Below are 144,179 nucleotides of genomic sequence, written 5' to 3' on the forward strand. Positions count from 1 at the left end.
CAATATCTAACTACTGCTTGTCTTTCTTATCATAAACATCAAAGACAAGAAGGACACAAAATCTTTAATAAATACTAACAGATTTGTCAATCACATTTCCAATGTTATCTGTTGGAAATTAATGTATCATGGAACAGTCGACTAATATGTGATAAGCTTGTGTTCCAGGCAGATGAATCTGAATCTTACATGGTATATAAATGGGAGGAGCACAATATTATGGAAACTGGGTTATTGGTTTGAGAGAACCGAGTTCTCTCACCATATCAACCTCATGGAAGGTATAGTTTACTGTGATAAGGTCAAAGGACATGTACATGGCAGATTAAGCCAGGAGATGTCAGGCCAGCTGATGTTTGAGGAACGACTACTCTCCATTGTCCTCTGTTCTGTCTGAGATCCTATATGATTTTGTGATCTCCCAACATGATTGCAAAATCTGCCATTAACCAACCAGGCTTGTAAACTGGCTTTAATAATTTCTTCTTATACTGTCTCACTGCACTGCCCACAAGCTACTGAATGAGACCATGTGTCATACATGTCCAATAGGGATGGCTTAGCACACAGGCCTTTCATGGATATGAGGCCCTTGTTATACATCTCTAGATATAAATGTAAGCCAGATACTAGCTTAAAAAAAAAGACCAGGGCCATTTGATACCCTTACTAATATATAACATAGTTAAATTTTTTAAAATTATTATTTATTTTTGAGAGAGAGAGAGACAGATAGAGAGAGAGACAGAGAGAGAGAGAACCCAAGCCGGGGAGGGGTAGGGAGAGAGGCAGACACAGAATCTGAAGCAGGCTCCAGGCTCTAAGCTGTCAGCACAGAGCCCGATCAGGGCTCAAAGTCATGAAAGGTGTGATCATGACCTAAGCTGAAGTCAGATGCTTAACCAACTGAGACATCCAGGTGCCCCAATAAATATTTAAAGAAAATTCATTTGTATGCACAGATTTGGTAGGAATAGCTTTAAACTGAGGTTTGCACACAAGAATGAGTCAACCAGGCAGTATCTTGGAAGGGAGTTCACCAAAATGTGTTCAAATTTGATACATAGCGCCTATGAGTTAGTGATTCCTAGTATAGTCTCACAGTGTTAAAAATATACATTAAAAATAAAAAAAAATTGGACCAAATATCTGTACCTAACACCTGTAACATCTATGCAGAATTTTAGGGCTTCTAGAAACCCTTTTTAGATGCTTTAACGTAAATCCTAAAATGAGGTTTGGAGAACCTTGGAGAATTTGGATTATTGCCATTTTACATATGGAGAATAACAAACCAAACAAAATGAGCTAGGCCTCATTACATTGTAACTTAATGGCCGGACTGAAAAGCGGAGCTTAGGGTTTATGTGGTGAAGTTAAGAAATCTAATGAGTTAAACTTCAGGTAAGTACAGTTTAGCTCTGAATTTCCAGACTGGAGCTGTATTATTGAATTTGGTGTAAAAATTCATTTCATTCAAGTGGGAACTATTAGTTTCTCAAAAATCACAGTGGAATATAATTTCCTATTTGACTTTGCTCCAAATCCATGTCTGATGGCTTGGCAATGATAAAAAAGTGTAAAGATATGTGCAGGAATGATAATTAGGCTGTGAGGACAGAACTAGTAACAGGTAGGAATTGTAGGCTACTGTCTTAGGCTATGAAGTCATCCGTAATCATCTTGCTAACAGTTTTGGAGCCATGATGTTGTGCTGAATGTCAAGTATTAACCGACTCAGTTTGTAGGTTGTGAAGTCTCTGTAGGAAGCAAAGTGTTGTTTGCTTTTCCCCTGAATTGTTGCTGAAGTACATTCCCAAAAGATTATCATCTTAAATGATCATCATTAAAAAAAGTCTTTTTCCTCTGAGAATAAAATTTGGAACATTCTACTCTAGACTGAAGGTTTGGGTGGCTTCCTGTATGTAAGCTCATGGTCATGGGCAATTTTGAACTTTCCCCTCTCCTCATCACGGGAAGTCGGGAGGAGCCCAGACAAGGTGCTCGTGGTGGAAATGCATGAGAAAGATTGGATAGTGGAGGAAAACATAGGAGTAGGTATTCACTAAAGCCATTTAATGTGCTCATTCAGAAGATAAATCTGAAGGATGTGAAAAGATCTAGAAATGGAAGACAACGCCAAAAGTAGAACTGGGGCAATATACATTCAGGTGCGCACGGAGCATGGAAGGGTCTGTTTTTATATTTATTGGTTTTTGAGTGTGTGGCTTACTTGTTGTGGAGAGCAGGTGTGAACATAAGCTTTGTGTATGTGCAATACTCTTGTTTCCTCTTGCTGCAAATCCCTGGCCTCGGGTAGGATTAAATTCAGTAATGGTTAGTGGGTGTGACTCAACAAAGGAGCAGATCTCAAGAAGCAATACAGTTAAAGAACTTTATTCAGTAACTAATAATTGCATGAGAAGATAAGGCATGTTTTCAGCTGACACATACAAACAATGGAAACATTTTACACGAAAAACAGGCCATCTCTGCTACACATGTTTGCGCTCACTGGGATAACAATCCCAGGAGAAAGAAAGTGTTTTTCAGTTAGTTGGGTTGTTATCAAGTTCCTACCACTGTACTCCTGAAAGTGCTTTTTTTTTCCCCCGTATGAATACTTGCAGACTTTGTAGAGTAGATACAATGAGCTGGACCACGTATTCCCTGTAGGTAAAATAAATAGGAAGCTTAAGTACCTCTCATGGAACAGGACCCAAGTGCATTGTGAATGACCAAGCATTCGTTTTATTCCAAGGAGGGTGTTGGGTAAGTGCTTCTGGTTGTGGGCCAGATGTTGTTTGATAACCCAAGGTAGTGGCCACAGAGACCGGCCGTGTCACCTCAGAAAGGGTGTGTTTGCCAACACCGTCACTCCTTCTGGGGGCTATCTTTCTCATCATTTGCCACACGTCTCTCACAAAGTTGTTTTAGATGACAGATGCTTCTCGCACGGAAGCTTTGAGTTAACTACCTTTCTAGAGATTCTTTTCCAGCTCAAGCTGGGATTACTGGAGCCGTTCGGCAAATGAGCATGGACTGGACCAGCTGTTCCATTTCTCACACGCTGAGACCCTTCAACTTGTTGGATGCCTGGTACTATTTGTCAGCACCGGTGCTGCAGGTGGAAAGCTATTAAACTGTCATTTATGCTGCATTTATCTAGAGGCATGCAAGTCTCCCGGAGCTGGAAAGGGTTATCCTCTTAAGTGAGAGGATTCAAAGGAAGTTTACATCTTGGGGTGAGAAGCAGATGTGTAGGCAAAGACCCTGTTTGCTGATAACGCCTCCTTGGTTTCTGGGCTCCTTCAGTGCTTTGTCCCCCCTCTGCCCCTCCAGATGCCGCTGTGCCGGATTCATTACCGGATTAACTCTCCTTTTCATTTTCATGTGAGTAATAAACACTGGTCTCATTGGTGTGCTGCTGACTTTGCACTTGTTTTGAATTTGCTAGCTGGCTGCAGTTTATCCTTCAAGGCACATCTGAAATTATCTTTTTTTTTTTTTTTTTTGATGCAGCGTGAAGAAAAGTGATTAGAGATGGTCTGAAAGACTAGACCACTACACGAATGGATGACCACCCCCCCCCCAAAAAAAAAAACAACATCTGGAAGAGAAGCAGGTGGGATAAATACTTCCTGGCAGGGTAGGGCACGTCTAATGTGGGTGTGCTTGGGAGACAAATATGGAAATCCTTTAGCCTTCCTATTAGAGACTGGGAGGTAAAAGGACATCTTTCAAGTTCTGTTAATTTGTTTAAGAAATGACCTCATCCTTGCATCTGAATGTGTCTGGATGCAAGTCCCAGTTGAATGGAACCCGTTGGACTCCTGATGTTATGGTGGAGCACTGCTATACCTCCTTAGTGAGATGCCTGAATAAGGTGGGTTTTTTTCTTTTTTTCTTTTTTAATTTATGTATTTATTTTGACAGAGAGACAGAGAGAGAGAGAGACAGAGAGAATGTGCTCATGAGCAGGGGAAGGGCAGAGGGAGAGAGAGAGAATCCCAGGTGGCCCAAGGCAGGTCTTTTAATTTACTCTGTTTCCTTTGGAAAGGAGGTTAAAAGAGTAGCTTTGTATCTTAGGGAATCTATGGCATGTCAGTGCATCTTGCAGTGATATTCCTTCTACTCCATTTTTTTCCCTACCACCTCCTTCTCAGAATATACAGAAGACAGAGGTTTCCTAGTCTCCTTTTACCGTTGGCTTTTTTTTTTTTTTTTTAGTTTATTTTTTGAGAGAGAGAGACAGAGCAGGGCAGAGAGAGAGAGAGAGAGAGAGAGAGAGAGAGAGAGAGAATCCCAAGTAGACTCTGCACTGTCAGGGTGGAGCCCGAGATAGGGCAGAGCCCAGCATGAGGCTGGAACCCACCAACTGTGCAATCATGACCTGAGCCAAAATCAAGAGTCTGACGCTTAACCAACTAAACCACCCAGGCACCCCACCGCTGGGTTTTAAAACACTTACCGTGTCCCTTGCCCTATGCCAAGCATGCAGACTTCATTACCCCTTGTAATACCCCAATGAGCAGCAGAGGTAAACATTGTCAACATTGTGTTACAGACAGAAAACTGAGGTGTAGAGGGGAAAAAAAAAAAAAAAAAAAAAAAAAAAAAACAACTCAGTAAGGCCATGTAAATAGAAAGTGATACAGACCCATGCCTCATTACAAAAGCCAGAAGCCACCCGTCCACCACTTGACTGATCTGCATTAATGCTGAATCCAGGCTTTCTTTAAAGAGGTTTGGAGACAGCTGCCTGGGTGGCTCACTTGGTTAAGTGTCAGACTCTTGACCTGGGCTCAGGTCATGATCTCATGGTTTGTGGGTTTGAGTCCTGCATTGGGCTCTGTGTTGACAATGAGAAGCTTGCTTGGGATCCTCTCTCTCCCTCTCTCTGCCACGCTCACATTCTCTCTCTCTCTCTCTCTCAAAATAAGTATATAAACTACATTTAAAAAAAAGTTTGGAGAAAGAGATACCAAGTCCTTGACTTGTGTTGAAAAGGAATTACACAGACCTGAATCTCAAAATACTTTTAGATTAATAAAACAAGAAACAATGAGAGGTCCATGTATTTTCAGGGCTCAGAACAGTTGCTATTCCCCTTGTCTTGTATCCATTTTATCAAGTATGAATTGATTACATTTCAATTTAAAAAAAAGAACCACTGAAACATAAAGTGGGACAATTTAAAGTCATCTTTTTGAGATTTGACAGTCAGCATTTTACTTCCCTTTGTTGCTATGTCATAAGGCCAAATATAGATCTGATTACAAAAATGTGGTTTTATTCCTCTGCATATTCTAGACAGACAGTGTGTTGAGCTGTAGTGACCTCTACTCAAAAGAGACGTGGTTGGCGAGTCACAGAATGTGGGCAATTACTCACCCAACAAGCACTGCTTCTGTGGATTGATAGACATCTTTAGCTAAAACATAGCAGTCATCTAGGAGAACTTAGCAAGGTTGAATGTTGAGAATAGTTGCGTGGGTCTTGTGGGTTGTTGTCATGAAGTCAGTCATCATTATGCAGGTCGGAGTTTGTCAAAACCTCAAACACAGAAATGGCGCCATAGCTTTCTGAACTGGAATGTGGCTTTGAGAGAGTGAATGTTGAGCAACTGGAGGCCAAGAAGAGTTCCATTTTAAAGAGGAAAAACCCATAGGTCAATTACATATTGCCCACCTGGCCAGGTCTTTGCCTCTGATGCTTGGCATGTTTTCGGACTCAGTACCCCCTTTTGGTGTGTGCTTCAAGCATGTGGGCAGGTTTTTGGGTACCACTCATCAAGGGGGGGCTGCTGTTGGCTGCTGGCACTGACCAGCACCTCCTCATGTATCTTCCTGCTCTTCTTACCCTGCATGAGAGGTCACAGCTCTATCTTCCTCCTTCACTGCTAACTTCAGTCATGGTTGGGGGCTATATCCTCTGGTGCCACCATTAATTTGGGAGCTTTGCATCTTCTTTTGAAGCTGGTTGTGTCAAGATTTGAAAATGTATATACTTAAACCTTGCCAAAAGCTTACTTGGCACAATGGTTCTTGCAAATTCTTCTTCACGTTTGAAACAAAAAAAAAAAAAAAAAAAAAAAAAAAAATTTCTGAGCCAGTTCTCTCTTATTTTGTTGTGATTTTCTTTTGCGTTTTGTGAATTTCCTATTAATTCTTAATTCATTCAAGTATCAAATTTGGTATGTCCTGTATCCACTGTTCGTTTTACATTCCTCATTATCCACTGATATTTAAATTCCTGTAAGCATATTTTTTTAATTAATTTTTTTGAAGTTTATTTATTGATTTTGAGAGAGAGAGAGAGTGCACGTATGAGCATGGCAGAGAGAGGGAGAGAGAGGATCCCAAGCAGGCTCCAAACTGTCAGTGAGCCCAACGCAGGGCTTGAACTCATGAGCCAAAATTGGACCCCTAACAAACTGAGCCACCCAGGCACCCCTCCTGTAAGCATGTTTAATGGTGGTGCTGGCCCATGCCCTGCAAGTGTGAAGTTCTCTGAGACCTGTGAAGCAGGGGATGTGAAAAATTCAATCAGTATTTTTGCTTTTTCAGAAGAGGTGGGGCCAGAACTTCCAAGAGTCTGAAACTTGTAAAATCATTGCTATCCACAGCTGCAAGGTTGTTAAGCACCCATGAGGCATTTCAGGAGGAGATCCTTTAATTTTTCTGGTATCACATTCTGTGTCTGATAAACAATCCCTAGTGCTTACACATTTGTCCTGTCAAGAGTCTGAAGATGTCATTTTGACATACTACACCAGTTGACTTTATCTTTCCTGTTACAATAAGTAGTCTGGAGTCCATGATAAGTAGCCTGGCACATCATGTTCGAGAATCATCAGGTTCACTAAGACCCTTTTGGCCTGAAATGTTTTCACTAGTTCCACTCACCTCATTGTGCTCAACCAGCCCTTTTAAGTTTTATTTCTTGTTTCCACTGATTGCCCCCTTAAGTCAGAGGCCCTATGACTGGCCGTTTCAGAGCAGATGCTCTCAGAGTTCACCTTGATGGATCACGGATTTGTATGTCTACCAAATGAAGTGGGAAGATACTGTGAAAAGGAAATATGTTAAGTCTATCTGTCTGACATATCATGAGACTCACTTGGCATATGGGCCAATATGCGTTCATGATTCTCATTGCCTTGTCTTTAAAGAAATATTTTTAAATTGTGGTAAAATTTACGTAAGATTGTTGACAGTTTTAACCATTTTCTAAATAAGTATATAGTTCAGTGGTATTCACATTGTTGTGCAATGTGGAATTGTTGCAATATGGAAACCCTGTTCCCATCAGTCCTTGGCAATGACCATTCTACTTTCTGTCTCTATGAATTTGAGAACTTTAGGTATCTCATATAAGTGGACTCATACAACATTAGTTGTTTGATTCTGTCTTATTTGCTTAATGTCTTCAAGATTCATCCATAGCATGGGTCAAAATTTCCTTCTTTCTTAAGACTGCATAATATTCCATGGTATGTATATACTACATTGTGTTTGTCCATTCATCCATTGATGGACACCTGGTTGCTTCTACCTTTTGAGCAAAGCTGCCTATGAATGGGGGAGGGCAGATACTTTTTCAAGTCCTTGCGTTCAATTCTTTTAGGTGTGTATCCCAAAATTAAATTGTTGGATCTTATGATAATTCTATTTCTAATTTTTCGAGGGACTGCCATATCGTTTTCCTCAGTGGCTGCAACATTTTACATCCCACCAGCAGTGTTTAAGAGTTCCAGTTTATCCACATCTTTACCAACACTTATTTTTTGTGTTTTTTAAAATGTTTCTGTATTCATTTTGAGAGAGGTGGGGGGAGGGACAGCGAAAGGGGGAGAGAGAAAATCCCAGGCAGGCTCTGCGCTGACATGGTGGGGCTCGAACTCACCACTGCGGGATCATGACCTGAATCACTATCAAGAGTCAGACGCTTAACCAACTGAGTCACCCAGGTGCCCCCCTTTTTTTAAATTTTTTATAACAACCATTCTAATAGATATAAAATAGTATCTTGTGGTTTTGATTTGCATATTTCTAACACTTACTGATATTGAATCTCTTTTCATGTACTTATTGACTATTAGTGTACTTTCTTTGGAGAAATGTCTGTTCAAGACTTTCACTCACTTTTTCATTGGGCTTTTTGTTGTTGTTGTTGTTGAGTTAAGGAGTTATTTATATATTCTGGATATTAACCACTTCTCATATATACAAATTACATATATTTTCTTCCATTCCATGGAAGAAACCTTTTCACTCTCTTGATAGTGTCCTTTGATGCGCTAGTCTTTAATTTTGCTATTGTCCAAGTTATCTATGTTTGGCTGCCTCTCCAGTCTTTGTATTTTTAGATTAAATTTCTTCACAGTGTTCTTATCTTGATGGAATAATGTTGGTTACTTTATTCTTTCCACAAGCTTCCTGTTATTAGACCTTTAATTAACCTCCCTGCTAAATGTGCTTCGCACTCCCACAGACATGAAAGTCCAGCCTGGAATATTCCTCCATAGGGAGGTTCAGCAAACAGGCTATGAGGCTCAGGAGTCTTATAGCTCCATGCTGACTTTTACTGTGCTTTCCCACAAATTGGAATTCTGTTCTAAACAACATTTTATTTGGTTTGCTTGATATCCTCAGAATTCCATCTCCCTTTCCACCGCTTTCTTCACTTTTCGTTGGTGCTTATATTTTCTATTTGTGCGGTTAGTTTTATCTCTGTTGCTGTCATCTGAAAAATTAATGAGCATACTAGATACCCTTATCTAGGTCAGGGTTGTTTTCAACTTCCTTCCTGAAAGCAATTGACCCCCTTTGCAAACAAAACCTTAAGTGGATTCTCAGCACAGCCGATACGAGCAGAGCTGCTCTGTTTGGAGCAGGGGATAAAGAGGTTTGGTTTGATGCTTTCCCCCCTCCAGCTCCTGAAGCTTTTCTCTGAACCTAGATGGAAGCTTTGTGGAGTCTACTCAAGAAAGGAAAGCTTGCTAGGGTGCCTGGGTGGCTCAGTCGGTTGAGCCGCCAACTTCGGCTCAGGTCACGATCTCGCGGTCCGTGAGTTCGAGCCCCGCGTCAGGCTCCGTGCTGACAGCTCGGAGCCTGGAGCCTGTTTCGGATTCTGTGTCTCCCTCTCTCTGACCCTCCCCCGTTCATGTTCTGTCTCTCTCTGTCTCAAAAATAAATAAACGTTAAAAAAAATTAAAAAAAAAAAGAAAAAGAAAGGAAAGCTTGCTGATGGAACAGGAAATACAACACGATCATTTGCGCCCCTCTTCCCTAATCCTTCTTACATCAAAGCAATTCAGCTCTTGTATGTTAAGTGTATTTAGGAGTTCATGACATGTTCAACTTAAGCATCAGGGTTCTTTGCCTGAAATGGCTATTGAGAGATCCCCAGTCCAGCTTAGTGGCCAGGTGATAAGCCGCGTGGAGCTGAGGACTTGTAACCATGATACGTCTCTTGTGGATACTGACCCAGTTTATTGCTGACTACTTCCCATAGGAAAGATTTGAAAGAGAGTCACCTGGTAAGGAGGGTAGCTACTGAGATACAGGAAACTGAATTTTGATCCACAGAAATTTTAAACTAGAAAGGAGCTCAGAGATCACTAGCCCACAGGCTAGTGTTTGGTTTGCATAGCATTTAAAAAATTAATTGCCAATGTTAAAACATGAGAAACATTTGTATGAAAATCTCGATTCTAGCTTCTCTTGGAAAAAATGTAAGATCTGGCAGCACTGGGCCCATGGTCCTATATGCAGTAATAAACAACTAGGAGGGCTTTAAAAAAATTCCCAGTATCCACTCTGCATCCTAGGCAGATTAAATGATATTCTCTGAGGTTAATATCCAGATATAAGCATATGTTTAAAAAATTGTGATAAAACCACATGATTTTAAAGTTACCACCTTATTCACTTTTTTGAAATAGGCTTCACACCCAGCACAGAGCCCAACACGGGGCTTGAACTCACAACTCTGAGATTAAGATCTGAGCTAAGATCAAGAGTTGGATGCTTAACTGGCTGAGCCACCAGATGTCCCCCCGACCCCGACATCTTATTCATTTTCAAGTGTACAGTTCACTGTTGTTAAATGTATCGCTTTGTCGTGTAACAGATCTCTGGAACTTCTTTGTGTTTCAAAACTGAAACTCTATACACATGTAATAGGATTTTCTTATCTTTTTTTTAAGGCTGTTTAAGATTTCTTTGTATGTATATACTGCATTTCTTTACACATTCATCTGTCAGTGGATATTCAATGGGTTGCTTGTATTCTGGGTTACTATGAACAATGCCACTATGAACATGGGTGTACAAATACCTCTTTGAGATCCTAGTTTGAACTCTTTTAGATATCATATGGTGATTTTAATTTTGTTTTTTAAAGGACCCTATACGGTGTTTTCCATAATGGCTGCACCATTTTATATTCCCACCAAGAATACATGAGCATTGCAGATTCTCAGTGTCTTGGCCAATATTTACTGTTTAGTGTTCTTTTGGTAGTAGCCAACCCAATGGTGTGAAATGATATCTCACTGTGGTCTTGATTTGCATTTCTTCTGTGGTTAGGGATGTTGAGCATCTTTTCAGACTTGTTAGCCATTTGTATATCTTTTTTGGAGAATTGTCTCTTCAATTCCTTTGCCCATTTTTTAACTGGTTATTTTTCTCTTTGTTGTTGCATTATAGAAATTGCCTTTTCTTTGGCTGTACAGAAATTTTTAAGTTTGATGTAGTTTAATTTCTCTATTTTTGGGTGTTGTCTGCATTTTTGGTGCCATATCCAAGAAATGTCAATTTTGCAAAGCTTTTCAAAAAAATCAAGGCCAGTGGTGCCTGGATGACTCAGTTCATTAAGTATCCGACTTTGACTCAGGTCATGAATCGTGGTTGGTGAGTTCAAGCCCCACGTGGGTCTCTGTGCTGACAACTCAGAGCCTGGAGCCTGCTTCGGATCCTGTGTCTCCCTTTCTTTCTATGCCCCTCCTCCACTCATGCTCTATCTCTCTCTGTCTCTCAAAAATGAATAAACATTAAAAAAAAAATTTTTTTCAAATTAAAAAAAAAAATTTTTTTTTTAACGTTTATTTATTTTTGAGACAGAGAGAGACAGAGCATGAACGGGGGAGGGGCAGAGAGAGAGGGAGACACAGAATCAGAAGCAGGCTCCAGGCTCTGAGCCATCAGCCCAGAGCCCGACGCGGGGCTGGAACTCACGGACCGCGAGATCGTGACCCGGGCTGAAGTCGGACGCTTAACCGACTGAGCCACCCAGGCGCCCCTAAAAAAATTTTTTTTAAAGAAAGCAAGATTTACTTTTGTTGTTGTTGTTGTTTATTAAAATTGTTTTCCTGGTTTCCACTTTGTTCATCTCTAATATTTCTTATTTCTTTCCTTCTGCTCACTTGTGGCTTAATTTATTTTACTTTTTCCAGTTCCTTGGGGGTATAAAGTTAGGTTGCTTGACATACATTTTTTTCTTATTTTTAAAAAATGTTTATTTATTTTTGAAGGAGAGAGAGCATGCAAATGGAGAAGGGAAGAGAGAGAGGGAGACACAGAATCTGAAGCAAGCTTCAGGCTCTGAGCTGTCAGCACAGAGCCTGACATGGGGCTTGAACTCACCAGCATTGAGATCATGACCTGAGCCAAGGTCAGATGTTTAACCCACTGAACCACCCAGGCACCCCTTTCTTTTTTTAATGTAAATGTTCCCTGCTCTATACTTCCTTCTTAGTATTGCTTTCATTGTGTTATATAAGTCCGTTGTGTTTGCATTTGTCTCCAGATACTCTCTGAATTCCCTTGTGATTTCTTCTTTGACCTATTGGTTATTTAAGAGTGGGTGGTCCAATTTCCATATATATTTGACATATTTTCATTTTCCTGTTTTCCCTCTACCTTAGATTTCTACTTTTGTTCCATTCTGGTCAGAAAAGATGCTTCGTATGGTTTCAGTTTTCCTAAATGTGTTAAAACTTGTTTTGTGACCTAACATGTCATTTATCCTTGAGAATGTTACATGAACACTTGATAAGAATGTGCCTTTGTTGCTGAATTTAGTGTTCTGTATGTGCTTGTACAGTGTTGTCCTCCAGTATTGTTCAGCCCTTCTATTTCCTTATTGATCTACTGTCTTGTTGAAAATGATGTATTGAAGTCTTCAATTAATGTGTGGCTATCCATTTTCCCCTTCTGTTCTGTCAATGTCTGCTTCATGTATTTCTTTCCTCCTACCATCCCCTCCCTCCTTTCTTCCTTCCTTCCTTCCTTCGAGAGAGAGGGGTGAAACACAGCAAGAACGCTGATTTTTAGCTCTGCGGTGTGGCTGAAGTGATAAATGTCTTCCTAACTTTGATGATGTTTTGAAAGTGGACTCAGCCTCTTTCAACTGTCCCCTTTGAAAAGCGCATGGAAATTGGGATTCCTGCCGTAGGGTTGTAGAGCATCACTAATTTTCTGACTTTAAAGACTGTCTGCTAGTATTGGGCAGATTGTAGGCAGATCATCTGCACTGACATCCGTCCATGTCAATTCATTAGGAGGGATCTAGGTTAGCCAATATTTATTTTTCCTGGCTAGCTCAAGAGCCTTCTGTAACAGAAGACCAGAGACCCCCTTGGACAAGCAAACCGAAGTTGGGTTTATTATAAGACTACATATTATAAGAATGAGAAAGATATTTGAGTTCGAGAACATCTTTAGGGACCGGCTGCTCTTCATGGCCAAGTTGGCAGGACTGATTTTCTCAGAAAAGGACAGAAGGGAGAGGTATAGTGGATGAGCTGCAGGATGCTTCAAGACTTATCCAGTCCAGATTTACATGGAAGCAAATCAGATGTTTTTAGCATTTTAACAAAACTGTGTCAGTTTCTTTTTTGTTTCAGTGTTGTTTAAAAACTTGTTTTAGCCTCTATTTTGCATTGTTGACATTATATAATCATCTCACTTTGCAACAAACTATGTCTTTTAAAACCCTTTAATGAGTTTTTTTTATAACCAGATGAAATATAAAATTAACTGGGATATGAGAAATAGTTGATGATTAAGAAGAAAAAGTTCCAGGGGTGCCTGGGTGGCTCAGTTGGTTGAGGGTCTGGCTCTGGCTCAGGTCAAGATCTTACGGTTTGTGAGTTCGAGCCCTATGTCGGGCTCTGAGCCTGTTTCGGATTCTGTGTCTCTCTCTCTCTCTGCTCCTCCCCTGCTCGTGCTCTGTCTCTCTCTCAAAAATAAATAAACATTAAAAAAAATTTAAAAAAAGAAGAAGAAAAAGTTCCATTGCTAAAATTTATGACGTTATTTAGTGTGATTATTTATTATAAAAAAATGAATATGACTTTAGGATTTAGTGTTAACTATGCCTGTTAACTTAAAAATTATTACAAATTCAGTAAATTATTTAATTTAGTAAATTGCATCAGCCATTAGAATGATTTCTCGGGTGTCTGGGTGGCTCAGTTTGTTAAGCATCCGACTTTGGCTCAGGTCATGATCTCACAGTTTGTGAGTTTGAGCCCCATGCCGGGTTCTATACTGACAGCTCAGAGCCTGGAGCCTGCTTCTGATTCTGTCTCCCTCTCTCTCTACCCCTGCCCTGTTGATGCTCTGTCTCTCTTTCTCTCTCAAAAATAAATAAACATTTTAAAAAAAGAATTATTTCTTAGACATTCTTGTAAAAATTAAAGTTGGGTATTGTAAGTGAAAATAGAAATTATTTTTATGATATCTATACACATGTATCCTGGAGTGAGGCTTGGAAATCCTTCCAAAAAGGGCCATATTTTGTACTTTCAATGAACTTTTGTGGTATCATGTCTACTTGTGTAATTTAAAATCAGGTTCAGGTTTGGGTATTTTTATATATATATCTGTGAAATCTATTGTTTTTCATGTGAGACTTCATAACTATATTCGATGAGTATATTTCTTTTAATGCTCAATTTTGTATGTGTATTTGCCTTTATATACCTATTTCACAATTGTAAAAATCAAGTCACCTCCTTAGGTTGGAATATTTTGTGTAGTCATATGGATTGCTTTAAATTAGTTTTAGGGGTGCCTGGGTGGCTCAGTTGGTTAAGTGGGCTCTGTGCTGACAGCTCAGAGCCTGGAGCCTGTTTCTGATTCTGTGTCTCCCTCTCTCTTCCCCTCCCCCATTTGTACTCTGTCTGTTTCTCTCTCTCAAAAATAAATAAACATTAAAAAAATGAAGAAGAGGTTTTGGGGCACCTGGGTGCCTCAGTTGGTTAAGTGTCTGATTTCGGCTCAGGTAATGATCTCACGGTTCGTGGCTTGGAGCCCCATGTCAGGCTTTGTGCCGACAGCTCAGAGCCTGGAACCTGTTTCAGATTCTGTGTCTCCTTCCCTCTCTGCCTCTCTCCTCCCCTCCTCTCAAAAATAAATGAACATTTAAATTAGTTTTAGCAATCAAAGGGATATTTTGAGTTTTCATTCAATGCCTTCACTTCTTCCCTGTGATACATACTTTTATAAATTTCTCCTCTATCTATTGTGAAACTCCTAAAATAGTAGGCAAGAAGATGGACAAAGCAAGTTTTAAGTATTGTTTTCCTTCACCTCAGTTTTGGCCCACACTGTTCTCTCAACTCTGATTATTCATGAATTTGTTAATGGGTGTGTTTTGAATTTTCTTTAGCTTTCTCTTGGTATTCTGTTTGCCATCTTCCTTTGGCCTTTGTAATCCTTTAGTTCTTCAGGAACCATGGAATTGTCTCTTCTGCCTGCCTTGCTCACGCTGACTCTGCTCTAACAATCAGTCAGAGCATGCCTGGTTTAGTGTTCTTTTTCTTTTGCGCCCAGCTCTGTGATCTGATGTGACAGAACTGGCCTTCTAGGGCTCCATTAGGTAGGGCACACTGACCACTCAAGTGATGCTTTTTAAATACTGAGTGTGTCACCCACATGAGGTTATTAGTGGCCTGAGGGAGTTTTCTTACTATGTCATTTTATGCACTTGGGGCACCTGCACTCCGGGGAGAACTTTATCCCAATGGATCAGCACTTGTTTATAAGATTATGGTGATGATGACCATAAGTAATACAAATTAGGAAAAAGTTAGCCTGCTGTCCTTTCTTCCCATGCCTGTTCCCCCAATCCAGTGGGGTTTGGCTCATGACGGTGCTTCGTCAAGGTCTATCTTGTCCTCATACCCATCTTCTGGACACCAGGGCAGTTCTGGGACTCCTAGTCACTCTTTTTTTTTTTTAATGTTTATTTATTCTTGAGAGAGAGAGCAGGGGAGGGGCAGAGAGAGATGGGGACAGAGGATCCAAAGCAAGCCCTAGGCTCTAAACTTCAACACAGAGCCTGATGTGGGGCTTGAACTCATGAACCGTGACATCATGACCTAACCAGACGTCAGATGCTTACCTGTCTGAGCCATCCATGCACCCACCCCCACCTCCAGTCACTTCTGATCCATAGTTCTTAAACTTTTTAAGGTTATTAACCCCATTGAGAATCTAAAGAAAGATGTGGATTCTGTCTCAGGGAAGTAAAAAGTACATAGAACACTTTAGAAATAATTAGTGTCTTCATAGATGTCCTTGAAGTTCATCTTAGGGTTCTCTAAGGAGATCTGACCTTTGGTGTTTGATTACCATACTGAGCATTATGGGAAGCACGATACCTGAGTCATCTTAATTAATGCCTGCAATGACCTGTTGAGACTTTAAGATGAGGAAATGGAATCCTAGAAAGACTGCATAGCTAGGTTACACAGGAGGTAGGGAGAGGAGCCTAGAACCTGGGACTAGAACCTAGCAGTCTGATGCAGAGCTGGAGATCCAGGGACTCCGTTTGGAGAACCCTTGCTTTGAAGAATGTGGTTTAGTTCTAGGCTGGATTTTAATCTGAGGAAGCTTCAGGAATTTTGGACAGTTATGAGTGTTCTGAGTTAGTAAGGTATTCAAGGGTGTGCTCCATAGGTTAGCACTTTTGATAGCACCCGGGAGTTTGTTAGAAATACAAAATGTCAGATCTCACCCAAGAACTACAGAGTTTTAATAAGATCCTCTAGGAGATTTGTATGCACATTAAGATTTGAGAAGCATTGGCTTAGATCGCTCAGCATTAGCAACTTAGACACCCTGTGAAACCATTTTGATCTTAAAATTGAACATTTGGTAGTTTAGTAACAGAGCTGATGGCCCCTAATGGTATGAATGGGAGTGATGGTGGTGTTGGGGAGAAGGGGATATAGAGAGAAACATGAAGTCAGCGTGAAATGTATACCTGTGAGAACAATGTGTTGGTGCCTAGTAGGAACCCCTGCTCTGATGTAACTGTATGGTCTATTAAGAATGTTCCTTTAAAATGATAGCATTCTAGAATTGAGACACAGATTTCCGAAAATGCCTTTCTCACTTGTTAGTCGCATGCCTTCCAGCAGCACAGGATGATTTTGGGTAGTACTTGGTTGTGGATAGCCATATAAGTTTCAGAAAGGAAAGCTTTAATCTCCCCTGAAATTTCCTGCTATGGTAGGTCTTTACAAGACAGTGGGGATGTGTCACACTTGGTGAGTGGTGTCCTCTGAGTGGATTGCCTGCTGTGTCCGTTCCTTGCTTTACGACCTGATCTCTGACCTCCAGATGTCAGCTATTCTTTTAGATTCCCATTTAGCTTGGATGCCAAGTGCCTTTCCCTGTACTCCATTTCCCTCTTGAATTGTTAGCATCTTCACCTGGGTTTTGCAAATAACCCCTTTCTTGTTTTTGAACTGTAGTAAATTGGGCTGCCCATGGCCACGTGATGGTATACCCTAAGCTGGGGCTTTTACTAAGCAGTAGTTCTTTTCCCTCAGCTGTCTTTTCATTTAGGCAGGACCGTCTTTTGTCATCGAGAGCAGTCATGATGAAATCACAGGATCACACACAAAAAAAGGACCTTTAAAATCCTTTTAGGTACATTCTGGAATGTAAAACATTCTGTAGCAGAGAGGGATAAAATGAGTTAAAAGGCCCTCACAGACATGCTATTTCCATGAGAATAGCAGAGGTTTTGTAGCTAATTTAATAGGTTCCGGGATAGGTATTGGACTTTGGTGATGATGAGTGGAGACATTGTTATTTGAATGTTAAGAGAGCTACGTGTGCTTTTCCATCTCTGAGCGGGGAGCATGAAATCTATTTAGAGATGTAACCATCAGCCAAAATTGAAGAGTCTTTTAAAACAAGCAAAAAAGGCACTGCTAATAATTTTGGTTCCTGCACCAAGAGTGCTCTATAAACGTGGTGCTAAAAATTCCCCTCTTAAAAAAAAAAATCTTATTTCATTATACTTTAAAGGACGGTTCAACTTCTTCAAATGATAAAGGACAAACTGTTTCAGAATGTTTAATATGGGAATCTATATTTGAGTTAACTAAAATAACCATGCGAGATTGAAATTATAGACATTTATAGGATTACTCCTGAGACATATTGGTATTTAGCAAGAGAAGAGTATCACCCAAGATGCAGGGAAACGCACATCTTTAACTTTAGACAAATGCATATACCATTTAATAATCTGGCTGCTACCAGCCCTGAGAATTTTGCTTTTCCTTTAATCACTCATTTGAAACAAGTGGATGAATGACTGAAGAGTAAACAATATGTAAACTCTTGAGCTGGAGGAATATTTCAGAGTGACGTGTAGATACCCATTCACGTGTAGATTGATTTTTTATCAACCATTGTCCAAAAGTCAGAGTAAGAAGCTGCTTGCCTTAGGAATAGAGCAATTACTGCCAACCTTGGAAGGGTCGCTCTGACAACCACTTTGAAAAGATTGCTCAGTGCAAGAGTCTGAACTGCAAGTTTACCGACTATACCTGGGAATGTTTCTTCATAGGGACGTACCTTACCTAATTCAACAGAATTAAATTCATTCATACTCTGTGGAGTTCCAAAGAAGACTCAAGAGCCAGTGGGGATGTAGCCACGATAGATACTACTTTCCTAAAATTGAAGATAATCCAAAGTTGCCTCAAGAGACGAAGGGCATCAGTTAGTGGGCTCATCTGTTTGTCCTCTGTGGACATTTTACTAGTGATCACCAAAATCATTCAGATTTCGGTCAGCAGTGTTCTTCTTCCACAAGGCGAAAGGAGTCCAGACAGTGGTTCAACATTTCTTGGCACTTGTGAAAAATGTAGTAATCAGAGTAATTGTCAAGGGCCTTAATTACGGCTCCCTGCATGACTTTTTTGCATATGCATTTTATTCTCAGTGGTATAATTTGTAAGGAAAGATTAGAGTAAGTGGATTAGCATTTGGACTATTAATTAAAAAGAAAGAGAAGATCTTGCCAGTGAATCAAATAAAGTGTTTATTTGCTCTTTTTTGCTTGTCTCTTAGGCTATGGGCAGCACACCCACCCCCAGGATATCCTTTTTATCCATCCCTTTAGATCCCTGAGAAGCCTCTACTGATGGAGGATCTGACAAATACTGATTGTGTCTCTGCATGCATTTCGGGGTACTTTGTTGCAAAGACGACAAAAACCATTTTTGCTGGTGACATTCTGAAGGGAATGTCATGAAAATAAAATATCTCTGATGTTGCTCATGTTGATCTGTCAGTGGCCTTGAAATTGGGAAAAATGAGGCTTGAAAGGAAGAAATAGGAGAAGGTGGGGGAAGGTGACTGGGGAAGGTGACAAGGGAAACATAAAACATCACCAAGGCAGAGGGAAGGAAGGGCAGTAACATTTTAATGGAAGACCGTCGGAGAAAAGAAGAAATTACAGAAACAAAGATAAATGGACAGAAAAGGAATACTTGTTAGTCTTTTTCATTAGGATTCAGTCTTTCTTTTTCTTTTCTTGTTAAGCTAAAACTTGGAAGCATTTCCTGTGCACCCAGTGCTGTACTAAATGCCATGTATTTTTACTTTATTATTACATTTTAATATTATAACCCTCTGAGGAAACAGTAAAGCTAATAAATAGTGCTTACATGTATTAGCCCTGGGGCTTGATTGTCTGAGGTTGGAATCCCTAATGTACTGCTTACTTGCTCTGTGATATCGGGCATAGTAGCCTTTCTGTACCCATTTCTTCATCTGTCAACTGGTGATAATTCTAGTATTTATCTCGGTATTCATCGGTTATGGTGCCAATTTGTAGGTTAATACCTGTAAAGCACTTAGAACAAAGTCTACGCATAGCAATACTTAACAAAGATTGGCCCTTCCTATTATTTTCATTACATTCCGATTTCATAGTTGAGGCTCAGAAAAATCAAGGCAGTATCTCAAGACATCTTAGCTAGTTTCTAATGCGGGTGAATCTACTTGAAAACACATGCTTTTAATCCATATCCCATAAAAAGATACAAGACCTAGATCTAGGTCTGACAGATATTCTAGACTCCAAACATAAGTGACTTTAAAAAAAAAAAAAGTTAAACTCTTAGATTCTGCTTAGATTCTCTCCCCAAAGCAGCACCTATGACAAGGGCTTGATGAGTGGTTCCCCAGGAATATGACTTTTTTTGATGTATTTATTAACTCTTAATAAACTCCTGCAACCAAATACAACAAAGCAAAATAGGTATGACGCCTGGGAAAGAGCAGAGCAGAGAAGGAGGCCAATGCAAAGATGCTTTTTTTAAAAATGTAAAAAAAAAAAAAAATGTTTATTTTGAGAGAGCGTGCGCGAGCATCGGCACGCAAGCGGGGGAGGGGCAGAGAGAGGGAGAGAAAGAATCCAAAGCAGGTTATATGCTGCCAGTGAGGAGCCTGACGTGGGGCTGGGACCCATGAACCATAAGATCATGACCTCAGCTGAAATCGAGAGTCTGATGCTTAACCAACTGAGCCACCCAGGTGCCTCCAAAGATGCTTTTTAAAGAAGATGGCTGGCAGTAGCTGGGGCTCAGTGATGCCAGGGCTCCACCAGCATTATCTAGAATGTACCCCAGAATCATCCACCAAGGATGAGGAAAGAGGAGTCCTTATTTACCACTTCCTACCCCCTGTTGATTAAATATTGTTCCAGTGGTGTTGACCCCCTTGCACTCCCAGCTTTGCACATGACCTGGGAAAACCCAGAATCCCAGTGGACAGAAAGCAAGTGTAAGGGATCACCACTAAGGGGGGGGGGGGGGTGGTCATTTGTCAAAGGTAATGTCTGTGGCGCCCCCTGCTGGCATAGCCGTCCACGTAAAGTCTGCCAAGGGATTGGAAAAGGTATTTGCCACCCTCCCCTTCTTCAGTAGACATGTGGATTACCTGAGATCCTTGCTCCATGTTTGTGTAAGTAAATTTTATGTCGTTAGCACTGGGTTGATAAGAAGATTGAGTGAGATGTGTGTAAAAATGATCTGATATACAAATCATGTGGAACGTGACACTGTTTGTGTTCTAACATTGAGAGCTCCAAAGTTGAAGGTCAAACAGTGGTTGAACAATTATTTTTAACCCACCATTGTGGCTCCCTTTGAAATCAATGCCTCTATCATTTTACTGTATAACTGTGTCTGGGCTTTAGCAGGGGAAAATAGCCTTGGGAACCCAACAGGGCATGCATAGCTGAATTCCAAATTGATTGTTGATGTAGCCCTTTGGATTGGGAAAGTCCAAACCATTCGTCTGCCTAATGTGTAGTCATTTGGTTACTTGCTGCCTTGGATGTTGTTCCCCTAATATTCTGAGGTAAAATGAAATAGAGCAGAATAAAAGTTTGGTTCTCACTAGTTTAAAATCTGAGCCAGTTTGGCACTTCCTATATTGGGTGGAAATCAATCTGTGCTCCACTTTCAGAACTAAAATATGGCTTTGTGATGTTTAATGTTCAATGTTGTCTTCCTGCTCTGTGTTTGAATCCTTTTTCCCTTCATTTACTCATGGTGTGATGTTGGTCACGTTATTTAATTTCTCTGGGCTTCAATTTCCTCACTGAAAAATTGGGGCAATATTAACATTTAATCTAATGAACTATGATGATGATGACTGTAATGTGTTTGGAAGAGTTCCTGGAACATAAATTCATGCAATATGTGTTAGCTGCTATTATTATTGTTGTTAGCATTATCTGTCTTGACACAGATCTGTAGCATTATTTTCTGAGTGTTTAATGTAACAGTATTTCTGTTAATCCAGTTTAATGATGAGCTGCTCGAATATAACATTTTTTAAACATTATTTCAATTTTTATTTATTTATTTTTATTTTTTAGTTGAGAGAGAGAGTGCAGAGAGAGAAAGAGCAAGCAGGGGAGAGGGGTGGGAGGGGGGAGAATGTTAAGCAGGTTCCATGCTCAGCATGGAGCCTGATGCAGGGCTCAATCCTACTACCATGGGATCATGACCTGAGCTGAAATAAAGAGTCGGATACTCATCTGACTGAGCCAGCCAGGTGCGCCTCTAATCTAACATTTTATATGAAATATAAAGGCCCTAAGAATAGTCTGGATGACCTGGCTGAGAGATAAGTTAAAATCTTTTGACCCTCTTAGGAGCTCTGACATCACTAAAGCCCAGAGCCTTTCTAAAGTTGATTTTCTTTGTTGTTTTTTTTTTAATGAAAAAAAAATTTTTAATGTTTATTTATTTTTTGAGAGAGAGAGATAGAGTGCGTGCAGAGGAGGGGCAGAGAGAGGGGAGACACAGAATCTGAAGCAGGCTCCAGGCTCTGAGCTATCAGCACAGAGCCTGATGCGGGGCTCGAACTTATGACCTGACAGATCATGACCTGAGCCAAAGTCGGAGGCTTGACCCACTGAGCCACCCAGGTGCCCCTAAAGTTGACTTTCTAAAAAGAAAGTTGATATTCCTATCCATATCTGATTTGGAAACCATTTGGAAATATTAAGGACCTTAGTAAGGAATAACGATTTTGGTGATAATGCTGTGGACTTAGAGAGGTTGTTCTACCTCAAGAGCTAGAGGTACCTTATGTTCTTATTCCACATACTTCCCATGTACCCTGCACAGGAGTTTTGCACACAGGTAGTATCGATGTAACAGATCTCTATCTCCTAGATTTATAGAAGAGCCTGTAAATATAATCCAGTATGATAAGGACTCTGGCTCTGTTTTTTGATGTTTGATTGCCAAAATCTTAAGCTTCCCCTCCCTCCCCCTCTGCCTCACTTCTGGACTAGCTGCTTAGAAACTCTGGATCCTCCTTCCTTGATACTGCTGGGAAATTCAAACCACACAAGACCCTGCCTGTGCCCATGAGTCCTCATGTCAGCCTTCCCCTCTGACTACTGTAAAGACCCACGGCAGTCTCCTTTTCCTGTCTTGCAAAGCATTTTCAGACCAGCTTGCAAAGCCTTTCCTGCTTTCCCAGAAAGCCTCATTATGTAAGTAATAACCCTTTTGATACCCTCTTGCTATGAGTCATCAGTCTGGACCTTCCAACCAAATTTTGGGTGGTGGGGCAGGGTCTATCCTGTTTCTTCAGAATGGCGACAACACACAGATAGTAGCTTGAACTGAAAAGAGCTAAGGTTTTTGTGTAGAAATGGCCGAGTCCAGGTCTAGGCAAGAAAAATACAAGATAAGTCTGGGCTATTTTTGTTATGCCCTAAAGCAAGGAAGTGTTCGAAGACTAATGGGCTCATGTCAAAAGAATTAACAGAAGCCAGGATGAAGGGGCTTCCACTTGCCAAAATGGGGGCAATTTGAGCACTGAAAAGAATAATGATGGTAATGGATTATATCACATCAAATATAAATCTATAATGATACAGAGAAAGAAGAGGGGAAAGAGAGAGAGGGAGAGAGAGAGGGGAAATAAAAGGCAGAAGCTCTTCTTTATAAAAAAATTATTCACTAATGTGAAAAGAAGATTTTTAGAAGTCACCATTTTGCAGCCAAACGTAATCCAAGCAAAGATCATAAAATAATACGAAAACTTTTGAATAAAGTGTTGTTGAGATATTTGCATGGACTCAATGTATTATCCCAAAGATTATGTGTTTTAATTGCCAAGGAAAATTAAGCCCTGTGATAGATACATGATAACAGTAGGAGGTATACAGCATGGCATGTAATGGGTAGTACTTAGGACAAAATAATTAACATGAACCTAATGGTGAAGAAGAATTAAATACAGAATATGGGGTATAGTAGAAGGCAACTATCCTGAATTTTTCAACGTCATCAAAATGAAAACGAAAAGCTGAGTGCTCTTCTAAAAGAGATTAAAGGTATTAAAGAGACATAGCCACATGTCATGTGTGAACCTTGATTTGATTCTAGAATGAAGAAGTAAAGTAATCTTAAAAGTTATTTTCCATCAGTTGGGGAAATTTTAATGTAGATAAATGAAAGGGATGGTGTGGTTATGTAGGACACTCATTCTTAGCAGATATGTGATATTTAGGGATGAACTGACACAGTGTAACTTATTCTCAAATGTTTCAGCAAAAAAGTATATATATATTTTTATGTCAAAGAATAGAAGATTAGCCCACATAAAAAAAAGGAAGAAAGGAAAGAAGGAAGGAAGGAAGGAAGGAAGAAAGGAAGGAAGGAAGGAAGAATGGGAGGGAGGGAGGAAGGATTGGAGGAAACAGAAATTAAAGCAAGTGTGACAGAATGTGAACATTTTGATGAATTGAGATGGACGGTATTTATTGTTCTCTTCCTTCAAGTTTTTTTCTGGGTTTTAAATTTCTTACATAAAAAGAAATTAAGGCTCAAAGCCCAAAATGAAAGAGAAACAATAAAAGAGCTCCACAGGAGTGCCGATGCCCTCCAAATGCCCGTGTTACCTCCTCTGAACACTTAACAGACTTGAACAGAATGTAATATTTGCACTTGAAAATTATTCTTAATGTAGAAAATAAACTGCAATTATTATGATGTCAAAAGACCTACCGCACAGCAGCACACGTTCATGAATCAATGTTATCTGCCTCTGTCTCTGGCATCTATTTGGATTGCTTTGCCCTGAAAGCTGTATAAATATGTGCTCTCTGCCAACAAGGACAAATAGACAACTGGCCCAGAAATCAAAAGATTTATGGTTGCTGTAAGTCTCCTTATTGTGGTACCTCGTTAATACCAGATTTGATTTGGGAGCGTCTTGCTCGAACTGCAAAGGAGCCTTGACTTGCCTGATTGGAGAGCCACTGGCAAGACTCACCTGTGATTAACATCTCTTTGCTCAAATAAGAACGACTCCTCCAGGATGACATTTCTGACTTGCTCAGCTTGTGTTATTACATCTGAAAACAGCAGTAATTCCTCGTCCTGCTCCTGTGCCCTGAGACAATAATTGGCGGGCTCATTATCTTTTAAGACCCCGGAGGAATTTATCCTATTAAGACCGTGGACAAATGAGTACTTACCGAGATCTCTTTGACTTTGCAGTGCCTTTCCGCAACTTGTTATCATGCCTAATCTTTTTTCTCCATTCTGTGGTACTTTTTTTTTTTTTTTTAAGATGACAACTTATTTTTCTTTTCCTCTTCTGAAAGGCTCTCTGTATGAAGAAGGATTGCCAGTCAGTGCGGTTTTATGAATTCAGGGTAAAATGTAATTGTAAGGGAATTCTCTAGCCTTACATACTCCATCCTCTGCCTGTGAGAGATGCGACTATTACCATCATATTCCGTGTCTGTTCACATCTACTACATAACAATTTTTTGGTTCTTTCTTGTTTGTTTTTTGTGAATGTTCTTTGGATCTCAGTCTTCATTTTACTACCAATAATTTCTCCATGGCAGAGAGCACAGTCTGCTCTACATGAAAATGAAAATATACTCGGTGAATTTAAGGAACACAAGTTTTGGTGAGACTTCCTTATGCAAGGATTATTTGTTCCTGAAAACTGGAAAATTCCTGTGGAAGGAACACATACTTTCAAAGTGAAACCAAACTGGTGTCTCAATATCATATGAGTGTTTCCAGATAGCTAAAAGAAAGAAGCGTAAAATCAGATTCACATGACACAGGTTTGAATCCTGACTTTTTGCCAGTTGTGTGTCGCCTTTGAACAAACTGCCAGGCCTCTCTGAACCACAATTCCATGAAATAAATATAATAATCCCCACCACACAGGGACATTGTAAAAGGTTTAGATTATGATGATGTCTATCAGTGAGTCCAGAAGTGTTAGGCTTTCAGTACATGTTGGTTGAATGTGGATCTCTTGAGAATCTCTAATATCTGAATAATTAGCATGGAAAGGAAATTCACACCCTGACAAGCTGGCTAAACAAGTAGATTTATCTTTACCTAATACAAAGTCAAGGTAGATGCTGCGGTTCTTGGTCCAGGGGTTTATTGTCAACAGGGTTGGGTGGCTTCTCTGTAGATCATCTGGTCTTTCCTTAAAAGTCATCACAAAATGAGGGCTATGTCTCCTATCACAAGATCTGTGATCTTGGCAGAAAGAGGAGGAGAAGAGCAGTGACTCATATTTGTCCCCCCCCAACCTTTTAAAAATTATTTGAGAGAGAGAATGAGCATGGGGGAAGGGCAGAGGGAGAGAGAGAGAATCTTTTTTTTTTTTTTTTTTTTCTTTTCAACGTTTATTTATTTTTGGGACAGCGAGAGACAGAGCATGAACGGGGGAGGGGCAGAGAGAGAGGGAGACACAGAGTCGGAAACAGGCTCCAGGCTCTGAGCCATCAGCCCAGAGCCCGACGCGGGGCTCGAACTCACAGACCGCGAGATCGTGACCTGGCTGAAGTCGGACGCTTAACCGACTGCGCCACCCAGGCGCCCCTGAGAGAGAGAATCTTAAGTAGGCTCCATACTCAGCACGGATCCTGATGCGGGACTTGATCTCACAACCATGGGATCATGACCTGAGCCACAATCAAGAATTGGTCACTGAAGTGACTGAGCCACCCAGGCACCCCTCAGATCTGTCCCTTTGATCCTAAAAACAGAGATTTTCCAGCAGCTCCAGTCCACTGCTCCTTATATTTCTCTTGCCATAACTGTGTCACATGGTCTGCTCTGGCTGCGATGGAAGCTGGAAATGGAGTGGTTGGCTTTCCCAGTCTCTGCTATGGAGGGTGGCAAAGGAGAAGAGGTTGGGAATGGGATTGGGTGTACCTGCCACACAGGGTTATCTGAGGAGGTAGGGAGGTGGTATAAGAGCATGGACTTTAGGGGCACCTAGGTGGCTCAGGTCATGATTTCGGTTCTGGTCATATATATTAATTATATATATACTATACACATGTATATACACATGATATACATATATATACACACACACACATATATATCATAATTTATACTTATATACATATGATATACTTATATATACCTATGATATATACATAATTTCCGTTATCTGGTACATGGAAACTTTAATAAATTATAATTACTGACGAAATATTTTTAAAAGTTGTATTTTTGTTGTGATAGTCACTTGGCAATGAAATAGTAATAATGAGTTAACCTTCTATTAGAGATTAAAATGCATTCAATGTATAAAATTAAACAACAATATTACAAGGAGTGGAGAAAAACTTCCTAAGGGAGACAGAAAATTCTAACGTTTTGGAGAAAAGATAAACATTTGGCAACTGTCACGAGGTAATATTGGAAGGTTCCCATTTGGCTGATGTGCTCCCAACAGCAGTCTTTGTGAAGGTTCCTTCAAGGGAAGGTGTCTTCATTAACAGGTTTGATAATAGTGATGAATTGTTTTGAAGTAGTGATTTGAATCATGGCTTAGTGAGAGCTAGTTTCAGTTGAATTGATTTAAGAGAGTTCATATTGTAAAGGGTTGAATTTTCGGCAGAATTAAATGTTTGAAGCTTTTTAAAATTATACTGATGGTAAAAGGTAGTTGAAATAAAAGTTTTGATTCTTTTACATCTCCTAGAACAACACATATCAATCTTCTGAAAAAATATCTTTCAATAAAAGATAAAGTACGGGTTGTATACTTTTTGGAATAGGGACATTATAACACTAGAAATTCCTGCAAATGGGGCCACTAGACTCTTAGCAAATGAACTTTCATCTCAAGCTAGCTAGACTGCTGGAATTGCAGGTAAACAATGGATTCCTTTTTATTACACGCATGTCCTAAATATTGCATGGGGAATGCTTATACTAAAATAACATCTATTGCTTTAACAAAAATTCAAATTTAATTGGGCATCCTATATATTTACTTGCCAAATCTGTCCAACCTACCACAAGCGAATCTTAAAATCTGCCCAAGTCGTTTGTTACAGGAGCCTGGTTATGTCTTCCAGACTCTGAAGAGGAAGCAAGACTTTTGATGAGTGGCCATCATTTTGTTTTTCCCACTTTTCCACAATAACTCATCGGTCTTCCTTTCTAGATCTGAGGAAGGAGGGCAAAAATAAAACTTTGTGTGAATGCATTTCCCCTCTTACCTGTTGAACGCTTCCTTGCTATGATCAAGTCTATTTTTGGTGAACTTGTAAAACGACCTGGAGAGTAGAGGTAGAGGGACACGGAAAAGTATCTGCTGTAACAATTGCCCCTGATTCCAAGGCATGAGACCTGGATATTGAGGATCCACCACAGGTAGGGCTTTGACTTTTCACAATGCACTTACCTTTATGTATTTATTTACTTCAGTGTATAATGAACCTCATTTACCTCATAGGACCTAACTTTATATCAAATGAGGTCATTTATGTGAAAGCACACCATAAATGGGCATTTTTATTAAGAGTCCGAAGTTAAGGGGTGCCTGGGTGGCTCCGTCAGTTAAGTGTCCAACTCCTAGTTTCGGCTCAGGTCATGATCTCATGGTTTGAGTTCCCTCTCTCTCTGCCTCTCCTCTGATCTCTCTCTCTCTATTTCTCTCTCAAAATAAATACACAAACTTAAGAAAAGAGTCTGGGGGTGCCTGGGTGGCTCAGTCGGTTGAACGTCTGACTTCGGCTCAGGTCATGATCTCGCGGTTACTGAGTTCAAGCCCCGCAAAGTGCTCTGTGCTGACAGCTCAGAGCTTAGAGCTCGCTTCAGATTCTGTGTTTCCCTCTGTCTGCCCCTCCTCCGCTTGCACTGTCTCTTGCTCTGTCTCAAAAATAAACATTAAAAATAAATAAAAATAAGAAAAGAGTCACAAGTTAAAACTAGGATCAAATCAAGATAAATGTGTGTAAAATTAGGGTTAATTTTGGTATTTAGTAATTTTCTAGGAATTTATTTATTTTATCTACTTTTAAAAATTTGTGTATAGTATCTAACTCTTCATTAATTGCTGGTATTATGATTGTCTGCCTGAAAGAACTAATAAGATTCAGAGAGAAACTATTAAAACCAATATAAGAGTTTATCAAGGTTGCTGGATACAACATCAACCTTCAAAATTAAGAAAATATTTCTCTATACCAGCAATAATCAATTAGAAGTCTCCATAAAACTATTATTCCATTCATAATTTAAATAAAAGTATGCAGTATCCAGGACCTTTATGGAGAAAGGTACCAAAATGAAATCTTCAAATTTGTCTATATGTAAATTGTCTATATGTAAATAGACAATGAACATGTGTCAAAGATTTTAAAGTCATTAATTAATGAGCAAACCACTCATGTCATGGTCAGTTCAAAGAGCACTTGAGAAGCCAGGGATTTATAGGCACTTTAATAGAGAAATATTAAGATACAAGGGCTGAATTGGTTATAAAACAAATGTCCCACAGACCTTGGATGTTTGGAGTTTTCTGTTTCATCAGACACAAAATTATTTGCATCTACTGGGTGCAATTTTAGAAATTAACATGTAACCTCACTAGGTCGGAGACATTTTATTAATAGTAAACAGTGAAATAAACCAAGTGCATTCCATAGCAATTCTTTCCTTTTGTGGTCTTCATCCCAGAGTGATAGTGTAAGGATATTCTATGCATCTTTTTGGCCTTATTTCCAAGTTTCACATAAATTTCCTGACACTTCAAAATTCTGGTGAAGGATATAAAAGATGATCTAAATAAATGGAATGACATTTCAAGCTCCTGGAATGGGATGAATTCATATTCCTAAGATGTGGATTTTCTTCAATTCAGTATATAAATGAAATGCAATTTCAATCCAAATTCCAGTTAAGTATTTTAGAGGAACTATTAAACTTTCAGTAAAAATTGTAGAGAGGAATAAAAGTCCATGGCTGCCTGTTGGTTAAAGGGAAGTCATAAAGATAGAGAGCTTGCCTGTCATGTATTAAGACATACTACGAGGCCAAAGTGATAAAAGCAATGTGCTACTCATATTAAGATCAGATAAACGGGTAAGTGGAAGGAAATAATACACTCAGAAGAGACTCATGTATCCACGGGAACTTAATAAACTTTAAAGGAGTTACCACAATTCAATGAAAATTGTTTAGTTGAAGTGTTTGGGGAAAACTGGCTCACCATATGCAGAAAAATTAAAGTGGATCCCTACCTAACCCCCAAAAAAGGATGGATTCCAGATAGACTAAATATCTAAATTGAAAAGGGAAAACCATACAGCTGATAGAAGAGAATATATGAGATAATCCTTACAATCTAGGAATGGTGAAACCCTTCAAAAACTTCAAAAAGAAAATAAAACAAATGATTGATAACCATAATTGTATCAAAATTAAAGCTTTCTGTTCATAAAGAATACCAGGGGCCAAATTAATAACACGAGTAACTGGAAGAAGGTGTTTTCAAATTTTATTTTATTTTTTAAAATTAATTTATTTTTGAGAGAGAGAGAGAGCAAACAGGGGAGGGGCAGAGAGGGAGGGAGAGAGAGAATCCCAAGCAGGCTCAATGCTGTCAGCACAGAGCCTGACATGGGGCTTGATACCATGAAGCATGAGATCATGACCTGGAGGCTAAGATCAAGGGTCCTATGCTAAACCAACAGAGCCACCCACACACCCCAAGAAGGTGTTTTCAATATCTAAAAGGGGCAAGGGAGTAATAATTAGTGAAAAGTTTCTGTATATTGACAAGTCAATTACTATAGGAGGGAAACAAAGAACATGAGCAAGTAATTTAAGGGAAAGAAAATTCTGAAAACCAACATGTGCCCAAAGCCATGCTGAAGATAATTGGAAGAATGCAGTTAAATTAACAATAGTAAAGTGGCAAAAATAAGAAAGCTGGGCAATTCTATGTATTGTCAGGGAAGCAGGTATGCAGGAAGCTTCATGGGAGAGTAGACTGGTATAGGCATTCTGCACAGTCTGGCATGATGGATACAAATTTTATATAACTATGACCTGGCAATTCTTCTCTTGAGACTTTATCTAAAAAAATTTTCAATCATATTTATAGCATGAAATATATAAAGGTATTTACTGCAGAGTTGTTTACAATGGTGGGAGTTGGGGGCAGTTTGGGTAGACAGATGTGGAGAATACCTCCATAGGTTATTAAGGAAGCATTAGAAGGAGCACATCTGATGTATACATAGAAATTAGATCGGATCTTAAAAAGAAAAAAAAAAAAGCTTCATCCAAAAAAGTAGAAGCTGAATGAGATCTATAAGGATTTTCATAGTTTAACACAAATGCCAAGGAAATCACACATCACGTTTTTAAGCACTTAATAATAAAAAGAATAAACCACAATAGAATGGTTACTTTGGAGATTGGGATAAAATGTAATAAATAAATAATAAAACTGAAGAACCTCGTATGGATCAGTGATAATAATGTTCCTTGAACTGAGGCGCGTTGTTAATATCTGGTGAATAAATAAAAAATAAAATAAAACGAAACATAACGATGCGCTGGAGGAGCCTAAGCATTCATCACCATGGAAGAGTTACGACTTGCTAAATTTACCACCATGGTTGCCTTCTGGGGGATAGCCCACCTGGGAGGCGGCTGTAGGCTGATTCAGGGCTTTCACGTGCTCTGAGGTCAGAGACCAGCAAGAGACATTCAGAAAGAAGGAGCACATTCGCCATCAAAACAGTTGTAGTCCCTTTTGTGCATATTGTTAAAATGCTGCAAATAGTTTTGGGTATCGGTCTTTGCCAGCAAGAACCCCACTGTTTCTTCATTTCTTCCCCTGTGTATTTAGCAGATTGTCTTCGTGGTTATTAACAACTCATGCTACTGTAGTTTTCCAGTATGCGAACAGCTTTGCTGAAACATGCTTTTGTTTCATCTTTGCTACAGCTCCTCTGGAGGCCCTATCCTGCTACTTTCACAGTTGAGAAGGCAAAGGCTGAGCAAGACAGATAACGTGCACGATGTCAGGTATCTGGGAAGTGATGGAAATGGAACTTGATGTCACGTCTTCTGGCTCGAACCCCCACGTTTTTCATCTAATGCTTCAGGGTGCTTTCATGCAAAGAAATATTTAGTCCTAACTGAAATTCAAGTGATTGAAGAAATGAAATTAATGAAATTTTTATATAGGTTTCTATTGCTGTCTTTGCAGAAATTAACTAAGAATCGGTAAAGAGCTAGTAGTTATCTCAACCAGGGTAAGGCACTTTTTGAGTGGAAGTCTGAAAAACAGTGATAAATAATGTAATTCCTTGGTCATTCACTACTGTTTGGAAACTATAATTCATTTTTTTTAACGTTTACTTATTTTTGAGACAGAGAGAGAGCATGAATGGGGGAGGGTCAGAGAGAGAGGGAGACACAGAATCTGAAACAGGCTCCAGGCTCTGAGCTGTTAGCACAGAGCCTGATTTGGGCTCAAACTCATGGACCGTGAGATCATGACCTGAGCCAAAGTCGGATGCTTAACCGACTGAGCCACCCAGGCGCCCCTATAATTCATTTCATAATAAATTCTGAATTTCAAGGAATTTCAATGTGTCCAAATGCATGAGGCTATGAGTTACAGATATTCTATTACATCATCCCAGATGCAGTTTCCAAAAAGAGGAGTACTTATGATATTAAACTTGACAAAATCAGAAAAAATTTTAGGCATGTATGTAATACAATCTTACAAAATAACAGATATGGGAAAACTGATTAAAATAAAACATAAATGTTGAAGTAAAAGCTACAACAGTCTACTGTCAAGTGGCCTATGGGCTTTCTCCATGTGTCTTGTACAAGGCAAGACTATGGTCACTTCTCTCTAGAACCATTCAATGTCCACAGTCTCCAGGTCCTCATTTGCCACACAACAATCAGGGTGATCTGATTATTTTAGGGTTCTCCTGCATAGTTCATCCATATTTGCTTTCATAATAAAGAAAGAAATATGACTTCATCTAGCTTCATCTACCTTCTCCTAACCTTACTTTCAACACACTCCTCTCCCCCATAAACCTTAACCTAGAATAAGTACATGGTCCTTCCACCTCCTCAGACTTGCTGTGTTCCTTCTCACCACAGGCCTTCTGCATATGTGCTTCCCTTCACTGGAATGTTCTGGAAGGTTCTTCAACTACTTCCATCTGTTTAACTCGTTCCTTCCTCAGATTCAGTTTAGAAATCATCTCCTCAAGAAGTCTTGTGATCCCTAGTTCCATTTGGGTCCCACCTATATCAGTGGGATATAGATCTCTGTCCTTTGCATCACTTATGTGGTTTATAATTGTATCTTTATTAATGTGGTTATTTGCTTAATTTTTGTTCTGTCTTCCCCAACAAACTACAGATTCCACGCAAATCTGTTGCTTAACATATTTTTATTTTTCCTCATCATTTCCTCAGTTTGTATCTAGTGCCCTCTGCTTGTTGGGGGCATCGGTCTTTTATTTTGACTCTTTGGGACCTCTGCACACCATACCTTTCCTGTGTTTGAGGAATACTTCACCTTGTGAGCCCATTGCTAACAGCGGAAGGGCCCAGAAACTTACTTCCCTAGGCATCATACTTTGTAGCTGAGCACAGACCTCTGACCCAGGCAATGACATCCAGCTTTACAGAGGTGTAGTCTGGAAGATTCCAGGAGTTGTCTTCAGTCCCTGGAATAAACAGTGCAATCCACGGGATTGTGCCTGGTGGTCGCCCTGGGGCTGGCACCATTTTGCATCTTACTTTGAAAATTGTTCCTGGAAGAATGGCCATCAAGCCTGCTTCTGTGCCTTTCCCAGAAATTCTGAGACTTCCATCCTTAATAAAGCATTTTTATCTGCTTTAACGAGCTAGAACAGTTTCTTTGGTTTGCAACTAAGAACCTTGAAGTGAATGAATGAATAATAGAGTCTCTTTGCTGCCAACACAAATTGGATGTTTTGATGTCTATGCTGTTCTAGGAAGTTATTGCAAAAGAGATTCAAATTACAGAAGTGATCTGAGTGTTGTCTAGAGGCTTGATTATGGCCCAGCATATTTCAACCGTAGGAGGCTACAAAATGTTCTTAGATTCATGTAAATATATGCATTGTCTTCCTAATATCTATTGCTTAAAATCTTCTGACAAGTAGTTTGGAGTTCTGTGTAAGTAATTTCAGAAATAATTCAGCTCTTAATGCTCTCTGTGTGTTGTTTTATTGTGTACTGCTAAGCTGAAAGAAAAATATTAGATACTTTTGTGTCAGGATTTATAAGTACTTTATCCTTTGTTCTATACTAAAGGGAGATATTTCAAATTAAACAAATAAATTGGAAAATAGTTGTATGTGTGCTGTGATTCCCTGAATCACACCAGCCAAAATTCTGTGAATGTATGTGTCTTATAAGAAGAGAGCAATCATTAGTAACATATTCTTCTGGTAATGAACTTTGGCATCCTGGATGGAAGGCCTGGAAGAGCTGAAATACACTATAGCCAGTTATTAAATGTGTCAACTGGAGCAGTGACTTAAGAGTTTAATTGGCCTCTCCTTGAACCATCTACCACTGGACCCTGCCAGCACTCACTTAGATAGTAGAGGCTCTCAAGCTCATATGTCACCGAGACACAAAACTGTGAAACACAGCTGCTAAAAGTCATTTAAGAGGGGTAGGGACTATGAAGGACTAGAGTGTTTATGCTATTAAAAGCTAAGCTGATGGGGCACCTGGGTGGCTCAGTTAAGCGTCTGACTTCAGCTCAGGTCATGATCTCACGGTTCATGAGTTCGAGCCTCATGTCAGGCTCTGAGCTGTCAGCACAGCTTCGGATTCTGTGTGTGTCTCTCTCTCTGCCCCTCCCCCTCTCATGCTCTGTCTGTGTGTCTGTCTCTCTCTCAAAAATAAATAATAAACATTAAAAAAAAATTAAACACATAAACTGAGGGATATTACAATTTTTAAGAGTTTATTTCAGCAAAAGTCTATTCAAATCAGGCAGCACCAATCCAGAAGTGGTTAGGAATGTTCCACTGACAGGAGTTGGTGAGAGGCTTTCACAGAGAAAAGGCCAAGGTAGGGAAATTCTTGAATGGCTTTAATTAAAGCCTGCTTGTTTGTGATTAGTTGTTGTTAGTGGCTTGATTTCATACTCTTGTGGCATTTATAGGCTTAGATATTGGTTTGCCATGGCATGGGAGCGACATTGGTCTAATGGCCTCCTTTTTTAAATTTTAACATTTATTTTTTTGAGAGACAGAGACAGTGAGAGAGAGAAAGCGAACACAAGTAGGAGAGGGAAACAGGCTTGGTGATGTGAACACAGAGCCCAATGTGGGGGTCGAACCCACGAACCATGAGATCATGACCTGAGCCCAAATCAAGAGTTGGCTGCTTAACCAACTGAGCCACCCAGGCACCCCATGGCCTCCTTGTTTAATTAATTTAACAATACCCTGCTTTTTTGGTCATTCTCTTGCTTTTGTTTCATGATGAAACCCATAAGTTATGATGTCAAATCCATTGGAAGAATTGTTTTTGCTATTTATTTCCTTGTTCTATAAGCAAGTTACCAGGAAGAGTTTTTCCAGCATTCCAATGTTTTCCAACGTTGGTAGTATGACCAATATTTCCGACCATGTCCTCTTACACGAAGAACCGATTTTTACTGAACCTGTATGGACAACTGTATTCCCATGAAAATAAGATTGGAGTTTCTGAATTCTGGCAGCATCAGGTAGGAAGGAAAAGGTCAATGTTTCATCCTTGTTCATAAAGGTGTATTTTCCAAATGGCTAAGAGCTTAAGAGAAAAGAGCTAAAGATTTACTTACATCTGGAAAAATAAAACATTAAAGACCCACACAAGTCATAAGCAAAACTAAACAAGCAAAAGTCCTAAAAATGATAGTTATTCTCATCCATTCGTTGACTCCCATGTAATTAATTCTTAGTGATCTTGATCTTTTGTTAGCAGTTTTATACAGTTATCACTTTTTCCATTAGAGTTCTGAAATTCTCATTCAGTTCGGGGGTATGATGTGAAAGCTAGCAGAAACTTGGACTAATCAGAATCCTTTCTGTGAGTCTCCTTGAAGATGAAGGACTTTGGCAAAAGCATCAGATTAAAATCATAACCGTCCGTAAATGACAAAAGACTTAAAAAATAGCCATGGTTAAAGATCTGAGGGGAGAGTTTATTTTAATGAAAATGACAAGAAAAATTGGTTATTTCTTTGGCATGCAATGTTTTCTAATTCTTTTTAAGTTTTACTTATTTATTTTGAAAGAGACAGTGACAGTGTGACTGGGGCAGGGGAAGAGAGAGAGAATCCCAAGTAGGCTCCACACTGCCAGCGCAGAGCCCAGTGCAGGGCTCAAACCCACAAAACCATGAGATCATGACTGGAACTGAAACCAAGAGCTGGACGTTTACCTGACTGAGCCACCCAGGTGCCCCTGGCATGCAATGTTTTAAAATTTTCTTTTTTTTTTTCCAACGTTTATTTATTTATTTTTGGGACAGAGAGAGACAGAGCATGAACGGGGGAGGGGCAGAGAGAGAGGGAGACACAGAATCGGAAACAGGCTCCAGGCTCTGAGCCATCAGCCCAGAGCCTGACGCGGGGCTCAAACTCCCAGACCGCGAGATCGTGACCCGGCCGAAGTCGGACGCTTAACCGACTGCGCCACCCAGGCACGCCTGGCATGCAATGTTTTAAAACGCTTACAGGAATTACAACTGGCAACACTATTATACTAGGATATCCTGGATTTTCAGATATTTTATATAATTTCTGTAACACTTAATATTAGTAAAATGTATCCATACATTATAACCTAAAGAAGGTTTAGCATCACTTCTTGATGGACAATATTTCCCCTGCAGTTTAATGTATGAAATAAGCCCAATTAGTTTAACATGTCTCTTTTTATAAGAAGAGACAAAGAAATCTTTTGAGATGATTCAGGGACTGTCTGCAAACCTCAGAGTTAGTTCAAAGTTAAAAAAAAATACTTCATTTAGAATTTTATTTTTGGGAAGTGTGTTTAAGAAAATAAGCATTTAGGGGCACCTAGGTGGCTCAGTTGGTTCAGTGTCTGATTACGGCTCAGGTCATGATCTTGTAGTTCACAAGTTTGAGCCCCATGTGGGGCTCTGTGCTGACAGCTTAAAGCCTGGAGCCTGCTTCGGATTCTGTGTCTCCCTCTCTCTCTCTGCCTCTCCCTCGTTTGCACTCTCTCTCTCTCTCAAAAATAAACATTAAAAAAATTTTTTTTAAACATCCACTTAACCGAAGAAACCATTAAAAACTTCAAAGGCAAATGCAGAAAGTTACAGTTGTTAAGACCTTAGCTTTTTCAATACTGAGAAGACTGAGTTTTCTTAAGTAATCAAAGACCTTATAAAGACAACATGAAGCCCAAGAAATGATTTTGATGAAACACAGAATTTTTGCTTTCTAGACAGATGGCTTAAAAGTAAAACCCTTTTACAGTCTTATTAAGAGCAGACCAGGGGCACCTGGGTGGCTCAATCAGTTGAGCCTCTCGCTCTTGATTTCAGCTCAGGTGATCTCACGGTCATGAGATCAAGCCTGGCCTGCGTGTGGAGCCTGCTTGGGATTCTCTCTCTCTCTCTCTCTCTCTCTCTCTCTCTCTCTTTCTCTCTCTCTCTCTCTCTCTCTCTCTCACAGTAAATAAACTTAAAAAAAAAAAGCAGACCATTAGGTCAAGAGAACTTTGTTAAGCAGATGAAAGAAAAATGTTTAGTTTTACAGAAGTGCACTATTTATTAAAGCTTATCTTATTACCTTATAATAAATCCATTGTGTTTTTAGCCAGCTTGACTGCGCAGGTAAAATTCTCTCTCTCTCTCTGCCCTGCTTTTCCTCCTTTTCTCTCTCTCTTCTCAGCTTTCTGTATCCAATTTGTTTGGTCTTTGTCCTCCTCTTTCCATTTAAAAAAAAAACCACTTCTGCTTTAGGACACAATTACTTTGTTTTCCTTTAGCAAAAATGTATCTCTATCATTGATACCTTTTCTTAGTCAAAACTCATCCTAGTTCCCTCACAAAGATTGTTTCTCTTATTATTTCTCATCATTTTAGTTATACAGATTAATTAGAATTTTTAACCTTAGAAATCTTCCTTCCTAGTGAAAACTAACAGTTACTGTCAATTTTCTGTTACTCTAGCTGGCAACTGCCGGCAGGACCCTAGTCACAAATGGAGTACAATCTACCTTTTGGTACAGCGGGGTATTTGTTGCCTCCCAGTCTGACAGTTGCCAAGTCAAGTCCTCAGGACACAAAGTGTGACAAGTAAGAAGGCAATAGTTGTCTCTGGAAGAGAATGGATCAACAACAAATGGTACCCAAAAGCAAATTCACAAGTCAGAATTCAAAGATGTAATTCTTACCAATGTTTTTGTTTGCCAATCTGAATATGGAAAGAAATGGACAAAGTTAAAATTTCCCTTCCTCTCTTGGCCAGGTAACACTAACGGAGATCTGGCAGAGCTGACTTTGGTAAGAATTCTCACCTTCCTCTGATTCCTGCCAATGTTCCCAGGATCCCGCCTATAGGCTCTAGAGGTAGCAGGGTGGCCTAGCAGGTCCCATTCTTATCCCTAGAAACTGTAGAGGAGGGAAAATAATTTTCCCTCTACCCTTTATGGTGAGCACCTGGCTAAGACCCCGTTATCTATATGGCTCCTCATAGATGGATAAACTTATGGAGGTTAAAATGCAATCCAAGATTATCTTTGGTAAATTAACCCGTGTTCAGCCTTAAGACAAAATTGCATTCACCTAAGTCCTCACACTGGACACAGTCTGGTTTCTAAGTCAGACTCAGTCTGGTTTCTAAATTGGACCCATTCTGAGCCTGGACCCAGTCCAGTTTTTAAGTCAGACCCAGTCTGGAAAAAGGAATGTTCAAATAAAGCTTGAAAGCTCATAATGCAAAAACTACAGAGCTTGGATCCAAAAGGGACCCACCTGCCCCCTCCAGCAGCAGTGAGGGAGCAGTGAGCTCAATGGGGTCAGCAGGCACCTTCACTGGGACTTTAGCCTTCCCCTTTCTAGTCTTTCTGGGACACCCCACAGATTTATATTTGTGCCTCTGCTTCTGTCCGCGGTAGCTGCTGCTTCTTTTATTAACTCCCCAGGACATTGTGTAAAATATATCCTGTGACTGCTGTCTACACTGGCCTGCTGGGCCACCAGCAGGTAGCCCATTGAGTGGCTGTGACTCACTTTTGACCTCGCAAGCTCCTTGAGTCCTCTTCTCTCTACAAAGCTGGGACTATGAGCTCTTCATCATCTTTCCTGTGAATCTCATATGCTCTCCTTTATCTGGCCAATAGGAAATAGTTATTCCTTGTCACGTTCTGCTTCTTATTTTCAGTGGTGGTAGTAGGAAAATCTACCACAGGATCCTTAATCCCTTAGTTACAGCTCTTCGTTAGGCTCCCTCACCCTCCCCTACAAGAGGGCTGGTTTGGATAAACTCAAGTGCAGTCTTCCATGCTAGACAGACCTTCCCTCCATTGCAACACACAGGCCCTCAAGCTGAGTAGGGTCTCCCCAGGGAGGCCTGTGGGTAGGGTTGGACTTCTTGGTAAGTGAACTAATCCACCACCGAATAGTATCGCCATCCCAGCAGAGTCTTCCTGTCTTCTGCTTGTTTCAATGTAATATTTAAGTAATGATAATAATACTCGAGTAGTAAGAATTAAGTGTAATACTCAAGACTACTGCATACACAGTATACAGAACCAACCTGATGATAATAACCTGAGAACATAGTGTTATCACATACCGAGCTTTATTAAACCTTGTCCACAGCCAAGAGTAACTATTTTAGCAATCTAACGGGGAAAAAAATTACACAGCAACAGAAGCCATCCTGAGTTTTCTCTCTGCGCAGTACATTTCTTTTTTTCCCCCCAAATGTTTGTTTCTTTTGAGAGACAGAGCGTGTGTGTGAGTGCAAACAGGGGAGGGGCAAAAAGAGAGAGAGAGAGAGAGAGAGACAGAATCCAAAGCAGGCTCCAAGTTGTCTCCGGTGTGAGGCTGGATACCACCAACCAGTTAGATCATGACCTGAGTCAGAACTGAGTCAGACACTTAACCAGCTGAGCCACCCAGGTGCCCCTACCCACCCCCACCCCCCGCCCCCAACAATGAATTTCCACGTGACTTCTTTAACTTCCCAATGAGTGCATCAAGTCCATAAAGACTCTCCATACCAAAAGACTACCAGTGTATATTCTTGCTCCTTTTATTCTGATAACAGAGACTCACACAAGCTGTTAGGCAGCTTTCTTTGTGAGGTGTTAAGAGAAGAAAAAGAAAAGAAGATGAATTACTGCCTGTGGAAAACGATCACTTGAGTGGAGGGTACTGAGCCACTGCAGGCTTGGGGTAGAGGAGGAGAAGGAGTCACGGCCCTAGCGAAGCATGCCTTCAACTCCATCAGAGGAAGGACGTATGCCATCACACAGTAAGAAGCAACCTCTTGCACCATGATAAAATGCTGTCGGTCCTCAAATCATGCGAAAGAAGGGGCTTTGCTTGTCCTAAGGGACTTCTCTTCCCAAAGCTGGAAGGGTCATAAAACAACTGCTAATGTTTTTCTAACCTCTGTCCCCTTCAAGGCACAGGACTGGAGTTGGTTTGTTTTGAATCATAATAAAATATGACAACTTCTAGCTTCTCAGCCACTCTGTCATTTATGATGCCCAATATTTTCCAAGTTCTGGTCCTTTATCATGGTGAGCCTGACTTATGAGCCATATTGAAGCTAATGCTTTCCTTCTGAAAGCAGAAACAATTTATTGTAAATGGCTATGTTTGACTATTTTTTGATGACTTCTTACTTTTGTCTCAGGAAAAATGATATTTACCGTAAATGTCTGTTTCGTGCCTGTTGAAACATCTTTGTTCTTTTACAAGAAAAAAAAAATCTGAGGTTTCCTGGCTTTTAACATTGCACTTTTGTTATGAGAACAGAAGTATAGAACGAATGGCTATAATTTCTGAATTTAAATATTTTAAACCTCCTTGTTCATATATATACACATATATTCACTGTGATTTTTTTTTTTAAGTGTCTGCTGGGCTAAGCTACATCTCCATTCATTCAAACACTAATCTGTGCGTTGTTGTGAAGGGAATTTGCAGATGGAATTGAAATCCTTATCCAGTTGGCTTTAACTATAGGAGATTATCCTGGATAATCTAGGATCTGATTAAAGCAGTTGAAGAGCCTTAGAAGCAGGGCTGGGGACTGTGCTCTGTGTGTGTGTGTGTGTGTGTGTGAGAGAGAGAGAGAGAGAGAGAGAGAGAGAGAGAGAGAGAGACAGAGAGAGATAGAGAAATTATCCTTGTGTTTTAAAATTTTTTTCTAGCTTATGTATAATTGACATATTACATTGTGTGTTGAAGACTTAGGACATGATGATTTGATATAAGTATACATTTCAAAATGATTACCACAATAACATTAGTTAACACATCCAACACCTCACATAGTTAACTTTTAAAAAAAATTTTTTTTGGCGGTGAGACCTTTTCAGATTTACTTTCTTAGCAACTTTCCTGTATACAATATGGTGTTGCTAACTACATATAGTATATTTCAGAGTCTTTCATCTCCTTGGATAAATTTGGGCAAGGCCACTACTCATGCTCTGAGGTCAAGGGTATCACTGCTGGTTGGGCTCCACGTTCAAGTGGGGCTGTTGGGTCGGCTCCGGAGTCTGGAAGGGCAGCTGTGTGCTGCTGTCAGGTGGGGCCACTAGCTGGCTTCTGCAATCACCTCAGGTGCGGTGGGGGCATGAGCTGTGTTTCCTGGTATGGTGGTGCCAATGGCTGGATGTAGTGATTGGACAGGGATACAGTCTGTGTTTTGCAATCTGTCTGAGTTGAATGGGAACTCAGTCCTGCCTCTTCCATCACCTGGTGCCACTAGCTGCAATCTGTGTCAGGTGGGGCCACAGGCAGGGCAGGAGTTGGTACAGGGGGTCAGAATATGTTGTGTGATCAGGTTAGGCCCTGAACTTGGGCATGGCCACAGCCTGGGCTTCACAGTAGGCTGTTGGCTATGCTCAGCTGTTGGGGCGATAGTTGTTGTAATTTGTGTGGTGGGGCTGTACAAATATTGTTTCTTACCAAACTCATCCCCTACCCGTGCTAGCCAAGACTAACCCATTGGTAAGTCTTACCTCAATGTATTTTATCATAATAATTGCATGTGATTTTCTAGTGATTTTCTGAGTGGATCTTTCCAGATTTATTAGTTGCATTCTACAGTCTATCAATCATCTATTTATGATCAAATGGACTCATGGTGGGGGGTACCTGGGTGGCTCAGTTGGCTAAGCGTCCGACTTCAGCTCAGGCCATGATTCAGCTGAGGTCGTGATCTCGCGGTTCTTGAATTGGAGCCCCCAGTTGGACTCTGTGCTGACACCTCAGAGACTGGAGCCTGCTTGGATTCTGTGTCTCCCTTTCTCTCTGACCCTCCCTTGCTCATACTCTGTCTCTCTCTCTCAAAAATAAATATTTTAAAAAATAAAATAAATATGGACTCACGGATTTTTCTTTTATTCAATGGGTTATTATAGTTCTTATTTATTTTAATGCTCACATTGTCTCTGACTTGTCCAGTGGGAATCCCTTTGACCTGGCTCCATGTGTCCTTTTGGCACATGCTCATGTTTTTGGTTCATTTTATATGGTTTTTTTTTTCCTTTTTCCTTTTTCTTCTTTCTTTTTTTCTTTTCCTTTCTTTTCTTTTCTTTCTTTCTTTCTTTCTTTCTTCTTTCTCTTTCTTTTTTTCTTTCTTCTTTTTTCTTTCTTTTCTTTTCTTTTCTTTAGCTGTTTCTTACTTTCTGGCACAAAATGTTCAGGTTGCTCTTGTACTTTTCCTGCCCCAGTCCTGGAACCTGCCGTTTCACCAAAGACACCTGAATTTTTAAAATAGAGAATGGTATTTAGAAATAAAGATCTGAGTGTCAGGTGTGCTAATTACTCCTGGGGTGTAATTGTTCTGGGCTTTCAGACCCTTTCAGTGAGGAAAAGAAATCTAAATGGCTACCTCTTAAACCTGAATACTAAGTCTCACTTTAGAACCCAGCTACATTTAACCTTTATAAGCATGCTTTACACTTGATTGTTTCCTTGTTCTGTCACATAAACCTTCCAAGTAGTTCCATTTTGATGCCTGGTTCTTCTTTCTCATTTATTAGCACTTTATTTCCTAGGATTTTCTTAGCCTTCTAGAATCCAGTGAAAGTTTTAAATTCTATCTTCAGAGTCAATCTTCAAAGACTTCTGTGGTTTCCCTGTTATGTAACTTCAAGTCCCAGGTTCGAGTGTCTATTCCCTGGGCTTTGGTTTACCCTTTAAAGTCCACACAAAGTTGATTAGTATGTAACGGACACTAATATTTGAGTAGAGATTTGGGGGGTTGGCAGAATAGATGATAGTAGACGATGTTTTCATCATGTGGATTCTTTTTCCAAAGTCTGGTGCCAGTAGATTTGTCTAATGAGTTTATCTTGTGATTTAATTTCCTATAACACTGGCCTTCTCCAGAGGAATTCTTCTCTGAAACAACCAGCAGTGGGCGTGTTGTGGGTAGTTACTTTTGGAACCTTAAGTCTTAATCTGAGCTATGGCTTCTTTGGTAAGCTCAACCACATTTGAAAGTATTTTTAAAATCTTGCAAAGGATTATGGACAAAGTGCTTCAGCTAATTTTTTGTTTATAGGGTTAAAATGCTTTTGCAAGAAGACTAAAAGCCATTAGGGCCAGGACATTAGAGTTGCTTGTGGTTTTGATTCATCTGCGGTATTTTTGCCTTATAACATCAAGGGAGAAATCTGATACTGTACCCAAGAGCAAGTTCCAAAAGCAAATGGAAAATTCTTCTCTGGTACTTCTAAACCCTGGGAAAATACAACCCAATTTTTATTTATTATACTTGGATCTATAATAGCGGGGAAAATGCTATAATTTATAGTCCTGAAGGTTTCTTCTTGCCTTGGATTTATTTGTGTTATACAAGCCCTTAAATATCTTAGCCCTTAAATATCTTTCTACATGAGTTACCTCTCTTTAGATACTATGTCCAAGCTGTACGTGGGAAATCCCATTCAAAGATGGCCAGAACATTAGAGGCGAAAAAAGCCCTGCTTCTCTTCTAGGGTTGTCTTTCCAGTTCAGCCCCAATCCACTCTTATCAGAAAAGAATTATGAGAGCTTGGGAATAGCAACTACCGATATATAAAGAATTATCAAGCCATTTATACCCAAAGGAGGTTTAAAAATGTTTTTTATTTTTAAAATTTGTAAATTATTATTATAATTTGAGGACACCAAAGAACAAGGTTTGTTTAAGAGGAGAAAAAAAAATTTTCTTCTAAGGGAGAACTAGTATATCTCAATATCTACATATCACATCACGGGAGAGATAGATAGATATCTCCTAACTAGAAACTACACACACACACACACACACACACACACACACACACAAACATATGAACTCATTGTCACAATATAGCCATGAATACATAAGACTATTTTTGGTGGTTAATAACAAAGAGAAATTTTTATCTAGGAAGTTAGCTATACATTTCAGAGGTGGTTCCCAAGATTCCAGAGTACATTTCTAAATCACTGTATAACATGTCAGACTCTGTTTACCAGACTATGATCTCCTTAAGGATGGGTACTAGGATGTTCATCCTAGTAGGTACTCAATAAACAAGTGTGACACATTGTCATCAGGAAAAGAAACTGTGAGGTGTAAAAATAGGAAAGTCATGCTGATGCCTCTGACCTTCAGATGAAATGGCAGAGCAGGACTGCTTCTGTAAAAATAAAGCCCTGAAGGCCAAATCTGGTCTTCCTGGGTGGCCACCACAGGGATAACTTACCCCAGGGCTCCAGAGACAAATCTGTAGATGAACATGACAAGACTGGTTTATCTCACACAAATAAAAGAAATAACAGAGCCTTGTGCCAATTTTTGACAATTAATTTCTTTATTTGGAAAGAGAAAACCACATCACTTTAGCCATTTACTGGAACATGCAGGACGCCTACATGGGGGTGCTCTCTCGGTTGATCAAAGATAAACAACATAGCTCTCCATAATACCCAGCTTCCTGCCAAGGGCTGGCAGCCCAGGGGGCATGGATATGAAGAAAAAGCTTTATATTTCATCTTCAAAGCTGAGGGTGAAATGTGATGATATTCAAGCCAAAGCTTTAGGTGGCAATGCATATGCTCTGGGGGAAGAAAATCAGGAGTTATCAGCACAATTACAGTTAGTTTCTTTCGTAACTACAAACTAGTATAGGCATTGAGCAAGGACTCTATAAAGACTCTAAATGATAGAAATTGAAAATGTTCATTTGCATATGATTTGATCATAAATCTAAAAAGAAAGTGTTTGTTTGCTCTCAGTATCTTTTCACCAAGAGAAACATGAAGTTGGCTGGAGGGTAAGTCCTTCTATGGGAATTCTGCTCTGTGGAGAAAGGAGAACAATGGATTTTTGAATGTATTAAAAGTTGTAATGGAGAGGCACCTGGGTGGCTCCATCAGTTGGGCATCTGACTCTTGGTTTCCGCTCAGGTAATGATCTCGGGGTTTAGTGATTTTAAACCCCATGTCAGGGCTCTACGCTGATGGTGCAGACTCTGCTTGGGATTCTCTGTCTCCCTCTCTCTCTGCCCCTCCCCCATTCACGCTGTCTCTGTCTCTCTCAAAATAAATAAACTTAAAAAAAATGTTTAATAAAAAAAAGCTGTAAGGGATACCTGCTCTTTTTGCTTGTCCTGCACCCATCCCCCTACTACTGGAAAAAGTACCCCAGTTTTCCTTTGGGGAACTGGATTCCCCATTTTCTGGCCAAAGTGTCCAGGTGGGACTCTACATCATGGAGAATGTGACCCTGATTTTCCACGATATCATGTTTGTTTTAGGGAAAGACATCTGACTAAGGAGGCCAAGCAAAGTGAATTCTGTGGGTTGTGAGTAGAGCTTTCTATACAACATGCTCTTTATTTCCTGTTAGACTTGAACACGAAAGGTGTGGATCAGCTATCTTTGTGGAAGCTGGGAATAAGCCATTGCATTAGGGAACAGGGCAAAGAGAAGGGGAGGGCTAGTTTTGCTGACATAGTTTGAGCCCTGGGTTCAGGTCATCTATACATTTTCAATTCATGTGATCCAGTAAATCCCGTTATTTGCTAAATCAGCATGGGTAAGATGTCTATTACGCAACAAAAAGTGATTTAACACATTAATATGGTGATTGAATTCCAAGCAGGTTTTTGGGGCACCTGGGTGTCTCAGTCAGTTAAGCGTCTGACTTTGGCTTGGGTCATGATCTCCCGGTTCATGAGTTCAAGCCCCATATCAGGCTCCACACTGCTCTCTCAAAAAAAAAATAATTAGAAAGAAAAAAAAAACAAACCAACAGGCTTTTCTTCTCTTGCCCCCTTGGAACACCACCTAAGTGTTTTTATGTAAAATGTAAAAGAAACATTATTGGATTATTAGGACTCAGAAACTAAAAACTCCACACAAATATATGATTGTATTGAATGTTGGTGCTAGCAGAAATGAAAGTAAAAGATCTAAGGAGGGAACTGACAGGTATTTATGGGCTATTGCTCTCATAAAACAAGTTTGGTAAAAGACAACTTCATGCATATATTCATTCTTCCCCAAGTCCTTTGGGGAGCTAGACTGCGATTAACATCTGTTGGAGCTCTAGTGTCCTAAATATCGACCTTTGCAGTGTAAGCCCAATATCGTTTAGCAATAATAGATTAGTCTTACACATCTTGCTCTGCACGTCTGCACTGACCATATTCCTGTACTATACCTAATCTAAGATAGGGACAGAGGCAGTGTGTGTGTGTGTGCAGATATCTGAACTGGAGATGCATCATACTCCCTGTCCATAAGCGGCAGATAAGTAGCACATTATTTGGAAACACAAAGCTTCTACTCTTCGTATGTTAGAAACAACATGAAAATTGGATAGCAATAGGGTGACAAGAAAGAGAAATCACAAGGAGGGGTTATTTGTCAAATGACAGAGGAGTGTTTGTGTTCAGAAGCTGGGCGGATCTTCCTCTGGCTGATGTGGAACAGAGACCTCTCATAGGACAGTTGGGCTTGTGTGAAGCTTTGATGAATGGATAGATGTAAAGTTATTTAAATTCGAGAGTGATGTGTCAAAGACTGTCTTGTGTTTATGAAATCCAATTTTCGAATCCATTTGTAGCCTATCTTGGGCACATGGCTGACTGTATTTCTGAGTTAGGTGGGGCCATGAAATGTTGGTAGAAGTTATGGTATGCAATATTTGTCTTGGTCCTTAAAACACCAGTCACATGATGCTGTACATTCTCTCCCTTCCCTGGTCTGTGGTCAGGCCTTGCTTTCTTTCTGTTCCTGTCCAACTTGACATGCTTAGAAATATCCAGGTGCTACTCTTGTCTTTATTCACTGGACTTGTAGTGTCAGGTCATCTCCTGGCTTCCTTACAACACTGCCCCTAGGACACGGCCTGACCCAAATTAAATCAGAAGTGGTTGCAAAATATTCTATCGTCCAGTAGATGCTTCGCATGTGGGTGGTCCACCATGAAGCTGGAGAAGCCAATTGATTTCTATTTCTGGATTTTGAATTCCTGAACTGACTCACATGGTTCTAGAAAGGGTGTTTTGCCCTGGCTTGTGTGTACCTCACTGATTGAAGTAAAACATTTGTTTGCTGAGCCAATAACTGTCCTCTGGGAGGAAATGTCATTCCTTCTACAAATCTAAGTTTCTTAGTGCTCACCAACTGCAGGGGTGAATGAATGCACTTTTTAAAATATTGTGGCCACAGGGGTTGTTCACTTGGTCAGACTGACCACACTCTGTGAACATCTGGATGCTAGAGGCAATGAAGGCCTCATAACTTGGGGCAACCGTAAGGCAAACCTGACCTGTGTAATTGTATGAAAACTACTTGATGGAATACACTTGAAAGCATAGGGGCGCCTGGGTGGCGCAGTCGGTTAAGCGTCCGACTTCAGCCAGGTCACGATCTCGCGGTCCGTGAGTTCGAGCCCCGCGTCAGGCTCTGGGCTGATGGCTCGGAGCCAGGAGCCTGTTTCCGATTCTGTGTCTCCCTCTCTCTCTGCCCCTTCCCCCGTTCATGCTCTGTCTCTCTCTGTCCCAAAAATAAATAAACGTTGAAAAAAAAAAAAAAAAAGAAAGCATAGACAATTGTTGGCCACACCCAACACTCAGGATCTACCTGAATGTGAGTATTTGATAATGAGGGCGTGAGGGGAATAGGAATGATTTCGGTTCTTTCCTATACCTTGCTTTATTCTAGCAAGTCAGCTATGGATAGCTCTTAATGCCATTAGTTGTTTTCATATTAATTAGCTCCTGTGTATTAAGGTTTCTTTTCCCTCAGCCATGACTAAAATTTTAACCTGTCTTCTCAATTCATAATGTTAAGAAGAATCATATCGGGGGTGCCTCGGTGGTTGAGTCAGTTAAGCTTCTGACTTTGGCTCAGATAAGGATCTCACAGCTCATGAATTCAAGCTCTGCGTCGGGCTCTGTGCTGATAGCTCGGAGCCTGGAGCCTGCTTCAGATTTTGTGTCTCCCTCTCTCTCTCTCTTCCCCTCCCTGGCTCATGCTCTCTCTCTCTCCCTCTCTCTCTCTCTCTCTCTCTCTCTCTCTCAAAAATAAATAAACATTAAAGAAATTTAAGAAAAAAAAAGAAGAATCAAGTCATGGACTTCAATTTCAAGCCACTCTGCACAGATTGCCTTTAATGGACAGGTAAGCCCAAGGGCTGTAGTTTGAGCTGTAGGAAAAAAAAAAACAACCCAAGGATCTTTTGAATATTGCGTTAAGCACATATGGGACTTCCAGCTTCAGCATCCTATAAGAATGTAGGTGATTAGATTGAAGGGAAACAAATTATTGGAAAGCTTTTACCAGAATCCATTGAAATCATTCTCTGTTACCCAGGGACTGGTTTTTATTCCAGATGCTTGCAATTAATTCCACATTCAAAGCCTGTTTTCTGGAGGAAGAAAGATAGGCTACTTTCAAAAATTTTTAAGGGTTAAAGGTGGGAAAGTTTTGAATTTATTTTCGTAGAGAAAACAAAATATAGTGAGGCAGCATTATAATCCCTTTTAAGGTTTTATTGAAATGTCAACCTCTGGGGGACTGAAGCTGTATGAAAAAAATGAATAAACAGTGGATTAGCATTTAGACAATATTCTTTCGTTGTTTGACCACAGAAAATAATGCTGAATAGAATTAATTTGGAATTTGGCAGGAATTTGAATAGTAGAGGTAAAGCATGCAAATAATTGAGTAAATTTGAATCTTGTAGGAACATTTATTGGAATAAATTAAAGAATAGCATGAAGAACAAGATTCTTTTGGAGGCTCTAAGCACAAAAACAACAAGAAAGTAAGAATTTTATACTTACTTGATGGTTTTCTGGAATTAAAAAAAGGAAAGTGTGTTTTAAAACCAGGACTTTTTAGCGCCAGTGCAATCAAGAACCAAAACCCATAATTGGTAATGACCATTGAAAATTGTGATTTGTTGGGGAGTATCCAGGTTAGAAATAAAATGATTTCAAACCCTGACTATCCAATTTCAGTCAAAAATTGAGAAGGGATCATGCTTTAGCTAGTTATTTGGGATTCTTTGGATAACCTCAGATAAAGAAAGGGTACCTCATTTCTGAAAGAAAGTTTTTTTTCTAGACAGGGACCTATTCAGACGATTTAATTATTGTAGTTTATTGAGCATAAATTGTGGACATTTCAGCTATTTTCTCCACTCTCATTTAGATCTAATTAGAACTAGATGGCCTATTTAAATATATGTATATATACAAAAATAGTTATATATAATGAAGAAACTTAAAAATAGCCTAAATTAGGAAGCCATTTACTTTATTAATGGAGACTCCCAACCATGCCAGGATTTGATCAGATCATACAACTGAATGGGATTCATTTCCTTCATTTGTTCTCCTTTCTATATATTGTGACTTTCCGGGGCATTGTTTCGCAAGCTTCTCCATTACTGTCTTGAGTTGTCTGTGTCTGTTATCAGTCTCAGTACAGAAAATAGTGGTTCATATTTCTTCTCCTATCTCTAGTAGAATAGTCTGGAGGGAAAGGACGTGGGGCTGTGCTGAATACTGTCAGGAGTAAGAGGCCAAAGAGCTTATGTGGGGACAGTCCTCCAGTAAGAGGGTGGTGTTCAGGAGCAAAACCACAGTGGCCCAAAGGTTGTTTGGATGAGAAGTCCTAGTCTTAAGAATACTGCCCTGGGACGCCTGGGTGGCTCCATCAGTTGAGTGTCCGACTTCGGCTCAGGTCATGATCTCACAGTTCGTGAGTTGAAGGCCCACATCAGGCTCGCTATCGCTGTCATTGCGGAACCCACTTCAGATCCTCTGCCCCCCCTCCCCCTCTCCCCTTCACCCTCCCCCACTCACCCTTTGTCCAAAATGAACAAACACTTAAAAAAAAATACTGCCTGACCTTTGCATTCCTTTCTCTCCACTCCATTCCCACTCTCATTCATTTGAATGATCACCTGTGATGAGTATATCCTTGGTCTGCCTATTTTCAGAAAAAAAGACAAGAAAAATAAAAAAGCAAGCTGGGATCATAGGAACCTGGGCATGTGTGTGTGTGGTTAACTGAGAGCCATAATGTTGTACCTGTGGCCCTGATTGCCTAAGAAGGAAATTGTTTAAGAGGACGTGCTTGATCTGTGCCCATATTTCAACCCTCAATAAGACTTGAATAATCCGGAGAAACCACTGTGTGCCCAACCCAGTGAAGGGTGATGGACAAATGCTCTTTCTCCTTTCCTTTCCTTCTCTCCCCCTATCCTTCCTTCCCTGACTCTCCTTTCCCCCCTCCCTTCCTTTTCTAATTTCCTTGCTGCTCCCTCTCCCCTTCTATTCACTAACCAAATGACTGTTTGGGGACATAGACTTGATTTACTATAAACATTTAATAAAACTTGCCGTTTATTAAACAAGCCCTCTTTGGTGTATTTGTCATTGCTATAAGATCCAAAAGTGAATTACGGAGAAAAAAAATGAGATCCTCCAAATCCATTCATCTTATGACCTAATCTGATACTGCAGTCTAGGCCCCTTGAGAGCAATTACATAATTTAAGCAGAGTAATAGTGATTTGAATGTATAGATCTCCCAAAGCCATGAGTAGAATTGAAGACCTGTAACATTAGTGAAGATCTCTCAGTGTAAAAAAGCCATTTGAACGAGGATGTTTCAAGGCCCACTGGTTTTTCCTGAGCACGTTTGAACATGAAGTAGCCATATATCTTCCACATGTATATTAGATTATTTAAATGCTGAGTGCAAAATTGAAAACATTTAATTTCCTTAAGTATATTCAGCAGCGCAAAACTATTAAAAACATGTTTGTGAGGCTAACCAATCTCTTTCCTTTGTCCAAAAGAAACTGTTGTTTGAATGTGTATTACTAGTGAATGCTGAGTGTGCCTCAGGTAATTGATCATGAATGATCCAAAGTTTCACCCTCTTGTCGAGCAGGAACTACCTCCCTTTGTGAGTATGTTTCGATGTTATAGCGAAATGCGTTTTTATCTATTCACAGAATCCTTATCACATTCCACTTAACTGTTGTGTGTTTTTCCCTCTGGCATCTCTTCCTATCTTGGGAGCATGTCTAATTATGAGCAATCTTGGTGGGGACAGTGTCCACCTCCCAATATGGAAATGCAAAAGGTTATGGCCTCCCTTCCCTGATCCTGATAATACTACTTGGGTATGACCTATACCCTGCTGATTGGATGTTGCTGCCAAGGACTTTAAATTTTGAATGAGTAAATAAAGGAAAGGACAGCTGGACCTCTTTTCACAGAAGCAGCAGTGACAGTGTCCAGTGGTGTGGTATCCTGGCCGATAGCTGCTAAACATGACTGTGCTTTCAGCTTCTTGGTTTTTCAGAGATATTTACTTTCTAGGCCTGATCATTTCATTTCCATCAATTGTGTGAATCCTCAATAACTTTTCTAATAGTTTTATTGTTGGTAAACAAAGACAGATTTACTATCTGTCCTTGATTCTTTTTTTTTAAATTTAAGTTTATTTATTTATTTTGGGAGATGCAGAGATAGTGCATGTGGTGAAGGAACAGAGAGGAGAGAGAGAATCCCAAGCAGGCTCCGGGCTGCCAGCTCAGAGCATGATGTGGGACTTGAACTCAAAAAAAAACTGCAAGCCCATGATCTGAGCTGAAACCAAGAGTCAGATGCTTAATCAACTGAGCCACCCAGGTGCCCCCTGGTTTTGATTCTTATCCTCTCCTTGCATTCAAACTCCTTGCTATGTGATTTTGCAGTCCTTCCCATCAGAAGCAGTATGTGTGTACTTATATTTTGACTTTGGGCTTAACCATGAACTTGCTTTGTCCTAGAGAAGGTGGGTAGAAGCAATAATGTGTCAGTTCTGAATCTAGACCTTTGGAGGCATCATATATCTGCCTGCCTTCTTGTGCTTCTGCTATCGCCAAGCTTCCTTGGATACCTTCTGTTCCTTTGCCTGTGCCTCAGAATAAATACATCTGGAATTGACCTCAACCCAACCTGCAGTGAGGAGCAAAGCAGCTTGACTCACAGCTTGAAGCAGCATCACTTAGCAAAGCCCAGCCTGGATTAGCTGACCATCAAAAGACCCGGAGATGCGGGAGTGCGTCTCTCTGTGATTAACAGAACCAAACCTCTAAGGCTAACCTGCAGATTTCTGAGAAATACGTGGCTTTTGTTTTGTGCCACTGGGATTTTGTGTTTGTGTGTTTTGTGATCTGTATCTGCTATATGCAATGGGAAGTATTCTAATTGATGGATTATAATACATTGATGTTGAGAATATGAAGGGTGTATGTGTGTGTGTGTGTGTGCCTATCTTTGGTTTTGTGGGGCAAATCCTATTGAGACTTAGCCTCATATTTACTTATTCTCTTTCCTGTTGATTGGTTGGAATGAGTATATAATTCAGCTTTCACACTGATGGGATGTGTGCGAAGTCGTGTATGTATGTGTGTGTGAAAGTGTTTTTTTTTCCCCCTTTCCTAACAAAAAGCGAACATTGGAGACACATTCTCCACATTCTCTCTTCTTCTGTTCTTTTCTCTTCTCACCTGGAGCTGAGGCAGCTGTCTGGGTCCGTCAGGAAACGCCTAAGGATAGCAGACAGGGAATGAATCTGTGTGCATGATGTACATGAACCACTTAGACAATTCTGGAACATCCTACTATTGAGCTTTGTATCCTTTCATAGAATACATTTTTATTTTTTAAGCTGATGGCTTTGGGTTTCCTTTAACTTGCCATTGAAAGTATCTTAACAGATATGTGGAGTATATGTGTATGGGGGCACGGGAGGACTGAATGCAGAAGTCTATATGAAAAGAAGAAAATAGCTCAGGTTATCCCTCGTGAACCTGTAGCCTCTCAGCAGCATGTGTTAAGTGGTATGTAAGCTGAGGTCAGGTGGACAGAAGTCCACGTTTACCTGACTTTTCCTGCCACAGCTTTACGTGCTCTGTATGGATTACCAGAAAATGACAGATGTTATCTTCCCTGCTGACCCTTTCGGCAGAGTGTCCATATCTAGAATGCTTTCACCCATAAAACACTGACCCTGCCTTTCAATACTTTTGGAAATAAGTGAATGCTTGGCATCTGAGATTTGCTCCATGTCATCTGAAATCATGTAGTGTATTATTTGCAGGTTATAACTTTGACTCAATCCTAATGTCCAGGCTGCATCCTAGAACCAAGCAATCTGGATCTCTGGGGTTCCTAAGTAAATTCCATTATACAGCCAGTGTTGAGAACCACTGTTCTAAACTCCATTCTCTTGTGAATTAAGCAAACTCCAAATCAAATGTGCACATAAGGGGTTAAAAAAGAGGAGAATAAAGACTATGAAGGTATTCATTATCTATTGCTATATAACAAATTGTCCTATAATTCAGCAGCTTAGAACAGTAATAAACCTTTATTGCTCCCAATTCTGTGGGTCCGGAATCTAAGAACAGCTTAGCTGGGATGGCTATGGCTAAGGGTCTTTCCTATAGTTGCAATCAAATTGTGGGCCAAGGCTGCAGTCACTTGAAGTCTTCGATGGGGCTGGGGGGTCTGCTTTCAAGGAGGTTCACTCACATAGCTCTTGATGTGAGGTCCTAGTTTCTTGCTGCCTTTTGCCAGGAGGTATCAGCCCCTTACCAAGTGGCTTTTCTCTCTGGAGCTGTGTGAGGGTCCTTGAAACATGGAAGCTGGCTTGTCCCAAGTAAGTAATTCAAAGGTTAGCAAGGTAGAAGCGGGGATATCTTTCATGCCCTAGGCTCTGAAGTCACACACCATCACTTTCAAAATATTCCATTGGTCGTACAGGTCATGCATCCCTGCTTCCTAGGAGAGGGGACTACAAAGGTCTCAATACCAGGAGTTTGGAATCGTTGAGAAGGCCATCTTGGCAAGTGCAACAGGATAGGAATGAATAAATGATTTGTGCTCATTTCAAGGGTGAATGCCTAGTAGGCTGAATGATGGAAACCCATGCCTGTGGCTTCCTTGAGGAGGCTTCATATGAATCAAAATACTCTGTGGAGTAGCCCTATCAGTTTCTTGAACACCAGGTAGCTGGACAGAGCTTTGGGAGCTCTTAAAGGGCACTATTCAAAGGCACAGTGCCTTTTAGAGGAGTTCAACTCTGCCATTTCCTGAATTAATTTTGTCCAGATTCAGATTAGCTGAGACTAGCAGCTGATGTTTAGCAAACAGATAAATAAGGTGCTAGCTTCATTAGTACTGATTTTCCTAGATGAGGGGACTTACAATACCTTCCAATTGTATGTAGCTATAAAAGAGGCCTCTAACATTAAGATGCGTGACTGAACTCTTTGCAATTCTATCTTCTCCCTCACCTTTTGCTTTTTTGGCTGTGGTAAAAGTAGGGTCTACAACACAGTCTTCAGCTGTCTTTATAATCCCTCCCACCCAGAGTTCCTTATGCTGTGCCAACCCAGTATTGCCTAATTTGTATTTTCAGGTTCAGATTTCTCCTACCAAATGCCAGGCTTCTGTAGCCAACTGCCTATTTGACATCTACTCTTGAATGACTAATGCAAACCCCAATTTTATTTGGCCAAAACCAAATTATTTTTTGTAATATTTATTTATTTTCGAGAGAGAGAGAGAGAGAGAGAGACAGAGAGCAGAGGGAGGGAGACACCAATCTGAAGCAGGCTCCAGGCTCTGAGCTGTCAGCACAGAGCCGGTCGCGGGGTTCTACCTCACCAACGCGCGAGATCATGACCTGGGCCAAAGTCAGTAGCTTAACTCACTGAGCCACTCAGGTGCCCAGAATTTGCTCTCTTCTTATGTGGGTGAGTTGACCGCGGCTGCTGTGGTTATAATATGCTGTCAACCTTTCAATTTCTGGTTTCTAACTCTGTAGAAATACAGTTCTTGTCTATACAAACAAGTAAGTTTGAGAGGTCAGTCGATCTCCAAAGCAATTAAGTAAAATAGCTTATAAAGCTTGAACTGGTTTGGTATTTTTGATCTGATGTATCCAGCAATCCTATACAGAATTAATTGGTTTGTGTGGATCCAATCAGAGCTGGAGGCAGTACTCTTTCTCCACGATTCTCGTCTGTCTGTGATTTCAAGAACCCAGGCAAATAGGAACAAAGAAGAATGAAGAACAGACTTTTAAAAGATTTCTGGCAGACTATAATGTGACTATGGATGACTTTTATTTTATCATGAGCCATCAGATTAGTTTTTTTTTTTAGTCATTTTTAAAATTTAAAGTTTACTTATTTATTTTTGAGGGAGAGAGTGCATGAGAGGCTGAGAGAGAGGGAGAGAGAATCCCAAGCAGGTCTCACGCTGTTAGCACAGAGCCTTATGCTGGGCTCATGGGGCTCCATCTCAAGAACCTTAAGATCGTGACCTGAGGCAAAATCAAGAGTGGGATTCTTAACTGACTAAACCACCCAGGCGCCCCTTAGTCATTTTTAACGGAGAAGGTACATCTTGTAGGTGATCTGTGGTTCATCCATCTAAAAATTCTTTTTTGTTTTTTTTTGGGAAAAGGTATTAGTCTAACATATGTGCATAAAATTATTTTGTTTGTTGCTCATTGTTTCTGTTATTTTCATTGCATCAGTATTGCTGAAAGCATTGATTTTTTTTCCTTCTCATTCTCTTTTCCTTTTTTTTTTTGCTTTAAAAAGAGGTAGAAATAAGTTAACCTCTAAGCATATAAAAAAGATTGGATATTTCAATGAAAATATAGATAAAAATTTGACCACAGTTGTATTTTAAGCCAATATTGCTTAAGTCCTTTAGCCTGAAAGATTACCAAGTTGGTAGGATTTTAATTAATGATTTTAATTTTAGAATTATAATTTTAGCATTAAAAATTTCCATATCTTTTTAAAAGTCAAGGACAAGGATAGCAAAATAAAGAAAAATTGTGAGTGATACTGGATTCATATCAAATGTGCTCATACTGAAACTAAAAAATATAAAATGCAAATTTCATGGCAATTAAGATTAGCATACTCAGTAAACAACTTGTCCTGAAATTATATACTTCATATTTTAATATTTGGGCATGTAATACATTTTGAGTATATAATCATGACATTGCCAGCTTTTATGCATAAAAAGGAAGATTTCATCTATTATTTAAAACCACAAATACCCTGTAATCATTTCTGTGTCTTCCTGTAGTAAAAGCAATATCTGTGCCTTTGACTTGGTGATCAGCATTTGATGATATACTATTTGTGTGTGTGTGTGTGTGTGTGTGTGTGTGTATGTGTTTTTTGAGCCCCACAGCAAATTGTAAATGCCATACTTTCAGGAGAAACAGCTGGAATAAATTACAAGGAGCAGGCCGACATGGCAAGCAACAAATAAGAAAACTAAATTAGGGTTTTAAGGGCCTATCTTCAGTGGAGGAGTGGGTTTTCCCTCTGTCTCTAGGGGAGGCCCATTCTAATCTTCAAGCTGGAATTGTTCAGCTTGCTTTCTCTTGGTATTTGGATGGGAAAGTAGAGTGAGCCAGGCTTTAAATTAAATAGCAAAATACTTGCAGGATGGGGGTCTAGTGCTCTGCATAGGGAGTTGTTTTCATTCTCTGCCTTGGCGCTTTTTGGATGAGTTAGACTGGAGTGTGTCCCTTAGTTCTCCATTCTATAAACAGAACACAATCACTCATTTACAGAGCTTTGTTAACGCTGTAAACACTTTCAAGCACTTGTTGAAATAATTACAAGAAACTTTGAAGTATAATCCTTTACCTTAAGATCTGTGTTGACTTTTGGACAGTCTGGCTCATTACCAGTACCCCTCTATTTTGAAAAACAACAATGTTTTAAAGACTAGGACTGTGGAAAGAATTGGCTCCGAAAATCAAGTTTCAGTCTTTCTTGCTGCAAACATACTGGGTATTTGGGGGCAAACTGGGTCCATGAGTGCAAGCTGCCTCTAGGAAGGGCAGTTTGGAATGAGCAGAAATGCCATTTAAACTGCCCATCTAATAAGCCAGAAATCAATCCTGGGTCAACAGAGAAAAATTTTTTTTTCTTTTTTTGCCCTAAATTAGGACTTAGTATACTCAGAGTCATGTGTAGCAGTTTATATCTACCTCTCCTTCTTGCCCCCTACCGATAGCTCAGTGCTGTGGGCTGAGCCCTTGGATGTGATGACTGAATCAAATTGTTTTTGAGAAACTTTAGGAATTAGTGTATCTGCTTGGAACATAGTTCAGCTGCTAGCTATGTTACATCAGGCAAAATGAAGCAATCATTAGTGGGTATTCTCATAATTGTTGCAAGATTGAGTTTAATATACTCTGAGTGGCCTCTAGTAAGAATTAAAAACTGTAGTTATTACTCTTGTCATACTGTTAATAATGAAACTGTAGTTATTACTGTTGTCATACTGTTAATATCTCATCCTAAATATTACCTGAGTGAGGTAATCTTGGCCATACTTCTACATTTGGGGACATTTTATTTCTAATTTTTTGTTGTTGTTGTTGTTATTCTTGTTCTTGTCTCTATAGTTTTCCTTCACCACTTTCCTTAAAAGTTGTGCCTACTTTGGTTGATTTTTACTTATTCATTTACTAATTGCTTAGTGAATTACGCCAAGCATTGATGGCTAAGACAAAAGCTTATGTAAGTTTACAGGTTTATATATACTGTGCATTGACTCCCTGTTTTCACAAAATAATAGTAAGCAGGCTGATGGGTGAGTGCTCCCTAACCCGGTAAAGCCACTGATGGTTCCAAGAGGGGAAATATCAGTGCTTCTCAACCCAGTTGCATGTGAAAATCACCTGGCTGGGCTCCACCCCTGAAAATTCTGATTTAGTGGATCCCCCGGGGCCCTGTCATCTTCCACAAGTTTTATAAGCTATCCAGGTGAGATTTACCCCAAGTACAGGTGATACCACATTCAGTGATTGGTAAACCCACAGATGAAGAGAACATGTGAGCTTCCGGTAAAGGAGGCTCCTGCTGGCAGCCGATGTCATACCTTCCTGACTGCCTGCCATGGGTCCATTTCTGCCTTCACATCTGGTTCAGGCTGTCAGGTTTCCCTCTTCCGTTCTGGCTGTGGGAGAGCGCCCTTCAAGGACAAGCTGAAACCTTGCTGTGTCTGCCTTACCCAGCCTCTGTGAACCTGTCCTTGTCCACATTCCTGTGTTCACCTGCTGTGGGTAGTTGTTTAAGCACCTTTGCGCTAAACAACTTGCGCTAAACAGTTTCAAGTTTGGGAACAGCCTGTTGACTTCAGGAATATGGTTCTCCTCTATAGTAAGTACTCAATAAATGTGTGATGGTGGTGGTGAAGTAAATATTTGAAAGAGGTGGGAAGATGTGGGCTGGATTTATTTGGGAAAGACCACAGAGAAGATAGAGCTTGAACAAGTATTCAGGATTAGTTAGAATTTGAATTGTTGGCAGAAAGAGCCTTGTACAAAGTAGTATTTTTGGTTTGGCTTGAATAACTGTATGTCTGTGTGTACAAAAATATATAGGCACACATATGTACCTGTAGAGCCATCTGAATTTCTAGACCTACATATATATATATATATGTATATATACACACACATGCATACATGCATATATATATACACAAGTGTATGTATGTACACATATATATACATATATATGTATATATACATATACACACACACACTATATATATATATATATATATACTCTGTTGAACCAGGATTAATTTCTGGCTTATTAGATGGGCAGTTTAAATGGCATTTCTGCTCATTCCAAACTGCCCTTCCTAGAAGCAGCTTGCACTCATGGACCCAGTTTGCCCCAAATTCCCAATATTTTTGCAGCAAGAAAGACTAAAACTTGATTTTTGGAGCCAATTCTTCCCACAGTCCTAGTCTCTAAAACATTGTTGTTTTTCAAAATAGATGGGTATTGGTGTATATATACTATATATATAGGGTGTATATATACTATATATATAGGGTGTATATATACTATATATATAGGGTGTATATATATATATATATATATACACATAGGGTGTGTGTTTGTAGTAGCTCGACCCCCTTCCCCATGAGTGTTTCGAACTAGCTGTCAAGAATATTGTATTAAAATCTAGAGCACCAGTGATCTTACTCACTTAAAAAGTCTGGTATTGCATGTGAAATTAAAAACTTTTCAAATTAATTCCATCTCAGAGATGTGTCTGGAACCCTTGTCAGCACTTCCTAGTTCTGACAGGCCACTTGGATGCATGATGGGAACATGGTGCTATAAGAGCAGGAATAGTCAAATCAGCCAGGAACCAGGTTTCTGTTTAGTACGACATTGATTTCAGATAGTACCAAGGTCACCAAACCATCTTCTTGTGCCCATTGGGTTTGGGGCACTAGATTTTTGTGTCCAGCAAGACATTTATTTATTCAGAATTTAAAGCTCAATTTCAAGTTGAGTGCTTTTTAAGTAGACCCAGCTTTTTTCCCCCAATGTGTGAGGACCACTCAGCTTTGTTTACAATATGTATGACCTTGCAACAAGCCTTCCTCTTAAATCTCCCTGTGCTTTTGTATTCAGCATTAGCCGACTCCCACCGTAAATTCAGTGCGGCCAATTGCTTTTCATAATGAAGTTCATGTAAATGGAAGTAGAGCAGAGGTTTTATTAATGAGACTGATCTATTATTAACACCGATTTGATCATCCTTTCTGAATAGTGAGATAAAAGTCAAAAATAATGTTCCTTGTCAACAGGCTTGATGAAGAAAATGAAGTTTGGAAAATTTACACATCTTAGTTTTTTTTTGGGGGGGGGGGCGGACCGCAAGCAGGGTAATTTATTTTGAGTTCAAGGTTTTTATAACTTCTATTAAAATCAGGATCTTCTGAAGGCATATCAGTTGTACATAATGAAAATTTTATTCATGTGCAACATGGAGCCAGATGGTGATGTCTTTAGGGTCCATATGTAGTCAATTTCTAGGATACCTATACACTCATATTTTCTTTTCTACTCTCCCCATGGATCTACTCATGGATGTCATGCCACGTATCTGGAGTTTTAGTGTGCAAAACATGGTCTGGTCAGGGCATTTACTACCCAGCTCACATTAAAAACAAACAAACAAACAAACAGACAAACTCAAATGGTATAATTATTAATGGTGGTTTCATAGGAAGTAGGATATGCAATGGAGTGGTACAGTTTGAGATGAGCTGGGGCCCTTCTAAAGGTTCCTCAACCTGTATAGCTACTTGCTCTGCCTATTTTTGAATCACCGATATTTTGAATATGTATGTCAAAGCCCTCATTGGTACCTTATTAATTTACGTTTGTTGCAAATTATTTCTTTCTATATTTTTGTGTGTTGCTGACTCTTTAAAATGATTTAAAATGTAATAGCCTATGTTGGGAAACGTGAAAGAAGCTGAAGGAATTGAAACCCATTCAGGGATGGATCAGTAAATCAACATTTAAAAAATGACATTGCCCAGGGCACTGGTGTCTAGAGAGAAGTAGAAGATAATTAGGATAAAGCCCAAAAGGGTTTCTTGTGTTTGTGGATGAAGGATATACACAGGGACATGGAAAGAGAGAGAGTTCTGATGGCTGCAGAGGGGGAGGAGGGAGGCAGGCTAACACTAGTCTTCTATCAGAGAAGAAGGCAAAGAAGTGTGTGGTGCTCTGCGGCATATCAGATATGAATCTCTCCATTTACAAAGGCCAGAAAATCAATTCAAACTGATTGAATTACAAAAAGAAGAGAATTTATTGACTTATATACTGGCTTCATTAAAAAAAATTATTGGCTTTAATAATTAAAAATCCACAGAAGATACCCCTGAGTCCAAGTTCACAAGTAATTACATCAGAAATCTTTCTCCACTTCTGGGTTCTGCTTTCATTTAATGGCTTCCTCCTCAGGTGGGCTCTCCACAGAAGCTTCTGAGCTGTAGCCTTCCTGTTGAGCAACCCTGATGGAAAGAGAGCACCTTTTCTAAGGGATACGCTCCCCCCCACCCCCCGCCGTCTCTGAGCTGATTCTTGGGAACTGAGCTTAATTCATTATTTCTTATGAACTAAACACAGTAGTCAGGGGATATGATGACCTGACTTTACAGGTTGGAGTTGTCTACCCATTTTTGAGCTTAGGAGGGTCAACTCTACCAACCTAGACCACAACTACTGAGGGCATGGGGGAAGGAGGTCCCCCCCCCCCCCAAAAGTTGGAGGCTGGTAGCAGAATGGGCTGTGACTAGGGTAGGCAAACAAAATGAAGCTAAAAAGCAAATGAAAAATTAAGAGGTCCACTGCATATGGTTACAAATAGTATCAGGATGGAGAATGGTTCATCCTTAAGGGAGCCTGGGCTTTAGGAAAAATATAAAACAGGCACTGATGTCACTATAGGAGAATCTAATGAACATTATTCAGGAAATTATAATGCTAATACTCAGTTATGGTTATTAAGAGAATGAATAGCTAAATCAAAGAACATATTTTCATGCAGCTGTCTCAAATAATTAGAAAAATATGTGAGAAGATTGATCCAACTAAAGGATTTTCAAAGCTTTCTAGGGGAAACTTTTAGGTCCAAGTTATGATCATTGTTAGCAATAGTGGGTGATTTTGTAAAAAATGAAAACATCCTTGCAGAACATTTGTTTTTCAGCCTCAACTTTATATACGTGCCAATCAGTAAACTTGCAATGTAGGAGCAAGTGACTTCATTTTGCTAACAAAATACTGCATCCTTCACCAGAATAACTTAATTTGTGTACAAGAGAAAAAGGTATCGTTACTAAATCCCTTTAACTTAAACTATAGGCACATACTTGTCATTCTAATAGGGGTGCTTTGGTTAACATTTCCAAGTTAAATATGGTTTGTGAATTTATTCTAGTTTTGTTTATTTTCTTAAATTTTTTTTAACATTTATTCATTTTTGAGAGACAGAGAAAGACAGAACTTGGACAGGGGAGGGGCAGAGAGAGAGGGAGACACAGAATCCGAAGCAGGCTCTAGGCTCTGAGCTGTCAGCACAGAGCCTGATATGGGGCTCAAATTCATGAACTCTGAGATCGTGACCTGAGCTGAAGTCTGATGCTTAACTGACTGAACCACGCAGGTGCCCTGTTTAATTATTTTCAAAGTGGTCAAAAAAAAAAAGAAATTTTGTGCCAAGTTATAGAGGATATATAGTGCACAGCTTTTGTATTTTGGATAGCCTCTGTTTAATGTTAAAAATAATGTTGCTTGAAAATTTGATATGTATGTCAAAAAATTCAGTCAATGCACCTGGATACAATTCAGGAATTATTGAAGACAGATACTGCAGAGGATATGAACAAACATAACATTTCCTGCTTTCAAGCAGTTTGAAATTTAGCATAGCGAAATTTTCTATATTTTATAATCATGATTATAATACACTTTAGTACATATAATAGTATTATATACGAGCTTATAAGACATAATAGTACATGATGATAATATGTAGTACAAAATTATCACATACTAGAGTACAAGTCTGTAAGAGTGATATAAGTCAAATATTCATGAGAAGAAGGAAGCATTTCCTTGGAGGAAAGTAAAGAGGGAAGTTTTTGAAGGAACTCGACACATGTATCTTTCTTACAGATACGATTGGTTGGCAAAAGGTTTTCCCATTACAGTAAATAATGTAGAGGCAAGGCATGCGTTATATTTTAAGAATAGGATAAAGATCATGAAGAGAATGGGGGACAGATGAGGCTGGAAAGGCAGATGGAAGCCCACACGAGAAGGTATGTAATGATTCACAATCTAGATTCCCTGTTTGGCGACAAATTTAGATATGGGGTTGTGGAAGAAGGTAGGAAATATGTCTGAGGTGGTGAAGGTGGTGGACTGGGAAGCAGCTCATGGCATTAATAGAAAAAGGCAAGTCCAGAGGTGTTGCCAGTTACTGTTAAGTTTGGGATGAATTTATTTTTCTTATTTTAGAGGGAGACAGAGACAGAGGAGAATCTGCTGTGGGGCTTGATCCCATTACCCTGGGATCATGACCTGAGCAGAAATCAACAGTCAGATGCTCAACCAAATGAGCCACGTAGGTGCCCCAAAGGGATGAATTCATTTTAAGTGGCTGGAGAAGATCCAAGCAGTTGGGGCTGTAAGTTGAGAGTAATGGTTAGGTTAGAGAAAGACTTTTGCATTCTTCTGCCTGGAGGTCATGGTTGAAGGAAGGCATAAGAAGAACGGATGACATTATACAATGAGTGAAAATTTGAGGACAGACACTTAGGAGAAAAAAGAGTGAGTGATGGTTTGTAGATCAGTGGAGCTTGGTCTGACTGTACTTGGTCTCTGACCTTGTCACCAATCCCCTCTACATGTGCTTTTTTGTCCAGAATTGACTTCTTTCTCTCCCATCCCTTTGTTGGCTTCAGTTTGTGCTAAAAGAAGTGTAAAGAGGTTCCTGTTCAACAAGATCTCGTATCAGGATCAAGTTCTTAGCATGGCACTTAGATTGCTGGTGACTTGATTTATTTTTGGCCTTGCATTTTTCAGGCTTTTTACCCACCCCTGACTCACATACATACTTCTTAACTTGTAACTCAATTTACCAAGTAGAGTCTGTGCAGCAAACAGATGGCAAATTTAAAGGGCTTAAAAAAAAGTTCAGTAAAGGGGAAACGTGCAATGGTGTCAGGAGGCTCAAGGGAAAAGCTGGACTTCCGGGGACAAAAGGAAGTGGTAGTTACGAGAAGCAGGGGAGAGTTGCAGCCATGGGAGGGAGTCCATGTGATAGGAGTTGCTGCCAAACAGCACAATCACAGCCGAGTATCACCAGAAGGGGTGCAGGAGGGTAAATTCTCCAATCTCTCCCTTCTTCCACTCTCCTGTCTCCTGCCAGTGCCAACCACTGGTAGACCAATATGGAAGCCAGAGAGCAAGGTAGCTGGGCGGTACCATCAGTAGCGGTAAGGTTACCGCAGGGGGAGAAAAAGCAGCTAGAGAAAACTGGAGAATATGTTTGGAAGGGTAGAAGGGATACACACCACACTTGACTTCCTGTTCTTTTTTCTACTCCTGACTTCTGATAAGGGCATTTTACTTTACCCTTGCTTGTACTACTTAGACCCTGGCTTCCTCTTGCTTTTTGTGATCTCTAATTGGTCAGAAGGTGCTTTAAAGGCGCTAAGGACTTGTCAAACACTTCTCCTTTTTCATTTCCTTTTGTTTTTCCTCATTCATCTTAAGCTGTGGAGTGTTTAAAGAACTTAAAGGAAAAAAAGGCACAAGAAGGCAAAAAAGACAGATGCTTGGACTGGGGGCTTCCTTTTATGTCTTTGCACAAAAGGCAGATATTACACATGACTAAGAGTTTGACTATTAAATATGATCAAGCATTTATCTTGGCGATGTCTGTATTCTTTTGTTTTTATTATTATTTTAGAGAGAGAGGTGGGGGAGGGAGAGAAGGAGAGAGAATTTTAAGCAGGCTCATACCCAGCTCATACCTCATACGCAGGGCTCCATCACACCATCCTGCGATCACGACCTGAGCGAAATCAACAGAGTAAGCCACCCAGGTGCCCCAAGGGGAGTTTTGTATTCTTAGTTGGGTTTTCCTTTTAAAGCTACCAGTAAATAACTCACTGAGGTAGACAGTCCCAGCTGCCTACCCAACATCATTGCCATATTTCTACCTTGTTAACAGACTCATTTTGTTTCAGCATTTGTGGCCAAGAGCTTTTGGAAAGGCTGGTTTTTCATAGCAACAGAGGTGAACTGTGGTTAGTCTAAGAAGCAAACCGAGATGTAGCAGGATGCTAAATACTATTTTTTTTGTGTGAGTTTCATAATTGTAATTGGGGTTCCCAAACTGAGGACAAAGAGTGTTCAGGAATCATATATTCTAAAGACAGGTTATAAATCACCTATGAAGAATTTCACATGATTGATATTCAAAACAAATCCAGCAACTGAGTCCATTACCCACATCAAGAGTATATAAGAAGTTAGGATACTTACAGAGAGATTTTATTGGAGAATGTATTAGTCTTCTAGTGCTATCCTAACAATAGGAATTTATATTCTCACAGTATGAAGGCTAAAAGTCCAAGATGAAGGTGCTGAAAGGGCTGTTTTTTTGGTCAGGCCACTCTACCTGGCTTGCAGATGGCCACCTTCTTGATGTGTCTTCACATGTATGTGGACAGAGAGAGAGCTCTCTGATCTCTCTTCCTCTACTTATAAGGACACCAATCTTATTGGATTAGGGTCCCACCTTAATGACATTATTTAACCTTTCCAAAGACCCCAGCTCCAAATACCATCAAATTGGGGATCAGGGCCTCAAACTATGAATTTGGGGGCACATAATTCAATCCATAACAGAGAGGATTCCTGGAGCTGTACTTCTGCTCACTTGAAGCTGAGTGAGTAGAGGACTTGAAGAAACGACTTACAGAATGTGGATACAAGTCATTTCCCACTGAATCAGTCTCCCTCTCTATTTATCTATCTATCCATCTATCTTTACCTTACTTTGGTGACACCACTGACTGTTGGTAGTGAAAGACCCTGGTACTCATATCCATAACTATACCTGATTTAGTTCTGAGAAATGCCTTTCAAAAGCGGAATCTAATATAGAAGACATAAGGAAAATCTTGATAGCCCTGTGTACACAGAAACTTAAAACCCTGTCAGTAATATCAATGATGAATCTAAAAAAAATTGTAACGTAAGAAAACCCAAAGTTTATTATCTTTAATGAATCTCCCTCCAAATTTTCGAGAAATGAACAAGGTTGATTCATAAAGAAAGAAATATAAAAAGCCAATAAAGACATGAAAATATGTTTAAACTTGGGAGTGAGCACTCTTCTACACTGTTGGTGGGAATACAAATTGGTAAAACCAGTTTAGGAATAAGTATCAAATTATGTATGTTTGATCCAGTATCTCCAATTTTGCCACCAAACAAATGATCAGAGAGCACGCAGAGAAATCTGTGAAACAATGTTCGCAATTGTGTTGTTGATAATGATGAAAAAATGGAAAAAGACTTACATTTCCACAAAATATTTATGTGGTAAAATACTATGCAGCTATTAATCATATTTTAATGAACTGGGGATAGTCTTGTGATAGAAGAATGTTAAAAAAATAGAAGGACACACACACAGGACCCAAAAAGCCCTACCCATAAGAGAAAAAAGTAGCAAATGGGACTTCATCAAAATTGAAACATTAGTCTCATTCTCATTAAACCAAAAATTGTTAGTAAAATAAAAAGCAATCCATAGACTGGGAGAAAATAACCGCAATACACATATCTGATGATTGCTACAAATCAACAATGAAAAGAAAACCAACCCAATAAAAAATGTGCAAAAGACTTGGGCTCTACTTAAGATAATAGGAAGGGCGCCTGGGTGGCTCAGTCAGTTGAGGGTCTGACTCTTGGTTTCGGCTCAGGTCATGATCTCACGGTTCGTGAGTTCCCAATCTCTGCTTGGGATTCTGTCTCTCCATCTCTCTCTACCTCTCCCTTGCCCCCTCTCTGTGTCTCTCCTTCAAAATAAATGAAAAAAACTTAAAAAAATAAAAAAAATTGAGAAGATATAGGAATAGCCAATATATACCTGAAAAGGGGATTTACATCAGCAATCAGGAAAATGCAAATCATAGCCACAGTAAGATACTATCATACACCCACTGGAGTGGCTAAAATTAAAATGATGGATAATGCCAAATATTGGCAAAGACTAGAACTCTTATGTACTCCAGGTAGGAGTGTGAAATTGTACAACTATTTTGGAAAACTGTTTGGCAGTTGCTCGTAAAGTTAAATATACACTTCCCCTATGACCCAGCAATTCCTTTCCTAGGAATTACCCAAGAGAAACAAAATCATATGTCTACAAAAAGACTTGTACAAGAATATTCTTAGAAGCTTTATTCATAATACCAAAAACTGGCAGCAAATGTTCACCGACAAGAAAATGGATAAACAAATTGTGATATCTATCCACAGAATAGAATATTATTCAGCAGTTAATGAATTACTGATAAAAAACAACAAACTGGAGGATTTTCAAAAACATATTAGGTTGTGCAAAAGAAGTCAGACACATAGATGATATAAGTATGATTCCAAATCGTATACGAATTTCAAGGACAGGGAAAACAAATCTATGGTGACAGAAATCAGAATAATGGTTGCTTATGTGTGGGAAGGGCAATAGCCCGGAATAGGGAATGAAGGAACTTTTAACAATGACAGAATCATTCTCTTGATTGAAGTGGAAATTATATGGGCTTGTAAAATTATCAGAATTCATCAGGGTGTATACTAAAAATAAATGTAATTCATTGATTGTAGATTATATTCAATTTTTAAAAAGGACTCAAAGAAGTGCAGTCTGGATAGGCAGTCCAAAGGGCAAGAGGCGCTCAAATTTTCCCTTAGCTAAGATTCCACAGGAAGAGACCACTTACTAGTTGGTCTTGTGGGTGTTTCTCTGCAGACGAGATAGAAGCATAGACTGATGATTCTTGTGCCCCAGTGATCGTCCAATCCACCCAGTTCTTTCTTTGCTGACTGTATGCTTACTGAGAATGTTCTCAATGTAGCAATTGTTTCCCCATATAGATTTTCTTGTTGGAGAGGGAAAGTGCTGATCAGTAGACATGCTAGGCTGCCAAGTTGATAGCTACGGACTGACTAATATGTATTCTGCTTAGTTCTCCTTACTATGGGTCAGTATGAATGTATGAATGGCTCCTCTTGAGGAAAGTTACCTTCAGTTGACCTTTTATCCTGATTCTGCAGTATCCCAAGCATCATTGCCTACCTACCAAGGACCTACAGGACGTCCACAGGCCTCTTCTAAAAAAGCCAGTCCTCTAACTGCTCAACAGCTTTGTGAAGAAGCAGTTTGATTACAGTGTATACACTCCTTCTCAGATCTTTAATTTCTTTGAGGGGTTTTGGCTTGTTACATGGCAGCATGAGGTGATGTGATCATCACAGATGTGATGTGGTTTTGTCTCGTCGTGTCTTGTCTTGTCTTATCTTACCTTTGAGAGAGAAGAGAGACCATAAGCAGGGGAGAAGGGCAGAGGGAGAGTGAGAGAGAACCTTTTTGAAAAAAAATTTTATGTTGATTTACTTTTGAGAGAGAGAGTGAGAGAGAGAGAGTGGGAGCAGGGGAGGGGAAGAGAGGAGGGAGACACAGAATCCGAAGCAGGCTCTAGGCTCTAAGCTGTTAGCACAGAGCCCTACGTGGGGCCTGAACCCACGAACCGTGAGATCATGACCTGCGCCGAAGTGGGATGCTTAACCGACTGAGCCACCCAGCACCCTGAGGGTGAGAGAGAATCTTAAGCAGGCTCTGCGTTGTCAGTGCAGAGCCCAACATGGGGCTTCATCCTATGAACACTGGAATCATGACCTAAAGCTGAAATCAAGAGTTGGATCCTCAGCCAATTGAGCCACCCAAGTGCCCCATGATGCTGATTTTAAATTCAAGTAGGATCCACAGCAGGATGGGGTTATGGGGTAGAGAAGCCTGCCTTCCAATTTGAGATTTATTATAGTTTTGACATTAGGTGCATTTTCTGTCATAGTGAGTTAAAGGCTTCATGTTTCTGTTGTTCACTGACATCTTTCTGTAATTGGTGCCCACTGCACTCATGGAAATAAAGGAGATGCTGTTAAAATGATGGAGGTTAATGAAAAGATGGGGACACTGTTTTGATTGGGGGGATGAGAAGAGGGGAAGCAATAACATAAAAACTACTTGACAGCGGCAGAGGGGCACTCTTTTCCATTTATTTTCCAAACTGTAATTTAAAAAAAAAATTGCCTTAAGAAGAATCACAAGAAAACTTAGTCTATTATTGCTTTCAGATAACCTGGTAATTTACCATTAAATGAACAGAAAATAAGAGCAGTATGAACATCAATAAAAGCTAGGTTTGGGAAAAATTGCTTTGTGCAGAAAGAAAATTCTGTAATTTATCCCAAACTCAACTTACCAGATTCATAGCATGAAGTAATCCTTGTCTGTTACATATCATTCTGTGCAAATTAATTTAGGAGATCACTTTCTTTGTTCTTTAAGGTGAAACATGAAGCTCAGACACTATTTTATTCTCAGAGTTAACAGATTATATATAAAACGAGTATAAGATATTTATCAATATACAATATGCAATTCTACATATAGATATGGGGGAAAAAGAGCATTTAATATCGTTTTAAAGATGCTTTGTGGGAGATCTTTTAAATATGACAGAAGCTGCTCCGAGTTGAAAAGATACTTTATGATTTTATAATATGTATACATATATCTATAAGTTTAGATTATAAAAAAGTTCTTTGCACATTTCATGGAAAATTTGGACAACTATAATAAACACTGTAAACTCAATATCCAGAGATAAGCCCTGCTAGTATTTCAGTGACCCGTCCTTGCCTATTTTTTCAGTTTAGAAATAATTTTCTGTTTAACATTATATGAAGGCATTGTCAAAGGTCCTAAATAGCGTTCAAAAACATTGCTTTCAATGACTAGCCTGGGTCTCACGATGACGTCATCAGGATTGCGACAGCGGCGGTTCGCTGACGTCAGGCCTCCTGCGTGGACCAAGGCAGCACTGGGAAGATCCCAGCAGCCGTGGCGAGGCTGAGGCACCCGTCGCCTCCGCCCCTGAGACAAAGGACCACGTGGGAAGGGTAAGAGAAGCGGCCGCAGGCTTACCTCGTGGTCCCTGGGGGGCACCCATGGTTTCAGTTTTGTTTCTCCAGTGTTTGCCAGAGAGCAGGAGGCGCGCACCCAGCTACCCCCGCGTGGAAGGGTGCTACCCAGGAGGCTCGCTGGGAGTATCCCTTCATGGAGGTCACTCGGGGAATCTGCAGGGCTCTGCCCCTCGAGATCAGAGAAGGGGGCGGCCTTAGGACAACCAGCACTTAGGTCCGGGTCGACCGCATTCCTGCGTGCAGTGACGCCATCGCCACCGAGCAGAGATCCCAACCAGTGGCTCTGTCCTTCTGCTGAACCACGCCAGCGGCCTCGCGTGGCCGGGTTGCTTGGTTGGCAATTCTGCCAGATTTGGGGCCTCAGTCATGGGCTATGCTGGCCGTGGAGCCTGTTTAACACCAGCCCAGATAGGGAAGTAAATTCTAAGCCCCACGCCATCTGCTGAGTATAGGCTTCAGTCCCGCCCATCCAGGAGCTGGTCAGAGAACCCAGGACGCCTTGGAGCCCATCCTACAGCCCTGCTGGGACAGGGAGCCAAGCCAGCAGCCCTTCCCCAGCTGTTGAGAATAGTTTTTGGTCCAGCATTACAGGATAGCCTGAAAAGTAACCGTGGGCAAACTCGGAGAACAGTTATGCTACCAGAGAGCTGGGGAACTCAGACTACAGACCCGACCAGCTGTGAAGACCAGCCCACAGCCCTACTGGATTGCTGAACACAGCCTTCGTCCTCAGTCAGGCAGGGAGCCCAATCCTGGGCTTAGGCTGTGCACACCCACCAAGGGAGCCTGGACAGTGACCCTACCAGATCACATAGCACAATCTCTAGCCCTACCTAATTACACCGATACAGCTGTAGGCTGTTCCTGAGCAGCTGACCAAACCAGCGAACTTGCCATAAAATGGAGCAGAGCCAGGGACTTACAGGATCAGGAAGCCCCGACTGTGGCCCCTTCCTACTGCAGGGCACACCCTGTCACTCCATCTGATCACACAGTACACCCCGAGGCCCCGTTCAACCACAGTGCCCTGCCTGTGGCCCTACCTGAATCTGGAGTCCAGCCAGCAGCACCATTCAGTCAAAAAACACATGCCTGAGAACACGTCTGACCAGGAGTGATTGTGGAGTCCAGCTCATAGCTGTGCCAAGTCGCACAGTCCAGCCAGTGGCACTACTCTGCCGGAGTACACAGCCTGCAACCCCATCTCACCAGGGGTGATTGCACAGTTCAGCTAGTGGCACCATCTGACTGCAGAACACAGCTACCAGCGAGCCTGCCTAGCAGGCCTCCCCAGCTGTAGAGTCCAGCCAAGGCCACTTCCTGACCTGAGAGCATGGGTAGTGTGGCCTCACCCAATTTAAAGACCCTATTATTCTTTATGTGCAGTTGATCCTAGGGGTTTGAACTTCATGGATTTACCTATATGCAGACCTTTTTATGGTAAAATATTCTAAATGTACTTGCCTTAATATTTCCTTAACGTTTTCTTTTATCTATCTTTATTTTAAGAATATAGTATATAATATATATAGCATACAAAGTATGTATTAATTGAATGTTTATATTATTGGTCAGGCTTCCGGTCAATAGTAGTCTGTTAGCTAAGTTTTTGGGGAGTTAAGAATTATATACAGATTTTCAACTGCTTTGGGGAGCCAGCACCCAGCGGCTCTTGAACCCTGCTCTTGAACCTGCATTGCTCGAGAGTCCAGTTTATATATTCATACATACACAAAATTATTCAGAAAGTTTAAATATAAAAAGTTAAAGCATTTTTGGAAAAGTTATTTAATTTGTGAATTTATTTTAAAATTAATTTTCTGATTGGAATTTTTTTCTTCTGATTTAGGCATAAATTTACCTTAATAAAATAAATACATATAGGGATTTATATCCAGAATTATTTATTGCACAGTTATTTGCAATAGTCTGTCCGCAAAATGTAAAATTCTCTTGAAAAGAGGAAGAAAGTAAAATAAACCACAGTAAATTAAACAATGGCTTAATAGGTGGCTCTTTGTTATTTTTTCCCAGCTTTATTGAGATAAATTTGACATATAACACTGAGTTTAAGGTGTAAACGTGATAATTTAAAATACTTATGTTTGCAGGGCACTTGGATGGCTCAATTGGTTGAGTGTCAGACTTTGGCTCAGGTCACCATCTCTCCTCAGTTTGAGCCCCACATCTGGCTCCACTGCTGTCAGTGCAGAGCCTGCTCCAGATCCTCTGTCCCCATTCTCTGCCCCTCCCCCACTTGTACTCTCTCAAAAATAAAGAAAATATTTTAAAAAACCCATTAAAATGCATATATTTGGAAAATGATGGTCACAGTAAGGTTAGTTAACATGTCTATTACCTCATTTGGTTACAATTTTCTTGTGCCTGCAGTGAGAACTTTTAAGATTTCTCTTTTAGCAAGTTTATAACTCTTTTCTTTAATGTTCTTTTATTTTCTTTTAAACCTTTAGGAAAAAAATTTTTTTTTTTAACGTTTATTTATTTTTGAGAGAGAGAGAGAGAGAGAGACAGAACATGAGTGGGGGAGGGGCAGAGAGAGAGAGGGAGACACAGAATCTGAAGCAGGCTCCAGGCTCTGAGCTGTCAGCACATAGCCCGATGCAGGGCTTGAACTCACAAACTGTGAGATCGTTACCTGAGCTGAAGTCAGATGCTTAACCGACTGAGCTACTTAGGCTGCCCTAAACTTTTAGGAAAAATTTGAACTTGTCTCCTACTTCACTTATATATATATATATACACACACACACACACACATATGTATATGTATGTATACATATATACACATATGCACATGTGTATATATGTGTATATGTATACATACATATATACATATGTGCATATATGTATATATACACACACATATTTTGTAAGTACTGATATAGTTTCATGGATACAATGTCCTCTTGAAACATGTTGAAAACTAAAAATATTTAAAAAATATATTATCTATACTAATTTAGGGGTTCCTTGAATTTTTTAGCCAGGAAATCATTAGTTGTGAGTCTCCAGAGTGATCTCTTATTTGAACTGCATCATATACTCATGATTTTTTTTATTTTTTGAATTTCTTTATTTACCCTTACAGAACGAAGTCTACATTTGTCCAGACTGGCAGATGAAGTGAGTTCGGTAAGCAATCCATGTCCATTTCTGAATACTTCATGCCTAGATGAAAATGAAGGTGGAGTTTCACATTGTTAGTTAATCTTCTGAATCCGAAATCCAGAACTTCCAAAGCCAGAGGTTTATGTGTGGTGGTGGGATGGAGAGGAACTAAGATGTAGGAGTCAAAGTGCTCATATAGTTGGAATAGAGAGCCTTTTCACTGTCCAGAAGAGTTTCTCTGCATGCTTTGTTTGGCAGCCAGCATTTAGGAACATGCAGTCAGTTGTATGCCAAGGGATTATGTGGCTCAGATGCCCCCCAAGTTACCCTAAGGCTAAGAAGTTATTCCCTAGCTTTTAATAAGCTCTACTTAAAATTTTCATTTCAACTGTTTTACTCGTCCTTTAGGGCATTAGTGTGGTTATCCTAGGGTCTCATTCATTCACCCCCTGGTCTTATTCATCTTCTTTCGCCAGGACATTAGAAGGGACATGATGTAGCTCTTTGCCCAAAGTCCCATCTGTGCTGTATCTAATAGAAATTACCATTGAAAGTCCAGATGTTTTGACATGTATGTGACATCCTTCCCTAGTTGCCATTATTTATGCTTTATTTTCCCATTTTCCTATTTCTTTCTCACTTTGTGGAGTGATGGGGTTAGGAGATGTCATATTCTTTGTTATAATCACAATGGGGAATTGTAAACATTCAGTCCTTTACAGAATACATCTGCTGAAACTGGAAAATCTAAAGCAATAGCAGCGAAACAACAGCAAAAAACCCCATTTTTTAGCTATGTCAGAGTGTTTTTAGCCATTGATTTCCTAAATGTCTAAAATAATCCAAATTTAGAAGTAGTTTGAAGTGAGAGAATTAATATTTAGTCATATTTACCTTATATACCTGACCATCATTGATTCAATGAATCAATTTTTGAATTTATTTCTATGAAAAATCTTACCAAGTCATCAACATTACAGAATAGTCGTAGGTTTAACATATTTACTTATTGAAAATAATACGACCATGTGAAATTGAGAATGTTCAGTCACAGTGCATCTAAGGGTAAATTCATCCTCCTTCCTGATCAGTATGATGGGAGCAATTTCTAACTTAGAGTGTTTTCTTGTTACAGCCAAGTGGTTGTGGAGAATGTACACGTGGGATCCTGGGTTTGTTAGCTGAGAAATACAAAGTTCCTCAGTGTTTTAGACCAAGAAGGCGTCTGAGGCAGCTGTTCTTTCAGTAAGCGACTTTGAATATGTAGAATGTCTGCCAGAGTTTCTGGGTGTTTGTGTGTGGGCTGTCATTGAACTAATTGCCCAAATTCCTGACATGAAGATAGAGGTTTGTCTGAAGATCAGGGAGGGAGAAGGTATCATTCTCCGAAGAGAATGATTAACCAACAGTTTAAACAACAGTTTCTCTCTCGCCGAAGGCCACTTGCAGCTCCTTGCAGGACATTCCGTCCTAAACAGACGAAGCATCTTTTCTACTTCTGCTTTGTTTATATATTTTGTAAAATGTTATGAAATTTACCTAAGTGGATTGTAGATAAACCAGAAAATAGGAATTGTTGCAAAGAACGTGGCCCAAAATTCATCCACCTAGAAATATTTCCTGATGCATATGTAAATATATTTACATGTACTTCTTTTGACCAAAGTGAAATCATACTAGAGATACTCTTTGTGACCTGTTTTAACTCACTGATGTATAACTTTTCAACTAAGTTTTGTTTACTTTGTAACAACATTCATTTATTCATCAAACTCGTATTTAATCAGCATGTACGGCATAGCAGATGTCCTGCTGGGAACAAGAAGACATTGCTAAAGAAGATACAGCTTCTGCCTGAAACATTTAATACTCAAGGTGGAGGAAACATAATTAAATTTTTTTTAAACCCATTTATTTATTTGAGAGAGACAGAACATGAGCAGGGGAGGGGTAGAGAGAGAGGGAGACACAGAATCTGAAGCACGCTCCAGGCTCCAAGCTATCAGCACAGAACCTGATGTGGGGCTCGAACTCACAAACCATGAGATCATGACCTGAGCTGAAGTTGGATGCCTAACCGACTGAGCCACCCAGGCGCCCCCCCCCCACCTTTTTTTTCTTTTAATTAGGAATCTTAATTAGATCAATAACCACAATGTAATTTATTACAAGCTAGAATAGAGGCAGAATACAGGTAGGATGTTTCTTCAGACAAGAGTACGTGTACTCTCGAGAGGTTTGAGAAGATTTCTCAGGAGTGCTTGGGCACTCAGTCTTTTTTAAGGCAATTCAGTTTCCTCAGCTCATATTTGTGGGGCTTTCTAATTCGATTGGTCTGCCCTAAAGTGTGGTTGAGTGCATGGGTAGGGGTGTGGTCTCTGATCATCTGTACCTTTTGTGGTAGGCTCTTCCCCTGAAGAGAAAGGTAAAGCTGTCACCCACTGTGGCTCAACAGTGTTGCATTGTTATGGGTGCAAAAACCTAGGTTTCCCAGCAAAAGTGCAATTTGAAATCTTGGTGTGGAGAAAGTAAGTAATGGTAATGTTTTATCTGAGAAAAGTCATTCAAAGCAACAATCTGGCCATTTAGGAAAAATTTCTTTTCTTTTATTTAGTTTTATTTTTATTTATTTTTATTTTTACATTTATTTATTTTTGAGAGACAGAGCACAAGTGGGGGAAGAGCAGACAGAGAGGGAGACACAGAATCCGAAGCAGGCTCCAGGCTCTGAGCTGTCAACACAGAGCCCGACATGGGGCTTAAACTCACGAACTGTGAGATCATGACCTGGGCCAAAGTCAGATGCTCAACTGACTGAGCCACCCAGGTGCCCCTGGAAAAATTTCTTTTAGCTTTTAGTGGTTTACAGCAGTAACAACTTTTCATTACCAGAACCTTATATTTTTAATCACAGAGTCAGAGTGATCCATGAAAAAATTGTAAGCATAAAAATGATTACAATAGGATAAACTTCTGTTGGTGATGTTGAATGGAATACAGGTCAAAGGTAAACAGGAGTATCCCACCACTTCCAGCTGTTGAAAGAAGTGTGCTGTTATTCTTCACAAGGATGATGCCAATTCCATTGCAATGGTTTTTAGATTGCATTGGATATATTTTAAAGAATGCAATCGTATGTGTGAAATGTCAATATTTATAACACAGGACATTGTGTCATTTATGACGAGTTAATTTTATAATGAAAAACAGATGTCATCTTCAAAATGTGTGAGGGCATACATGGGTCTTCTAAATTCTCTTAGAGTGCATGTTTAAAAAAATATAGTATAGTTGCTACTTGAGTAGCTGCTGAAGGCGGAAGAAAGGGGTTGAGCTCTTGATCCGCCAATACCTAGTTCCATGACTCAGGCAAGTTGTTTCATCTAAGCCTTGATTTCTTCATCGGTAAATAAATAGATGGTACCTATTCATGAGGTTTCCATGAAATTTAATGTTTCACTGGAGTGAGTTTACCACAGCAGAGTCAAAGAGAATCACCTTATTGTATTCGTTTTTTTAAAAAAATATTTTTTTAATAATGTTTATATACTTATGAGAGAAGCAGAGAGAGAGACAGAGGCATGAGGGCAGGGGCAGAGAAAAAGGGAAACACAGAATCCAAAGGAGGCTTCAGGCTCTGAGCTGTCAGCACAGAGCCCGATGCGGGGCTTGAACCCATGAACTGTGAGATCATGACCTGAGCCAAAGTCGGATGCTTAAATGACTGAGCCATCCAGATGCCCCACGTTGTTGTATTTCTTAAATATATGCAAAAAGTTAAATCTGAGTCCTTATCAAGTCCCAATATCAAGTCCTTTTTCTTTTAAAAAGGTGTTTTTGTTGTTGTTGTTGTTTTGTGGTAGGGTAATGGTATGAAGGGGAGGATTCTTTTTCCTGCAAATTGTATTCAAATTCCAGAAGAAGGGGTGCCTGGGTGGCTCAATCGGTTGAGTGTCTGACCTTTGATTTTCACTCAAGTCATGATCTCATCTGGCTCCGTGTTGTGCATGAAGCCTGCTTGGGATTCTCTCTCTCTCACTTTGTCTCTGCCCCTTTCCCACTTGTGTTCTCTCTCTCTCAAAATAAATAAATAAACATTAAAAAAAAAAAGTCCCAGAAGAAGAATATAGTTTTGACAACCTGGACTTCGGGTCTTCAAATTTCAAGCCCACAATAGCACAAAGTATTTCTACTCTTTTCCTGCCAAAATATGCTCAAGTTTCTTTTGATTTGGTTTTCAGAGTTACGACCCTTAAGGATTAGATCCCAAGGTATCCATATGTGTAGCCTGGCCTCAAGAGTTCTACCATATCCAGATCTGCTGTGTTGGAGATGAGCATTGGACCTTGCCACTTGTTTAGAGACTGACCTCATCTTTTTATTTTTAGAGAAGGCACACCAGAAACAAGCCTCTTATTCCTCTTCAATTCAACACCATCACCCCCTTCTCCTCTAAGAAAATCTAGCTTAATACCTCTTCCACAAATCTACATTCCTCCCAAAAGCTTGAGGCTTTCTTGAGGGCTCCAGATTTAGATACAGAAGTTTGGCCATCCTATCACAAAGGGTATGTGCAGAAAAGAATTACCATATCAAGTCTGAGACTACTGTCCTTTGAAAGGTCTGTTGGCAAGGTTGGTTCTTGGCCAGCATTTGGAAACTTGGATTCCTGGAGTGTTCCCACCATTCCATAATTAATAAAAGAGTGGCTCACTGTGCTTAATATGTTTGTGGAAACAATAGGGTTTATGCAGAACACCTGCTTTACTTCTGAGAGTCTGGAATTTTGGCAGAGCTAGAGGATGTCTCTGTGACCAGTCTCCACCCAGACCTTGGCACTGAGTCTCTCGTGAGCTTCCCAGGTAGACAGCACATATGTTGCCACGATTTGATGCTGGAGGAATTAAGTCCTGTGTGACTCTACTGGAGAACTCTTGCAAGCTTGTGCCTGGTTTCCTTTGGCCTTGGCGTATGTGTCTTTTCCCTTGGCTGATTTTGTTTTTTATCTTTTTTGTTTTAATAAGTACTAGGCATGCAAACAAGTATCTGTTGAGTCCTGTGAGACTTCCTAGAAGTCTGAAAAATATATAGCTGAAAAAAATATAAAGCTGAAAAATATAACGGTGTGATCTTGGGGATAACCTATACAAGGAGTAATAGGAAAAACCACATTTTAGTATTTCCTGGAATTTTAATACCAGTAACAACAGTAAAACCAAGGCAAAATTCTTATCTTAATTTCAGAAAGTTAAATGAAATGCCAAGGGTCATTACACTAAAGGAAGTCTTCCCAAAGGAGACGACCTTTGGTAATTCCCTCAGTCCTAATGGTTAGCTGTTACAGTGTGGTTAGGGAAGGTTTCCCAGAAAAGGGAACTCTTGAGTCCAGGCTTACGTCTTTTTAGAGATGACCTCTCTTTTTATGCAGTCACAGAATACTAAGACCATGTCCATAGAATTCTAATTAAACCTGAAATCCTACTTTTGCTGTAGAGGCTATCCAGATGGAAAGATAGTGTAAGAATGCTTTTAAAAAGTCCTCTTGATTTTCCTTTTTGATATTACTGGAGTTATTTGCTGTTTTAAATATTGTGCTGAAAATCGTGTGTGTGTGTGTGTGTGTGTGTGTGTGTTTATGTTTGTGTGTCTCGAAGCTTCAGGAATGGGCACAGTTATAGAAATCCACTGAATAAATAAAGAGTGAAAAATTGTAAAGACAGGTGGGATGTTGTTGAATCTGTGTTGTGTTTTGCTAACAAGCATATCATACTTTCCAAAACTAATACCAATCACAGCTGAAAACCCGTGATTAGATATATGGGAAGCTTATCAAATTGCATTTGATCTCTTAGTCTCAGTGGATAAGCTTTTCGCTACATTTTGTTTTTCACCTGTGCATATTGATATGAAATATTAAGCTTTAGGGTGAAAAAATGTGGACAAAATAAATTTCTGCCCTTAGAGAGCAACCCAGTTTTCTTGGTCATTTTTAGGAAGCATTATTTTGTTCCCAGCTATTTCTTCAAAAACCTGTATTTGTATTTCAAAACAACAATTAAATCAAACAAGCAAAATTAAACATATATCCCCAGCACAAAATATTATTGTCTAAATATCAGTCGTAGAGCTCTTCCAAGGTGATAAAAGATTCTCGATGTTCATAGCGAGTGGCTCAGAAATGATTCAGTGTGTAGGAAAAATTATACTGAAAATTAAAAAAAAAAAGAAAAGAAAAAAAGATTTGATGTACCTGAGTTTTTAAAATCTACAGTATAGTCATACTTAAAAGCAACAGTACCCCTTATCATCCTTGTTCTGCAAAAATCATCATTTTAATCCTTGTCATGCCTTTGCATATTGTACTAATTCTTGCACTTGAATCCTTCGTGGTCACAGACTCTCAGATTTTGCTTTCCTTCAAGGCCAGCTATGAAGTACCTCTCGTGCTCCTTGTCATTCTTGCACATTTAGTTGTCTTTCCTTTCTTTTTTTCCCCCCTTTATTAGCCAGAAGCTAGTTTAATGTTGGTGATGCCTCATAATTATGGTTTTGGTTTTAGAAGAGATGACTGGAGGCTCTGTTTTCTGTTGAGGACTTTCCTAGTTATTTTTTTTTTCTTTCATCTTTTCATTTGAGTGTAGTTGACATACGATGTTATATTAGTTTCAAGTATATGACATAGTGATTCGACAGGCTGATATTTTATGCTGTGTCACCACATACGTAGCTACCATCTCTTGGCATCCAATGCTATTACCATAACATTGACTACATTCCTTATACTGTGCCTTTTATTCCTGAGACTTATTCATTCTATAACTGGAAGCCTGTACCTCCCTCTCCCCTTCCTCCATTTTGCCCATCCCTCTCTCCCCTCTGGCACCCACCAGATTTAGTTTTCTTACACAAGTGCACCTCTTGTGTTCCCTCTATGCATCTGAACTTTGTAGAAATCTTTTTAACTGAGGGTCTTTTTTTCTATGCAAAATAGAAATGAAGCTACTTATCATTACACTTTTCAAAGAATATATACAAGCAAATATAATACTAAAATTAAAAAAAATGTTTATTTTTGAGAGAGAGAGAGAGAGACAAAGCACGAGTGGGGGAGGGGCCGAAAGAGAGAGAGAGAGAGAGAGAGAGAGAGACACACACAGAATCTGAAGTAGGCTTCAGGTTCTGAGCTGTCAACACAGAGCCCAATATGGGGTTTGAACTCACAGAATGCGAGATCATGACCTGAGCTGAAGTCGAAGGGAGATGCTTAATTGAGCCACCCAGGCATCCTACAAACAAATATAGTATTAATTGATGTTATATAATCACTGTTTAGAAATTTTTTCCTTGTTTTTTGGTTTGGGTAGGAGTAGCTCTAGCTAACTCTACTCTGTCTTAGATTTTTTTACTTTGTGAATAACCAAAGGGCTTTGTTTTCAGTTGCTAATGTTAATTTTAGGACAGCACCCTCCTAGCCAATCTTATGGACCTGACTCACCCCTTCTAGCTGGTGCTTTGTTTTTTATGTTTATTTATTTATTCTTAAATATCCAGATGGCAGGCAGAGGCCACCAGAGGTATTGGGCTGTGGTCTACCACGTAGATTGTTGTCTCTCTTCACTGGGGTATTAAGGGCTCCCCATAGCACTCCTGATGTCTCCTCTATCCACCATACAGGGAATATGAACCACAGTGACAATCACCCACCTCTCACAGATGCTCCTCTGTTCTCCTCATAGGATGACTTAACATCAGTGAGAACTTCCCCAGTGAAGAGTGGTCTCTTTTCCTCAATGTTAACCCTCTGCTGCCATCATGTCTTTAATTATTATTTCTTTTTATTTTTAAATTTACATCCAAGTTTGTTAGCATATAGTGCAATAATGATTTTAGGAATAGAATCCAGTGATTCGTTCCCTACGTGTAACACCTAATGCTTATCCTAACAAGCGTCTTCCTCAGTGCCGTTTACCCATTTAGCCCGTCCCCCCACCCACAACCCTTCCAGCAACCTTCAGTTTGTTTTCTGTAAGAGTCTCCTATGTTTTGTCCTCCTCCCTGTTTTATATTATTTTTGCTTCACTTCCCCATGCTCATCTTGTTTTGCATCTTTTTTCTAATGAAAAAAAAGTTTACAAATTTTTAAAATATTTGTTTTTGAGAGAGAGAGAGAGAGACAGAGTGTGAGCAAGGGAGAGGCCGAGAGAGAGGGAGACACAATCTGAAGCAGGCTTCAGGCTCTGAGCTGTTGGCACAGAGCCCAATGCGGAACTCGAACCCACAAACCGTGAGATCATGACCTGGGCCAAAGTTGGTTGCTTCACTAGCTGAACCACCCAGGTGCCCCTTAATTTTTTTTTTTAATGTTTATTTATTTTTGAGAGAGCGAGAGACATAGAGTGCAAGCAGGAGAAGGGCAGAGAGAGAGGGAGACGGAATCTGAAGCAGGCTCCAGGCTCTGAGCTGTCAGCACACAGCCTGACGCGGGGCTCAAATCCACCAAGGGTGATATCATGGCCTCAGCCAAAGTCCAACGCCCAACTGACTGAGCCACCTGGGCGCCCTGTTTTGTATCTTACATTCCACAGATGAGTAAAGTCATATGATATTTGTCTTTGTCTGACTGACTAATTTTGCTTAGCATAATACCCTCTAGTTCCATGCATGTTGTTGAAATCCTCTGCCTCCATCTTTGATGTGAATATGCTGAGGAAGCTACCTTAGATACCTACTCCTGAAGGAGGGTTAGCTTTTACTGATCAAATTTTACCCCATTCTTTTTAAAATAGTCTTCTTCCTAATGTTGCATCCACAGGACTCCTGAAACAGAACGCTATGGGCACCAGTGACAGTCACAACAAAGTTTATTGCACTGAGAGGCAAGGCCAACCAATTGGGACCGACACTCTTGACCAGAGTGTGGTCTCGAACAGCCAGGGTACAGAGTTTTTATAGCTGACCACATCGTCTTATCATCACCTGGGAAAAGAACAAAAGGTGGAAACAGTTCAGACGTGCCCTTGCCCCAATCCAATCAAACACTAATCCAGTTGATTTTCCTTGAACTTTTGTTCCCTTGATTGATAGGAGAAGGCCGTTGTCTCTTAACCTATAGTGTTAAAACAAAGCTGTTATTTCTTAAGGCCACAGGTTAGCCCTACAATACAATGTAACCCTTACACTAAGCCACCTTCTTGTGACCCTGTCACTCTCCTCACTGCTGCTTTCATCTTTTTTTGTTGCTAAACTTCTGGAATGAATATTTTCTATTAATTGCTTCCATTTCATTACCAGTCTTTTTTTTTCTTGTTTGTAAATGTCCTGATTTCTGTTGTTTAATGAGAGTCTCCAGTGATTTTCCAGTCACCAAATTCAGTGGCCCTGGGCTCCCAGTTATCTAACATTATATTTTGTGCTTTACTATGCTCATTTTTGTCTTTGGTTTCAGTTTTTCCTCCTGCTGGTGAACTTTAATGACTCTCTTAAGCTTCAGATACTGCTATTCTCTGTATATATTCACCCCTTGGAGAAATTACTGATAGGCTTAACTTTCAATGCTATCTCTATGTTTCATTTAGCTCCTGATAACTATCTTCAGTCCTGCCCTCCAACCTGGCAAGCAGGCCCAGAACTTTGTGCAGATAAACACACAGTAAATATACACTGGGTATATACTGAGTGACTGTAAAGGTAAACACAGCATGAACTTTTATATAAATGCTTTTAAGAAAGGCAATTTTTAGTGCCTAAGTGGAGAAAACTTGAACCAAAGAATTGTATTTGAAATTAAAAATACGTTGTTCTGGGTTGCCCGGGTGGCTCAGTCGGTTAAGTATCTGACTTCAGCTCAGGTCATCATCGACTTCGGCTCAGGTCGTGATCTTGCAGTTCGTGAGTTCAAGCCTCACATCAGGCTCTATGCTAACAGTTGAGCCTGGAGCCTGTTTCAGATTCTGTGTCTCCCTGTTTCTGTGCCCCTTCCCCACTTATGCTCTGTCTCTGTCTCTCTCAAAAAATTAATAGACATTAAAAAAATAAATTTTTCTTCCAACTTCCTCAGAGAAAGACAAAGGGGATTTTCTTTGTCCTAACATGCATGACTTTCCCTTTCATATTGTGTTGACCCAAGGGCCAAATGAAATTGAGCAGCGTACTTTGATTAGAGTCAGCCATTTCTAAGTAGTAATGAAAAATCTTCAAGTTTGACTTGAATTAATTCCAGGAATGGGTAAGAGTAATGCAGGGAGGGCTATTACAATTATTTTTTTATAAGACTTTTTAAAAAACTTCCATTAAAGACATCAGGTTTCAAAATAAGTTTTTCTTTAGTGATGATTGTCTCTGAAGATTTGAAGTTTATATTATGTTGAAAGTGAAGAAATGCAATAGATACCAAAAATGTACACTTTACCTTAAAGAGCTAGAGAGTTTTAAACTTTAAAATGTTTCCTTTGTCTTAGGAATTGTACAGTTTATGTTTATTTTTGCTGCTCTGTAGTAGACTCTGGGTCTGGAGTTCTGTCTTGTCCAGCAAGAGAGTGGGACACAGGATTGAAAATGCGAGAGAGAGCTGTTGTATGGGAGGAGACAAGAGCCCCAAGTAAGGGTCCTTGCTCCGTTTTTATTAGGATCAGAAGGCTTAACAAGCATAATGGGTGTGTACAGAGAGACAATGAAACCGTGAACATAAATTCATGGGCATGAGGGATAGGGATTTGGGAGATAGGTGGTGTTAGGAGTTTGGGTCAATACAAAACAAGATTCTGGTGCTGGGTGGAAGGTTGTTTACAGCAAACATGAAGCCCCACCTCTGTTTACCTACACTGGCTTAGGAGACAGGAAAGAGAACGTGCTACCTCAGGGTCAACAAGGCATCTTTTGCCTAATTAGCTCTGTTCTGGGCAACTCCCCCTGCCTCCCCCTGCTGTGGTCCATAGCCCTATTTACCCTTTTACCTAATTTGGTCCTTCCTTCCTGTGAAAGCAGCTTTCTGCTATTGTCCTATACCGTTGTCCTATACAGGGGGGCTTTGACCCATTTACCTAATATTATTTATCTAATGTTGTTTACCCAAACTTGGGTGTGTTCGTCCTATGGCTTTCTAATTCTTTATGCCTTGTTAACCTATCAGTGCAGGCTCAGGGAATTCCTAAGCTTATTCCCCATACTGCTTGTGTTTCTTTAGTCTGAGAATTCATGTATCCTGAGCACTTGTTTCCTCCTCATGAGTTTCACAACTTTAAAATGTGAGGTTATTTTTGAGTAGCTTGTTTTTTGTTTTTCTATGAAAATTCCTCGTGGCCTGGATTTGGGGAGTTTCTCTTCAAAATGGTCCCACCTTTGCCTCTGTCAGACACATCAGGGATAGTGCCAGGTTTCCATTAAGTTTTTGGTGTAGAGTTTTCTGCACCTCTAAGGAATTGTATGTTTGGGCTGTAAACATACAGAGCCCAAGGGGCAGGCCTGGGCTTTCAGTTTCCTGCCAGAGTCTTTATTTTCTTAACCCAGAGAAAAGCTCTTCTCTCCTTGGTTTGCTTGGGTGGCATTCTTCATGTGCCCCCCCCCCCCCCACCCCCTTCCCCCCGCCCCCCGCCTCATGATAGTGATGGTTCCTGGCTTCTGGCTTCCAGCCGGAGGAGCACTGCACATCCTCCTCACATTCTCATCTTTTCTCTCACCCTGTGTGGATGTTAACATCAGCCCCTCTGACCGCTGGATTTCATCTCTATCCCTCACCTTGGAAGTGGAGAATTTCCCTGATTATTTTGGTAAAGGGGCTGTCAGGGAGAAGAACTATCATACACGGTAGATTTATTATTTTACTCTTTGAAACATTATGAAAAATATCAGATGTCTTTAACCACACTGAGCAGATAATCATTCTGTTGATCTCAGCCAGTGTGGTATCTCAATAGTTGCGAAAAATCTCATGTCTGGGCAGTAAGATGATAAAGCATGGGATACTTATTCATAGATTTCTTTGACTTTGTATGTACTTTCTCATTTCTCAGACTGCAGTTAATATTCTAAGCTTTCAAGGGGCGCCTGGATAGCTCAGTTGGTTAAGCCTCTGACTTTGGCTCGGGTCATGATCTTGCGGTCCGTGAGTTCGAGCCCCACATTGGGCTCTGTGCTAACAGTTCAGAACCTGGAGCCTGCTTCGGATTCTGTGTTTCCCTCTCTCCCTGCACTTCCCCCACTTGCTCTCTGTCTTCTCTCTCTCTCTCTCTCTCTCTCTTTCTCTCAAAAATAAATAAACATCAAAGAAAAATTCTAAGCATTCAAAATATGAGTCGATAGTAGTTAGAAGCCAGAAACATACCTAAGGATAACCCTGTAGGAACAGAATCTGACTTTGAAAAACCAGAAACAATTAGGAAAAGTGTGGATCCCTTAGGCGGGGTGATGAATTTAGGGCTTTTGTTCATGAGCAGCATTATGTATTACTATTAAAGTCCTTGGCTAAGGAACCAGATGACAGGGTTGAATTCTGGCTCCCTATTTTATAAATCCTGTGACCCCAGGTAATTAACTTTATGCTTCAGTGACTCATCTGTAAGATGGGGATTGTATTGCGACCCTCCAAAAGTGGTTGTGAGATGTAAGGAAATTAATGCAAAACTACTAAGAGCGCCTGATAAAAGCAGACAGTGTGGTAGTAGCTAATACCTTGATGACAATAAGGAGGATGATGATTTTGTAAGGCAGATTTCATAAACCTAAAGGCATTCCAATTTAACTGCTTTTAAAACACAATGGAGGCAAACAAAGCCCTTCTGTGAACTTATATTAGTCAGTGTTTATGATCTAACTAGTTTATGACCTCTGTTATGGACAGATATACAATTTTAATAGAGAGCCATTATAGGAGATGATTGTTCAGTTAACACCACATAAAACCAAACCCAGCAAATTTAGGAATAGTAGTACCCTTATAAATAGCATGTCTTATCAACCAATAGATTTTTATTGTGTATTGAATATATACCTACTATTTAGTTGGGTTAATTATTCAAATGAAAGAATGAAGCTAAAGTGGTCAGTTTAGTCATTCCTTTTTGGAGCCCCAAACTGGCCATGGCCACATGTCACATGGAGGGTTTGTCCATGGCTCTTTCTGTGTATCGGGGAAATACAATTAAAAACAAAATCTTCTCCCACCCCAGGAATCCTTTCCACAAAGGTAGTAGAGACAGAAAACATTCTAAGAATTTTTTTATTTTTTATTTTAGCATGAGCGAGGGAGAGGAGCAGAGAGAAAAAGAGAGAGAGAGAGAGGGAGAGAGAGAGAGAGAGAGAGAGAGAGAGAGAGAGAGAGAAAATCTTAAGTAGGCTCCATGCTCAGCATGGAGGCTGGCCTGGAGCTCCATCCCATGACCCTGGGATCATGACCTGAGCCAAAAATCAAAAGCCAGATGGTCAACTGACTGAGCCATCCAGGCACTCCAAGAAAATACTTTTATTATTGAAAGAGCATTAAACTAGAATGTGAGGCACATTACAGGCAATCCAGTAACAGATTACAAAAGATGGAAAGAAATCTTACCCTTTTTGCCACGCCATGCAGAGATGACCTATTATATATATGTTTGCAAGATAAACACTAGTCCCCAAGACAGAGGACTTTACAGCACCATTTTTCACTCATAGTTCATCCTTTCTTCACCTATTAATTGAGGTGACCATCTGTGCTAGCTAATTAGTTTTATCTACAGAAAAACCAGACTTCTTGTCTATTATAAGAGGTAGTTTTGCAGGGGAGCAAGGCATCTACCAAAAGTAGACTCCTCCTCTCTCACAGACACTAGGATCTATAGGTGCTATCTTCCTTGATGTTTGCATTTCAAGGAGATTGCTTCCAGGTCCAGGAGACAGATATTCCTGGGTTAGAAAGCTGACAAAAGGGTTTGCATACATTTCAAAGAGAGGAGCAAGTACTTACAATGACAAGTCGTAGTTAAATTCTTGGAGAAAAGGGAGGAAGAGGGGATTTCTTCTCTTATTTGCAATAGGAAAAACTAAGTCTCTTATTTTCCTATTTGTATGTGTACTCTTGACATGCATCATCTGAATAAGGTCTGTCTCCAGTTTACAGCTGAGTTGCTGAGGTACAGATAAGTTTATTACCTAATCAACAGTTGATGGTTAAAACTAAGGTTATATATAAATCTTTAAATTGGCAGTGGTAGGGAAGTTCTGATTTAATTTTTTCTTTTTTTGCATTGTTAAAATATGGTACGTATTTAATGGTACGTCTTCGAAAAGAAATGAGGAAACACCAGATTACCTTTCATATTATTTAAGACTCTTTTATTACAAGAACCTTGGAGGAGAAACTCTTGCCTATTTTAATTTAAAGAGAATTGCTCATTAATTCTTTCAATATGCAGACCATTTACTGTGTTAAATCAGCCTGATGTTAGAAATGTTTAATTGTGAACCAGAATCAGATTAGTGATATTTTATCCTATTAAAAGTTTTTCAAATGTTCTCACCAACTGTGAATTTTAGATCAACTAAATGATCTGAAAGGAAGAGAAAGCAGGGGGAGTAAATCCTGTGAAGAATACCCTTTATGAGCTTGATAGGAGCCTGAGGCTAAAGATAAGGAATGAAGGGTCTCAGTGTGTGGTGATAGTGTTGTTGGGAAGGAGGGGGTGGTCAGGAGGATGCTGTGGGCCTTAGGACTTGACATTCTTTTTGCCCTCATTTCTTATTTTCTGTTTTAGGAGGTAATCTGCTTTTAGTTTCTGCTAAGATGCAATGAGGTTGAATCCAGTGACTGATTTATGGAATCAAGGTTCAAATGGACTCCCTGATTACTCTCTTTTTTAAGTCTGACATTTTATTACATGGGCAGTAACCTTGGCCTGTGTGCTGTTTTAATTCAGGGTCTTATCTCACAGAAACCTTCGCTCTGGACAAAGTGAAAACATTTGTTTGGAATAAACAGTTTTCTCTTCTGCTCCAGTTTTTTTTTTTTTTTTTATAGCTTTTATGACATTTTTAAGGCCCTATTTTTTACAGACATCAGGCAGTTCAATTTGAAAGTGGCTTTAGTGACCCACAGATATGTTTTGCATCACTGCTGAGCTTAGGGTATAGGCACTTTCCTAGGTTAGCAGATAGTCTTGCATCTGGATTCAGTTTGGTCAGAGACTTGGGAACTCCAGACCTATTTTTATAGCTTAAAACATTTGATGACCTTTTGAAGAGTGTCTTTTCGGAAAAAAAAAAAAAAAAGTAATGATTAGTGATTAAAGTGTAAAACTGAAAGCCTGAAGTATGCTTTATGTCATCTAGCTTACAGGTAGGTTGGAGACTATAATTATTCATCTCTTGGCCTAGCGAGAGTCAAAGAACAGCAGCAGCAGCTTTATTAGTGTTCAAGCTGGAATGAAACATGAAGTTTGGATCCAAAGACAAGACGTGACCCCTACTACTTTTTCTTCTTCACGTCTAAGTCTAGATCTTGTGACTTGCTTGTGTGGCAAGCTGGCTGTACTCTATATGAAGGAACCAATGAGGGTAGAATAGAAATTGTTTGCTGACTGTTTCTTCTGTGGAGGTTGGAGGGTGGTGGGGACCCACATCATGGGAGTCACTGGTCTCCCTCAATGCAAAGACTATTGAAGGCACACCACTTGTAGGGGAAATAGAACTCACAATCCTAGTCTTTTAACATATGCAGGGCTTGTATGATAGATTTTTTTTCTTTTTGAAAAATACTCTATTAAATTTAGGTTGAAGGAGAATTGGGTTAGGATTTGAATTAATCAGTTTAGCTGTTCCCCAGCTTTTTTTTTTTTTTTTTTAGTCACCCTTAATGATTGCCCTTCAATTCAGCCATGAGTGAAAACCACATCTCCATTTTTCCTGACCTCTGTGCAGGGAACAGAAACTTATTTATACCTCTTATTCCTTTGTGTAAATAATTTATTTGAAGAGTGATATATTTCAAAGAAGAAATGACTGTTTTCCAGCTCTGTTGTAGACAGAGTAACCATTGCTCCTAATTACTGTTTTATTCCTATGTTAAAAAAATGCACTGTGCCCAATTCTTGGTGATGCTGGCAACTTTGAGACTGGGGCGTGAGATTTGGGGAAAAGTAGCCAGATCAAGAGAGATAGGAAGCTAGCTAGGTCAAGATGAACACTTGTGAAACATTTGTTTTTCCCTTTCAGGAGAATAATGTTCATTTTTCCATCAAGACATATATTTATTCGGCAAGTCTTAAACTACACATACACAGGTGTGGAAATAATGGATGAGTCAGCTAGCCACCTAACTAGTATAAATTCTAGGACTTGAAAAAGCTTCTCTTTCTGCCCACTTGAGCAACCTGAGACTAACATCTGAATTTTTTTCCTAAGGTTTTTCTCTTGTAAAAATGCAACTACACTTTGGGTAGATAATTTACTAGGATTATCACAAATTTACACCTTGTTTTAAAGAAGTTTATTATAATGTCCTGAGGACTTATTTTGATGGGATGGAGGTAGAAAGAATTTGAGGTCCCTTGGTTTCTAGAAAGAAGGTGGTAATGACTTAGTTTGTGGGGCAGGAAGGTCTGAAACTGTGCTTGGCCCTTCTCACTGTTTTGCAGAAGACTATTTTTGCTTTTGAATCTTTAACACATGCCAGGCACTCAGCCATGTCAATGAGTTTTGATGCTGATCAACTTAAGTGACAAACCACTTTCCATAAGATCAGAATTGTAAAACTAGAACAAATCTAGTATTTTCTTTTTTAGGTTTATAAACTTTCCCTTCAAAGTCTTATGATGTGATTAAATTTGCTTATTGCTTAAAAACTCATATAGACTACATATTGCTTACACAGGTTATCAGAATGAATGTCTAGCTTCTTTTTATATGATTAAATACCCTAAGGCCTTTCTTTCACATGGCTAGTGGGAAAAAGGGTCTTCAGACGAATGCATTACCAGGATATAGGTGCCTCAGCTCATTTTGCCTAAATTAAACTGCGTCTTCCCCTCCAATCCTGCCTACTCCTGTGTTTTCAGTCTTTATAAGTAGCTCTGCAGTCTTTCTATTCATCCTAACCATCCGTCTGGCTAGACTCTTTCCTTTTCTACTTCCTTTATTTAATTCATAATTTAACAGGTTCCAGCAATTCTCTATATTTTATGTACTTTAATAAATTGCAAAAAGGAATTTTTTTAATAAAAGAATTAAACCATATACAGTGTGTAAAGCAAAAAGTGAAAGTTTCTGGCCTTCCCCTTTGTTTCCTTAGATTCTAAAGAGTCATGCAAAATGTGTCTCAGAACTGTGTGCCTCAGAGCAGGGAGCTTAGGTGTGCCCAGTGTGGGCTGAAGTGAGGCCTGGTCACCTTGCACACATGTCCTGGGTGGAAATGGCCTATGTCAAAGCCTGTGGGGAAATGGCCAAGGCAGCAATCACTGTAGGAAGAAGTGGTGTTGAGGTGTGCACAAGAGGTGTCTGAGACAATATCCTTAGAGATTTTTATCAGCTTTCTGTATACGTACAGTCATGCATTTTTTAATTTTAATTTTTAATTTTTTAAAAAAATATTTAAAGTTAGTTAACATATAGTGTAGTATTGGTTTCAGGAATGGAATTTAGTGGTTCATCTCTTACATATAACACCTAATGCTCATCCCAACAAGTGTGCTCCTCAGTGCCCATCACCCATTTAGCCCATCCCCCCCACCTCACCTCCAGCAACCCTCAGTTTGTTCTCTACATTTAAGATTCTCTTATGGTTTGCCTCCCTTTCTGTTTTTATCTTATTTAATTTTTCCTTCCCTTCCCCTATGTTCACCTGTTTTGTTTCTTAAATTCCACATATGAGTGAAATCATAGGATATTTGTCTTTCGCTGACTTATTTCACTTACATTCCAGTTCCATCTATGTTGTTGCACATGGCAAGATTTCATTCTTTTTGATCTCTGAGTAATATTCCATTATAAATATATATATATATTTATACACACACACACACACACACACACACATACACACACATATATATACCACATCTTCTTTATCCATTCATCAGCCGATGGACATTTGGGCTACTTCCCTAATTTGGCTATTGTCGATAGGGCTTCTATAAACATCGGGGTGCATGTGTCCCTTCAAATAAGCACTTTGTATCCATTGGATAAATACCTAGTAGTGCAATTGCTGGGTGGTAGAGTAGTTCTATTTTTAAATTTTTGAGGAACCTCCATACTGTTTTCCAGGGTGGCTGCACTGGTTTGCATTCCCACCAGCAGTGCAAAAGAGTTCCCCTTTCTCTGCATCCTCACCAGCATCTGTTGTTTCCTGAGTTGTTAATTTTAGCCATTCTGAAAGGCATGAGGGGGTATCTCATCATGGTATTGATTTGTATTTTCTTGATGACAAGTGAAGTTGAGGATCTTTTCATGGGCCTGTTAGCCATCTGGATGTCTTCTTTGAAAAAGTGTCTGTTCATGTCCTCTGCTCATTTCTTCACTGGATTATTTGGTTTTTGGGTGTTGAGTTCAATAAGTTCTTTATAGATTTTGGATACTAACCCTTTATCTAATATGTCATTTGCAAATATCTTCTCCCATTCTGTTGGTTGCCTTTTAGTTTTGTTGATTGTTTGCTTTGCTGTGCAGAAGCTTTTTATCTTGATGAGGTCTTAGTAGTTCATTTTTGCTTTTGTTTCCCTTGCCTCTGGAGACATGTCTAGTAAGAAGTTGCTGTGACTGAGGTGAAGGAGGTTGTTGCCTGTTTTCTCCTCTACGGTTTTAATGGTTTCCTGTCTCACATTCAGGTCTTTAATTCGTTTTGAATTTATTTTTGTGTATTGTGTAAGAAAGTGATCCAGTTTTGTTCTTATGTTTATTGCCGTCCAGTTTTTCCAACACCATTTCCAGAAGACACTTTTTTTCCCATTGGATAGTCTTTCCTCCTTTGTATTTGTCAAAGATTAGTTGGCCTATGTTTGTGGGTCTATTTCTGGGTTCTCTATTCTGTTCCTTTGATGTATGTGTCTGTTTTTGTGCCAGTACCATACTGCCTTGATGATTACAGCTTTGTAATACAGCTTGAAGTCCGGAATTACGATGCCTCCAGCTTTGGTTTTCTTTTTCAAACTTACTTTGGTTAGTCGGGGCTTTTCTGGTTCCATAGAAATTTTAGAATTGTTTGTTCTAGCTGTATAAAAATTGCTTTTATTTTGATAGGGATTGCATTGGATATGCTGATTGCTTTGGGTAGTATTGACATTTTAACAATATTTGTTCTATCAATCCGTAAGCATGAAATGTGTTTCCATTTCTTTGTGTCTTTTTCAGTTTCTTTCATAAGCTTTCTATAGTTTTCAGTGTACATATCTTCTACTTCTTTGATTAGGTTTTTTCCTAGGTATCTCATGGTTTTTGGTGCACTTGTAAATGGGATCGATTCCTTGATTTCTCTTTCTTCTGGTTCATTATTGGTGTATGGAAATGCAACCGATGTCTGTATGTTGCTTTTATATCCTGCAACTTTGCTGAATTGATGTACCAATTCTAGCAGTTTTTTGGGTTTTTTTGGGAGTCTTTTGGGTTTTCCATGTAGAGTATCATGTAATCTGTTAAGAGTGAAGGTTTGACTTCTTCCTTGCCAATTTGTATGCCTTTTATTTCTTTTTATTGTATGATTGCTGAGGCTAGGATTTCCGGTACTATGTTTAACACCAGTGGTGAGAGTGAACATTTCTGTCATGTTCCTGATATTAGGGGGAAAGCTCTCAGCTTTTCCCCATTGAAGATGATATTAGCTGTGGGTCTTTTATATATGGCCTCTAGGATGTTGAGGTATGCTCCTTCTATACCAACTTTTTTGAGGGTTTTTATCAAGAAAGGATAATGTATTTTGTCAAATGCTTTTTCTGAATTTATTGAGAGGATTATGTGATTCTTATTCTTTCTTTTACTAATGTGGTGTATCTTGTCGATTGATTTGTGGATATTGAACCAGCCCTGTAGCCCAGGACTAAATCCCATTTGATCATGGTGAATAATTCTTTTAATTTATTGTTGGATTTGATTTGCGAGTATCTTGTTGAGAAGTTTTGCATCCATGTTTATCAAGGAAATTAGTCTATATCTAGTTCTTTTTAGTGGGGTCTTTGTTTGGTTTTGGAATCAAGGAAATGGTGGCTTCATAGAATGAGTTTGGGTTTTCCTTTCATTTCTCTTTTTTGGAACAGCTTCAAAAGAATGGGTATTAATTCTTCTTTAAATGTTTTGTAGAATTCCCCTGGAAAGCCATCCAGCGCTGGACTCCTGTTTGTTGGGAGATTTTTGATTACTGATTCAATTTCTTTACTGGTTATAGGTCTGTTCAGATTTTCTATTTCTTTCTGTTTCAGTTTTGGTTGTTTATGTGTTTCTAGGAATTTATCCATTTCTTCCAGATTTCCCATTTTGTTGGTGTATAATTGCTCATAATCTCTTATTATTGTTTGTATTTCTGTGGTGTTAGTTGTGATCACTCCTCCTTCATTCATGATTTCATTTATTTTGGTCCTTTCCTTTTTATTTTTGGAAAGGGAAGGGGTTAGGGGTTTATCAATTTTGTTCCTTCTTTCAAAGAACCCGTTCCTAGTTTCATTGATCTGTTCTACTGTCAAGGAGTAAGGGGGGAAAAAGTCCTTAACCTACAAGGGAAGACAGATCAGGTTTGCAGCAGATCTGTCCACAGAAACTTGGCAGGCCAGAAAGGAGTGGCAGGATGTATTCAATGTGCTGAATGGGAAAAATATGCAGACCAGAATACTCTATCCAGCAAGGCTGTCATTCAGAATAGAAGGAGAGATAAAGAGTTTCCCAGACAAACAGAAACTGTCCACTAAACCAGTCCTGCCTTAAAAGAAATTTTAAGAGGGAGGGGAGAAAAAGCAAAACCAAAAAAGACCCAAGGCAGCAAAGACCAGAAAGGACCAGAGAACATCACCAGAATCACCAACTCTACAGGTAATACAATGGCACTAAATTCATGTCTTTCAATAATCACTCATTGTAAATGGACTAAATGCTCCAATAAAAAGATATAGAGTATCAGAATGGATAAAAAACAAGATCCATTTGTATGCCACCTACAAGAGACTCATTTTAGACCTACAGACATCTGCAGATTGAAAGTGAGGGGATGGAGAACCATCCAGCACACTAATGTATGTGGAAAGAAAGCTGGAGTAGCCATACTTATATGGAACAAACTAGATTTTTATTTTATTTTATTTTATTTTATTTTATTTTATTTTATTTATTTTATTTTATTATTTTTTTAATGTTTATTTATATTTTGAGAGAGAGATTGATAGAGTGTGAGCACGGGAGGCGCAGAGAGAGAGAGGAAGACACAGAATCCGAAGCAGGCTCCAGGCTCTGAGCTGTCAGCACAGAGCCTGACACGGGGCTCAAACTCACAAACCGCGAGATTATGACCTGAGCCGAAGTCGGACTCTCAAGTAACTGAGCCACCCAGGTGCCCCAGACAAACTAGATTTTAAAACAAAGACTGTAACAAGAGATGAAGAAGGACATTATATCATAATTAAGGGGGCTATCTATCAATAAATTGTAAATATTTATATCCTTAGATTGCAAGCACCCAGATATATCAATCAATAACAAATATAAAGAAACTCATTGATAATAATGCAATAATAGTAGGGGCCTGACTTAACAGCAATGGACAGATCATCTAAGCAGAAAATCAACAAGGAAACAATGGCTTTCAATGACACACCGGACTGGATGGACTTAACAGATATATTCAAAACATTTTATCCTAAAGCAGCAGAATACACATTCATCTCAGGTTCACATGGAATATTCTCCAGAATAGATCACATGCTGGGTCAAAAATCAGCCCTCAAAAGCACAAAAAGATCAAGATCATACCATGCACATTTATAGACCACAATGCTATGAAACTTGAAATCAACCTCAAGAAAAAATCTGGAAAGATTACAGATACTTGGAAGTATCCCAAGTATCTGTATCCCAAGAACATCCCACTAAAGAATGAATAGGTTAACCAAGAAATTAAAGAGGAAATAAAAAAGTACAAGGAAGCCAATGAATGTGAAAATGTAACAGTCCAAAACCTTTGGGATGCTGCAAAGGCACCCATAAGAGGCAAGTATATAGCAATCCAAGCCTTCCTAAAGAAGGAAGAAATGTCTCAAATAGGCAACCTAACCTTACACCTAAAGGAGCTGGAAAAAGAAGAGCAAATAAAGCCCCAAAGCAGCAGAAGAAGGGAAATAATAAAGGTTAGAGCAGCAATCAATGATACTGAAATCAGACATGCATTTTTTTTTTTTTAAACAGAAAACTGAATCACACACATTGTTCTACATCTTAAAAAAATAAGAAAAATTTGGCTGGAGTCTTTTCATGTCAGTAATTAGAGAACTGCCTCATTCTTTTTGAAAAGATTCCCCCAAGCTTTATTGAGATATTGACATATAACATTGTGTACACTTAAGGTGTATAACATGTTGATTTGATACACATATTGCAAAGTGATTGCCATCGGTAGTGTTGGCTAACACCTTTATCACATCACAAAATCGCCATTTCTTTTTTTTTTTGTAGTGAGAACATTGAAGATCTACTCAATTAGCAACTTTCAAGTATACAATACAGTATTATTACCTAAAATTGCTATGGTATACAATGGATCCCTAGAGCTTATTCACCTTATAACTGGAAATTTTTACACTTTGACCACTCTCTTTGCATTTCTCCCACACTGCATCCCCTAGTAACCCCCACTTTACTGTTTCTGACTTTCTATCCCATTCTTTTTAACATTTTTTCTTTTTTGGAAAGTGCATTTTGTTGATATATCACAATGATAATTAAATCATATTTCCTATAGGAGGACCGTTGTTTCTAATCTTGTTTTTTGTTGCTGCAAACACTGATAAAATAAACATCCTAAAACATGTCTTTGCCTCTGAGTTATTTATCTAAATTTTCTTTTAACATCTATCAGTTCATTTTAGAGTTTGTTTTTCATGAGGCCTTGTATATTTTTTCTTATATCTTTTCTATGTATTATAGTGACTTCTAATGCCTTTAGATATGGTATCTAATGCTTTTGTATGTACGGTATTATAATTTCTGGTTATTTCTGAAATATAACAAAGGTAGATTTTTTTGTGGTGCCTATTTACCTTATAAATGGCTATCTCATTAAATTCTTACTAAGGATAATACTTGCTTGTCTTGACTTTTCCAGGTATAAGATTTTATCATATGCAAGTAAAGCATATTGAAATTATTTGTGTCCAATTTTGACACTTCTTACTCTTTTTTTCTGGTCTTGTCACATTGTCCAGGATTTCTGAAACAATTTTGATTAATACTGATGATAGTGTGTCTTTGTCTTATTTGTACCTTGATGATAATGCCTAAATATATGACTATAAACCTCTCTCCTTTCTAATCATTAATGATATCACCCATTTCTCTGTGTCCTTGTTTATGTTGGATATTTCCATCTTTTACATACTTGTCAGTCTCATAAATAAAAAACAATATTCCATTACTGTTTTAATTTGTATTTCTCTGATAATACATAAGATTGAGTATGTTTTCATATGTTTATTGGCTGATGTGCTTCTGTGAATTGTGCACTCGTATTCTTGTGGGTTGTTGATAAATTTGATTTGTGGGAGTTCCTTATATGGAAATTTTTTTGGTTTGCTGTGCACACATTGCAAATATTTTCTTCAAGGGTATCAGTTTAGGGTTTCTGGGCAGGCAGAATAATTTATTCTAGCTAGCTGAAGGTGAAAGGAAATTAATTAGCTTCTTTAGTTTCTGGAAGTGCTAGCAAACCATCATCAGTGAAGGCCAAATAGACAGAAGTGATCAAGTTAAGAGAAATGCCCCACTTCCTCTGAGCCCAGTATTGTAGAAATCCTACTGTTGGTTCTACCAACCATCCTACCGTTGTCCCCAAATCAACAAAGCCAGGACCCAGTTTCAGAGCACCAACTATGGATACTGTAGAATATCAAATGCCTTAATAACTGCTGTTGCTGGAAGAGCCCAGCAGCTTCATGATCTTCAAATCTGCCTTCCCAATTCTTCCATTGGTGTATCTGTTTGATGGAAACTAGTCAGAAGTCTACATGCTGAAAGAAAGAAATGTTGGGAAATACCGGTTTTAGATTCAACCTGGCAAAGGTGAGGGTCAACAATATGGAGAACTATCAAAATGGAGGATGGTTAGAAGTCCTTGGGCAGCCACACATGATAGATTTTTATCACAGCCAGACTGCCATTTTGTGCAAAGCTTTGTTTTTTCTTTTTCTTTTTTTAAAAATAATATAGAAGTTTAACATTTCAAACATTTTTGTATTTATTCTTTATTTATTCAATAGGTATTTATTGTAAGCCAATTGTGTGTCAATCAGTGTGTTTTCTTAATGGAGATAAAATGGTGATCCCGACTTCCTGGAGTTTTGAGTCTAGTAGGGGAGACAGACATTAAATTATCTCAGAAAGAAATTTAGCATTCTGAGAGTGACCAGTTAGACGAAGGGAGGGAGCATTGAGAGCAGATACAAGGGATAATCAACCCACTCAGATAGGTCAGCTGAGTTTGCTAATGAAATGGTACTTGATCTGAGATTTGAAAGATGATCAGGAGTTGATTCAGAAACGTGTTGGAAGGGTGTTTTAGGCACAGCAGATAACGAGGGGCCAGAGGACCCTTGGCAAGTGTGAGGATTTAAAATGACATGGCTGTGATTGAGGTACAAAGAGTGAAGGAAAACACAGTTCTGAATACTGCTGAAATTATAGGTAGAGGCTAGACCATGAAAGGCATGTGGGCAAGATAAGATTTCTGGTCTTTGTCTTAAGAGCACTGGGAAGCCACAGGCTCAGGCTTCAGTGTGGAAAATAGTTTGGAAGATATAAGGTTACTTTGGGTGGACAAGTTAGAGGAGGCAATTAGAGTTGTTGAGGGAATAGCCACCCAGACATCAGCTCAAAGAAGATCCTGACAAATGTTGGCTGAATGAATGAAGTAACTAAATGCCCAAGTTAATACTGGTAGGTCTTTTTAAGCAATAACAAAGCAAAAATAAAGCTATCTGGAAAGCATCTTATGGAATTTGATGAGGAAATTCAACACAGAGAATAAAGAAGCAATTTGTTACAGAGTAGCAAGGCATAGGATCAAAAGTATTTCTATTATGTGAAAATATCCAGTTATAATAAAGAGAGCATCTCTGCAACATATAATTATTATGCTTAGTTCAGGCTGTTCGTTTTGATAATTTAACATGTTCATTGACTGGCTAATGAGATTTACCAGTAATAACATGTAAGCAGTTTAGTAAGAATCTATTAATTTAGATCATCAGGTTATGTAGACGGACGCTTCCTTAAGGAAATGCTCAGTGCCTACCAAATATATAGTTAACTGTGCTAGTTAATAAGGTCATTTGTATAAAGGCAATAATCTGTCAGGCCTTGATTTTACTTGTTAATGAACTCTTGCTGAATATATTAGGAGATTTGGAGTTTCTTAGAAACAGCAGTTCTTTGAGAGTCATAACCTGCTTGAGGTTTCAGAGAGGTCTTATGCATGAAGAGAGGCTGACTTAAAATAATAATTATGTGCTTTTAAAGTTTTTTGAGTTGTGGTATGGCAGGACCTATCCATATTCCCTGAGATGGTCTAAGCAGGGGGATAAATAGGTAGAGAAGCCCTTGGAAGATCATGTTTGATGGTTGTAAAAATAATTTAAAAAGTAGGATGAGGAAATCACTGCCTAGCGCAGTAGATGTGATAGGAGTCTCAACTTTTGCCTCCATGTGAGGCTAGGTGTGGTCTGAGTGTTGCCTTCAGAAGGATGGAGAGGATTGAGGGTTCTTTCAAGTGTCATATGCTCTAAAGGTACAAAGGCCTTGGCCCTTCTTCAGTTCAGGTGCCCATAGGCCCCTGGCTTTCCAGTACTCTCTTTGTACTTTTTTATGGGAAAGTCTAGATGTCATTTACTAAACTCGTGCACTGGACTTCCCAAGAGCATCATGTGTCCCTAGATCCCCCAGAACCACCATTATCACACCAGGAATCCAAGGATCTCATTTTGAAGTGGTAGTGATACTGACTTATGGGAAAAAGGAGCTGTTGGCAATTGATCCACATGCTTCTTTAGGCAGGTCCCATGTCATGGAATTACAGATTTTTGCCACAGTAAGGATCCACAGGGAATATCTTATTCGTTGGTCTTAATTCACTGGTAAAGAAATTGAGGCCTAATGGAGGCCAAGTAACTTCCTTAATTATAAAGCAGGTAGAAGGTAGAATGCGAAAGGAATAAATTTGTAACTTCTGCTTCCCTACTGAATGAAAAGAAAAGGAAGGAGATGGGTTCTGCAGTGCTGTGACTATGAGGATTTTTCAGGTTTCATTAGGTTGCTCTCCCTCATGGCAAGTTTTGTTAATCCTTCCATACCCAGCAACAGAAAGGTCCCTGAGGGCCAAAGAATGGCTTTCTAAACGTGAAGGAAACAGTCCTCTGTTCCTGAAAAATCTTAACTTCTACGAACGTGGCTTTAAAGAAAAAAAAAAAGGACTTTTTAAAAAAGGAATTTTTGCCTTTGCAAAAGATATTGAAAACCAAGCCTAAAGGGAGCACACATGTCTTAGGAGTCAGAAGGAAATTTAGTGATGTAATCTGTAACCTTTTTGGTATATTCCTATAGCTTAAAATGCTTCTAATGTCAGTAAAAATAAATGACCTTGAGTCATAAGCTACCATAAAAGCTACCTGCACATAAATGTACATTTACAAACAGCAAAGAAAATGCCTCCCACAAATCCTGAATTCTCTCCTTTGTCAGCCATACAAACAGAGGCAAACTTCTACCCATATGTCTCAAAATAGACAAACACAAACCAAGTGTAGTTACCTAAATTGTATTTGTATTTATTCCCTGCACTGCCATCCATGGAGTCATAGAGTCAACTGGTAAGACACAGAAACTATTGCAGTTGGAAAAATTCCATGAACTCTTGTAAATTCTCCTCCTCCTCCTCCTCCTTCTTCCCCTTCTTCTTCTCTTCTTCCTTGTCTCTTTAATTCTTTTGCCTTCAAATTTTGCTTGTCCAAAGTAGCATCGTTCTCCATTTCAAGTTCCCATTTTGTCCTTGTTTACTTTTTTCTTTTTTTGCCTCTTCAGTGGTGGCTTCTTATTCCCTGTGGTGGGTAGATCCTCCTTGGTAGAAGCAAGGTGCTGAGTGAGCACTCAGAGCATAAGCTTCCTTGGCTGTCAGCAACTCATGAATGAATTTACCTTTATCAAGGTAGTGATAAAGAGGAGATACAGCAGGGGTTCAGGAAAATTTGATTTATCTACATTGGTCATAGTCATATCAATGAAAGAACAATATATCTTTATTATTCAAGATTCCCTTAATCCATTGGGTTCTCAAATCTAGATTTTTCCCTACATCCTCTTCCCCAGTTTAGCTAGTTAGAACTCATGCTTTTCTGCTTATTTCTGTTTACTTAATTTACATAATAATATCATTAAGGGGAGAGCATAAACTATAAGCAGAGCAGTGGATAAGGGTCCCTGTTCATCCAAGCTTTAGTAGTGTTCATAAATATCTGTTTCTTCTGTCCTTCCAGATTCCTTGGAAAGTGGCCTTCTCAGCTTTAAGTTGGGCTGGGCCATGTGATGAATCATGGCAAATGGGTTATGAGTGGGTATGATGTGTGTCACTGGTTGGGCCAAGGCATTGATTTATCAAAGCCAGGGTCTCTATCTCTCTCTGTCATGTTGATCATGGAGACCAAGGATAAAAGCATCCTGATTGCTCACAGGCTGTAGGGAAGATGTAACCTTGGAAATTCACCTGGAACAAAGGCAGACTTTATATGAGAAATAAGTCTTTAGTATCTTACACCATTGACACTGTGGGATTTATTCCTGCTGAATAACTTTGCCTATCCTAGCCACTACACTGGAGCTTCTGCCCTAATTAGTTAAACTTAACATGGTATTCTTATCTCACCTAATGCTCAAGGTCACAGGACTATAAACCCTCTGCATACAGCCTATTTCTCTATCTTGTTTGTGTCCCCAGTGCCCTGTTGAATGGCACATATTTTCTAAAAATAATCGACATTTTATTTCTGCTAAATAAACATGAACCAAAAATGTTTGTTATAACTTTTAGCCTATAAAACCTGTTACTGCATGTTAAAAACTCATTTTACAAGCTCATCTGTTTTTTTCCTTCTATGCAATAGATTTCTCTTTTAATCAAAATTGCCTACCCACCCCTAAAATTATCATTTCCTCCAGATATATGCGAAACTATTTTGTCAACTGTATTTCTAAGCTATAGTGATGGATTAGTAATTTTATTTATGTTTCTTTGTAATAATACCCTGTGGATATAAGCAGCAGATTATAGGCAAGAGTACTATTCACTGGACTGAGAAGTCCCAATGTCTGCCATCTGCGAGTTAGAGATCCAGGAAAGCTAGTTGTGTAATGAATCCAAAGGCCTGGGAATGAAGGGAGTTGATGGTGTAAATCCCAGTTGAGGTCTGGAGAAGATGGGGTGATGTGTTCCAGTTCAGTCAGTGAGGCAGGGGGTGAAAAAGGTGAATTCCTTCTTTCTCTGCCTTGTGTGCTCTTCAGGCCCTCAAAGGATAATGCCCACCATCATAAGACTTTAGTGAGTCCCCCAATTCCAAAGGTAATCTCATCTCACCTGGAAACACCCTTGCAGACTCACCCAGAAATAATGTTTAATCTGGACACCCTGTGGCTGGTCAAGTTGACATACAGAGTTAACCATCATACCATATTATTTTTAGAATAAACCCAGCAGTTATGTTGAGATGGTTCTTTTTGTCCTTACTTTTGCTCTTGTTATTGTTACCACGTATTATCCCTAATAGAACTAGAAATGGAGATACAGATAGAAGAGGAAACAAGTTTCAGAAAAGTACATTATTTGGCCAGTGACCCAAAGTTGTAAAGCATGGATAGGCTTAAATCTGGGTCTTTGATCTCTAAATTCTTTTTTTTTTTTTTTTCCGTCTCCCCTTGACCAACCTGAACTCCATCAAAAGTAGTTGAACTAGTGTCCTTACCACAACTCACTGATAATTATAAATGTGTAACCTTCTTCAGGTTTTGGGGAAGTAAAGCAAGATGATTGTATTTTTTCTTCTTGATGCCCAAATATGTACTTCAGTTGTAGCACAATCCACAGTACAATCTTTACACTGAGTATCTCCAGGTTTCTTGTTTCTTTCTTTGTTTTATTCATCCTAATGGGCAAAATCCAGTGTTAATCTTTCTCTCTTAGTGTCCTTTGTTGAGAAGTGTTTTCACCATGGGACATCTCTCACTACTTTATAGGCAGTTTGCTTTCTCAGTAGTGAGCACACTGTGCTAAGGGATATGTCAGGTTTATTTTATCTTCTTTGGTATTTGAAGTTCTAGTAAAAAGACCAACTACCTAGAGGCATCACCCTTTCTGGTAGGATTCTGTCCTGCTCTTAGATGAATGAGACCCATTTGAAGACACCTTTACTGGGCTCCTCATGAAAAGACTCTTAAAATATTAAAGGTTTAAAAATTTTAAAACTTTCTTTTTAAAGTCATTAAAGTTGTATTTTTATCAGAGCATATATGTCTAGGTTAAAAAAATTTTAATGACAATAGTTTATAGTAAGTTTATTGTGCTCACTCCATCCTGTTTCAATTCCTGCTCACCAGAGACAACTTACTTATTTGTTTCTGTTTTGAGTTCTTCTGATTATTACCTCTATAATTCTAAATAATATGCTTCTTTTTTTATATTTTGATTTAATGAACATTAGAGAATGGCCACATACCTTACTTACATTCCTGAAAATGAGAATTTATCTCTTTGCCCAACTCCTAGCTCTGTGCCTCTTCTCTCTCCTATTTTTTTCTGAATTTTAATATTTTTAATTTAATTTTTTAGGATAATGGAAATGTTCAGTGTCTAGATAGTTTGATTTGATTAAATTATATGCTTAAGATTTGAGCATTTCATAATATATAAATTATATCGCAAAAATAGTTTTGAAATACATGTGAAATGCATTACTTTAATTTTTCTTAAAAAAATTTTTTTTAAACGTTTATTTATTGAGAGACAGAGGGAGACAGAGTGTGAGCAGGGGAGGGGCAGAGAGAGAGGGAGACACAGAATCCGAAGCAAGTTCCAGGCTCTGGGCTGTCAGCACAGAGCCCAATGTGGGGTTTGACCTTCCGAACTGTGAGATCATGACCTGAGCTGAAGTCAGATGCTTAACTGACTGAGCCACCCAGGTGCCCCGAAATGCATTACTTGAATACAATTTTTTATGGGAATGTAATTAACATACAGTATTATTACTTTCCAGTGTGCAATATAATTCAGATTCAACAACCTGTATATTAGTTAGTCCTCATCATGATAAGTATACTCTTAATCCCCTTTATCTATTTCACCCATCCCCCCACCCATCTCCCTTCTGGCAACTACCAGTTTGTTTTCCGTATTTTTAAGAATCTGGTCTTTTGTTTCTCTCTCTTACTCTCTCTCTATTTCTCTCTCTCTCTTTTTTTTTTTTTGTTCTTTTGTTTCTTAAATTCCACAAATGTGTGAAATACTCTGGTATTTGTCTTTCTCTGTCTGATTTATTTCACTTAGCATTATACCCTCTAGCTCAATCCATGTTGCAAATGGCAAGAGCTCCTTTTTTAATGACTGTGTAATAGTTCATCTTTAGTATCATCTTTAGCCATTCTTTTGTAATATTTAAAAATTAATGTAATATTAAAAAAATAGTATATATATTTTTAATATAATTTATTGTCAAGTTGGCAAACACAGTGTGTAAAGTGTGTTCTTGGTTTTTTGGGTAGATTCCCGTGGTTCATTGCTTATATACAACACCCAGTGCTCATCCCAGCAGCTGCCCTCCTCAATGCCCATCACCCATTTTCCCTTCTTCCCCACCCACCATCCACCCTCAGTTTGCTGTCTGTATTTAAGAGTGTCTTATGGCTTGCCTCCCTCCCTCTCTGTAACTATTTTTGTACCTTTCACTTCCCCATGGTCTTCTGTTAAGGTTCTCAAGATCCACACATGAGTGAAAACATGTGATATCTGTCCTTCTCTGACTGACAAAAATTAATATATTTTAAAAAGTTTTACTGGCTCCCTTTCTTTTTTTAAATTTTTTTTTTCAACGTTTATTTTTGGGACAGAGAGAGACAGAGCATGAACAGGGGAGGGGCAGAGAGAGAGGGAGACACAGAATCGGAAACAGGGTCCAGGCTCTGAGCCATCAGCCCAGAGCCCGACGCGGGGCTCGAACTCACGGACCGTGAGATCGTGACCTGGCTGAAGTCGGACGCTTAACCGACTGCGCCACCCAGGCGCCCCTACTGGTTCCCTTTCTAACTTCCATTCGTACTCATATAAAATATTTTGCATATGTATGTATTTGTGTGTGTGTGTGTGTGTGCATACACACACACACACACACACACACACACACACACACACACACTTTGCATCCGTTTTACAGTCTCCTTTGAGTCCTTGCTCTGTAACATGGTTGTTTTAGAGCTGCTAACTTTTCCTACTGTTTTTTCTATTGCTCAACTTTTGAAGGCCATACCTCTGTTTTTACATTTTTCAAGTTGAAAACATTTACAACTTATTTTGTCATCATAATTAATCTTGTTAATTTCCGTAGGTTAATTCTTGTTCTGAAACCCAATAAAGATCATTATGGCCTTATTAATGTAAGTTTCCATGTCCTTGTCTGTGGGTCTAATGCCCACATGGCACTTGAGGAAGGTACCATCAAGGTCAAATGGAGTATGTTCTCTTACAATTCAGCATTTTCTCATAATTATGTATATTTTAGCTTGATACACTTTGGAGTCATGACTCCTCTATACAGTTTTTATTTTATTAGGATTTTTTTCTGATTTTTTTTTCTTCAAGATTTTCTTTTCATTTTTGATCTTTTGCAATTTGAATATATCTAGGTGTAAGTTTTTTTGGTATTTATCCTGCTGTGTTTGTAGATTGGTGCCTGTCATTAATTTTGGAAAATTCTTACCATTACTACTTCAAATGCTTTTTCTTAAAAAAATTTTTTTTTAATGTTTATTATTTTGAGAGAGAGAGAGAGAGAGTGAGTGGGAAAGGGGCAGAGAGAGAGGGAGACACAGAATCCGAAACAGTTCCAGGCTCCGAGCTGTTAGCAACAGAGCCCAGTGTGGGGCTTGAATCCATTCATTGTGAGATCATGACCTGAGCCGAAGTTGGATGCTTAACCAACTGAACCACCCAGACACCCCTTCAAACTTTTTTTCTATTACTTTTCTTCTTTTCCTTCTGGAATTCTTTTTTTTTCTTTCTTTTCTTTTTTTTTTTTTAGAGAGAGTGCATGTGTGTGCATAAATACTAGCAGAGGAGGGTCGGAGGGAGAGGGAGAGAAAGAATCTCAATCAGGATCCACACTAAGCACAGAACCCGATGCAGGGCTTGATCCCATGACCATGGGATCATGATCCGAGCCAAAATCAAGAGTCAGAAGCTCAACAGAATGAGCTACCCAAGCACCCTTGGAATTCTTATTATGCATATATTATACCTTTTGTAATTATATTTCATCCTTTTATTCTTGTTTGTCTTTGCATTTAAGTTTGGTAGTTTCTACTGACATATCTTCAAGTACCCTGATTTTTTCCTTACTTGTGTCCAGTCTACTAATGAACTGAATGAAAGACATTCTTTCTTCCTGTTAACAGTATTTTTTAATTCTAGCATTTCCTTTTGATTCTTTCTTAGTTTCCATCCATCTTTTTATGCTACCCATCTGTTCTTGCATGTTGTCCACTTTTTCACTAGAGCCATTAGCACACTAATTACAGTTATTTTAAATTCACCGTCTGATAATTCCAAAATCTCTGCCACATCTGATTCTGATGCTTAGTGTCTCTTCAAGACTTTTGTTTTTTGTTTATTTCCTTTTAGAATGCTTTGTAATTTTTTGTTGAAATCCAGACATGATATATTGGATAAAAGAATTGAGAATAGACACCTTTAGTGGGATGTTTTATATTTATCTGGCTAGGAGTTAGGCTTTGTTTACTTTGGCTGTGAGGGTGGTATCAGAGTCAGAAATTTCCTCGGGCATCCTGATTTTTGTCTCCGCTATTGTCTTTGTTTTTTTTCTGGAGATTCCTTAGTGTGATGGTTAATTTTATTGTCAGCTTGACTGGGACAGAGTGCTCAAATATTTGGTTAAACATTATTTCTGGATGTGTCTGTGAGAGTGTTTTCATATGAGATTAACATTTGAATCTGTAGACTGAGTAAAGAAGATGGCCCTCCCCAAAGTTGAGTGGGCCTCATCCAATACACTGAAGGCTTGAATAGAATAATAGGTTGAGTAAGAAAGAATTCTTTCTCTCTGCTTTACTGTCTTTGAGTTGGGATACCCATCTTCTCTTGCCTTTACACTAAGACTGAAGTGGGACCTTATACCATCAACTTATTGAATCTGCTTTCTTTGTCTTACAAATCTTTTGGAATCCTTGTTGGGCTGATGACCATGCCTTATTTTTTGCATTGTTATTGTGCTGTTCATTTTGTATGTTTATGATACTATTTCAGCAGAGTCTTTGATGGAATATGGATGCTTATTCTATCTCCTTGAATCCAGAATTTTGGTTATTTAAAATGTCTTAGGGGCGCTTGGGTGGCGCAGTCGGTTAAGCGTCCGACTTCAGCCAGGTCACGATCTCGCGGTCCGTGAGTTCGAGCCCCGCGTCAGGCTCTGGGCTGATGGCTCGGAGCCTGGAGCCTGTTTCAGATTCTGTGTCTCCCTCTCTCTCTGCCCCTCCCCCGTTCATGCTCTGTCTCTCTCTGTCCCAAAAATAAATAAACGTTGAAAAAAAATTAAAAAAAAAATGTCTTATTTATCTAAATGAGATGTCAATAATTCTTTTAAAAATTCAAGCAATAAACAATTGTACAGAACAAAATGTTAATATCTGCTTTTATCTCTTCCCCACTTTCCCTTTATTTCCTTCTCATCAGTTGAACTTTGCTGTATATAACCCTCTTTTCCCACCCACTGCTTCTCATATTTAACCACTGTAAATAGTTTGGTAGAATAGTTTGGTAGATAGCTTCATGGACTTTTTTCAATGAATTTTGAATCAAATATAATTATAAAGATTTGCTTCATTTTTTAATTTTTATTTTTTTATCTTTAAGAGTGTATTTTATTATCCATAACTTCAATAAAGCTGTCAGTATATTTGTGGTCTGACTTTTGATAAATGTATACACTAGCATAACCACCATCACAATTAAGATGTAGAACATTAACATCACCCTTTCTTCATGCTGCTTTCCAGTCAGCCTCTCTCTTAGTTCCAGGCAACTGTTGGCCTGCTTTCTGCTCTTGTAGTTTTGCCTGTTGTAGAATTTCATATAAATGGAATCATATAATATATACTCTTGTTTCTGGCTTCTCTGGTCTAACATAATCTTGAGGATTTATTTCCTTTTATAATAAATGAAATTATATTCCATATATTATTTATGTAGGTTGCTTTTTGGGAAGACTATTGAATAATATGTTTTAAATCTCTAGTCATAATTACAAATTTCCCCCAATTACCTGATATACATTTGGATTTTATTCTTTCCCTCAAGATAGCTATATTGGATGTCACATGTCTGGTATCAGTTAATTATTATCTGATAATCGTTTTGTAATTTAGAATCTACTTACTTTTAATTAAATTATCCCACTTAAGCATTTTTCTCTTTTACAATGAATTCTACAAAAATAGAATTCTAGGCCACTTAGCATCAAAGCATTTCAACTTTTATTATCCTTGTTTTATAAAAGAAGAAACTGAAGCCCAGAAATACTGTGATTTTCCAAGGTTACATGAATAATAAGCAGGCCTGGAGCAGAGCTGTTGGCTTTCCTGACTAGTGGTATAGTACTCTTTTAAGCCAGGTCATACTTTGTGGAGGGTTGGAAGTTCTATCTCCCTGACAGGAGAAAAATTAAACTACTGATATATATGAAATATTCTTTAACCTTGAATAAATCTCATGTAAGTAATAAGTGAGAAGAAATTGATGAGAAATATAACCAGTAGCTCCAGGCATAGACACAGTTAAGATTTCTCAGTGCATAAGAAGCAAAGATAGCCTGGGCTATGTGTGTAAATGACAGCTTGCCCATGCATCCCTCTTTCCTGTCAGCCCAGGTTGTTAAATAGTTAACTACTCCTTTTTCTAAACTTTATTGTGCTTTTGACTCTGTATTATCATTTGTTTACATGTGCATCTCCCTTCTTGGTATTTTACTACTTGATTATTTGGGGAACTTTGGGAACTTTGTCTTTTCATGCCTGACCCCCAGCCCCTGGGGCAGTACATGTCTTACTAAATGTTTCTTGAATGAATTGACACTTTCTGTTACAAATGCTAAGTTCATTAGGTTTGACTCCTCAGGGTAACTAACTGCAGGCTGTGACAAATATTAAATTTTATGGGTAATTCTGAAAGGAGGAGATTGTAAGTAGTTCTTATGACAAGTATGAGATAGGACAGTGCAAAGCAAGCTTGGAAAGAAGGTCACTTTTTTCTTTTCTTTTCATATCTCTGAATTTGTGGGCTGAAGACACCACAGTTTTAGAACTTGTGCAGAGAATAAGCACACATCTTATGAAAACATTCAACTGGGTTTTGGGGTAAGTATATTTTTAATATCTCTCTTACTAACTAGGACCCCTCACCTTTTGTTCATTTATTTTAAGGCATATGTCAGGTTCAGGGTCTTCAATGAACTGAAGTATTTAGCTAGAACTTAGCATTTTGCTTTCGATTTTTTATTTATAAGAACCTTCCATTTATGATGAATAACAGTTTTACATCTATGGTCTCAACATAAATTTTCCTTTAATGGCAGGTTAATTTGTGTCTTCATGTGGGCCAAGTTAAAGAAATATAAGTAAATGACAGCACAGGAGGCACATGTACTTGATAATAATTATGGCAGTGGTATGTGAATGGCTAAAATTTGAGACACACTGGGTTAGAGCTGGCTTCTGATTGTAGCAGCATATTCATAAAGACCAGATTTGTACAGCTGGAGAGTCTGAATCAGTAGGTGTGACTGACTCCTAAGTGTGTTATGGTGGAGAACCACTGGCTGAAGACGAAGAGACAGACTTGTTGAGAGCCCTGTACAGCTTCAGGAAGACCAGGGCTGTGAGGCCCAGGCCCAGGTCTGAGTCCAGAAGGCCACTAACAGCAGGCTTTTTGAGAGTCAGCTTGCTTACGTCCCATCAACTCTTCCGTGTACTCCGGTTGGGCTCCCACCCATCCCATGTTACTCTACCACTGTAGCTCATGTTCATATTCGGTATTGACCTTCCCCAGAGGACATTTGTCAATACTTACCTTACCTGACCTGTCATTAGCTTTCAGTGTGTATTATATCCTCACTGTTCCTTCAACTTGTTTGCCTTGGCTTCCATGATCCCATATTCTCCTCGTTGGTCTTTTAAGTCATATAATTTCAAGAAGGCAGCCAAAGAGATAGAATCAGCTTTGCAGGCTGATTCTTATCTGTCAAGTCGCTAAATGTTGAGTTTCCTTAAAGCTGTTCATAGACTCTCTTTTTTTCCCCCTGGACCCTTGCCCTGGGTAGTCTAATTCACATTCAAGGCTCATTTTTGTTTTTGTTTTTTTTTTTTTTAGCGTTTGTTCCTTTTTTTGAGAGACAGAGAGAGACAATGTAAGTGGGGGAAGGACAGAGAGAGAAGGAGACACAGATTCTGAAGCAGGATCCAGGCTCCGAGCTGTCAGCACAGAGCACGGCACAGGGCTCAAACTCGCGAACCGTGAGATCATGACTTGAGCTGAAGTCGGATGCTTAACCGACTGAGCCACCCAGGCACCCTGACAAGGCTCATTTCTCATCTGTGTGCAGAAGGCTTACAAATGAGCAGTTCTAGTCGGACACCTTCCTAGACTCCAGACTCATGTCCCCAACTGTCCTCTTGACAGCTTTGCCTTACAGACACCTGCAAGTCATGTCCAAATCAACCCTTGAGTTGTCTTCCTCCCTATTCCCTGACTTCCTCATCAAACCTAGTCCTCCTGTCCTTTTTTCTTTCTCATGAAATGTTATCATTCTTTACATTACCAAGGCCAGAAACCTAGAGTTGCCTTAATAACATATTATTCCCCTTACATCTATATTCATTTCATCCCTACATTTTGTTAGTTTTACCACTTAAATATTTCCCATAGATATCTCTCTATCTCTGGATCATTATTACTTCCATTGTCCTGTCTAAGCTATCATTTTCTTTCCTCAACCATTTCAGTGGCTTCTGTGGGACCCTCTCCTTACTTTTCTCCTCTCTGTGCTTCCCTTCCCCCATTCTGTTTTTCACACTGTAGTGAGAATATTTATTTCAAATATTATAATCCCATCCCCTTGCTTGGAAATCTTTTGAGAACTTCTCACTGTTCTTAGGATAAAGATCCAAATCCTTAATGTAAACTTGAAGACCCTGCATGATCAGACCGTACTTCTTCACAATAAGGCCTGATCCCACTCCTGCTCTCTGCCTGCTTGCTCACTAAACTGTGCAGATTCCTCTTCCTCAGTGGGTACTGTTCCTTCTGTGTCAGGTGCTTCATGTCTTTTCACCCCCATCCTTCCGCATTTGCCCACTTTTAACAAGTTCATGTGTGCACAAAAGGATCACTGCCTCAGAGAGACTTTACTTTCCTCCCTGACTGCAGCAGACCCTCCTGCGACGAGCTAACATGCCACCATATACCTTCCTTCCCTTCGTGGCACTTAATCATGGTAATAATTTCACTTTTTTTGGTGCTTATTAGTTTAGGTCTATCTCCTGTGCTAGACTGTACGTTCCACGAGAGGTACCGACACCATGTTCGCTGTTGTTCACCTGAGTCCTCGCTTTTTAGGAAAATCCTCAGCATAGTACTTAACAAATACATCTGGAATAAAGGAAGAACAAAGAAAAACAGTGAAGTTGTGTGCTAGAAAAAGGGGGATAGTAGTGGTTATAAGCGACTAAAGGGTGAATGATCTTTATCTTCTTCATTGTTTAGCTCTGGTTCCTCTTGGTGACAATGTCTGCCCTCTCTGTCTACTGAATTGGAACTGGAGATATTAGAGAGAGTGAGATTAAGAGTGTGCAAAAGTATTGCTTCTTTGAATATTTCTGATCCCTGTTTTGTGTATCTCTTCATGAGCTAGGTTTTAGTGTGATAGTATACTTACAGGGAATGATTAATTGTGGGAATTGAAATATAAAAGCTTTGCTTGATAAAAAATATTTTCATTGGTTGAGAAAATTTTCCTAAGGTGGGATTTCTAGGTTGTCCATTTCTATATTCACTTGAATAGTTTTCGATGGTATCAACTAGATCTTTTGTAAAGTACTTGCCAAAAAGTGAAACTCTGTTCATTTAAAAATCATCCATTTGTGTGCAGGGAAAATTGCCTGTCATGGTTTGAAAGGATTATTTATGGTTTCTAAACATTCATCTTTTCCAACTCGACTCATATATTGCCTTTACAGAATGGAAATTTAATTCCATTAGAATGTCCTATTGTCCAATATATACCCCTTGTTACAACATGATTACATTCAATTGCTCTGCTTGCCATATTAGAAAATGACAAACTGTATCAACTAGTTTTTAACTTTTTCCTCCAATATGTACTGGTGATGGTGACTAATGCTGTTGATGATTACCTCAAGAGATAATCACTAGGAACAACAATGTTTTGCATTGACCCAAGAAAAAATAGTTCATGGTAGTACAGAAAAGAGTAATAATGGAAAATGATTATATAATATATTCTCCAAGGATAAAGGCTTGCAAAATGGAAAAAAGAAGGGTAGAGTTTAACTGACATCTCTTTGTATTTGAATCTTAGAAATAGTTTCTTTGGCTTATGTTGAATTTTATTAAGTTTGATGTTAAACATGTATGACATAAATAGAACATTGTATGAATATGATTTTTTTTTTTGTGACCAAAAGTTCAAAATTCCTTAATTCTTGATGTATGTTTCTGTATTAATATGATGCTGGTTGGGGGCGAGGGACAGACTGAAATGTGACAAAATGGTCTCAGCAGTGCCTCATACCTGAGAAATTGTGATACAGAGATGTATTCATTCTGAAGGGTACCTGTCAAATTTCAGAAATTGGCTCTGTCATACTATTTGGCCAAATGCTTGCTTCCTAAGAGGAGACACCATCTGCTTTAGGCATTACTCACACTGAGGGGTACACGAACAGTAATTAAGAGGAAATACAGCATAGGTTGTTAACAAAAAAAAAAAGCTTTGGAAGAATTTGATGCTGTGCATGAACATATAATTAGGAAGGACACTCAGATGCAAAAGTTTGAAGGGAAATGCGTACATTAGGTATTCAAATCCGAATTTATTTTTTTTTTTTAATTTTTTTTTTTCAACGTTTTTTATTTATTTTTGGGACAGAGAGAGACAGAGCATGAACAGGGGAGGGGCAGAGAGAGAGAGGGAGACACAGAATCGGAAACAGGCTCCAGGCTCTGAGCCATCAGCCCAGAGCCCGACGCGGGGCTCGAACTCACGGACCGCGAGATCGTGACCTGGCTGAAGTCGGACGCTTAACCGACTGCGCCACCCAGGCGCCCCATCAAATCCGAATTTATTTTTAAAGGCCAATTTGTATTTTTTTAGGCAAGACCAGTTTGTAGAATTTTAAACATCTATGTCTTCCTTTCTCTTTGTCCTCTTCCATGATTTTAGTAATGTTGCTGTGCTTTTTGACCATGACCTTTGCATTAGAATCTGTGTGGTTCCTTGTAGCTACTTTGCAGGAGCAAGTGCCTTTCGGAGTGGGGTGGAAGGGTTTGTACCCTCAGCCGCTACACTGACAAGGGGCTTGTACAGGTCATTGACTTTACCAGCAGTGAGGTGACTGATTCAGACTGTTTTGATCCTGTCTTTCCATTGTATTTTGAACACTATGCCATGGAACTAATGTATCTTGCCTTCAGTTTCTGTTGGTAGCTTCAAGCAAAAGAATCTTCTCCATTAGGGAAGAAGTTTTATTTTCAGGTGGAAGATACAACAATGGCAAAGTGTTGGAATTATTGTAAAACTTGAGAAACAGTGGCATGTTTTATTAAGATGTCATGATAACTCTCAGCACATTTTGACAGTTATTCTTGAAATTTAATGACAATGCAGATAAGTCATGATCAAAAGATTTAAAAAAAAATCTCATTTATTTATTTTGAGAGAGAGAGAGAGAGAGAGAGAGAGCGAGCGAGTGAGAATGGGCAAGGGAGGTGCAGAGAGAGGGAGAGAGAAAGAATCCCAAGCACGCTCGGCGGGTGAAAGCATGGAGCCTGACGTGGGGGTTGAATACATGAACCGGGAGATCATGACCTGAGCCAAAATCAAGAGTCACGTGCTTCATTGACTGAGCCACCCAGGTGCCCCAGTGATCAAAAGATTTTAAAAACACTGTTGCGTGGACTGCAGAAGAAGTTATCAGGGTCTATGTAAATACTTAGGAGACCTACTTTTGCACTAAAATGGCAGTTATTATAATGTTTGATTATTACTTGTCTTTTCAACTAAAACATAAGAGCTATTGGTATTCCTGATGGTGTAGTTTTGCTTTTGAATAGAGTATATGTATTATGGAAAAACAGTTTATAATTTTAGCTTTTTGATGGAGTGGACTAATTCAAGGAAATGAATCACACGTTTTTCTTTGGTCATATTTTTTCCTAAGAACCAATGTGCAAAGTCAGTGAGGGTAGAAGCCATGACTCTTTTGTTCATCTGTGGCTCTCCATAGCCTGTGACTTACAGTGTCCTCAGCAAACACTTGTCTGGATGGTAGAGTGAGTAACAAAGGGAGACTTCTGATTAGTATTATTTAGTAGATGGCAGGTGTAATGAAGACAATTATTGAGGACCTGCTGAATGCTCAGTATCATTTAATGTGCTATGAAGGTATAAAATACAGGGTTCTGCTGATCATTTTAGACCACGGAGGGGAAAAATAAGGCATAGTAACAGAATACACCTTATCCACAATGGTTAAACTGAAGAAAAAGTCATTCCCCTTGATATCAAGTACAGACTGATGAAAAGATCATCAAGGTGATTTTTGTGTAAGAAGTTTGCTTTGTGAAATAGATGTATTTATGAAGGGTTATGTTAGTTAATAATACATGTTCATGATGAAGGGCAAATTACTGTATAATACAGTTCTTATTGAAGAATTACTTATAAAACTGGTGATGATGATTTATTTTCTACGTAAGTAAATGATTATTTCATCTTTCAGAAAAGCATAAAATGTAGAATACTAGTACAAAAGACACACAAGTGTTACTTAGATAAAACTAAAGGTTTCTTTTATGTTGTCATACAATGCCTTCCATCATGGAATGCATTTTTTTAAGGTTTATTTATTTAGTTTGATAGAGACAGAGACATTGTGAGTGGGGAAGGGGCAGACAGAGAGGAGAGAAAATCCCAAGCAGGCTCCACACAGTCCGCGCAGAGCCCCACATGGGACTCAAACCTACAAAACTGTGAGATCATGACCCGAGCTGAAACCAAGAGTTGGACGTTTAACCGACTGAGCCCCATTATGGAATTTTTATAGAGTGCTATCAAGATAATCAAGTGCTTTACCAGTAGAATTCAAATTTTATCACATGAAGCAAACCAGACAAAAATCACCTTAATTTCGTCAGTCTGCTGTAAGGTGGTTTATTTGTTTTTACCATGAGCATCTTGAACTAAAGTCAGCTTGGGCCCACCCATCCATATATGAAATATATATACAAAATATTCTATACTGTATTTGATATATTTATATGTATATAGAGAGCCTCTGTCTCTATTGTCTCTATATCTGTGTAACTCTACTTATATATCTATATCTATATATAAAATTTCCTGGAGAGATTCCTGAACTTAGATTCCTGAACTTATAACTTTGCTTTGAGAATTTTTCAAGAAAGACTGAACCAATAATGAGAACTATGCTTAATTCATTATAGATGAAAGAATAAGAATATGTGAAGACTTTTAGTAGAAGATTGGTGTTTCTCCTGTCTCTGGTTTTGGTTCGGTCTGTCCATCCATGCACATAAGGAAATAGTTTTGACCACTTCCTGATAGGTTACTTGGCAGATGTTTAATGAATACTCATGGAAACCATCAAATATCCACCTTGTAAATACCCAGGATTCTTTTGTGTATCATATTCTGCTTTACCTGTAGGACATATGCTGTGATGCCTACACCTAGCTTTTGGGCCCTTATTACTTAAATGAGTATTTATAGAGTTGTAAAAAGAGTTCTTGCTATGTTGTAAATGTTTAATAAATACTATTAAATTAACCAATAAGTAAAAGTAATACTTTAGAAAAGATAGAGTACTTATGATATAGTAGGGTTGGGGAGCAGTTAGAAAATTCATTGGTGTTTCACTTGAAAGGCACTAGGAAGCAACATATTAGTAAGTATGAATCAAGATCATAGGATATAAACTAAAGAGGTGACTATCGTGAATCATGATGAGACCGGGATATTACCCTACCTTCAAACCGAAAGTTAGTCACAATTTCATGGATGCTGATGAAAGGTCTTCTGGACTCAGTCTTCTTGTTTAGAGAATCTGTAGTGTGCTTGAACAGTTCTTTTGACTCTTTTCCAATGAAGATGCAGATTCAAAGCCATTGAAAGATTTGGTTCAGCCACATTAAGCCTGAAGCATAGCATGAACTCCTGGCAACATTTGTAGCAATGTTTTACAGCCTTCTCTCATGGTTGGGTGGAGGTGAGGGTTAGAGATCCAGCACCCCATTTTTTTTTTTTTTTTTTTTTTGTGTGTGTGGAGGGTTTAAAAAATTCCTCTTCATAGGGATCCTAGCATGTATTGCTGGCTTCAAGATTTGAGGCACAGAAAATCTACTTTGACTCTTGCTTATCATTTTGGTTTTGACTCCATTTCAAGTTGATAGATCTATACTATATTTAAATCCATGTTGTTTCTCTTTATATTTTACCATCATCTCTCTCTCTCTTTGGGGTGGAAAGAGTTAATAAAGTGTGATGTCATTGCATCGTCTTGACCAATGTACACTTTAAGGTGATTTTAGGGCTGTAATTTTAGGCCAGTATCATCTTCTCTGATATCATTTTATAATACACATCAGTTCTTTCTAATGGGCGGTCATGGTCTTTGTACATTGTAACTGTTGGATCAGCTGAGGAGTCCTACTGGTAGGAAAGTGTGCTAAGGTAGTCATTTTGATGTTAACATCTGGCTGTAGTGGATTAAGCGTGCATGTGCTTTAAAAAGTTATCTCAAGAAAAAATATATTATTACTACATTTCCTCCCACAATTGGAAAGTTGAGCTTTTTAAAAATTTTCATCATGGGGCGCCTGGGTGGCGCAGTCGGTTGGGCGTCCGACTTCAGCCAGGTCACGATCTCGCGGTCCGTGAGTTCGAGCCCCGCGTCAGGCTCTGGGCTGATGGCTCAGAGCCTGGAGCCTGTTTCCGATTCTGTGTCTCCCTCTCTCTCTGCCCCTCCCCCGTTCATGCTCTGTCTCTCTGTGTCCCCAAAAAATAAATAAACGTTGAAAAAAAAATTAAAAAAAAAAATTTCATCACTTCAAAATGGAGCATCAACCGTATATATTAGTTTAAATGTTAGGTTACAGAGTTAGAACAATTCTTCTTCGGAAATTATCTAGAAAACAGATGGTTGTTAGTCCTACCCTGTGGCCAGAGAAGGGATGAGGTCATCTTTTGAAGTGTCTCCCTGTCTTAATATGTTAGGTTTGAGATGAAGGCAGAATCAGAGGAGATGCTGCTTTCTTCATTCAGTTATTCCTTTACGAGAGGGTCTTTACCAATTAAAGTTAAGCACCTAGCATAGGTCACAGCTCAACAGTGAATGGCAAGTTCAGTTTAAGACAATTTTGTCATCATTTTGAAAAAGTTGGGTCTATGTCAATTATGCTTAACGCACCAATGGCATTAGTCTATCTCTTTATTCTGGAATTTATTCTATTATTTTATCTAATTTTCAAAGTTCCTGTTTGTTGAATTTCATTTTTAAAAAAAATAAACATTTAGTACAGCTTTAACTAGTATGTTGGTGACCTGTACTTGGTTTTATGATTATAGTGACATGTTTAACTACACATGGTGTATTCACATCTTCTATTTTTGAAGTAGACATAAGTCATTTACCACAGATTCCTTATTGCCTCAAAGAGACATTCTTAGCAACAATGTTGTCAAGGAAACACACAGAAACTGTTACATAAAAGAATGTCTCTTTGAGGAAAATCTTTCAAAATGATATTTCTGTGTTTTCCCAGATTGTGTGAAATTATAATTTACAAGCAATTCAATTTAAGCAAATAAATTATAAGCAGTCGATATAATGGTATAGTTCTGGAAATATCTGGTAAATGCAGACTTTTTTGAATTTGACGTTTAAATAATTAGATATCACTAATACAGTGCCAAGGCCTAATCAGGAAGATATTTAAAAAATGATATGATGTCTTGAATAAGACATATTAAACATTTTCAATGTCAGAAATCTATAATATAGAAATGACATAAGTTCTTAGAAGAATTCCTAGATAATAATGTTCTATATTTCCATGTTGGTAGAGCATCTGAGGGAGAGAAGAAAAGGCGATGAATGCCCTTGAAGGTATAAATTTCAAAGACTGTAGGAACTTAATAGGAAGTACCATTAAATAGCAGGTATATATTATTAACATGTTCAAGCAACCATGTTAGAAAATAATAGTTGCGGACTAGAATGGTCACAGACTTCTATCCTTAGCTCTTGCTTGCTGTCTTTTTGAAATGTATCTTTTAGAATTTAAGACTGTAACCTTAAGTGAAGAACTCAGAGGAAGATATCCTGGATTATATATATCACATATGTTTTGCTAAAAAGTATGTATTGATCTGCATTATGTACTAGAATACTTGAATTTGAGGGTACTGAAGAAGATCCTTCAACAGATGAGGAAATGTTCCAAGAAAGGCTAAGAAACTTGCCTAAAGTTACTTAGGAACAAAGCCAGAAATAGAGCCTAGCTTCCTGATTCTTAGTTCAGTGCTATTTCCATGATATTGTTGGCTTAAGGAACTTGGGTTACCACTTTTGTCTGATTTTTTTCCCAGCCATTAGCACCACTGATCTTCAACTGAAATGTCAATTCCACATAGCATTTTGGATGTTATTTAAGTCACTCCTTGTGGGATGAAAGGAAAAAGAAAATGTAAGAAGTAAAAAAAGATTTTTTTTTTTTTTTTTAAGAAATGTATAGGAATTCTCAGTAGGCCTTTACATCAGGAAGTAGAAGGCTTTCAAGTATAATGGAAGTATAATAGTCCAAATAGATTTTGATAGTCAAAATTGTGAAAAGGATAAGCTTTGGCTGGAGGCAAAGTGAAAATAAGATGATATTCTTAAGTGACGTGACTTGTCTCTGAGAATGTCAGCATCTTGACTGGTGATGTCAAGCCTCACATGGTGAATATCTATGACTGATTGAAGAGTACTTATACTGTCACTGTTTTCAAGATAGTGAAGAAATTGCTTATCAATGGTCAGTTTTGGTTAATAATCTTACGCACTTAAAAAAACTATGTGTTATTTTTTTCTCTATTTTTACAGTTTTTTTAAACTGATTTTGGTTATCAGCAAATTTACTAGTATGTGCCCACATGTAATGTTCTTTTGTAATTGTCCCACTTAGTGTTCAGAATGTTTTTGACTTAGTGACTTAATATGTTTTCATCAGTTTTGACACGTCTCAGCCAATATCTCTTCCAATATTCAAATATTGTTTCTACTTCATTTTTTCTTTCTTTTCTGGGCCTCTAGATACACTGTGTAATTAATCTGTCCACCATATGCCATTCATTACTTACATCTTTGTTTCTGTATTTTCCATTTAAAAAAAATTTCTGGACTCTACCTTGAGTATATTGTTCTTACCTTTATTAGAGGTCACTGATGCTCTCAGTAGCCATAGTTGGTACTGGTGCAACTGGTATACTGATATTAAAATTTCCATTTGGTTTATTTTTGTTATGCTTCAGTTATTTGCTATATTCTCCTTACTTGATTATATTAGACATATTTATCTTAATGCTCTTGTCTCAGGATCCCCTGAGTAATTATTTCCATACTATATGTGGAATATAATTTTAGCATTATGATAATGTTATCTTTTACTAAAGAGAATTCTTATTTGTTTCTGGCAGGTGGTTAGGGGCAGTAGCAATTCCAGGTCACTTGAATACAATCAGGGGTCAAAATAATTCAACACTGGGCTTCAGTCCTTATGAAATTGCTTTATTTCTAATTATTTCTAGAGTGTCAAACTTAACAGTCCCAGCCCAAAGTCTGGATGGCTTCCCGGATCACCCTTGCCCTCTCTACTCTTTGTTGATTCTTGATTTTCAGTTTTTGTTCTTTTAGCCTTGTGAATGTACTGAAAGTTCTGCTAGGAACCTTGGGTTTTTCTATTAAAATGGACGTATGTGCTTAAGACACAGCAGTCCTCAAAGTCCACATCCTCAGTCTGGGTTTCCTTCTTATCCTAGATCTTGTCCTCCTCAGTCTTCACTGCCTTAGGAGTTCTTTGATGCTGTTAAAAGATTTTGTTTTATTTTGTCCAAAGTTTCTCTTTTCTTTCAGGAAGAAAACTGGTTCAAATTACCTAGTCTTCTGTTACTAGAAGTGAACTTCCCAGATTTTGTCTTTGAAATTTGCCCCATTTTTATGTACTTGTGAAGTTCTCAATTTTTTAATATCAAGACTTCTGGGGAACGTAGCTACTGTGCATATCTTTTTTTTTTTTCCTTTTTGCTAGCAATACTGAGCTACAACACAGCAAAAAAAGTTTTTAACAGTAATTTTCATGTTTCTTTCAAGATTTGCAGGTAGAAATTCAGTAGAATCTCTTAGGGGTGTGGAAGATATAGTATACTTTGTCTTTTCCCTGATTCATTTAATAGCAGAATTGTTTCAGGTGCCATTTCATGTGTTTCATCCAGAAATTCAAGTAATATAATTTGTATTTCCTTATTAAATATTTGTATTATGGTAGTACATAATTGATAATTATAGAGTTTGTCTTTTGCTAACATACTGATTTTTTTCTAAGTTCATTTATTTATTTTGAGAGAGTAAGAGAGCAAGCACGTGCACACACAGGAGTAAGAAGGGGCAGAGAGAGAGAGGGAGAGGGAGAGAATTCCAAGCAGGCTGTGTGCTGTCAGGGCTCACACAGGGCTCAATCTCCCAAACCCATGAGATCATGACCAAAGCCTAATTCGAGAGACGGATGCTCAACCAACTGAGCCACCCAGGCACCCTGCTAACATACTGTTGAACATTGTATAAGGTTAACTAGAAGCCTCTTAAGACTCAACTTTTACATAATTAAAATGTCTCATTTCTAGTTTTCAGATTACAAATGAAAGGGAAAACTATCTGCTATTATAAATAATTTGTTATTGTTTAGGAGCATTACATATACATACATAGGTATGTATATTTTTTTATACTTTAGATTCACAAAATTGAATTACTCAGATTCCTGGGTTCATGACACACTTTTATTATTGACTTATATGGTCCTCATAATTAAGTTAGTTATTTATAGTAAATTAACATCCATAAAGTCACTATTTGACCTGAAAGATAAAACATTAACATCTATATATTTGTTACTTTCCAATCCTTTATTTCTCTCTTGATTCTTGAAAGTAACTACTTTCCTGAATGTGTGTTTACCCCGTATGCCTACACAATGTACTGCTTAATTCTAACTGTTTTAAAATTTTTTTCTAGAGCCTTGACTCTTGAAAGTATACTGTGCGTTTTCCTCTGGGATTCATTTCACTCAATATTTTTCTATTATTCTTTTCTAAAAATTTTTTCTAATGTTTACTTTTAAGAGAGAGAGAGAGAGAGAGAGACAGAGTGCGAGCACAGGAGGGGCAGAGAGAGAGAGGGAGACGGAATCGGAAGCAGGCTCCAGGTTCTGAGCTGTCAGCACAGAGCCTGATGCAAGGCTCTAACTCATGGACTGTGAGATCATGACCTGAGCCAAAGTCGGACACTTAACTGACTGAGCCACCCAGTCCCTGCTATTAACATTCTTAATTTTGCATGAGCTGGAATTCGCTCATTTTCACTAATGCATAATGTTCCACTGTGAGTTTACCACAATTTGTATATTCACCTGTTGTGAACGTTTAATGTTTTGTGTTTTATAATATAACGAACAATTCTGCTATGAAAATTTTTGATGTTCTACCTTGTGTATATTTATAATATCTTCATTGCTTATATTAATAGTAGATTTTCTGGATTTATTACATATAACTGTTCATATTTTAAAAATGTGATTGTGTTTGGCCAGCCTGTTATTGTGGGCTGGTTAGGTGTGGGTTCCACTGGGTCCCAAGTATCCTCTTGTTGGGTCACTGGGCTGGTCCCTTGGTGGCAGGACTGTAGCGGGACCATGGTAGAGCAGGGCTGGAGCCAGGTCCCAGAGCCGCTTCAAGGTTAGCAGTCAGGTCCAAGGCCAGCAGGCCTGTTACTGGTGGTATGAATGGATGTGGCTCATCGTAGGTACCTTAGCAGAGGGTAAGGTACCTAGGCTGGACTGTGGACAAATGGGACGAGACCTGAGTCCACAGGGGGATGGGACTGTTTCAGGTCTGCATCCAGGGCCACTGGTGGTTCTGCCACTGTTGTGGGGTGGGGGTGTGTGGGGCTGCATTCTTCCGAGTGATTCTCTTCATTCTTGGGCTTTATCAGAGTTACACCACCTCTTACTTGGTCCCAAAGCTACCATAAAGGCACTTTATGGAATAGCTTTCTGTCAGAGGGTGTGCATGTGTTTCTTGGGGGGGGGGGGGGACTTCCTATTCTGCCATATTGCTGATGTCACTCCTTAAGAAATCTTATTGATTCCCTTTCTCTCTAATACTTGTTTTGTTGGATTTCTTGATTTTTGTTTATTGACTGGATATAAAATGATATCTTACTGTGGCTTAGATTTGAAATCTGTGATTATTAATGAGATTGGGCAACTCCTAATTCATTGGCCATATATGGTTCCTCTTCTTTGGAATCCCTCTTCTTGTCCTTTGTCTAATTTCTCCCGTTGGGTTATTTACCGTTTTCTAATCATTCTTTTGGAGATCTAATATATATCCTTGACACTAACCAGTGAGATTATTTTTTTTTTTGCAAATTTTTTTCCAGTGTTATATCCAATGTTTTCACTTTCTTAAAATACCATTTGATAAAAATTCTTATTTTAAGATAATCCATACAGGATATGGAATTTATTTTTATAAAGGAATGATTTGTCTAGGCCACTGGGTGAAAATCACTTCTCACTTGGATATTAGAGGGTTATGAAGGAACAGTATATCTTTCTCTCCAACGTTCACTTTCATTCTGATGTCTCCAGAAATGGGTACAAACTAACCATAAATCTCAAATGTTATTGCTAAGGCATTTGAACCACAGGCTGTCATTTCAGGTATCTCAGATCTATTGCTTGTTCTTATCCAAGAAGAGGAGAACTTTTACTCTTTGTTAAGGCTCACGTTAAACCAGGCAGAGCTTCAGCCAACATGTTTAATAGGCATTGGTGGGTGGAATAATTGTGCTGCTTTTATTATATTTCTTAGCCAGGTCTATAGATGGTTTGCAGCTAAGTCCATGTGGGCTACAAATAGCTAGCATGAATTTTATACCCGGCATACAAATGCAGGGCTTGGTCAGCTGCCTCCAGTTGCATTCTTGTTTACGTGAACTGCATTCAGCACCGAGACAAGGCAGCACAGAGTAGCTGCCTGCTGAGGGCCACGTGGAGTGTGCACTGAGTGGTTTTTACTTCCCTCCCAGTTCATGGGCTCCTATGGGCTCTGAAAGTACTAATTATAGTAACTCTGACAGTGGATTTTTATTTCAGGGAGCTAGATTTTGGTTTTAGCCTAAAAAGGTTGGAGAAATTTACTAATGAACAACAACAACAGAAAATGGATAATCTTAGTATATAGTGAATAGTGCAAAAAGGTGACAAAATGATTGTGAATCCTGTCTAAAGAAAGAATTAAGATAGGCTGTACCCTTAGACACTTCTCTTGTGGATTGGCTTTATTTATGATTCAAGAAGAATTTCTCTTTTAAAAATAGGCTTTGGTTTTATTATTAGAATAGGAATTTGGGGAAGAAAGAAAGAAAAGCAAAATAAAGTAGAACAGACAAATTATATTGGAAGCAGAGAGAAGAGACATGTTCTTAGGAGAATGATTGAAATCTTAGAGGTCTGACTAACTAGATATGACAAATTAAAGAAAATAAGTACCCACTTAATTGCTTTTGAATGTGAGACTGTAAAAGGGTTTTTTTTTTTTTTTTTCAGTTGTTCTGGGAATGGAGAGGATGGCTGGGGTTCATAAAGAAGTGTAGCTGGAGCATAGTGTCAGGATCACAGAGAGTAAATTGCAGTTGTTACACTGAGGGACCCCAGATCTAACAAACTCTTGGAAAATGTCCTCTTAAAGTTGTAAACAGGGAGTCTTTAATGAGGACTAGCCATATGCGTACAGAATACTTGGACAGATTTGAAAGGGAATGATGGAAAAAATCAGCCATTATTTAAAGAAGTACTTACTTTCAGTGGGATTAGAGGTATTGCCTCTCGCTAGGGAATGAAATTTAGGAAATAAGGGCTTGAAGAGAAGGTGCATGGGAGATAATGTCCACTAGCAGGGGAAGATGGTGGTAGGTCCAATCCAGCCTGGGTTGGACACTTGTATGATGGGTCCATAATTGAGATGACTTCGCTCAGGCGGTGAAGGGTGACAAGATTTGTTCAAACAGTGGATGCTTTTGTTAGCACCACAACTCACAGACTGTATGTCTTTCATGATAGGGCACCTTACAAGACGAGACCTGGAGAAAACTGTGTCAGAAAAGCAGATAATTGGGCTTAAAGAGAAAAAGAAACAAAAAGTAAAGCAGATACTCAGATGTTGTGAATAGCCATACCTGTGGTAGAGACGGAAAGGAATGTATTCCAGAAGCAAGTTGAACAGTTTTGAGCTCAATATCATAGGCTTCTTCCTTGTTGCAGAAACCTATGTAGCAGAAAGAAATGTTGCTCAAAGTGTAGAACATTCAAAAGCTGATGAAAGGCAGGACCCGCAGAGGGTGATTCTCCAGCAGAAATGAAGTTGGGGGTAATATGAAAACCTACCCTAACAGGCCAGGCTCCTAGGCCTAGGACATTCCAGAGCAAGTGGCAGGCACCCCTATGGAATGGATCTGCCTCCTAAACAACTCTGATCCCAATTGCAGTGCTGGGGATGGGTTTGGGGAGAGGAAGTGGAGACTCAAAAGGCAAATGAAATGGAAAAGCTTTTAATAGGCTGAATAGGATTGAAAAAATTTCAGTGAGGCCTGGTGACTGGGTCTGTGACCACTGCAAATTTCAAAACTTTGCCAGGAATTTCTCTGAGGATAGAGAATGTGAAAGGAGATTCTCCTCCCCTCCATACTGTGGCAGACTTCACAGTTTACTGGTTTGGAACATGGGCAAGTGACTGATAAGCTAGGAGTTTGGTGTAGTGGAAATTAAATTTTTCTGCATTCACTTTCCTTTCCTCACATAGCACTGAGCCTCTCCTACCATCTTTGGGAGCACTGTGCTAGTTTCTGGGAACATTCTTTTTTATTTTTTCCTGGGAGTAATCACTTTGGAGCTGGGATTAAGTTGTTTTTTAACTGTGACTCCAAAACTTCTGTCTGTCCTTTTAACTCTTTGTACTTTCTCTTTGGTGGGTCCCGTAGGCAAAATAATTTAACTCCAAATATCTTGAAGGGACCATACTCATTACCATGGAGCACAGCCAATTTCTATTGAGCTATTATGGACCCAAATTAGAAAGGGAAACAAAATAAGAAGTAAATTTTTAGCCTGACGTACAACAGTACTTAGGAATGTTTACTTACTGTAGTATTCTTAACCAATTTATATATATATATATATATATATATATATATATATATATACACACACACACATATATATATATGTGTGTGTGTATATATGTATATGTATATATATATTTTTATGGGAAAAAGCTACATTGGCCACAATGGAGCATTGGCTGGTATTTGGAGAAGAGCTTCATGAACACGGAGAGGACTCTCCCAAAGCTCATCTCTTTCCCTGAGGGATGTGCCAAATCTTTCATCCATTATTTCCTTGATTGTTAAACCAACTAGGTAAAGAGAACTGAAAATCGAGGAATGTGTATACATGTGTAGGATACTTATTCCCTACCACTAATCTTTCCATAAAGGGGAAATAATATGTATGCCTATTCCCAGAAGGGAAACTATGGGAAAATCTCTTTCCCTACACCCTTACTCCTAACCAGGGCTCAAGTGGTGACTTCTGGAATTGATGAATTTGGGAGAAGGTACTGAGCCTTGTCAGTTTTGCTCTTTTTGAGTTTTCCTGTTTTGGGACACAGTCTGAAACACACATGGAGGGAAGTTTGTCAGGGCATGTTCTGTCCCTGCAGCAGGTAGAGATGTCTGCAGTTTTGGATGGGGTCAAGCTCAGATGAAGGGGACTGTATTAGCATATTTGGCCACTGATTCAAATCATGTTCTTCAGTTCAGTGTTATCAGTAATAAAGTTAAATTTTTATATTCATTCCCTTATCTCCCTCATCTGTGTTTCAACTCAGGGAGGCTGCAAAGGGTGATTATCATCCTAAAACCCCAGCAGATGCAGAGACGTACCAACCGATGCAGGAGGAACAGTAGTTGTGATAGCATCTCAGTGAACAGGGACTGCCTTTCACTGGGCTTCAGGCTTTTTCAGCGACAAGAAAATTGGGGTCATCAAAGACAAAATAAAAATGGTGACTCGTGACATATTGCCTCTTTCTGTTGCAGGGGATGTGATCTCAAATGCCTATAAGGGCCAGGTAGGTGAAATGAAAGAGTAAGAGATCACTGTGTTCATCGTACGGATGGTGGTGATAAGTTGGCGAATTGGAGGCTGGTGTGAACTGGAGAACATCTACCCTCTCTTCCAAGTGGAAGTTGTTACATGTACCAGAAGGCTCTAGCTATGGAGGAATTATCAGATCTTATTTTTAAGAGAAAACAGAGATAAGTATTTCTATAGTAGGTTTCTCAATTTTTAAATGTTGGCTTTAATTGAGAGGAAAAAGCTTTCCATATTAGACAGTTAAAACAGGTCTATAGACTGGACGTGGTTTGTGTACTATTGGAATGGAACTACTGTTTTTTCTCAGCATGTTGGGGACCTGCCCCCCATTGCACTTAGATTTGCGTTTCTTTGTCAGGAATTTACGCTATCCCAACTGGATAAGGCAGCTCACTCTCCTGTTTGCTGTATTTAAACTTCTGCTCTACCTCTTTTATTACCACTGATTTAAGAATTTATCATATACTGTCCTACACCAAATGTAGAGTTTATGACTCCAGTGTTCATGGGACTTGATTAGATCCAAAGAAGCACATATGGTGAAATGTGCCATCTCAACGTTTTGTCAATTATGCCAGTGTACTTGTGCCAAGGAAAGTGATTTCTCCCTCCTAAAGACATATGAGCCAGAAAGAAGTTCTTTGATTTCTTGTTTTATGTGACATTCTGTCTGCAATTAGCAGGCTTCCAGATGTTCATGAATTTTATATTCAACTTATATAGTCATTTATGTTTCCCACCAGAAAGCAGAGTGGTTTATGTTCCAGAAACTCCATCGAAAAACATTTCTTCTAACTTGAACTTGAAACGACTAAATATTTCATGGTGTAACTTCTAATTATAAATGTTCTGTGAGATTAGAGGACTTTTATTTTTATCTGGATAGTCTGAATTTTATCCACACTCATTGAACAAACATTTGAAAATATTTCCTTCAGCTTGGAGCTGCTTGAATCTTCCTTTTTTTTTTTTCTTTTTTCATTGATAGGATTCTGTTGCTCTGCTCTGAAAACTGTATTCAAAACCTAATCGCATTTCAAAAATCACATTTGTTCTGTGTTTTAATTGTGTATTCTACTTTTTGTAGGCTGTGAGATTCTTGAGAGGTCTTTGCAACACTTAGCATAGGACTTTCTTATACCAGGTGCTCAAGAAACTTACTTTATTAGTACTAAATCATTCTCTCTTGAAATTCAGAGAACAGTTATCTATAGATCAGTTATTTAACTGAGTTCTCTTTTAAACATCCCTGGGCTATCCCCATTGCCCATGATTAAAACATGGATGTGTTTCTGTCCTTCCCTGTAAAACTGAAACCTGAATTACCAAGCTTGTTCTATGCAGGAATCAATTTAGCATGGAGTCAGGTTGGATTAAGGTAGGAAAGCAGCCAGATTTACCACACTCCTTTGACACAAAGCCAGTTTCTTCTAAAATCAGTTTTTGTTTACATATGCAGCAGTTTTAGGATACCAAAAATCAAAAATTATGTGTGTATAACTTTGCTAAGGTTCAAATGCATAAAATCATAACTGTGGGAGGTATCCTAGTGATAGTATTAATTTTTTTTTCTACTGTGATTTTACGGTATTCTTTGCAAAGAGTACTAACTTTCAAGGGATGAGGAACAGTCTTCTAGAAGAGGCTGTTTCTTTTGAAGAGCATAATGAGCAAACTTTTCCTTCTATCAAATAAAATCTACCTTTTCCCACTTTTGTTCATTAGTTTTAGTTCTTCCCTTTAGAATAGCCTAAAGTAAATTTAATTCTTTCTCCACACATACTTGCAATGTGTTACCTTGGTCTTTCTCCTCTTCCTTCCGCCCTTCTTCCCTCCCCCCTCCTTTTTTTCCTGTTCTCCATTTGTCTTCTTCTAAAATGGCTTGATTAAGGTATAATTTACATACCATGATGTTCTTCCACTGTCATTGTACATCATAGTGATTTTTGGTATGTTTGTTGGAGTCGGGTAATCATTATCACAGTTCAGTTTTAGAATATTTTCATCACCCCTAAAAGTTCCTGTGTTTATTTGTAGTTAATCCCTAGCCCTAGGGCAATCACTGATATGCTTTCTCTGTATACAGATTTGCCTTTTAAGGGGTTTCATTTAAATAGTACCATACAATATGAAGTGTTCTCTGTCTGGCTTCTTTCCATTAGCTTAATGGTTTTGAGGTTCATTCATGTTGTAGAATGTATCAGTAGTTTCTTTTTATTTTTTTAATTATTTAAAAAAGTATTTACTCATTTTGAGAGAGAGAGAGAGAGTAAGAGCTGGGGAGGGGCAGAGACAGAGGGAGAGAGAGAATCCTAAGCAGGCTTTGCACCATTAGTGCAGAGTCTGACCCCGGGGCTTGATCCCATGAACCCTGAGATCATGGCCTGAGCTGAAATCGAGAGTCAGACCCTCAACCGACCACCAGGCACCCCAGATTTTTTTTTTTTTTAATGCTGGCTAGTATTCTCTTATATAGCTATTTCACATTCCTTTGATCTGTTCACTCATTGATGGGCATTTGGATTTTTTCCAGTGTTTGGTTCTTTCGAGTAATATTTCTTTAAAAAAATTTTTTTTAAAATGTTTTTTCAATGTTTATTTATTAGAGAGAGAGAGAGAGAGAGAGAGAGAGAGAATGTATGTGACCAGGGGAGGAGCAGAGAGAGAGGGAGACACAGAATCTGAAGCAGGCTCCAGGCTCTGAGCTGTTAGCACAGAGCCCAATGTGGGACTGGAACTCACGAATGGTGAGATCGTGACCTGAGTCGAAGTCAGCCGCTTAACTGACTGAGACACCCAGGCACCCCTTGTGTAATACTTCTATGAATATTCATGTACAAGTCTTCATGTGGACATATGTTTTCATTTCTCTTGAGTAGATACTTATGATACTTAGGGATTACTGCACTGTATGATAAGTATGTGATTAGCATTTCAAGAATCTGACAACTGTTACCATTTTGTGATGTTCCATTTTATACCCGACCAGCCAAGTGTCCCAGTTTTCTCCATATCTTCACCAATGCTTGAAATTGTCAGGTTTTTTTTTTTTTTTTAATTTTTTTTTTTTTTTCCCAACGTTTATTTATTTTTGGGACAGAGAGAGACAGAGCATGAACGGGGGAGGGGCAGAGAGAGAGAGGGAGACACAGAATCGGAAACAGGCTCCAGGCTCTGAGCCATCAGCCCAGAGCCTGACGCGGGGCTCGAACTCCCGGACCGCGAGATCGTGACCTGGCTGAAGTCGGACGCTTAACCGACTGCGCCACCCAGGCGCCCCATTTTTTTTTTTTTTATTTAGAATTCTTGTTGTGGTTTTAGTTTGTGTTTGCCTAATGACTAATGATGTTGAACATCTTTTCATGTGTTTATTAGCCATTTATATATTTTCTTAGGAGAAATTAGTCTAGTAACTTATATATGTTCTTTGTTGAAATGTATTACCCACTTTTATTTATTTATTTTTTTTTTAAATTTTTTTTTTCAACGTTTATTTATTTTTGGGACAGAGAGAGACAGAGCATGAACGGGGGAGGGGCAGAGAGAGAGGGAGACACAGAATCGGAAACAGGCTCCAGGCTCTGAGCCATCAGCCCAGAGCCTGACGCGGGGCTCGAACTCCCGGACCGCGAGATCGTGACCTGGCTGAAGTCGGACGCTTAACCGACTGCGCCACCCAGGCGCCCCTGTATTACCCACTTTTAAATTGCGTTGTCTTCTTATAATTTAGTTGATAAGACTTCTTTATATATCCTGGATATGAGTTCTTTTTTAGAGATATGATGTGAAAATATTTTCTTCCACTCTGCTTTGTTATTTCAATTTCCTAGTGCTGTCTTTTAAAGAGTGTGTTTAATTTTGATGAAATTCAGTTTTTAATTTAATAGCAACTTTGTAGCAAGTTTTGAAATTGGGTAGTGTAAATCTTCCAGCTTTGTTTTGCTCTTTAAAAATTGTTTTGGGGGTGCCTGGGTGGCTCAGTTGGTTAACGCGTACGGTGGGTTTGAGCCCCGCGTAGGGCTCTGTGCTGACAGCTCAGAGCCTGGAGCCTACTTTGGATTCTGTGTTTCCCTCTCTCTGCTTCTCCCCTGCTTGTACTCTGTCTCTCTCTCTCTCTCAAAAATAAATAAAGACTAAAAAAAATCTTAAAAAAAATTATTTTGGCTATTTTAAGTCCTTTGCCTTTTCATGTAAATTTTAGGGTCAGGTTATAAATTTCTACAAAGAAACCTGCTAGGAATTTGATAGAGATAACAATGAATCTGTAGATCATGTTAACAATAGTAAATCTCCAGTCTGTAAACATGGAGTTCTATTTACTTAGATCATCTTTGACTTCTTGCATTTAAAGATGTGGTTTTAGTATACAGGTTCCATATTTCCATCATTGAATATATTACTCAATATTTTATTCTTTTTGATGCTAATATGAAGGAAATTATTTTCTCAATTTCAATTTCCAGTTGTTTGTTGCTGATATGTAGAAATACAGCTTGGTCTTTGGTTGAAATTGATTTGCGTTTTTCTAGTTTTTTTTAGGATAAGAGAAAATGCCTAAGCTTGTGTTCTTGGCTTCCTTTCCCCATTAAATGACCTTGTAAGGACTATCATCTTCTCAAGAGCACTGAATATTGATGAGAATTTGAGTTACTTGTGTTCAGAGTATGGAAGTAATACATTTGAAAATTACAATCTTGTTAGCAGGGTCAACAGTCAGTCTGTTAAACTTGATAAGCATCTCCCAGTCTTGAGGAGTGTGATAAACCAGAGAGGTTATTGAACGGGATACCCATTAATCAAAAGGCTGTAAACTTGAAGGGTCCTGTATTCAAGGCCATCATTCAACAACCCAGAGAGTGATGAAAATTTGCAACCTTTCAGTGGTTCGTGAGATGTTACTGTGACCCTGTGTGAGCAGTCACTTTGTGACACTCCGTGAACTGCCTTCTTCCTGTGGCCCTGCCATTTCCCCAGAAGCAAGAATATTTTGTGCATCCTACCCTTCTTTCTTCCATTTCTTCCAAGGTCAGCTGAAGGAGACCTCGCTCTTAAGTGACCAGATAGTTAACACTGTCCTAAAATTTGTTGTTACTAATTGAATTGTGAATACCTGTTGTTCTACTAGAGTTCCTACATTATTTAACTAAAGGGGAAAACAATAAGAATCTTTTGTTTCTGACCTCCTCTGTTGAATCTAGAAGAACTGTTGCATATTATTAAAGATTGAATGTGACTGAATATAGTCACATTCAAAAAGCCTTGGTATAATGGTTTAATAAGGGGTGGGTTGATCGCCACCTACCCATCCATCTATCTGTCTGTCTACATTAAGTCTGTAAAGTGGGGTGCCTGGGTGGCTCAGTTGGTTGAGCATCCAGCTCTTGGTTTACGGTCAGGTCATGATCTTGAGTTTCGTGAGAGTTGGGCTCTGTGCTGACAGCTTGGGATTTCTCTCTTCCCCCCCCCCCCCCCCCCCATTGGCGTGCACTTGTATACATGCAAACTTGTTCTCTCTCACTCTCTCTCAATAAATAAATAAATGAACATTAAAAAAATAGTCTGTAAAGTAGTCTGGAGGTGATTGATTCAGGGATATTTTGGCTATTCACCAAGTCATCAAGGAGTTAAAGCCCCTTCTAGTTGCTGTTCCACCATCTTTAGTATATGGCTCTATCCTTATGATTGTAATGTCCTCCAGCACAGCGCCCACTTTCCTGCTTGAATAGGAGAATAGGAGAATAGTTGAATAGGAGAGTGTGGGAGCCAAAGGGAACATGCTAAGTCTGCCTCCTTTATCAAGCTTTCCTGGTGAAACTTCTTATGTCAGATTCATGTCTCTTGGCCAATTCTAGCTGCCTGGGAGTCTGGAAGGTTGAATATTTAAAGCTGGGCATGTTTTCAGCCAGGAAAAAAAAATGTGCTCCTGTTGGCAAACGTGTTAAATATTATCAGTTATTACCGTATATGATCCTTCTGCCCTTCTGGATTTTGGGAAGGCTTTACTCCTCAGCCTCCTTTGTGTTGGGCGAGGTAATATGATCAGTTCTGGCCAAGGAAATGTGAACAAACATGACATTTTTTCTAAATGAGAATGCCAACAGTTCATTTTAGGGACACTTGGCTGGCTCAGTTGACAGAGCACGTGACTCTTGATCTTGGGGTTGTGAATTCAAGCGTCACATTGGGCCTACAGCTTACTTAAAAAAATCATTTAACGTTCTTCAGTCTTGCCTCACCTGCTGGAGTGATCCAGGGGCTGTTTTTCAGATAGTATGGTGACAAGAGTGTGGAGCTTTCATCAGCCTGGTCCCCTTTGCCAACCTACGTGGGACATATGGTATGAACAAGAAAGGCACTTTTGTTAAACTGAGATTCGTGGTCTTTTACTGCCACATAACCTAGTGTTCTAACTACTGTACTAAAGAAAAGGAGTTATTATATACATTGGCCAGGCAGCTAGCTGGGTTTTCCATACACGGAATCCCCCAGAGCCTTGGTGGCCATCACTTTCCTTTCTAACTATTTTTATTATATTATGGCCAAATTTTATGTATTTGCAAAACCAGAGAGAATGATATAACTCAGTGTACCCATCCATATATGACCAATCCTGTTTATTTTTACTCCTACCCTCTCCTCCCCACCAGATTATATTTAATCAGGTCCCAACCCATCACATAATTTCATATATAAATGTTTAAGTATATGTTTCTTTAAGATAAATATTTTTAATTTAACCATAATACTATTTTCTCAGCTGAGAAATTAATAATTCCTTAATAGTATTCACACTTCACTTCTTGTCTTATTGGGGATTTTTTTTTCTTATAATTTATTTGTTCAAATTGGGATCCTCATGAAGTTTCTAATTGTGATTGCATGATACATTTTTGAATTCTCTCTTCATCTAGCGATTAATCTGGCTATTTTCCCCTCTAGCTCTAAAAACCCTGTTCGTTTTAGAGAGTTTCCCGCAGTTTGTTTAGATGTCGTCCTGTGCCCCCATGGTGTCTTAAATGGACTCATCTGCCCATTGCATTTTCTGCCCATTGCTAAATAGATCGAGAGACTTGATCAGTTGAAATTAGTTAATTGGCAGGAGCACTTCATAGATATCTTTTTATCAGTAGGCGTATAGTATCTGCTTGTTTCTACCACTGTACCCCCTGCCCCCACTCTTTAAATGACTGAACATCTTAGAAATAGCTTCTGTTCTTGACAATGGGGATGCATGAAGCTTTTGGTAGGATCCCGATTGTATTGGCAGGACTTTTCTCTCAATTTCCGCACAGTTGAACTGTCTCTCTTTCTCTCTTTTATCAGCTTTCTTGGAGTATAATTTACAAAAATAAAAATCATACATTTTAGTTGAATAGTTTGATGAGTTTTGGCAAATGTGTGCATTCGTGTAACCATCCCCACAATTGAGTTGTAGAACAATTTCATCATCCCCAAATCTGTTGTCCTCTTCCTGGGCACTTTCTTCTTCCTGGCTGCAACTAACCAGTGATCTACTTTCTGTCACTATAGATTAAAATTTCATATAGACAATTCAGAGTTTCATAAAAATGGCATTATATGGTATGTATTCTTTTGTGACTTACTTTTTCTTTTGCTCCGAATGATATCTGTAAGTTTCATCCCTGCTATTGGTATATAAGCAATTTGTTTCTTTTTATAATTGAATAGAACTCTGTTTTGTGGCCATGCCAAAATTGTTTATCCACTCACAAGTCGATGGACATTTGAATTGTTTCAGGGTTTTGGCTATCGAAAAGTTGCTACAAAAATTCCTGTACAAGTTTCTGAATGGATGTATGTTTTCATCCTATAGTGTAAATCTTAGAAGTGAAATAGCTGGGTTGTAGTATTGGCATATATTCAACTCTATGAAAATGCCAGTTTTCTAAAATTATAGTTGAGAGATGTTATATTTCCACCAGAAATGTATGATAGTTCCATTGCTTCACATTTTTGCTAACATTTGGTATGTCAGTCCTTTTAATTTAGCCATCTCATGGGTGTAGAGTGGTATCTTAATTTGATTTTAAAATTTGTTTCCTTGATGATTTATGATACTGACCATTTTTTTCAAGGGCTTACAGGTTTTTTTTTTTTTAAGTTCTGTCTTTATTTTTACCTACCTACCAACATACTACCTACCTACCTATCAATCACCATCTGTTTACTTGTACTGAGGGAGAGAGAGTGATGGCTGGACCCATCTGGGAGGATGTTACTTGGTACCCCAGCTGACTCACCAGTGCTCTGCCCACTATATGATTGGAATTTGAATGTTTTTCTTTTGTGTATGAGCTCTTGGAATTATTTATCTTACGAGTCTTTGGTTGTTTTTTACCTTCCTCATGAAATGTAATCCTACACTTCTGTTGATGCACAAATTAGCCCTCAGCTCATATTCAAAGGAAGTTATGCAAATTTCTGGATGACTCCTTCTCCTGCCTCTTTTCCTTCTTATCCCTCTTCCCTTCATCTCCCCTCCCCCACCCCTCTCCTCCTCTTCCTTTTCCTTCTTTTTTCTTAGTTTCCTTCTTTGCTCCACAACTTCCAGCCCTCTTATTCTCCCCACACTCTGATCTTTGTTTCTTCAGATTCATAAACTTTTTTGCTGTGCTTGGGATTCTCTTTCATGATCCAGAAACTTCTACCACATAATTGTCTTATATATTTTGTCCAGTTCTTAGTTGTTTATGGTATGGGGTTATGACCAAATGGCCAATAACAAAAATCCTACAACTCCTTCTTTTAGGTATTCTTCGCTTTTTTTTTTTTTTTTAAAGTTTATTTTTCAGAGAGAGAGAGAGAGCACATGAACCATGGAGGGGCAGAAAGAGGAGACAGAGAGTCCCAAGTGGGTTTGTGCTGTCAGTGCAGAGCCCAATGTGGGGCTTGAACTCATAAACCGTGAGATCATAAACCGTGAGAGCTGAAATCAAGAGTCGAGCATTCAAAACGACTGAGCCACACAGATGCCCTGGTATTCTTAAGCTTTTGATACTCACCTGAACCCTCAAAGGTTTGTTAGAATTTACTTGCTCTAAATATTTTCTCTTCTCCTTTATCTGTGGTAGATGTTCCAAATCTTTATTTTTCTCCTTTTGGCATTACCTAATCTTTTCTTCATTTATTTTTGCAGAATTCTGGAATCTTTCCTCTCTGAAGAAATAAACAAAATTCAATATGAATTCCTTCAATTTTATTCCACCATCCTGGTATGTCTGATAAGACATTCTGTTTCCTATTTTAAAGTATGGTGACCTCATATGACCAATATTCATGAGTTTTTTTTTAACTGACCATATCCGCAGAATTACATTTTCCTTACTCTGTCCTTGCATTTCTCAATTACCTTGTATTCCAACATTTCTTCCATCTATTACCAGGTCTTTATCTCGCCATTTACAATTAAGGCATCCTCTCCTCTCGGGTTTTTACCTGGCTATTGGTGGCCAGTTTTCAGCTTTAATTCAGCACATTTGTGAACAACCCTCAGGGTAACAGTTATCATGGCTGGATCCCGCTACTGAATCTCTTTTCTTGTACCACTTATTCCTTCCAGTATTTCTAGGAATCATTTAGATTAGGACTGCTCGTTCTCAGCTTTATTGTCATTTTTCAGATAATTCTTAGTTAAGGGAGCTGTTCTGTGTATTGAAAAACCCAGTGGCTCTACCCACAAGCTGTCAGTAACATGGGACTCCCGCCCCTCAGGTGTGACACACTGTCTCCAGACTTTGTCACATGTATCCTGGGAAGCAAATCACCCTTGGTTAAAAAACACTGACTTACAACAACTTTCCCTGACTCTTTTCAGAGAAAGTTTTCTTAGACTCTGTTTTCTCAACTGTAAAATGAAGATAAGGAAACATATTTTCCAGGGCTATTTTGGGGAATCAAGGTGATGCATGGAAGTTTTTAGCATAATGTCTGCTCAGAAAATATTTTGATATTATTATAATAATTACTGACCTATCAATACACCGCTCCCCTGTCTTCTTACTTCTCAAATTCTATTTTATCTATTATGTGTGTATCTGCAATGTATCTTATTGTCAGTTTAGTTAATTTATCTAATGTATTATATAGCATATGCATTTTACTTTGCATCCCTTATATACTAACTTCTCTTTTTCTTAAGTTTCCTTTTCCTAGGAAATGTTGATCTTTGTGAGTCTATTGTCACTTCTTCTTCCCTTTACATTAAATTAATTTTTAAAAAAGTGAATCTACATTTATTGTCATAAAGCTTTTGTATATCTTTCTATCTGCCTTCCGTTCCAGTCACTTTACTGAAATTGCTTAGGCAAACATCAGCAATATATTTTTATTTAAAAATTTTTCTTATTGAAGTTAAACATACACATGGTTTAAATAGATCAATTTTTCAAGGCCTATGAGGAAGAACAAAAAACAGAAAATAAAAACAGCTATCCCTTCCTCCTCCACGCCCCATCCCAATTCTCACTTCCTTGAGTCAAACACTTTGTATTGTCTTAGATGATTCTTTAGGTGTTCACTCTGTGATTATATGGCAACTTGACTGGGACAAAGGATGCCCAGAAACTCAGTTAAACATTATTTCTGGGTGTGTCTGTACGATATTTCTGGAAGCGATTAGCATCTGAATCTGTAAGTAGAAGGGGGATCAAAGATGTAAACTTAGGAGGCTCAGACATTTAATAGGGTGGACTGAGGGCAAAGTACCTGCAAAGACTGAGGATAAGGAAGTGGGATAGTAGGAGAATGACGAGTATAAGATACCCAGTAAGCCAGGAGAATTACTTGGCAGAGGACTGAAAAATAAGCATTTTGATTTGCCAGGTGGGGGATCATTGGTGGTTTAAGCAATGGTAGTTGTAGAGTGGGTTTTGCCAATGTTCTACCTCTGATGCTGATTGTATCCTTGATCTGTCTTCAGATATCATCTAAAACACTTCTATGACAATGTCTCTAAGTTCTTGCAGTATCTTGGGGGATATAATTGATGTGGTTTAGTGACCTGAGCTCCATGTTCTTTTAATGGAGACAGCAAGAGCTCATGTTTTCACAGTTTTAAATTTCACACCGTTGGGTTCTTGGAAGATCTGTGTTGCCATTCTGGGTGGGTTTGATCTATTGCAGGAGCCAAGAGGGGGATAAACACACTGTGGCAAAGTTGCCACAGTGGTAGCAATGCAAACCCACATCCAGCACAGCAGGCCCTAACAGTAGGACAGCGAGGCGTCATGGATTGAAAAACCCAAAGGTTATTTGCATCAGTTGCAAGCTCACCTGCACAGAAACTACAGGTAGGTATCATCCCCAGGAAGTTCTCAAGGTCAGAGCAACTTCTTGTAATCTACAGCTCATACTCTCACATATCTGTTCTCACTCACCCCTCTGCCTAAACTGTACCCTATTTATCCTTCTTTCTTCTGGTGATAAGAATATAAAAATTGGGGCGCCTGGGTGGCGCAGTCGGTTAAGCGTCCGACTTCAGCCAGGTCACGATCTCGCGGTCCGTGAGTTCAAGCCCCGCGTCAGGCTCTGGGCTGATGGCTCAGAGCCTGGAGCCTGTTTCCGATTCTGTGTCTCCCTCTCTCTCTGCCCCTCCCCGTTCATGCTCTGTCTCTCTCTGTCCCAAAAATAAATAAACGTTAAAAAAGAATATAAAAATTATGTGGTTTTCTCATTATCAGGACTTAGTCTTCAGTTATAATAGAGGCATTCTTATTGAACCATTCATGCTATTCTTAGAGGTTTTTATTTTTTATTAACATGAAGTACCAAATATTTCCAAACATGCATTCAAAGTGTCTTTCCCAGTACATGACATATACTTAGGACTTGTCCTAATTACCTCCCCTACTACCTTGCAATAGATTTCCTTCTTGCCACTAATGGCTCATACCCAACACTTCCCATATATTAGTTCAGTGAATCACACATTTCAGCCTTCAGGCTCCAGCCACTTCATTGTCTTGTTTGTTCTTCCATTTTTGGTTTTAAGGATTCTTTGATAGAAAAGACAAATGAAAAATGAGACTTAAGATGTTCTATGTTCTCTGTGCCATCTGTTAACATTATACCATCTGCTTCAAATACTGATCTAACCCTCATTTTCTGTGCTTTTGAAATGCACAGAGTTTCTTTTTCTCCCTTGCATCCTTTGTGGTTATGTAGTCCAGAAACCCTCTCCTGCAGATCCTTCTCCCTCCTTCTCCTTCCCTCCTCTCCTTCTCTCTCCCTTCTTCCTTTCTTGAGAGCTTCATTCTCTTGAACAACATTTTAGTATCTAAGACCAAGTGACCATATACATATTTTTCATAGGAAATGTTTGAAAACCTTATTTAAAAAAGTCCAGGATACCTGATCATCCTGGCTCATGGTTCCTTTCCTAAACTCTATGTGCTTGCAGGTATGTATGCCCGTGTGCTCACTCTCAAGGACGTGAGGTGGGAGGTGGGATGGAAGAAAGGCAGAGACTAGAAGATGTTGGTTTGTGTTCAGAGTCATCAGTCTTGAATGCTGACATCACAGTCATTCCCACATAGAAATTCTCATGTCATCCGAGACTTCCGATTTCTTATTCCTTGCATCCACTTAGTCTCAAACTGCTATTGATTCTACCCCAGGATAACTCTCAAGAGTGATCTCTGCCTTGGACTCTCCACTGGTACCCGCTCCCGTGGTGCAGGCCCTCCCAACTCGGACAGTCCCATGGCTTTGGACCGCATAGGCCCATTTGCTCTAGTCCCTCCTTCCCATGTTACCTGGTCACTTGTCTTTTCCCACATTCCCTTTAGCCCATGACTGCTGCTGTCATTGCTGTTGAGTACTTTAACAGCTGCCTAGATGATCTAGCCAGCACCAGGCCTCCTGTTTCCATAACCTCCTACACTTTAAATGTTTCCTCCACCTTTTTCAGCCATCTGCTCCCAGTCATCACCAGCCGCTTTCCCGCCTGAGAACATCTCAGTCTCTTATCACTTATGTTTTAACTTCCTTGTTACAGTATTTCTATTCCAACAAGCCCCCCATCTTTATGAGGCTTTTAGTGCATTGACCTTATCTCTTCTTCACTAGCCTTGGTTTCCTAATTTTTCTGTTTTTTTTTTTTTTTTTTCCTCTCACATAGTCTGTTCACAGATAGTTTTCTGGTTCCATAATTGGAGACAGTGGCTGATTTATTTCTCTAAATGAGTAGAACTTTACCTACCACATCAGATTCACAGACTGTAAGGTTTGAACAAGTTTGATTATTCCTCTTTATACTTTTTGAGGCCTAGGAATGAAAAGAAATGATCTTAAGAGAAGGAAAGAAGTTAGAGATTACAAGTGATTCAATATCCAGGCAGGATTTGGACCATGTGAGCAGAGAGAAGATGAATGATTATTTGAAAAATTTACAGGTATAGTAATAGCAGCATAGAGCAAGTTTGTTTCTAGCTTAAATCCAGGAGGGTCATTCCTGTAAACCTCCCTTTCATGAGGCTGGCTGGTTTCTGACTGTCATTGAATAAATCCAGATAAGTAGGGGCTTTTAGACTCCCCTTGGTGACTGTACCAAAGCAGAGGTAGAGACAGATTTAACCCTCTAAACGTTTTCAATTCATAGCTAAAAGTCATTCAAATATTTACATTTATTTAAATTTTTTCTAAGTTTATTAATTTTGAGAGAGAGAGAGAGAGGGAGCGTGAGTTGGGAAGTGGCGGAGAGGAAATGGAGAGAGAGAGAATCCCAAGCAGGCCCCACACTGACAGCACGCCTGGGTGGCTCAGTCGGTTAAGTGTCCGACTCTTAATTTCAGCTCTGGTCATGATGTCATGGTTTGTGAGTTGGAACCCACATTGGGCTCTGTGCTGGCACTGTGGAGCTGCTTAGGATTCTCTCTCTCTCTCTCTCTCTCCCTCTATCTCTGCCCCTCCTGTGCTCTCTCTCTCTCTCTCTCAAAATAAATAAAAAAATAATTAAAATGAAGGTTTGAATAGATACTTGACCAAAGAGAAATGGGTGGCAAAAATCCATATGAAAAGATTTTCAACATGATTATTCAACATCATTTAAACATACTTAAAATCATTTTGCATTAGAAAAATTCAAATTAAAACTACAAGGACACTTAACTATAGAGAAAAAACTGATGGTTGGCAGAGGGGAGGTGGGTGGTGGGATGGGTGAAATAGGTGATGGGGATTAAAGACTACATTTATGATGAGCACAGAGTGATGTATAGAAATTTTGAATCACTATATTGGGCACCTGAAACTAAGATAACCCTGTATGTTAACTATACTGGAATCAAATTAAAAACTTAATAAAAAACACAGTGATAATAATACACATTACAAAAAAGATTAAAAGCTAACTGAATACAGTAAAAAATAAAACAACAAACCAAATCATAAGGAGAAACCACTACCTACCTATTAGGGTAGCAAAAAGAATTCTAATCAGTCTTCAAAGTAACTAGAACTGTCATTCATTAATGTTGTGAATGCAAAATAAGCCCCACCACTTGGAAGACAGTTTGATGATTTCTTATGCAGTTAAATGTACACACAAAATATGATCCAGCAGTTTCATTTCTAGGTATTTACCCAACATGTACATCTCTGTCTACACAAAATCTACTTAAAGGCTGCATAAAAATCTCTGTATTGATGTTTGTAATAGCTTTACTCATATTTGCACAAACTAGAAACAACCCACGTATCATTCCACTGATGAATACATATATATAAAATATAGGTACATCTGTACAATTGAATATAAGCAAAAAAAAAAAAAAAAGAATGAACTATTTATTGATACATGCAACAATATTGGTGAATCTTGAATATGTTTTGCTGAGTGAAAACCGAACTCAAAGGCTACATAATGTATGATTCCATTTATTTAACATTCTGGAAAAGACAAAAGTATAGATAGTAAACAGATGTATGGTTGTCAGGCCTGGCATTCCTATCCATTGTATTTTTCTTCTCAGATATAGTAGTTTTCATTTCTGTTAGTGGTGCCTTTTTTATATGCTACATTTTTCTACCTTTATAATGTAGAATATAGCTATTGGAAGTGTTTTAATATCTTTGTCTTCTAAATCTAATATAGGTTTCAGTTCTGGGTCAATTATGATTGATATTTTTGTTCTCTACAGTACAGATCATGTTTTCTTCCTCCTTTTCGTGCTTAGTAATTTTTGAATGGATTTTAGGCATTGTGAGTTCCATTTTTTTTCCAGGTCTTGATTTTAAGTTTTGTTAGGTGAAGCTTTGTTGGATGGCAGAGCAGTGTTTGTTCCAGGGATAATTATGCTCCTCTGTTGAGGTAAGGTCCTTTTGTGTGCTCTATGGGATACCCTGTGAATCCAGAGGCTTTCCATTGTGGCTGGTGTGAATGGGCATTGTTCCCAGATTCTGGGAACCCTAGGCATTGTCACCTCTAACCCTTCCAGATGATTCTTCCTTCAGCCTTGGTAATTTCCTTATACATACACACTGACTAATATTCAGCTGAAGGCACAAGATGATCACACGCAGATCTCTGGAGTTACTTCACTGTGCAGCTGTCTTCTGTCTAGTACACTGTTTTAGAAACTCATCTGCTTTAATATCCTTGAACCCCAACTCTGTCTTAGAGAATATACTCGTTTTGTTCTGAGTTTCTTCTCTCTGTGCTATGGATTGGAACCTCTCTCAGCACAGCAACTGGACAGTCAATCACAGGTTCACCTCATTTGTTTCCTATCTCTCAGAGATTCCTGCCCTTTGTTGCTTGATGTCCTGTGCCTTGAAAATCATTGTTTTATATATCTTAACCAATTTTTTCGATTGATTAAAGTGAGAAAATAAGTCTGGTCCATTTTGGCCAGAAAAAGAAGTCTACAGTATTATGTTTTTGATACTTCTGGGGTTTCCTTCTTGTATTTTATCATGGGATGGATTGGGTTTTTCCTACATCAGGTTTTTTTTTTTTTTTTTTTTTTTTTTTTTTTAATGAAAATCCTTGAGAGGGCCAGATGGAGGTCAAGGTAGCATTCCAGTTTTATTGCGGTGCACAATTCAAAAGTTCTCTTCCTCCCTGTTGCCAAAAAACAGGCTGCTTCATTTACCTGTAGCTTTTACTTTTGATTTTTAAAATATTTTTCTCTTTTCTTTCTTTTGCCTGCCTGTCTGCTGTACTTCACGGAACCAAACACAGTTGAAGAGAATTTCATTTGCTAGCTCATTTTAACCCACTTCTTGCACTCCATGTATATCAAGAGGTATACATGGGAAAATATCAGTCGGAACTTCTCACTTTTACAAATGCATTTTGAAAGCACTTTTAGGTATGTTCTCCATTAGGAAGATTTCACTCTGAAGTTTTATTCAAATGTCCTTTCCATTCCTCTCCCTTAACCTCATCTGCTTTTGATAACCCTCACCTGCAGTTGAGAAACTGGGGATTATTCTGTCTTCATTGTAAATAGTGTTTGCATTAAAAATTCTCCTTATTGCTTTTGGATGTTTCCTACACGGAGAAGGTGAGATGCTAATTTATGAAACTTGTTTACTCATTTATGGAACTTGTCAGGGAGTAGGGTGACTAATTCAGTTTTCTAAAAAAATTGAGGGGCACTTGGCTGGCTCAGTCAGTAGAGCATGCGACTCTTGATTTTGGGCTTGTATCTTCGAGCTGCATGTTGGGTATCGAGATTACTTAAAAATAAAATATTTGAAAAATTTCAAAGCAAAATTTCTTGATGTGAAGGGGATGCATATGTTAAAATAATTGTGTTGAAATGCCTTTATTGAGATAAAGACATTTATCTAATATTAGTATATAAAAAATTAGGTTATAAATAGTATTTGTAGCAGATACTATTTTGGAAAATATAATATATATATACAAAGAACAATGAGGGACACTTTGCATTAAGCTGTTAAGTATGCACATATTTGAATGTTGGACTTAGGAGTGGTTTTACTTTTCTGCTTTGTGATAACCTCTCTTTAGTAATTTTTAAACAAAAAGTTAGTATTTCTGATGTAAAATTGTCACTGCTTCAAATGAGAGTATATACAGAGTTCATGACAAAACATGGCAACTTAAAGTATAGATTAAGCATTATATAATTACTTAATACATACTTCCAAAAACAGTATTCCAATTATACATATAGATTTACATGAGAATGTTGACATCCTGATCCTGTTAAATAAAAAATAGCAACAATTTTCATTTCTACCTATAACAGTATCATTTCTTTTTAAAAATATTATCACTGGGACAGTCTCATAGAGTTAGATTCACTAGGAATTAAACTTTAACGTAAATCACATTTTATTTTCTGCAAAACATGAAGAGAAAAAAGACATAGTGGGTCTTTAAAAATTAGTGTGGAGGTTGAGTGATGAGCTCTGTTACTCCTTCCAAAAATGTCATAGAGTCGTGTTGTATAATGTGTATATCTGAGTTTCTTCCAACTGTGTAAAAAATATGTATATCCTACAACTCATTTACATTGTTTTTAGCTATCTATCGATCTATCAATCTATCTGTTGAATTATTTTCCATCAGCTGGACTGGCTGCCTGTGTAAGTGACAAGTGAACAAAGAACATGGAGTTCCCAGTTAGAATGTCAGTTTTCTCTTCCCTGTGTACAATTGTAGACCAAAAATGGCATTGTACCAAGATAGCAATAGTCCAGACTTGATTTTCAACAGCACTGTGACAACCTGGGGATACCTTTTTAAACAGCCTTCTTTGTGTAGTGTGCACAAGGTGATGATGGTTCTTTGATTTGTAGCAGCTTCTGTCACTGCAAATCTGTGCTATATCAGAAGTTTGTCATTCCAGTTTTATCTGAGGCTTTTACTCTCTCCATTACCACTATTGATGGCCTTATGCCCAGCACTATGATTTTTAAATGTGTTTCTCAATTTTTCCTAACATCATTGTTCTTTGCTCAGTAGGTATCTATGTCTCCTCGATTATTGTGCAGACTGCGTCTGTGAAAAGCGCCCACATCAGTCATTAAACACAATCAGGATCTTTTGAATTCACGTGTATCTGGGGTTCATTCATTCATTCATTCAAAAATTCTTATGAAATGCCTACTATATTTTAGGCACTGGGTATACACAGTTGAATAATCTCTACATCAAAGCGTTCTAACCAAAGATGATTGGAAATATAT

Source organism: Lynx canadensis, chromosome A1 (genome assembly GCF_007474595.2).
Source record: "Lynx canadensis isolate LIC74 chromosome A1, mLynCan4.pri.v2, whole genome shotgun sequence".
NCBI classification, from domain to species: Eukaryota; Metazoa; Chordata; class Mammalia; order Carnivora; family Felidae; genus Lynx; species Lynx canadensis.